General features: G+C 32.8%; 3 protein-coding genes and 1 long non-coding RNA gene across 11 annotated transcripts in view; 2 read left to right on the forward strand and 2 right to left on the reverse strand.

Annotated features, from left to right (window-relative positions):
• The first annotated feature begins 11,028 nt into the window (after positions 1–11,028).
• LOC143049596 (uncharacterized) lies at positions 11,029–44,235 on the forward strand. Its single transcript, XM_076223196.1, has 24 exons — positions 11,029–11,100; positions 11,940–15,280; positions 16,253–16,742; positions 18,673–18,765; positions 19,380–19,474; positions 19,721–19,909; positions 20,391–20,462; positions 21,435–21,549; positions 22,520–22,615; positions 25,392–25,455; positions 26,720–26,813; positions 27,532–27,578; positions 28,686–28,806; positions 29,781–29,884; positions 30,662–30,764; positions 31,314–31,464; positions 32,395–32,464; positions 33,437–33,503; positions 34,439–34,524; positions 35,624–35,750; positions 36,277–36,318; positions 37,147–37,221; positions 38,160–38,193; positions 44,148–44,235. The coding sequence occupies exons 1-24, from the start codon at positions 11,040–11,042 to the stop codon at positions 44,222–44,224; spliced, it is 5,814 nt and encodes a 1,937-aa protein (XP_076079311.1). The 5' UTR covers positions 11,029–11,039; the 3' UTR covers positions 44,225–44,235.
• A 9,598-nt stretch (positions 44,236–53,833) lies between these two features.
• Positions 53,834–79,157, reverse strand: LOC143048575 (uncharacterized). Of its 3 annotated transcripts, XM_076222321.1 has the most exons (8): positions 78,978–79,150; positions 68,429–68,606; positions 65,193–65,299; positions 63,271–63,405; positions 62,907–62,987; positions 61,929–61,961; positions 57,589–57,696; positions 53,834–54,912 (listed from the first exon to the last, which is right to left on the reverse strand). In XM_076222321.1, exons 1-8 carry the CDS (start codon positions 79,039–79,041, stop codon positions 54,899–54,901), a joined length of 720 nt encoding a protein of 239 aa, XP_076078436.1. In that variant the 5' UTR covers positions 79,042–79,150; the 3' UTR covers positions 53,834–54,898. The 3 variants fall into 3 exon arrangements, with proteins under 3 accessions (XP_076078436.1, XP_076078438.1, XP_076078437.1); XM_076222323.1 differs by lacking the exon at positions 63,271–63,405 and having other exon boundaries at positions 78,978–79,157; XM_076222322.1 differs by lacking the exon at positions 57,589–57,696 and having other exon boundaries at positions 78,978–79,149.
• Positions 79,158–89,116: 9,959 nt separating this feature from the next.
• Positions 89,117–108,329, reverse strand: LOC143048576 (uncharacterized). Its single transcript, XR_012969885.1, has 5 exons — positions 108,065–108,329; positions 96,446–96,667; positions 94,283–94,422; positions 90,654–90,856; positions 89,117–90,046 (listed from the first exon to the last, which is right to left on the reverse strand). It is a non-coding gene; the product is annotated as an uncharacterized LOC143048576 (long non-coding RNA).
• A 2,948-nt stretch (positions 108,330–111,277) lies between these two features.
• LOC143048577 (adhesion G protein-coupled receptor L3-like) overlaps positions 111,278–144,179 on the forward strand; it is a 48,605-nt gene continuing 15,703 nt past the window's right edge. For 2 of the 6 annotated variants that reach the window (XM_076222327.1, XM_076222325.1), the window contains exons 1-8: positions 131,654–132,968; positions 134,232–134,324; positions 138,129–138,223; positions 138,848–139,042; positions 139,575–139,646; positions 140,912–141,026; positions 142,334–142,429; positions 143,673–143,736. In XM_076222327.1, the coding sequence (XP_076078442.1) occupies positions 131,768–132,968; positions 134,232–134,324; positions 138,129–138,223; positions 138,848–139,042; positions 139,575–139,646; positions 140,912–141,026; positions 142,334–142,429; positions 143,673–143,736 (1,931 nt within the window). In that variant the 5' untranslated portion in view covers positions 131,654–131,767. Of the gene's footprint in view, positions 111,419–115,689; positions 115,763–121,023; positions 121,153–121,627; positions 121,891–124,661; positions 124,744–126,031; positions 126,182–128,479; positions 128,843–131,652; positions 132,969–134,231; positions 134,325–138,128; positions 138,224–138,847; positions 139,043–139,574; positions 139,647–140,911; positions 141,027–142,333; positions 142,430–143,672; positions 143,737–144,179 lie in introns of those variants that run through there. The other 4 variants (XM_076222329.1, XM_076222330.1, XM_076222324.1 and 1 more) reach the window with 4 other exon arrangements.

Below are 144,179 nucleotides of genomic sequence, written 5' to 3' on the forward strand. Positions count from 1 at the left end.
CAATAAACCTATTTCTCGTATCAAACATAAACTAAAAGAACTAGCCAAGGAATTTGTTTTTGTCCCGGCCGATAAAGCTGCTAATAATATTATTATTGTTTGACGTAAATTTTACATTGAGGTTCTGAAAAAGGAAATCACCAATTCACCAACATTCCAACTGACTCCATTTTCAGAAAACGAAATCTGTAACAAACATAAACTTTTAGCCACCGCTTTACAAGCACAGCCAAATACAATGAAAGTCCCAACTATGTATTGACTTCCGAAGCTACACAAAAACCCTTACAAATATAGATTTATTTCGTCTTCAAGCCATTGTTCAACTATTAAATTGTCTATTCTTCTTACCAGCACACTTGGTACAATTAAAAACCTGATAATAAATTGTTCAAATAAGGCCTTTGAAAATAGTGGAATAAATTACTTTTGGAGTGTCTAGAACTCGTTGGAAGTACTTGATAAATTGCATGCTTATATTGGTGATTTTGAATCTGTTCAAAGTTTTGATTTTTCTACCCTGTATACCACATTGCCTCACATTCTCATTAAGAAAAAATTCACACGCCTAATTAAATGGGCATTCAAAAAAATCAGAATGTGAATATATATGTTCAAACTCTTTTAGGTCATTTTTTAGTAGCAATAAACAAAAAAACTATGTTAATTGGACATACTTTGATACTATATATGCCCTTGAATTTTTACTAGATAACATTTTTGTTCGCTTTGGGGATTCCGTATATCGTCAGATTATCGGAATTCCAATGGGGACTAACTGTGCACCACTTATTGCGGACCTGTTTTTGTATTGTTATGAGTTACAATTTATGACAAAAATAAGCAAAGACCCATCGACACAACATCTGATAAACAAATTTAATAATACTTTTAGATATTTGGATGATATTTTGGCTCTCAATAATGACGACTTCAGCATGTATATTAATGTGCGTATTGTTATGCGTTTACTTTACTACATTGGTTAGAGGTATAGGGGGAGGGTTGAGATCTCACAAACATGTTTAACCCCGCCGCATTTTTGCGCCTGTCCCAAGTCAGGAGCCTCTGGCCTTTGTTAGTCTTGTATTATTTTAATTTTAGTTTCTTGTGTACAATTTGGAAATTAGTATGGCGTTCATTATCACTGGACTAGTATATATTTGTTTAGGGGCCAGCTGAAAGACGCCTCCGGGTGCGGGAATTTCTCGCTACATTGAAGACCTGTTGGTGACCCTCTGCTGTTGTTTTTTATTTGGGCGGGTTGTTGTCTCTTTGACACATTCCCCATTTCCATTCTCAATTTTAATGAAATTTATCCTGTTGAACTTACTTTAAATAAAGCTAATACTAACAATGACCACTGCTCTTTTCTCGATCTTGATATCTATATCACTAATGGAAAGCTGAATACTAAAATTTATGATAAAAGGGATGATTTTTCATTTCCTATCGTTAATTATCCGTTTTTAGATGGTGACGTTCCCTTGTCACCATCTTACGGTGTTTATATATCTCAACTTGTACGATTCGCTCGTGTATGTAATAATGTTTTAGATTTTAACGAGAGAAATTTATGTATTACTGAAAAATTATTACACCAGGGTTTTCGATATCACAAACTAGTCAAAACATTTACTAAATTTTATCATCGGTATAAAGACATCATTCGTAAATATAGCTCAACATGCAGACTTCTAATACGTTCAGGTATTTCACATCCAATTTTTTATGGAAATATTCTTTATAAAGCACAAAGGTGTCAGTATTCACCTCAGAAACTTACAAAACCTTTGAATAGACTTATTAAGAAGGGATATAATTACGATACTGTTGTCAAGTCATTAAAGATTGCATATTTTGGCGTTATTATTGAGTCACTGATAAGGTCTTTGCATCGGAACTAAACACATTTATTCTAAAAACAGTTGTTGGCATGACACGGGTTATGTTCTTCTCATATATGTTATGATGTTATGATACTAAACCCCTAACGGGAAGGATTGTGCCTGATGTTCATATGATGAAATCATAATCTTTTAGTCAGTTTAATTGAAGTCTGGAGCTGGCATGTCAGTTAACTGCTAGTAGTCTGTTGTTATTTATGTATTATTGTCATTTTGTTTATTTTCTTTGGTTACAACTTCTGACATCAGACTCGGACTTCTCTTGAACTGAATTTTAATGTGCGTATTGTTATGCGTTTACTTTTCTACATTGGTTAGAGGTATAGGGGGAGGGTTGAGATCTCACAAACATGTTTAACCCCGCCGCATTTTTGCGCCTGTCCCAAGTCAGGAGCCTCTGGCCTTTGTTAGTCTTGTATTATTTTAATTTTAGTTTCTTGTGTACAATTTGGAAATTAGTATGGCGTTCATTATCACTGGACTAGTATATATTTGTTTGGGGGCCAGCTGAGGGACGCCTCCGGGTGCGGGAATTTCTCGCTACATTGAAGACCTGTTGGTGACCCTCTGCTGTTGTTTTTTATTTGGTCGGGTTGTTTTCTCTTTGACACATTCCGCATTTCCATTCTCAATTTTATTAAGTATCAAGTATAATGCAATTAGTTTGTAACGATAATTTTCATTTGATGTTGACAAATATTTAAAGGGTTAGATTCCAGTCCGTAACTAAGAAAGCAACCATTTTGAATTCCGATATTTTTTTGGTATGTAATTTGTCAAAAGATAAGCAAACAAGTAACCTTTTTAGTATCAAAATCTTCTTTGTGTTAATACTGAAACCATTCTGAAGCGTACAAAAAGTATAAATACGTCTAGTGTTGATGTTTGACATCCGGATTATTCACATTTCGTCAATAGTTAGATGATAAAGACGATGCAACAGTTTCGCGGACCTTTCATTTGCTTACATTTTTTATAATATAAAATTGAATTTATTTTAGTATGTGGCATTAGAATCGAGATTACTTAATGTTACTGTCGAAAATATCCGTTAACCTAGCTCAGTAAAATTCTACGTTTTACGAAGGCCAAGCTTAAAATACAATACAGTTTTCTCCAAATTACCGTACGAAGTGTAAACAAACATGTCGCTACTGAGTTATGACACAGATATTTCGTATCAGGAAGCGAATTCGTGATGGGGAAAGAACAACATATCTAGTATCAATTTGGCTCTGAGTAGTTCTATGGAAGTATCTTCTTCTAACATCACACTCGGACTTTTCTTGAACTGAATTTTAATGTGCGTATTGTTTTGCGTTTACTTTTTTTCATTGGCTTAAAGTATAGGGGGAGGGAGAGACCTCATAAACATGTGTAACCCCGCCGCTTGTTTGCACCTGTCCCAAGTCAAAAGCCTCTGGCCTTTGTTAGTCTTGTATTGTTTTTAATTTTAGCTATACTAAACTCGTTCAAAAAGTATCCACACGTCTCAATCTTCAAAAATCTAAATATACTACCATCGTTAACATTTTTAACAATAAAACATTGTGGTTACCCTTCTATCGAAGAGTGTCATGACAAATAGATATAAGATGATGTGGTGTGAGTGCCAATAAAACAACTCTCAATCTAAATCATGACTTACATGTCCCCGTCTTTCCACTTACAATACGGTAAGGTCCACGTTTAATAGTCGCACATTTGCGTTAAATTTTGAAACTGAGATAACTTGAAAAACAAACAGTGTTATTTATTTACTCACAAGAACACCTGTATCGTTTTCAAAACCTAATGAATTCAAAAGTATCATTTATCAACACCTTAAGAAGCACAATGATCCTATTAATTTAACAGTTCAACCTTTCGAAGTAGTAAATAAGCAGCCTGATGAATCTCATTCAAAGTTTGTACGATCACGAAAAATAATGGAAATAAATTGGATTAAGAAATTACAGTCTACCATCTCGGTCTTAATGATAATATCATGGGAATTAGTAATACATCAAGAACCGATTCTGTTAACATTTTGGATATAGTTTCTTAAACTGTTCGTAAAACCGTTCTCATGGTCGTAGAAAAAATCGCAATCAAAGAAAATTTCGGACCAATCACCAATATTTCGGAACTTATTTCTATTTCAAAAAACAACGGTAGACATTATCTGTTACCAAAGCTCTGTTCATCACCGGTTGATAAGTTAAATAAAATTTTAGAGATTTCTAACACTATTTCATATATAAAAAAAAGAAGACGTGGTATGATTGCCAATGAGACAATTATCCACAAGAGACCAAAAATGACACAGACATTAACAACTAGTAGTCACCGTACGGCCTTCAACTATGCCTTCAAGAACTTAGCAGTCCTAAGTATGAAACCGTTCAAATTATAATAGCATATTGTTATTCTAAAATGTTTCCCAAAAGTAATCGACCTGAAGTTTATTAAAATAAAGTATGTCAATAAAGGTTTTGATTTTGTAAATATTGCTGGTATTTTTAACGACCATTCTGTTTAAGAACAAATTCCTGGATATTTTGATATACTAATCTCCCTCTTATTTGTTATATTTACAAGAAATCTACCCGGACATATGTGTTTATTTATAGCCAATTGTGTTAAGATGTTAATATCAGTGAAAATACACCTACTTCATGTAATTGTAGTAATTCTAGATATATTTATGAACCTATTTCCCATGTTATCACAAGAGATCTTAACATCGTTCTAGACCGAGAGTGAAAATCATTTTTCAGTAAAGGACCCAAATATCGTCCCCCGTCAATTATTATTGGAACGAGTGTCGTAATTTCATCCACGACTCACTCCATACTTACTGTTTGAAATGGATAAAACGGGAAAAAGCTGACAAAAAATCTTTGGACTCTTTTTTTTTAATTCAGTAATGAACATAGTTGATATACGTATTCAACATTTTAAAGAACATTTAACTCTTAACAACAACCCAAATAAACCTATTTCTCGTATCAAACATAAACTAAAATAACTAGCCAAGGAATTTGTTTTTGTCCCGACCAATAAAGCTGCTATTAACATTATCATTGTTTGACGTAAATTTTACATTGAGGTTCTGAAAAAAGAAATCACCAACTCACCAACATTACAACTGACTCCATTTTTAGAAAACAACATCTGTAACAAACATAAACTTTTAGCTAATCCTTTACAAGCAAAACCAAATAAAACGAGAGTCCCAACTATGTATTTGCTTCGGACGCTACACATAACACCTTACAAATATAAATTTATTTCGTCTTCAAGCCATTGTTCCACTTCTAAATTGTTCTTACTAGTGCACTTGGTACAATTAGAAAACAGATAATAAATTGTTCAAATAAGGCCTTTGAAAATAGTGGAATTTATTACTTTTCGAGTGTCAAATACTCGTTGGAAGTACTTGATAAACTGCATGCTTATATTGGTGATTTTGAATCTGTTTAAAGTTTTGATTTGTCTACCCTTTATACCACATTGTCTCACATTCTTATTGAGAAAAAATTCACACACCTAATTAAATTGGCATTTAAAAAGTCATAATGTGAATATATATGTTCAAACTCGTTTAGATCATTTTTTATTAACAATAAACAATAGAACTATGTCAATTGGACATGATTGGATACTATATCTGCCCTTGAATTTTTACTCGATAGCATTTGTGTTCGCTTTGGAGATTTCATATATCGTCAGGTTGTCGGAATTCCAATGGGGAAAAGCTATGCATAGCTTATTGCGGACCTGTATTTGTATTGCTATGAGTTACAATTTAGGACTAAAATCAGAAAAGACCCAGCGAAACAAGATCTGGTACAAAAATTTAATAATACTTTATATATTTGGATGATATATTGGCTCTCAATAATAACGAATTCAGTATGTATATTAAAGAAATTTATCCGGTTGAACCTACTTTAAATAAAGCTAATACTAACAATGACCACTGCCCTTTCCTCATTCTTGATATATATATATATATATATATATATATATATATCATTAACGGAAAGCTTAATACTAAAACTTATGATAAAAGAGATGATTTTTCATTTAGTATCGTTAATTATCCATTTTTAGATGGTGACGTTCCATTGTCACCATCTTACGGTGTTTATATATTTTAACTTGTACGATTCGCCCGTGTATGTTACAACGTTTTAGATTTTAATGAGACACATTTATGTATTACTGAAAAATTATTACACTAGCTCAACATGCAGACTTTTTTTACGTTCAGGTATTTCACATCCAATCTTTTATGGAAATATTCCTTATGAAGCACAAAATTGTCAGTATTCACCTCAGAAGCTAACACGACCTTTAAATGGTTTCTTAAGAAGGGATATAGTTACGATACTGTTATCAGGTCATCAAAGATTGAATTTTTCGGCTTTAATATTCATTCACTTATAGGGTCTTTGCATCGGAACTCAACATATTTATTTAAAAACCAGTTATTGGCATGACCCGGTTTACGATTTTCTCATATATGTTATGAGGGTATAATACTAAACCCCCAACGAGAGGGATTGTGCCTAATATTCATATGATGAAGACGTAATCTTTCAATCAGTTTAATTGAAGTCTGTAGCTGGCATGTCAGTTAACTACTAGTAGTATGTTGTTATTTATGTATTATTGTCATTTTGTTTATTTTCTGTTGTTACATGTTCTGACATCAGACTCGGACTTCTCTGGAACTGAATTTTAATGTGCGTATTGCTATGTGTTTACTTTTCTATATTGTTTAGAGATATAGGGAGAGGGTTGAGATCTTATAAACATGTTTAACCTCGCCGCTTTTTTTGTGCCTGACCCAAGTCAGGAGCCTCTGGCCTTTGTTAGTCTTGTATTATCTCTAATTTGTGTTTCTTGTGTATAATTTGGAGTTTAGTATGTTCATAATCACTGAACCAGTCTATAGATATAGGAAGATGTGGTGTGAGTGACAATGAGACAACTCTCCATCTAAATAACAATTTAAAAAATGTAGACCATTATAGGTCAATGTACGGCCTTCAACACGGAGCCTTGGCTCACACCGAACAACAAGCTATAAAGGGCCCCAAAATTACTAGTGTAAAACCATTCAAACGGGAAAACCAACGGTCTAATCTGTATAAAAAAACGAGAAACGAGAAACACGTATATATTACATAAATAAACGACAACTACTGTACATCAGATTCCTGACTTAGGACAGGTGCAAACATTTGCAGCGGGATTAAACGTTTTAATGGATCCAAACCTTCTCCCTTTTTCTGACCCAATAGCATAAGATCACAACATAGAAAAACACACGATATAATATTAATTGGCAGGCTTAATTCAATCAAAAAACGTAAATTAATACACTATGAACGAATTAATTTGATCTTCGATATCTGAATGCAAATGCACAGTCAATAAAATATTAGGAACAAACATTCAAGGCCAATATATATATTTGTTTAGGGGCCAGCTGAAGGACGTTTCCGGTTGCGGAATTTTCTCGCTGCATTGAAGACCTATTGAATACCTTCTGAAGTTGTTTGTTCTATGGTTGGGTTGTTGTCTCTTTGACACATTCCTCATTTCCATTCTCAATGTAAACCCCAGTTAAATAAGTCATGAGAGCGTGAATAAAAAGAGCGAAACGTATCAATTTATATATGTAAACAGATTACGAAAATAGATATATATAAAACTTTCAGACTGAGTATGGATGCAAGAGTTTTTCATTGGAATTTCTTTTGAAGAAATAGTTTTATAGTAAGTTTCGCATTTGTTATTGAATAAATTTCTCTTGACAGGCGAATTGAAAAAGCACAAAAAAGAAGGAAGGTCAAACGAGTTTGTTTAACAATTTCTCAATCACAGGACGTTTTTCTCTTTCTCTTAGAAATATTTCATTTAAGGTAGCAAAGATTTATTTACTTCCAATCACTAACCTTCAAAATGCTGTAACTTTCTCATGAATGCATAAAAAATAATAAAAGAGGTATATATAGATAGATAAAAGATTATTAATCTTTTATATGAATGCAATATTTTTATTATGCAATCATTATGTAATCAATTATTGTGTAATTAGTGGCAAAATCTTGGTCAGTTCACTTGAAAAAATTTAGCTCTATCATCTCTTTAACTATACAGAAAATTTTAACGAAATCTCAATCACCACATCATGGGCTTCAAAAGAATGTCTCAAATTGTCCATATCGGATTCCATTCTCTCATAAATCTGTAATTAGTGTAAACATCCTAACCACATAAAAGAAGAAAATGTTTAATTAGGTGTAAAATTTTTTCTATACATTCTATCTGAAATCTGAGACACCCTTTTGTACATAATGGCCATAGGAACAACAATTAATATAATCAACCCTCTAGGAATACCAATGCAGAAGCTAATTTCAATTAAAAGCGGAAAGTTTGGTGAAAAATATTTTAGACACAGTTAACATTATAATTGGTTACATAATTGTTGCATAATACTAACATTGCATTAATTCGAAAGAGTAATCTGTTAGCTATCCAAAACTACCACTTTTATAAATTTTCAAGCATTATTAAGAAAGTTACAGCATTTAAAACATGGGAGTTGGCGTTATGAAATCTTTGTATTGTGCTACCTTAAACTGTATTAAAATACTGATAACTGTCATTCAAACAGGACATTTTTCCTTTGAAAATTTCGTGGATTGAGGAAAAATGGCATATTCCTAGACAGTTAATCGTTTAGACAATTTGTAATTCGTTGAACATTAAAATTCGTGGTTCCCCTTTACCCACGAAATCCACGAAAATTAGTATCCAACGATTATTAATGAATCCACAGTATATCAGGTCAGTTTGTCTAGTATTTTTTAATACAATGTTATGTTTCAAAACTATTGCAGAGAAGTCAAATATTTGTTGCCAAGTGAAGTCTACCAGACCTATCTACCATTGAATTGAAGAAGAATGTTATCACCCTTCTTACTTGTTTTCTTCTTTTATGATTTTGCCTAATAGTAACAACTAGGATGGTACAACAAAGATATTCAGAATTGCATATTCACAGAAAGGAAATTCTAAATGAAAAAAAACTGTGGTATATAAGGGTTTGACATCAAGACAATAATAAATGATTATCTTATAACGAAAGAGGGAATTTCATATCGTTCTTGGAATATATATATTCCAATAGCATGAGTTCGAATATCGGCGAGGGAAGGACAACAATTTCCTTCCAAATTTTCAGATCTAACAGTGTGTGCAATCAAATTTGAAAAAAACCAACACTTATTATTCATTATATATAAGGGAAACCCGGTATTCCAGTTCTTCTTTTGTTTTCTTTATAGAGTATTTTTTTCTAACTTTAGACGTTTCTTTACATACACACCTTACTGAATTAATCTATACTGGAAGATGCCTTCATACGTATTTTGTTTTAAAGAATACTTAATTTGTAAACTTTTTTATTAGAATCTTTGCTGAATGTACAGGAAGGGTTGATTACAATTTGGTATGACGGATAGATGACCAATTAGACGAACAAAGTACATACGAACAAAAAGACGAGATTATTCATCAGTTTATGAGCTACATAAACAAATAACTGTTTGGTTTAAAAATTTTACTGACTGGTTTTCTTTGTAATAAAGGTAAAATTTAGTTTGATTCCTACAATATCACTGTATTCGCGGCTTATATACATTGCAGATGCATGTTTGCGTACAATATCGTTAATCATATTGTAGAACTTTTTCTTGGCGTTCTAAGGAGTCAAATATTGTTGCCGTGTACTACAGACTCATTCTTGTTTAATATGGTTTACATAAATAAACCTTATTGAACAATAAAGTACATGGATTCCCCACTCCCACATCCACTTCAATTGAATTTTAGGCGGAACAGACGGACGAGCAAACAACCTGTGAACCATAATACCCCTCGGCGGGGCATAAAAACGTTGATGCGATTGACAAATTGTCAAAGCTACCAATTTTTTTGTACTTTGATAAAAAAAAATATTCCAATTTTGTTCTTCTGCAAAAGATTGAGGTTGAAAGGAGTATTGAGAAATAGTAGGATAATTTGTTTGCTTTTGATAAACAACACACGATTCGACAATACTTCGGTGCATCGGTTTTTTTTTTATTTGCAATCTGCCAATGAAAGTTTTGCTTATATGTACACACATAAACCACATCTTCCTATATCTATATAGCATAACTGAACAGCAAGAATGATGCCACAAGTACACCAGAACCTTCTTACTCTACCGGCATACACGAATTGTAACCTTGTTGTGAGGCTGTATTTTGCATCCTTTTATCTTGTTTTTGTGTCTTCCTGGCTTGTTTACAAAACAGAAGATGTGGTTTGATTGCAAATGAAACAACTCTCGACAAGAGACCAAATAAATGACACGGACATTAACAACTATGGGTCAGCGTACCGCATGTAAACAAAACCAATCCCGCATTGTCAGCTATACAAGGTCCAGAAATGACAAATGAATAATAATTTAAACTAATGGCCTTTATTATGTCTAAAAACAAACATGTAACACATCTACAAACGACAACTTCTGAATTACAGGCTCCTGACTTGGAACAGGCACATAAATACAGAATCCTAACCCTCTCCTAACTTTGGACAGTGGTTTAACAGTACAACATAAGAAAAAACTATTAAATAAGTTGAAAAAGGCTTAATTCATCAGATGGATACAAATAGAAATCTATCGAACAAAAACACAGACTGTACATGACCAGATAGTTGTATATAAGAGAGGAACAAACGAAACCAAAGGGACAGTCAAACTCATAAATCGAAAATAAACTGACAACGTCCTAACAACAAAAAGACACTAAGTATGCATTGTATTGACTGTAGAATGGCTTTGTGCTTTTTCCATGAAACCATATGCATAATCGCCTTTCGAAATGATGGCATTTGAATGCTAAATTTTATCTAGAAAAGCTCCTCTGACGAAGCATCTACAGAATTGTACTTTTGTTTGTTGTAAGCAAATTTGATAAATTGATAAAACAAAATTCATTATCAGAACGTGAATCAACATATAAGTGAATGCTCTGACAAATTGAAATTTTCTTGCAGATGCTCTTGCCGCAGAAAATGTGGAGAGTGTTTACATTGCCTTGTACATTTATGATTGTGAATATAATTACAGTTACAGGTATATATTATAATTACTTATACGGCAGGATTCTGTAATTGTAATAAGTGAAGATACAAGTGGAAAAGTCAAATGTAAATTGATGCCGCAAGTTCACCAGAACCTTCTTACTATACCGGCTTACATGAATTATAACCTTGTTGTGATGCTGTATTAGCTAAGTCTTGGTATCCTTTTATCTTGTGTTTTGTGTCTTCCTGGCTTGTTTATAAAAGAGAAGATGTGGTATGAATGCCAATGAGACAACTCCCGACAAGAGACCAAATAAATGACATGGACATTAGCAACTAGGGGTCACATAGTTACATATACAGCAGTTAAAGGTATAAACATACATATGGTAAAAGATTTGTATGCTACTGTCACATAAATGTGAAGTTTAGCTTGCTATAAACCAGTTTTCATCAATCATCTTAAGATTAGAAAAATGACAGGAATATAAAAGTTATCATCTATTTGTTTGAAGTGTTTGAGCTTTTGATGTTGCTATTTGAATAAGGACTATCCGTATAAAATATTCCTCGGGTTCGGTATTTTTGTTATTTTACTGTTATTCAAACTGGCATAATGAAGTAGTCGTGTAATATATTATACCAGTTACCTAAATTACACATTAATTCAATACGGAAGTAGTACGTCTTTTGCAGCCAATTTCAATGGGATAACTAACTGGTGAAAGGGGTGGTCTAAACACACGCATACAATCCATATAAGTCAAAATTTTGTAAATCTAAGCAATATAACACTATCTTCAGAAATGGTATCCAAATTTCAATAATTCAGCAATAAATTCAAATATATATTTGACATAACTATTCTTTTGTGTATATTATGTCTAGTTCTTCCTGGGTCTACTGCAACGACCACAACTGAAACTACTGTCAATAATTTGACGACAATCACATTACCTACAACTACTTTTCCCGATAATATAGCAACGGCATCAACTCAGTCGACAACTGCATCTCATACAACTCCGGTTGCAAAAACAGTACAATCAACTCAGGAGACAACAACATTAGCTATAACAATTTCTCCCGTTGAATCAACAACGGAATCAACTTTGGAGACAACAATATTAGATATAATATCTTCTCCGGCTAAAACAGGAACAGCATCAACTCAAGCGACAACACCATTAGTTTTAACTAATGTTCCCGATGAAACATCATCAATACATCAGGAGTCCATCCAATCAGCTATAAGTGTTTCTTCGGTGAAAACCACAACAGCGTCAACTCAGCAGGCAACAACATGGTCTATTACTAGCTTTCCCGTTTCTCTCGTTGAAACAACAACGGCATCAATTCTGGAGACATCAATATTAGATATAATATCTTCTTCAATTGAAACAGCAACAGCATCAACTTTGGCGACAACACCATTAGCTTTAACAAATGTTCCCGATGAAACATCATCAATACATCAGGAGTCCACCCAATCAGCTATAAGTACTTCTTCGATAGAGACAACAGCAGCGTCAACTCAGCAGGCAGCAACATTAGTTATAACTACTTTTCATGTTTCTCCCGTTGAAACAACAACGGCATCAACTTTGGAGACAACAATATTAGATATAATATCTTCTCCGGTTGAAACAGCAACAGCATCAACTCAGGCGACAACACCAATAGCTTTAAGTATGATGGCATCATCTTTTGACATAACAATATTAGATATAATATCTTTTCCGGTGGAAATAACAACAGCGTCAACTCAGCAGGCAGCAACATTAGCTATAACTACTTTTCCCGTTGAAACAACAATGGCATCATCTTTGGAGACAACAATATTAGATATAATATCTTCTCCGGTTGAAACAGCAACAGCATCAACTCAGGCGACAACACCAATAGCTTTAAGTATGATGGCATCATCTTTTGACATAACAATATTAGATATAATATCTTCTCCGGTGGAAATAACAACAGCGTCAACTCAGCAGGCAGCAACATTAGCTATAACTACTTTTCCCGTTGAAACAACAATGGCATCATCTTTGGAGACAACAATATTAGATATAATATCTTCTCCGGTTGAAACAGCAACAGCATCAACTCAGGCGACAACACCAATAGCTTTAAGTATGATGGCATCATCTTTTGACATAACAATATTAGATATAATATCTTCTCCGGTTGAAACAGCAACAGCATCAACTCAGGCGACAACACCAATAGCTTTAAGTATGATGGCATCATCTTTTGACATAACAATATTAGATATAATTTCTTCTCCGGTTGAAACAGCAACAGCATCAACTCAGGCGACAACACCATTAGCTTTAAGTATGATGGCATCATCTTTTGACATAACAATATTAGATATAATATCTTCTCCGGTTGAAACAGCAACAGCATCAACTCAGGCGACAACACCATTAGCTTTAAGTATGATGGCATCATCTTTTGACATAACAATATTAGATATAATATCTTCTCCGGTTGAAACAGCAACAGCATCAACTCAGGCGACAACACCAATAGCTTTAAGTATGATGGCATCATCTTTTGACATAACAATATTAGATATAATATCTTCTCAGGTTGAAACAGCAACAGCATCAACTCAGGCGACAACACCAATAGCTTTAAGTATGATGGCATCATCTTTTGACATAACAATATTAGATATAATATCTTCTCCGGTTGAAACAGCAACAGCATCAACTCAGGCGACAACACCATTAGCTTTAAGTATGATGGCATCATCTTTTGACATAACAATATTAGATATAATATCTTCTCCGGTTGAAACAGCAACAGCATCAACTCAGGCGACAACACCAATAGCTTTAAGTATGATGGCATCATCTTTTGACATAACAATATTAGATATAATATCTTCTCCGGTTGAAACAGCAACAGCATCAACTCAGGCGACAACACCATTAGCTTTAAGTATGATGGCATCATCTTTTGACATAACAATATTAGATATAATATCTTCTCCGGTTGAAACAGCAACAGCATCAACTCAGGCGACAACACCAATAGCTTTAAGTATGATGGCATCATCTTTTGAGACAACAATATTAGAAATAATATACTCTTCGTTGGAAATAACAACAGTGTCAACTCAGCGGGCAACAACATTAGCTATAACTACTTTTCCCGTTTCTCCAGTTGGAACAACAACGGCATCAACTTTGGAGACATCAATTTTAGATAGTATATCTTCGCTGTTTGAAACAGCAACAGCATCAACTTTGGCGAAAAACATATTTGCTCAGGAGACAACGACATCAGCATTAACTATTTCTCCCGATGTTTCGACAATAGTATCAATTCAGGACACAACGACATCAGCTTTAACTACTTCTCCCGATGTTACGACAACGGTATCGACTCAGGAGACAACGATTTCAGCTATAACTGCTTCTCCCGATGTTTCGACAACAGTATCAATTCAGGACACAACGCCAGCAGCTTTAACTACTTCTCCCGATGTTACGACAACGGTATCAACTCAGGAGACAACGACATCGGCTTTCACTTCTTCTCCCGATCTTACGACAACGGTATCAACTAAAAAGGCAACGACACTACCTTTAACTACTTCTCCCGATGTAACGACACCGGTATCAACTCAAGAGACAACGACATCAGCTTTAACTACTTCTCCCGATGTTACGACAACGGTATCAACTAAGGAGGCAACGACATCAGCTTTAACTACTTCTCCCGATGTTACGACAACAACGGTGTCAACTCAGGAGACAACGACATCAGCTTTAACTACTTCTCCCGATGCGACAACAACGGAAACAACTAAGGAGACAACGACATCAGCTTTAACTACTTCTCCCGATGCGACAACGGTATCAACTCAGGAGACAACGACATCAGCTTTCACTACTTCTCCCGATGTTATGACACCGGTATCAACTCAAGAGACAACGACATCAGCTTTAACTACTTCTCCCGATGTTACAACAACGGTATCAACTCAGGAGACAACGACATCAACTTTAACTACTTCTCCCGATGTTACGACAACGGTATCAACTCAGGAGACAACGACATCAGCTTTAATTACTTCTCCCGATGTTACGACACCGGTATCAACTCAAGAGACAACGACATCAGCTTTAACTACTTCTCCCGATGTTACAACAACGGTATCAACTCAGGAGACAACAATATCACCTTTAACTACTTCTCCCGATGTTACGACAACGGTATCAACTCAAGAGACAACGACATCAGCTTTCACTACTTCTCCCGATGTTACAACAACGGTATCAACTCAGGAGACAACGACATCAGCTTTAATTACTTCTCCCGATGTTACGACAACGGTATCAACTCAGGAGACAACGACATCAGCTTTAACTACTTCTCCCGATGTTACGACACCGGTATCAACTCAAGAAACAACGAAATCAGCTTTCACTACTTCTCCCGATGTTACGACAACGGTTTCAACTCAGGAGACAACGACATCAGCTTTAACTACTTCTCCCGATGTTACGACAACGGTATCAACTCAGGGGGCAACGACATCAGCTTTAACTACTTCTCCCGATGCGACAACACCGATATCAACTCAGGAGACAACGACATCAGCTTTAACTACTTCTCCCGATGTTACGACAACGGTATCAACTCAGGAGACAACGACATCAGCTTTAACTACTTCTCCCGATGTTACGACACCGGTATCAACTAAGGAGACAACGACATCAGCTTTAACTACTTCTCCCGATGTTTCTACAACGGTATCAACTCAGGAGACAACGCCTTCAGCTTTTACTACTTCTCCCGATGTAACGACAACGGTATCAACTAAGGAGGCAACGACATCAACTTTAATTACTTCTCCCGATGTTACGACACCGGTATCAACTCAAGAGACAACGACATCAGCTTTAACTACTCCTCCTGATGTTACGACAACGGTATCAACTCAGGAGACAACGACATCAGCTTTAACTACTCCTCCTGATGTTACGACAACGGTATCAACTCAGGAGACAACGACATCAACTTTAACTACTTCTCCCGATGTTACGACACCGGTATCAACTCAAGAGACAACGACATCAGCTTTAACTACTTCTCCCGATGTAACGACAACGATATCAACTAAGGAGGCAACGACATCAACTTTAACTACTTCTCCCGATGTAACGACAACGGTATCAACTAAGGAGACAACGACATCAGCTTTAACTACTTCTCCCGATGCGACAACAACGGTATCAACTCAGGAGACAACGACATCAACTTTAACTACTTCTCCCGATGTTACGACACCGGTATCAACTCAAGAGACAACGACATCAGCTTTAACTACTTCTCCCGATGTAACGACAACGGTATCAACTAAGGATGCAACGACATCAACTTTAACTACTTCTCCCGATGCAACGACAACGGTATCAACTAAGGAGGCAACGACATCAACTTTAACTACTTCTCCCGATGTAACGACAACGGTATCAACTAAGGAGACAACGACATCAGCTTTAACTACTTCTCCCGATGTGACGACACCGGTATCAACTCAGGAGACAACGACATCACCTTTAACTACTTCAAAGGATGTTACGACAACACACAATATAGAAACTAAAACGTCCGTACAACTTACAACGTCATCCCCTCTGAAGATTACAACATCTACAAAAGTTGTAACAGGTAAGACACTCAATAATTTCTGACAGTTTTGAAAAAGGTATGAAACAAAATTACATACATAACAGAATCAATGAAATTTCATATATACATGCATAGCAGACGACTCTTTACCTGTCGACACATTAGGTAATACTACTTTAAGAGTTAATGTTATTTCCTCGGTTATGGTTATGGTTATTTACCTTATTTTCGAATAAGTAAATTAGATTTTGATATAGTTTATTACTGTTGCCTCTGGAAAAGCCGTTTGAAAATTGATGTAGAAAATAATCAAGAGGAAAAGGTTTTCAAAATATTAAAATGTATAAGTTTTATTTTATTATAACGCAAACTTCTGTTTTTCGAAAATCTACATTGAAAAATGCTACTAGTCATCACTGCACAAATATGCAGGAACTTTACATGCTTGGTAACATATAGTGACTTTATTTGTTAATATGAGTAATGCAATTATATAGTTATATATATTTTAATCTAGAACAAGAAATTGCAGTTGAACATTTATATTTTCTATGCATGACTATCCGTATATTTGAAAACAAAATGTATGGAAATTACAAAATTTCAATATAATTATTTCACTACCACAGATCAGTTAATAAAAGTATATGATCCCTTCTATGTATTGGTTAGATAAACTATAAAAACCGTGGTATATCGTTTCATATATAGTACATAACTTTTCTAGTTTAACTAATAATGTTCTTTAGCTAATTTCAGGAACTTATCATTCGTTTTTGAAATAAATCATATGCAAATAGTGGATTTTACTTAATTTAAAATCTGAAACATTCGTTGGATGTTTTAGAGAAATAACTTATATACAGCCGATTTCTCTAAGGAGTATGGTAATTATGCTAACTATACTTGATGGAGGTATGGCGAGATAACTAAAACTGAATATTTTCTCCTTGGCTACCTTTATGTACGTTTCGGCAATTCAGTTTACCGACAGGTTGTAGATTATCATATGGAAACCCTTTTAATAGCAGATTTGTTCTGGTGAAAGTATGATGATGATGTGAATCACAGTTTATTGCCAAAATCTGTAAAAAACAAATAGTCTAATTTCATTTGTATGATAAATAGATGCCGAAAATATGTTTCTAATTTGGTTATCGATTATACCATGATCTTTTCATTAAATGAAACATCACATAAAGTTACCATTTCATAAATGTTTACATGCCATGATCATTACGAAACAGGTAACAACTAAACCTAGATATTAATACCCTTCAGAACACCTATGATCATTCATACAATAAACATACATCAGTAATATTAATGTATTATACAGAAACATTAAAACATTCTATAAATGTGGTATCATTTTCAATGAAACTAGAATCCACCAAAGTTCGGATGAAGTTGTTGATAGCAATTAAAGGCAATCGTACGACCTAAACAATGCGAAAAAAACATCCTTATAGTCGCCCTTTAAAGTTTGTGACATAATAAATATGAGATAAATCAATATAGATAACAAACAGCTTATTTATAACAAAACAATTTACAAAAAACACAAAACACAAAACGATAGATGCATGTATGAAGCAGCCACAGCCACTGCACTTCAAACGTATGACTTCGGACAGTCTAAAACGGAATATGATAACGTAAGACATGTATTGAGGCACCAAATGGTCTCCCCTACCTTGGACAGTGATGTTACAGTGCGATAACATAACACTTACATTAGAGCAAACTATGAAAGTCAGTTAAAATCCGTATAACTCATCAATACAATGCAGAAAAAAAATATCTAGCAAAAACACTTACCAGATGTAACCGGGTATGGTTACATTCCTACCAACAGAAATAACGCAAACTATATTTATCTCAAAGTACGCACAGTAACTGACAGCTCTTTCAATTCCAATCCACATTAATAAAAAATAATTATAGTTCTAACATGAATCTTTTGCAGCCTATTGTCCAGAAGAAATATTAAACAATATAACATGGTCACATATAGCAGCAGGACAAAAAGAAACACAAAAATGTCCGCCTGGGTATACAGGTATTTCATGTAACATACGAATATTCTGTTCCTATTAAAATGCAAAAAGACACACAAATAAGTCCGCCTGGGTATACAGGTATTTCACGTAACATACGAATATTCTGATCCTATTAAAATGAAAAAGATGACGGTCAGTCCACACATAAGGTTGCACTATGAATCATATATATTTGAACTGTCATTGTTGATTTGGGAGGGGAATGTTTTTTCAAATACCAAATTCGAGTAATATATTTGTAATGAAATATTTTCTTCATCATAATTCAATGATTTCCCATTTCTGCCCGCTGATCGGTTAAATAAAAAGAACAGAAGGGGTAGTTATGCAAACATATAAAGAATGATGATAATAGCATTCAGCTACATTTATATACCAGTACTGTTTCTACCGGACATACGCATATACAAAAACATGGATTGTTTTTTCTTTTAATTAGTAGAAATAATCTTAGCCTTACAAAAAAACAGATTTCTTGTTTATGAACTTGTAATTCATAATCATAATTTTTCTTCATGATTATTAATTTTAAGTAATTCATTAATTCAGAAACTTGTTAATAAATTGTAAAGTCTGATCTATGATTGTTACTGATCTTTGTGCTTACTTGTAGGTAATGCCTTTCGAAAATGCAACGACAACGGTGATTGGGTAGATCCGGTGTATATAGAATGTGTTAATATGGTACTTCATGAAACATCAGAAACGGTAATGGTTGATTGATTTCGCCATTATACCTATTGCTAAGTTGTCAATTATTTTTTGTATCTTATGCATGTATTCTTTTTTATAACAGATACTTGAAGTATTACAAATATAAATCAACTCCCTTTTCACTTCAATTCTAATATAACAATAAGTAAAAGTCATATCGAAATCATCACCAACTGACTCATTGACACTTTTATACCATTATGTTTAACAAAATTATTGTATATAGTATTTATATTGAAGGTGAATACTCTTAGAAACATCACTGATCCTGTGAAGGTAGCAGAAGGTATAACTGGCGTACTGGATATTATAGATACTACTATAGGGAAAGAAAATCCTCCCACATCTGGAGATTTGAAACATACCACTACTATTCTGACTGATATTATTGACATAGGGACAGCGGCAAATGCGTCTGTGGATTCCGAGGTAAATTTTCCATCTTTTTCATCAGCCAAACGTATCATGAATGTAAATGTCATCTGAACAGGATTATCTACGTACATTTAGTACTGACTGAAAACCCGCGATTTGTTTGTATTTCAATATCAGTCTCATGACTAAAACGGACAAAGAATGTTTGATGAGGAAAGATGTCTCATCATGATGATGACATACATTTTTATTATCATCAAGTTTTCATTTAAAGTTTAAAGAATTTCACACCAATTATTGAATAGTAAAAACATAATCAATACAAAAATATGATATACTTAAGCCAAAACAGTACAAGATGCATTACGTGTACTAATGGTCGATAAAAGGTACAATAATCATGCAACCTAATATTGTGGAATTAAAAAGCTCATTAAGGAAATAAATATGACATAAATAAACAGTGGTATAAATCGTCCATATCTAACAACAAAATATTATAGATTAATTTGATATTTATCAAATTTCATTTCAGAAATTCGGAGATGTTCTAAATTCTGTTTTGGATACAGATAATAGCGGTAGCTGGAATGAAGTTAATTCGGAGGTAAAGTTTGTATCAGATGAGCAATTTCTTGTATGGTTTTTACTACATCTAAACGAAGCTTTTCTATTGCAAGCATTAGCCTCATTAAAAAAAATGACAAACGTATATATAAGCGTCTGGTCTTCAGGACGGATACATTCTACTTTGTTCTGAATATCTCTGTTTCAAATAAAGAACTCTTTGATACATTATCAAAGAGAAAGATACCAGAAGGACATACAAACCATAAATCGAAAACAAAACTGTCAACGTCATGGTTAATAAAGAAACAAGATAAACAGACAAATAGTAGTACTGTACAAAACATAAAATAGAAAAACTATAGTTTAACACAAACCACGGGGGTGATCTCAGGTTCTCTGGTAGGGGACACATATCCTGCTTCACATGTGGCACCAGTCATCACGATACCTGATATCTTGATGACTGACAACACATTTCCCACGTTAATAGGACGTGTTTTTCAATAATCAATTAGCACCCACATGGAAACCAGCTGTGCCTTTCCGCTTGCGAGTTGTTTCTTTATTTATATGAAACTGACTTCATTCACAAATATATCAGGAAGAAGGAAAAGAAGTTAGTTGTATCCTTCAACTTTATATTCATCTATATAGATGGTGTTCTCTCACTTTATGAATAAAAATTTGTTAACTATATTGAATGCATCTATGTCATCGAACATGAAATAAAGGATACAACAGACACAGTGAAGTTTGCCTCATGTCTTGACTTACATCTGGATATAGATAATGATGGTCGTTTAAAAACAGGATTTTATGACAAAATAGATGATTACTGCTTCTCGATTGTGAGCATTCCAAATAGTTACGTTGAATATTGAAATTTGGTTCTTCTTTTTGAAGATGACAATGACGAAATCAAACATTTTCCTTTTTTATCATAAATGATTTGAAATAGTTTATATTTTTTCATATTTCATTGAAAATGATATCATATAAATCATTACAGGACCAATCCGACGAAGGTGTATCAAAAATTATGGGAATAGTAGATAGTCTTGGTAGTCTTGTTCAAAAGAATTTACTACCTAATGAAACCATAATCATTAACAAAACAAACTTAGGTAAGCACACTGTCTAGCATACAGTCTGAACTACATGAATACAAGCAATGATACATATTACTACTATATAGGTAATGCATGTGAAACAAACCATAAACTGATAAAATGAAAATAATCCTGTATGCGCATACACATATCAGTAGTATTTTAATTTACGAAAACTCTTACTTTGCAAGATTAAATTGGATCATCAAAATATGAAAATGACACGTAATAATTATATTCGTCTAAGGTTTTTCTATATTTACCTACATCAGTCAAAACCGAATAATAGGAAGATATGTACTGCAGCTGTGCTATTTGAGCAGTCAAATTGCATTGACTGTATATTCATGTGTGATATACAGTCACTGACCGTATATCACCTTGTTTATGACGTTGACAATGTGTTTCCGTAGAGTTTTATTTATGACGTCAATAAAACATACAGGTTCGCGGCAATTTTACGTTGTCCGCTCACAATTAAAGAATGACAGTTTTTACCCTAAATACTTCATTTTGAACAGTTAAAAGAGTTGCAGTATATAAAGAATAACCATACATTGTCTCGAAATATCAATCTGTTATTTGTACTCGGCTCGAAACAGGTAGAAATGCTCGGCACAGCCTCGCTTTCTACCGGTTTCTAAGCCTTGTACAAATAACATTGATATTTCGAGACAATGTATGGTTATTCTATATACATATTCCGACGCCGATAACTTAAATGTCATTATATTGAGTCTTATTTTATGTTTTCAAACTAGAACGCTGAATTAAAGGTATCGAAGAAAGAATAAATGTATATACTTATGACGATAAACTGTCTATTTGGGTACTTATACAGTATAAAAGTAGTACAGTGTTCGTTATCTAAATGCTTATAGCGTGGTTATTAAAAACTAACAAAAAAAAAGTTTTTTTTTATTCTATATGATGAAATCAATTAAACGTTACTCATCAACAAAATGATTGGAATTTTATTTTTTAGTTATAGAGGTTTCAACATTAAAGAAGAACCTTACATTCCCGCCAGATTCAAATTCGATTTCAAAATTAATTCTTGCAAATCAACCATCTCTACAAGGTATATATAATTAAAACGAAATGTTTTTTTTCAACTTAATGTATTCTAAATAAACTATGAGAATATTTAAAAATACAAGAATGCATTTTGATTGAAAAGTAAATTTAGAAGATGAGTACATTGATAAATGTATATTCACAACTTTGAATTACACTTACTCTCTTAAAAATATGACTCGTACAAATTCATTAATGTTCTTCCGAAACTACTTTACATCGACAAATTGATTGAATCCATGAAAAAACAAGACAAAAACAAAACAAAAAGACAAAAACAAAAAACCCCTTGCTTGTCGCATGAAGTTTAATATTTGTCTTATGTCTATTGAATTTATATAGTATTATAAATAACGGGCAGCAGTGGCGGATCCAGAACTTTTCCTAAGGGGGGGCCTCTCCAGTCATGCTTCAGTGATTCCCTATATAATCAACCAAATTTTTCCCACGAAAGGGAGGGGCCCGGGCCCCCCAGGCCCCCTCTAGATCCGCCTATGGACAGGCACCATCATTGTGAATAAGTATTTCCTTCGTTGTCTTTCTTATAATTACTTTGCTTCTTATAATAACCACAAACAGCGAACTATGTCCAGTGCATGATGTTTTGTCGATATTGTCAACATCGCAATGTCAACTTTATAGTGTCGTTATTGTGATTACATTGTATCCTATCAATATGTTCTATACCTTTCCGTTTACATCGTTCACATCGTATACATTGGGATGTTGACAATATCGTGTCGACATCGTGTTTATATTGTATATATATAGAGTCTATAGCTTTCTGTTTACATCGTTCACATCGTATGCATCGCGATGTTGACAATAACGTGTCAACATCGTGTTTATATTGTATATATAGATATAAAGTCTATACTTTTCTGTTTACATCGTTCACATCGTATACATCGCGATGTTGACAATATTGTATCAACATCGGATTTATATTGTATATATAGAGTCTATACCTTTCTGTTTACATCGTTCACATCGTATACATCGCGATGTTGACAATATCGTGTCAACATCGTGTTTATATTGTATTTATATATATAAAGTCTATACCTTTCTGTTTACATCGTTCACATCGTATACATCGCGATGTTGACAATATTGTGTCAACATCGTGTTTATATTTTATATATACATATATATCTAAAGTCTATACCTTTCTGTTTACATCGTTCACGTCGTATACATCGCGATGTTGACAATATTGTGTCAACATCGTGTTTATATTGTATATATAGAGTTTATACCTTTCTGTTTACATCGTTCACATCGTATACATCGCGATGTTGACAATATCGTGTCAACATCGTGTTTATATTGTATTTATATATATATAAAGTCTATACCTTTCTGTTTACATCGTTCACATCGTATACATCGCGATGTTGACAATATCGTGTCAACATCGTGTTTATATTATATTTATATATATAAAGTCTATACCTTTTTGTTTACATCGTTCACATCGTATACATCGCGATGTTGACAATATTGTGTCAACATCGTGTTTATATTGTATATATAGTGTCTACACCTTTCTGTTTACATCGTTCACATCGTATACATCGTAATGTTAGCAATATAGTGTCAACGTCTTGTTGTTGTTGAATATACATTTTTTTTCGTTCTTTTTTTTTTTAAATAAGTTAACATGGTTAAGCAGTTAGTTATATAGTTAAAAAAAATCCATTTTTCATGTCGGCGTCTTTTATTGTTAACTATGCCATATAAACTTTGCTCAATGTTAAAGGCCATACGGTTATCTATAGATGTGCCAGTTAGTATGTATGTACTGGGAATTTTACTTATTTGCAATCATACCACTTCTTTTTTCTATATATACCTTTCTGTTTAAATTGTTCACATAACAATGCTAACAATATTGTGTCAAAATCGTGTTTATATTTTATATTGAGTCTATGGTACGTATATAAACATTAAACGCTATGTTAACGATGTCAACGATGTAAACAATATATAAGAGTTCAAACAATGTTAACGAAGTTGACTAGATATCGGTTTAATATTGTGTACATCGCGATGTTAACGTCGTCAACGATGTAAACAATATATAAGAGTTCAAACAATGTCAACGATGTTCACACGACATCGTGTTTACATTGTATACATCGCAATGTTAACGTTGTCAACGATGTAAACAATATATAAGGGATCAAACAATGTAAACGATGTTGACACGACATCGTGTTAACATTGTAAACATCGCGATGTTAACGATGTCAACGATGTAAACAATATATAAGAGTTCAAACAATGTCAACGATGTTGACACGACATCTTGTTTACATTGTATACATCGCAATGTTAACGATGTCAACGATGTAAACAGTATATAAGGGTTCAAACAATGTAAACGATGTTGACACAACATCGTTTTAACATTGTTTACATCGCGATGTCAACGATGTAAACAATATATAAGAGTTCAAACAGTGTCAACGATGTTGACACGACATCGTGTTTACATTGTATACATCGCAATGTTAACTATGTCAACGATGTAAACATAATATAAGGGTTCAAACAATGTAAACAATGCTGACACTATATCGTGTTAACATTGTAGATATTGCGATGTCGACAATATTGAATAAACATCCTTCACTGGACATGAATGGAAACAGCTCAGACTTTAAACTTAGAGAGGTAAAAGATTTGAAATTTAAATATACTAGTAGTTACAATTTTCGTCAATTTATTTGAGGTATTGATTACTGTACACTCATAATGTATTATATATTTTTTAGATACACTTTACACAGCTGCCCTCTACAGAACATTGTCCGGTATACTTCCAACAACACCAAATAGGTATGTAAATTACTTAACTTCTACTATATATATATTAAGTTAGGTAAATCCATTTATTTGTATTTATAAAACGTACTTTGTCATCGTTAACTAACAATAACTTCCTCATATAGAGTTAAATATATATATATTTGATGACTTTCTTCTATTGAAGGAATCACATTCAGTGGTTCTCGTTTAAGTAGTTTTGCATTTGTTATTTTGAGGCCTTTATAGCTGACTAGGGTGTATATATTTTACCAAGCCTATAGTTGTTAAAACCTGTGTCATTTGGTCACTGGTGGAGTGTTGTCTCATTGTCATATCTCATCTATTTTTTCGTACAGTGTATTTCTGCTTTTTTTTTTATTTTTGCTGCACCCATATGACATACCGCTTTAAGATTAATGGTTTTCCTTTACAATAAGTGTAAGCCATGTGGAAGCCATCTTATTTAACAACTTACCCATCCGGAGCATTTGAGATCAATCCCGGTTGGTTGAATTTTTGTTGATCAGTCATTTGGTTTGTATTACAATGTATGTAATTTTTAGATCGATGATTGTATTTCTGGGGATATTTTCAATGTATTGTCACATTGTCATTGATTTATGAGTTTATATATCCATTTGTTAGCTTGTCGTTCAATTTTATGAAATTTAATCTCTATCGAAATTCGAATCGGAACAATTTGAAAACGTTTTTTTAATCGCCAAAGGTTCTTTAAATGTTACCACAATAAGCAGTAGTTATCTAATAAAATATGACGGACGATTGATATTGTGAAATGTTGACAACAACACACTTACTTATTATATGCGTCCGAAGCGCTTTGAAAGATGTATAACGAACTCTGACTGAGCGATTCGGATCAACTCGAATATAGGTAGGCTTCTTTTTCTGCACATCGTTTTGGAGTCTTCGGACGCATATAATAAGTAAGTGTGTTGTTGTTTGTTTTAAATTTCTGTTTGCCTTAAAGATCTATTGTAAGCTGTGTTTCTACAATTAATGTCTTTTGAGTGATGCTCGAGGAAAAAATATTTTAAAATTTATTGATTTATAAACCAAAAAGGAAGAAAACGTTTACTATTGTTTCCATCGTGTTTTCTTAAGTTTATGAACAAATCGCTAATTATCAAAACTCATTACTATTTAAAAGGACGTTGGGTTATTGACTGTTTATTCCTATGCATATTTATACAATTGTTAGTTTGTCTGAACCGTTGAGGTTACAAAAAACATGTCTTAGCTTAAGAAATCAAGGCAAACATGTTTGTTTTAGATCAGTTGGTTCTGACGTGATTTCCGTATCTTTTGGCCAAGCTATTCACATCTTAACAGAAAATATTACAATCAGATTTGAGCAAAATAAAAAGGTAAATTGTACACTGACTTATTTTTAGTAGTATTGCATATATTTAAGTGAACAATAATTTTCACGTTTAAAGAGTTAAGTGATTGAAATAAATCATTACACACATATTGAATATCATATAGTAATTTGAAAGGATAATATTTAAAAACATAAACGTATAACTTCTTTTTTGTAAGAACGATGCGTGTTTCCATATATACCCTCATTATATTGTACAACCGAGACCTGATTTCTAGAAAGACAAATCTTTAAAAAGTAATGCAATACATTTACAAAACAAAGGCATAACAACATTAGTCCCAACTGTTAAAGGTTAACTTCCAAGGTCAATAGCACGGTTTAATTAAAATAGATTTTATCAATGTTCACGTGTTAGGAAAGCGTATAGCTGATATAACTTTTCCAATGCATTAAATTCATGCAATGTTTTACATAGAACAAAACACTGGTTTGTCGACGTACCTGGTATATTTCTGTTGAAAGTTTTTGCGATTCGTGAAGTTTTAGTTGTGTTTACCTTGACTTGTATCATGTAAATGGATTATATTTTGTTCGGTATCCGATGAATATTTCTAAGAAATAAAATACATCCAATGAAAAAAAGTTAAAGTCAAATGTGAGTTTGTCGATATCGTCTACTATATTCTATCCTTATGTAATTGCCAGTTTTATCATGAATTTTATTGTTATTTACATTATATTATTTTCCCGAACTACAGGTGCCATTCACAGATCCCAAGATATCATGTGGATATTGGAACTTCAGGTATATGTTTTAGTCATAGTAATAGCTGGTGTAATATTAGTTACATAGTGTGCTAGTGACCTAATACGGTATATATGGGGTCAGTAAATTCCATATGGGGTGAGAGCGAAGCTCGAATCCCCATATGGAATTTACTGACCCCATATATACCGTATTACATCACTAGCACACTATGTAACGAATTTATCTTACCGACTATCTTAATTTAGACTAGTGACCTATCAAAATGAGCAAGTCGTCAATACAGTTAGCATTAACATCATTTAGAAACTACTTCCTATGATCCTACAAAAACAGATGCCAACAATGACAACTTGTCAGATTTAAATGTGTTTTATGAATTTATTTCACTTTATCATCACTTTCTTCGTCTGTCGAAATCCTTAAGATTTTTTCTCAGTACTGTTTTGTTTTTCTTAAGGGACGTAACACCACTACTAACCGTTTATGAAATACGCCCCGCCTCCTTATTACCTTATATGGAATATAAAGGGACGTAACTCCACTACTAACCGTGTATGAAATAAGCCCCGCCTCCCAACTAACCTAATATTAAATATACACGGTTTCCACGAGGACGCTTTTAACAAATCATATTCCTAGAAATGTATAGGAGGTATGATAATGTACTGTATTGCCATTGTCCAACCGTTATTATCGTTACCATTATATCAGCTCCTGTCTAAAGATGTACCTGGATATCTCGTATTATACCTTTTAAGTCTATGCATTAAACTGATTTTCAGATCTGTAATTCTTTAAGACAACGCTATATGTATGATATTGTACTTTTTATTTCAATCTAACATGACAATTTTGTAATTATTCCTGTCTTCTAAATTATAAAATGATGTAAACGATATCTGAGTAATAATTTTATCTGGTTGAACTGTATCGCGTTGTCGATCTTCAAATGACCCGGATAGTCATGTTTCTGTTTGAAAATTATTAACTGAATTTAATTTTGATCTTGAAATCTTTATGAAGATTGAAAAATAAATAAAATAATTTACACGGACATTGTTTTGTTTTTAACCTTTTCAAGATTTTTTTAACAATGATCTGAACTTTCATCATTTCTCGATTTAAATGTTGCTACTATTTCAGTGCTAGAAGTTGGGCTAATAGTGGATGTTATCTCAAACAGACTGAATCTAATGTGTCTACATGCACATGCAATCATTTAACAAATTTTGCTATATTGATGAGTCCTAGCGATTTTGAAGTTGTAAGTTTTATTTACTTTACATGCGCATACACAAACTTGTGTGTTCATGAAAAAACCTGTTGACGACTAAGAATTTCTTATATTATTCTAATGAAAAAACACTGATACATTTCCTGCATCCAAAGCGATTTTTTAGATCTACAAAAAAATATATTTATTAGGTTTGTTTGAAATTTCTGTTTAGGAAACCAGAACGAAGGAAACTTTTGATTTTCAAGTACGGTATCTGGTAGGCAGGTGTAGCATGTTCTTTGTGAACTTTTGCTCTTGCACCTCGTTTTGGGGTTTTCGCCTTTCAGCTGTATTGATTCTAACACCAGTGTCCTTTGTTGATAAATCGAATTTTGCGGACTTAATTATCAACCAGGGTTGCGTTCAACATTGTATCGGCTACATAGTGCTACGTAGATTTATAACTATTGAACTGTAGCTAGCCCATCTGCTACATATATATATATATATGTAGGCTAGCTACTCGTTTAGAAGCACAAAGATATGTAGCTGCTACGATATTGAACGCAACCCTGGTATCATTTATACCATGGATAAGTTAAAACGCGAAGTGTTGCTTTCAAAATCCTAATATACCTGTGTCATTATTTAGTTTTAAGCAATGTTTAATATATTATTTTATTCTCAAAACATTGTATGAACCTTAAAGAAAACATAGATATTTTCATTCAATAAATAAGAAACATATTATTCGGAGGTATTCTGGAGGTAAGATTTTAAAAAGACAGAATAATACACGTGTATTGTGTCAGAATACACTGTAGAAAGGAATTGTTATGCAGATAAATGTCTGCACAAAACAAAATTGTGTTTACGATAAAAGAACAAAAAAAATAGAGAGCAATGCAACATCCTTTCCAAAGCCTAATTACATGGGCTTCGGCTGTTGTCTGCTTTATGGTCGGGTTGTTGTCTCTTTGATATATTCCCCATTTCCATTCTCAATTTTATGTACATTTTAGACAGACCTACACCAGATAGCCTTAGAAATTATCACGTTTATTGGTTGTGGACTATCAATATTAGGGTGTACTCTTACCCTTATTACTTACTACATATTCTGGAGGTGAGATATTAAAAAGACAGAATAATACACGCGTATTGTATCAGAATACACAATAGAAAGGAATTGTTATTCAGACAAATGTGTGCACAAATAAAAAAAAAAAGCAGTTTAAGAAAAGAAAAAAAACGGACATTAACTAACTAGACAGTAATACAACACCATTACAGAAAGCTTAAAAGTGAAGCAAAAGGTCTTCTAAAAAGATTCCTTGCTATACTACAATTGAAAAATGTTAATTTGTCACATACTTCATAGAACATTGATATCCTTTCAAATAGAAATAACACTCTATGAAATCGGTGCGTCCGAAACTCTGGTGTGGATTAATCTGCATTATGAGTGCTCCAATAATTTGATTCCGGAGTTGCAGTATGGTTTGACCAAATTAATCCATCTAATCTGATTTTTAACTCCGTAAGGCAAATACATGAAACTCGTTATATACAACGTTAACATAACAATTAATGTGCATGCAAAACAAGAATACGTTTATACATGTTATATATGATAATACAATTTGGTAAAATTACATTATAATCATCTGTCAAGGGTTCTTAGTTTTTACCTATTTTATCTATTATATACATTTTGTAGTAGTCGATAAAATGATGCAGACATTTGATTTTTTCGATAGAATTTAATGTTCCGTCTAAATGTATGCGTCTCTTGTGGAGATTTGTCTCATTGGCAATCAAACAACATCTTATTTTTTATACATGTATTTTCTTTGATTATACTTTATAGTTGTGATAGCTGAATATGTACGCACTATTTTAGGTATGTTAAAAATGAATGGACTGTTATTTTATCGAATATGTGTGTTGTATTGATCATTGGATATTCTGTGTTCTTAAGTTCTACAACCGTCACAGACAATGATGTGAGTATTGTTACAATTATAATGATAAATATGGTAACATGTAGTTCATATATTCCACATGTTCCAATATCAGTCATATTAGCTTATAGGGTAATTACATACTAGTAATCGGTTCCAATGTTAACAGCTCCAGATACGCATTTCGATAATCAATTTCTCTTCAGTGAGACCAACATATTTGCAAATTCAAAGCTTATTGAAAAGATGAAGAGCTTTAAAAAAAAAAAGGTCAATAAAGTATAGCCATAGCAAGGCCAGGAATCAGAGCTTTGCATGAGGGACATACATTCCTATATTTTAATTATTTTTTTAAGTTTTGTAACAGAAAATTTCAATAACACAATATCCGTAAACAGGCCTAGTAATTGAAACAGAGTATCGTGTCCTGCAATGGACAGGCATGCCGAGAAACAGTAAAATACGTTAACAAAGATCATATCAAACTCCCATTAAGAACTGTCTTATAAATACTGCCTTAGAACAGCAAAATTATTGTATTTTAAATTTTTAAGTTAACGTTCACAGATAAATTTTTCATATCTGTTTCAGATTGCTTGTATTATAGTAACAGCTGTTCTACATTACGTGTTTTTGGTTGTATTCTTTCTCATGTTATGTGAAGGAATATCAGTAGCTAGATCTGTGACCGTTGTTTTCAAGAGAAAATCTGAAGTACGCTTTTATTTACCATTTGCTTGGGGTAAGAATATACTTTTTTGACATTTTTGCTTACTTGTTGTATAAAAAATAGCTGACTAGTACATAATTAATTTAAAAGGTGATTGTTGTAAAAAGACACTATGTTCCATTTAAAAGTTTACCAAATGTAAAAAATAAAGGAATACAATTGAGAATGGAAATGGGGAATGTGTCAAAGAGACAACAACCCGACCAAATAAAAAACCACAGCAACCAACAGGTCTTCAATGTAGCGAGAAATTCCCGCACCCGGAGGCGTCCTTCAGCTGGCCCCTAAACAAATATATACTAGTCCAGTGATAATGAACGCCATACTAATTTCCAAATTGTACACAAGAAACTAAAATTAAAATAATACAAGACCAACAAAGGCCAGAGGCTCCTGACTTGGGCGGGGTTAAACATGTTTGTGAGATCTCCCCCCTCCCCCTATACCTCTAACCAATGTAGAAAAGTAAAAGGAAGCCGAAACTATAACTTATAATATTGGTAATTAACATAAATGATTTAAAAAAAAAACCAATATACTGAATGGGCAATCTTTCTTAATAAACCAAAGTAAGACCGAGAAAAAAAATGTAAGAATTAAAAGACGACTAAAACTAGGAAAGATGAACTGCATATATGCAGCTATTTGAAGGTTGCTTCGTCAAAATTGAAAGTAAGAAATTGGAAAGTTAAAATCCCAATTTTTGTCGTAAAGCTGCAGCGACTCCATAGCCAATTTGTAGATGCGAGTCAATATATGAATTCTGATTAATTGTGTATTTGATATATTCAAAGTTTGATCAAATCAATGTTATCCCCACTTTAAAACAATATAGGTTCGATTCAACTATTTCTATCCATGTATGTAAAGAATTGATTTAAAGAAAAATATCATATGCATACAAATAATACAGTAGGCAGTAACACATTTTGTTTTCTTCAGGCGTTCCGTTGGTGATTGTAGGAATAACTCTCGGAGTAACGCGCCTTAAAGGATATCATTCCGAAAAATAGTATGTATAAATTAGTATGAATAAGAATAAAAAATGAAAAGTGTTTTATAGTTGATCTATTTAACAGCCTGTGTTTTACAAACTTTAACTTCAAACAATAAAAATCGTTTGTTATTCAATGGTTTGATATAGTCGTGTTTACATCATGTTTCTTTGTTGTTTAGTTAACCAGGATTTAGAATTTATATGTTTTGATTTAATGTTGATCACATGAATCAGCAATATAGTTAAAAACATGTGTTTGACTTGATTAGAATTGAATCGTCAATTTAAGATTAACTTTAAGCTATATATTTACACTGGTCAAATTCTGCTTTTAGAAATGAAAAAACAATCAGTTATCTCAACACTGGAAGTTAACCAATCAAATACTTCCCTTATATAACCAGTGTACAAGCTTAAGTAAACATGTAACCATAAGTTTACAAAATATTCTATAGAAACCTCAAATAAAAAAAATAATGGTGCATTGAAATACCCAAGACATATGTTTATAAAAACAGAAATGTTTTACTACAATACAATGTAGGATTAATTACCTACAACTGTAAATTTCAAGGGAATATTTTTTCGACCTATTTTCGTATTCAACCGGATGTGACGTTCCATGAGTCGGTGGTATTACACCTAAATACAATTACAATACACACAAATAATATGAGATATATAATATTTCAAATCAACTCAGATAAATGTTTGATTTTAAATGAAAATCGAAAGGAACTACACACACACACACACTTACGAAAAAAACAAAAAACAAATACAGTTGTGTTTGTTTTGTTTGATAATTTATTTCTGACGTATATATGTACTCTACTTCCTATTACTCCGTGTACAGTTTCGAAAAATATATCTACAGAAATGAACATACATTTACAATTCCTTTTCAAGTGAACACAATTAAATTGGTTTTTTTTTTCAAAGAGTCTTAAAGTGTCTCTATTTGATTTTTGTATTATATGTTTACAGTTGCTGGCTTAGCACAAATAATTTTGTATTTATGGCCTTTGTTGGACCTGCTTTACTTATTATACTGGTAAGTTTATTTACAGATTCTGTAAAACAGTAGTCTGTTCCTGAATCGGTACAGTCTTTTTCAATAGCAAACAGTGGGTTAAACATAGTTCATAGCTATTCAAACCCCCAACATTTATAACAGTTGGTCAGTTATAATGTACAATTCCATCAAAATCATAGTACCTCACATCCATTTGCAAATGTTTACGGGTCGAATTAAATAAACCCTTGAATTTAAAAAATTGTAGGAAATCAATTTTACATTTCGTTGCAGTAACGAATTTCTGAGTCATAAACATAGACATATACCACTGATGCTTTAATCAATTTATAAATGAAATAATACCTAGCTGAGAGGGTGACAGAGCGATTGGTACCCCTCGAAAAATCATTGTCAACCTTGGCTTTCTATAGTACTGGATAGGATAAAACTAGACTAATGCCAACTATTTCTTTATTTAACCCTTAGAGTGTCACGGTGCTTTTTTGGTAAAGTACCGTGGAGTGCCAAAGGGAAAGGCCCTGGATTTGAAATTGTGCATAGTTCTTGAAACATTTAAATTGAACAAAGACTAAAAGGGGAAAACTATTCAGTTGAAGATGATCGTAAAATTGACAAAAGACGCAAACAAAAACTGTTTTTTTGTAATTCACGGCTTTTTTTTTCTCATATCGTAACCACAATCCCGTCCTCTGTATCTTAACGTTTTCATGTCGACTTGGTATTTTTTGCCTTGTTTTGCCTTTTTCCGCTTGCTCATTGTATTTCCTATTTGTATAGGCTGCTGAATTTTAAAAGTGCGCTTGGTATCTCTAGATAGAAACATCTGTAATATTTTGTGTTTGACATAATTATTTCGTCCCAAGGCCATTTTTCTTTGAAAGAATGACTTACTAGTAATCAACAAATTATCATCTATCATAATTTTGTTGATATATATTCCCTGATTGTAGATTAATATAGGAATAATACATGTTGTATTAAAAGCTATCTATTCTACAAATGCTATGATGAACGAAAGATTAAAGAAAAAAGTCAGGTTTGTATTTAGTGTAGGCTAAGTCTGTTTCAAGTAAATAAGTCTAATTATAGCATGATAGATATTTTCCTTTGTGCAGATATAAGAAGATGTTGTATTCTTGGCAATGAGACAACTCTGCATCGGAGTCACAATTTGAGAAACAAAGCCACTATAGGTCAAAGTAATGTATTTAACACGGAGCATTGGCTCACACCGAACAGTAAGCTGTAAATGGCCCCAAACAATGACTAGTGTAGAACCATTCAAACAGGAAAATCAACGATCTAATCTATATAAAAACTGAGACACGAGAAACACTTATGAACCACATCAACAAACGACTACTACTAAACATCAGAAATATCTATGGTTTGCACAGCCTTGTTCTATCCTGTTTTTATTTTTATTTTTTTTAATTATTGTATTTGATGATAAAATATTGAAATGTTGCAAAACTAAAATGAAGGTAATCGAAGTTCCTTAATCATTGATTAGTGTTAGTGTAACATTGTGTAAAAATGTGATTTCGAAGAGACAAATCAAGATAAAAAAAAATAACAGCTGCACCAAGAGTACCTGTTGCAATAATTAAATTGGCTATTGAGCAAGTATTTAATTCGAATATCTTTTTGAAAAACATGCACGAGAATGTTCCTATTCAGCCATATGCATGTTGTGTCAGCTATGTCTGTTAAAAGTTCTATAAAGAGTCGAGCCGAGAATTTTAAAAATCAAAAGATATTCTACATGCACCAATACCAACAAAAGTGTTCAGTTTACAAAAACAGTTATCTAAGCTCAATTTAGCTAGTACATGCCATTTTAAAGTACGATGTGACAACAAAAGAAAGCGTTCTTAAGTCAATCCTAATGTCGTTGTAACATTACATGCGTATCAGGGCTATCGTTTTAACGGACGAATGGAAAGACAGGCGACAAAATGCACGGGTGGACATTTTTATGCCATAATACATCTTGACGTTGGACGTAAAAACTGATGGCATCGCGTGAACTCTAATGGGACCGAGACTTAGTGTGTGACTTGATAAGTGCGTCATCAAAGATCAACTACTATATATAGTAGTTCTATAGGTAAAGATGTATTTATTGTTTATAGAGCGGGTGTTAAATGTATGGCTGTATTAATACCAGTATTAGGACTATCATGGTTATTTGGAATTCTGGCATATAATGAAGATACAATCATATTTCAGTATTTATTTGGTATTTCTACTTCCCTCCAGGTATATATTCATATATAATTATTTATATTACTAAATATTAAGTTGCTCTTTAAATGCAGTAATTACGAATTAACGATTTATAAAAAATAATATATATTAACTTTAAAAAGTAATAAACGCAGAATTTTGAAATAACGTTTTCAAAGCACAGCAGCTAGTTTGGTTCAACTTAAAAGGGAGGCAGATAATACCAAAATGATATTCAAACTTATATGGATCAACACAGCGAAAAAACGACTAAAACGTTAAAAATATATAAAAAAAAAATCTGATATACAATCGTCTTGCTAATTCAAAAACGAAATTAGGAAAAGAGTCATTACTCTTTAACACGCGACTTCCTGTATGCAGGGTGACATGCATAGCTGCAGTTTCTGAGGGTTATTTAATTTGTTGGCATGTAATTTTAAAAACATTAAGAGTACCATTTATTTTGGTACTCGATCTGCATTTAAATAGGCAATACAATCTGATCAATTTGACTTATCTGTTTTTAAGTCTTTTTGTTGCTTTAATATATTTTCAGGGATTTATTATATTTATAAGAGAAGCAGTTTCAAATAAAAAGGTGAGTTCAGAAGAATTATGTATTGAAAACGTTTCATATTGACGACTTGTTGATTCTACACCATCCAGTAAGAATTAACTGCGCCATATGCGATATCAACACCGTATGTCTCTTCAGTTAAATTCGAGACAAAACAATTGAAAACAAATTTGAAAAGGGACACTTAATAGCAACTTACAAATTCTACTATATCAAGCAACCGTTAAACTTTAAACCAAACAAATGCCATATTCCTCACCTGAAGCAGGTATTTCCGAAAAATGGTGGGTTAATATAAAAAAAAAAGGAGATGTGGTATGATTGCGTATGAGACAACTAGCCATCAAAATCTGAATTGAGTAAATTCAAACAATTAAAGGCAACCATACGGCCTTCAACAATGAGAAAACATCATACGGTATTGTCAGCTAAAAAAAGAATCGACATGAAAAATTTTAAACAGTTAAATTGAGAAAACTAACGGCCTAGATTATAACAAATCAATTTAGGTAACAAATTCAAAAGATATGAACCAACAAAGCCACCGAACTAACTCATGGATTGGTACATGCAATCAAATAATGTGTCGTAGTTAAACAGGTTTGTGAGCACTGAGCCCTCCTCCTAACCTAAAATATTGGTGTAACAGTACAATATAAGATCGTATATCTTTAAGTACTTGCAGTTATATCTCCTTTCCTTTTAAGGTTTGATCGTTTATTGAAAAGTAATACATTTTTTTTTTATGACAACATAGTTCATACACCCTTCTTTGTTTCATAATTCATGAAAAAACTGAAAGAGGACATATAATCTTACTTATTCATTCAGTGTTTTATTGCATTTTAGTTACACGAAGGAATCAGGAGAGCGGTGCATAGATACAGATCAAACTCGATGTTAAAAGCTAGCAGTAAAACACAGGTTTGTGAAAAATTTACATGTCTGCACGATTAAGAAACAACTTAAAAATGTCATCATATGAATCACAATTGAAATTTAAGTTAACCGTGATCCACATTGTGTACGCCTGACACACGTTTTGTCTATAAAGGACTAATCAGTGACGCTAAAATCATAAAAGCAAAAAAAATATTGAATTTATCAACGCGTCTTATATTTCAATGATGATGATTTCTGCAAATAAAACTGACAAGTAATGATATCGAACGCCAAGGATAATTACAAACGCAAAGTCATTCACCAATGTACAATTGGTACAAATACATTTTGCTAATAGTATGTATTTTACCCTACTGAAGGTTAGTCATACAGGAACTTCTTAAGAAGAAACAAAAGAAGTAAGCAGCATCCTTTAACCTTACTTTTCGCTATAAAGATGATGTCTTCTCACTTAAAAATCTTCGTCATATCTTGACCTACATATAAAAATTGAGTAGTTACTACAATTCCGTTTCCTTTTCACGAATTTAACCTACAGAATTATACTTATTACAGAGTCTGTACTAACATAAGCAACACGACGGGTGCCACAAATACATCAGGATCTGCTGAACATTACGGATCACCTGAGATCGTCCCAGGTTTTGGTGGGATTCCTGTTGATTGGTCTTTACTTTTTATTTTGTTGTGGTTGAGTACTATTGTTTGTTTGTTTTTCTGTTTCATTTTTAGCCATGGCGTTGTCAGATTATTTTCAGGTGCATCTGGATCTTTCGCCCCTCTTTAAGTCATAGTTGTGTGCAATATACAAATGCATGATTTTCAAAACAATAGATTGTATCTGCCATCTTTTATTTACAGTGAATGAGTTCCAATGTACTGGGTAAACAATCCGACATATATTCATGCCTGTCGTTGTACATTAAAACTGTGTAATCTTTATATTATTCTTTTCGTAGTCTTCTGGTTTACAGTACAGATTTGATTTTAAAGGTATGTTTAAACTTGTTCTAGTGTCATTAATTAAATTGAGAGTGGAAATGGGGAATTTGTCAAAGAGATAACAACCCGACATTAGAGCAAAAAACAAACGAAGGGCACTAATGGATCTTCAACACAGCAAGTAAATTCCGCACCGGGAGTCGTGCTTCAGCTTGGACCCTTAACAAAACTGTGTACTTTTTAAGTGATAATAGACGTCATACTGAACTTAGAAATAAATAAATGAACTAAAATAAAAAGTCAAACAACATTTCCAAGCCAGATGTTCCTGACGTGGGACAGGCGCAAACTAGATCATCATGTTTTACCATATGTTAAAGCATAAAAAGGTTGTATTTCTGTTAATGTATACAATGCGATTTCCGTGTACGGTTAAAACTGTACCGTTTTCACTATGACGTATTGTTATAATTATATCCTAGAATGGAGAGCTCATATGCTTATATTCTAAAAGGCGAAGATAAAGTGCTGTTCGACAATGAGTGTTTAAACTTCTACTGAAATTCTGCATTACACCTTCTTGCACTTTTGGTCTGCTTTAGAATTCAAATTTACTGCTATACATGAGCATCTGTACTGGTTACATTGTTACATTCACGAGTTATGTCTCTACGAGATGGAATATAGAGATTATATATGAAAACCAGTAGGTTAAGCAAACAATATATATCACTATAATATATAACTCCCCAAAGAGGTGTGGTTTGTGCTACCCATCTACGACTACATGTGTAATCATTTTTATACTTACCAGTTTTAGTGGCCACAAACCCTTCCTCTTTTCTTTAAATGTGACCAACCGAATTATACTTATCACTTGGCTAACTAGTAGCACGATATCTGTCTGAAACGGTCATTTTGGTCTGATTATACCTTAATTGACTGGATTTACCGCTAGGGAAAAACGTCAAGACTTTTCAGACCGTTAAGACGCCGTTCCGATCGATAGTCTCATCAGGTATCAGTCCGTTCAGGCATGTCAATATCAACAAGACTAAATCTTCTAGAGAGCTGTTTAGATCCGTTTCGACGGTGTCAGACCAAAACAGACCAAACCTCAAAATAAACTTTAAAAATTGTCAGACCATGTTTAGATCCGTTCAGTATGCCAGTATGATAACACGATTTACGCCCCTTCTGCTTGATAATGTATTTTATATTAATATATATATATTTATTTAATAGAATTTAAAGTATATCTTTCGAATAAATAAAAAAAGTAATTAAAGATTAAATCGTCTGTTGATTCGTTATTTCTGTTAATGTTTTATTGAGAAACTAATAAATTATTCGTCTATATATGTTGCTTATGTTTTAATATATGTTAGTTTATTTATGTATATTGCAAGGACGTATGTTAATTGTATACACACAAAATTGTTTGCCATACATTTAACCTTAAAATGTTGTGAACACCGTGTGAAAATGTTTTTTGTATTTAAAAATTAGCAACGGAAAATCCTAAACGTAACCTAAAAAAGTAAGGAGATGTGGTATAATAGCCACTGCGACAATCCACAGAAATGAAGCGGGGGCAAGTTAACACATGCATATTTTTGTTTAATGTCGGTTGCTTTAATTCGTTTTCTGTTGATATGTCCTAGTTTACTGTTACCGTAGGACCGCTGGGTTTTTTTCTGTGCGAGTTATTCTATTAAACTTGTTATTTATTTTACAAGGTGGTGCGTCTAAACACCACCAAGATCGCCATAGTACATAAAGCTGGTCATGTTACTGCATTCAATCTGTGTCTCCTTAATGAACACCCTACATCTATCTCCAGTAGTCCTGTACAATCAAACTCTAAATAAATCTTAATTTTAAGCCTCACAATGACAATGCATGTCTGTCATCTTCAATAACTAAATGGCGAGCTAATTTATATTAAAGATGTGGCATATGTATAATTATCATTGATACAAATCTCCACCAGAAATCAAATATCGTAGCAGTTAGCAAATATAGGTGAACAGCCTTCAACAAAGAGCATATATTCCATGGAGCAAGCTATACCCCTTTTTCTTCTTTGTTGAAACTTCAGGTCTGAATTGTTGTTGTGTATAAATGCAATCCTATATATAACGAGAAAATTAACGGTCTAATGTAGGTACAAAAACAGTAACGAAAAAATATTTGCAAAAAAAAAACATTTTCCGAAAAAAACAATCCATATAATAACGTTTTGTCCTTTAATTCTTTTTATGTGACTTTCTAACCTATATCGTCTAATTGTTATGTTACTCCAAACAGTACAAGTATATGTTATGCAAACATACAAAGTTTGGCTGTGGTGTAACATGTTAAAAAAAATGCCCATAAATTATAATAATTTTCAATTATTCAAGATTAAATTATGCAAGGAAAAGTGTCTTTGTTTTCTATCAAAATTTCTTTTTTACGCAAAGTTGTCGATACATACATTGGATACTTGCATTTCAATAGCATATTATCAAATTGCTGTAAGATCTCCTACATGTACTAAACAGGGAATCCGTTAGTATTGAAAGCCCCTGTCCTAAATTATTCAATTTGTCGTTCTGCATTATCTTGGTGTAATAAGGACACACACATTCAGCCTAACGCCCCTAATGTGTATATAACACATACACAATATACAGCAAACAATATATAGCAAAATACAATATTCATAAAAAAAGAATTCAAACAGAAATCATAGCTTAACAGCTAACGCCCCTAAGGTTTATAACACATAATTTTGTATTTTACATAACTTTTCCAGATAGGTTGTTAAATTCGTTTCCCTTACACCCTCACTAATAAGCTGTGATTTCTGTTTGAATTCTTTTTTTATGAATATTGTATTTTGCTATATATTGTTTATCATTATTTTCAAAATCTGCATCAACAAATTCTGCCTCTTTAAAGGTCAAATGAAAGTGAGCCATTTTCACTCTACTATGACATGGAACCAGAGAACTTGTTGCGTGGTATAGTTATAATATAACTGTTCTTTATACTTAAAATTATAGTTTGAACTGCAAAACGAAAAATTCAATTTTCTTTCGATGTCTTTTGGTTGTATTTATGTTAACGTTGTTTGTTTGCAATATTATTGACGTAAATAAAACCAAGAACTCCTTATATCTCGTTAGATACCACATCTTCTTTATTTTATTCAAATGATTGTTTATTTATAATTCGGACATACGATGGATACCAATATCATGCCCTGTCCAGTTAGACAAATGAAATTTATCTGTAGGTTTTTTATCATATAACAATGACTTATCAATTCAATGACGAGTTTATACGGCCAAGCTAACTAATCAATTATCTGGTATTCGAAGCGTCACGAAATAGTTTTCTGAAGAATTCACTGGGACACAACTGACAATAATAAATATTAAAGTAGTAGAGAAGATAGTCGAGCAGTCTATCAACCAGGCTAGTAGTGAGATTTGTCAAGGTTATTGTAAATTGGGTGTAATTAACGGCCAGTTAAAGAAGTCAAATCAAGCTGTGATTAATTTCCGCTCTAGATAAGAAGATACAGTAGCAATGATATATAATGTTAGACATTTTTTTTGGTGACATGAACTGGGGGGGGACGTGCCCCCTATACCCCGGTATATCCGCCACCGTGTTTTATAGTGTATGTATATTCTGTACGAATAATTTTGTTCGCAATCATTATAAAAAAAACTTATCCGTGTGGACTGTATGGCATCGCACACAAAACAGCTGATTGGATACATGTGATGAATTGTTACGCCTACATCATACTGATGTCCAATCGAATGCCATCAGACACCTGTCAGTAAAAACAAATTGCAAGCGTGGATAGGTTAGAGATTTATTTGTGTATTCGATATTTGAAAAATAAGTTAGATAGTCACTATTCAGGCGGATTTTAATAACTGTTTTTACATTTAACAGAAAGGTATTTAAATATGAGTGTACCACATGTAACGGAGTTTTACAAGCATTCAATATAGCGACTTTTGTTTTCCGGAACGCCCTATTTTAAATATTCACAAACTTGTGCAATAATATTCAAACTGTATTTTTAACGAAGGCATCTCAATCTGGTATGTAAAATAGTTATAGAAGGCTCTTGATTATAGACACAATTAAAAATAAAGATGGAAAATCAAACGCACAATTATGGCAAAAATGAACGATCAATACCATGACAATAAACGGAAAACGACAAAAGACATACATAGCTATAGTTTTTCCCCGTCTCAAATTTACAATAACTCAAATGAAATTGATCAACAAAACATAAAAAGTTAAATGATGATGCATATTTATTTACAATATTTAAAAAAAAGTTACATCAAACATTTAATTAAACATATTTAGATCACGTTTTCAAGTGTTTATCCCGACATTCGTAATTTTTAAGGGAATAAAAATGATCTGTAACGTCAAATTGGCAAATTTTTCACCACAGCACCAGTCTGTAATTGCATAATCATTTATTTGCAATCACTTTTAAACCATAAATATAAAATTTCAGATGCTTATATTCAATAAATAAATATTATTTCGGCAATCTGTTGATTTTTAACTCAATTCGCAGCGGTTTGAGTAGCAGTATGACTTTGAGCTGCTTATGTTTTTTAATAAAGAAAATGTTAAATAATTTAATAGGAAGAAGTAAGAATTAGAATTTATTATTTTCTTTTTTTTTATTAAGTGGACATGGTAGATTTTCAGTTAACATAAACTGGGTTTTTTTTCTAATTTTTTTTTTATTCTTAAAAGGGGAGCAACCCCTGATAAACACTGGGAAAGTTTCACCCGTTTTGTGTCCAAATTATTAAAATCTGAACACGACTGAACACGGTCTGATAGCATCTTAATGTAATTTTGTATCCATGGTCTGTTTTGGTATGACACCGTCGTAACGGATCTAAACAGCTCGCTAGGAGATTCAGTCTTGTTTATCTTGACATGCCTTAACGGACTGATTTACCTGATGAGACTATCGATCGGAACGGCGTCTTAACGGTCTGAAAAGTCTTGAAGTTTTTCCAGCGGTAAATCCAGTTGATTAAGATATGATCAGACCAAAACGACTATTTCAGACTGAAATCGTGCTACTAGTGGCTTGTACTTACATGAGCAACACGACGGGTACCGCAAGTGGAGCTGGATATGCTCACTTTTCAGGACCACTAGTTATCACGTCTTGTCTTTGAGTTTTATGTAACTAATTATTGTGTTTTACATGTTGTGTTTTGTGAATTGTTGCTCGTCTGTTAGTCGTTTATGTTTTCATCCATGGTGTTGTCAGTTGTTTCGACTTATGTGTTTGAATGTTATTTAGGTAGCCAGAATACATAAAACAGCATGTCGACTTATAAGAAACTATATCATTGCTGTTCTCGAAATCTACGAAGATGCTTCTCAAGTTTCAAGCAAATAAATAAGCGTTCCTCTTGAAGTATAATATTAGCATGTCAACACTTCACAAGAACTTATAAATAAATTAGGTACTGCGATGGGACTGCAATTCATCTTCCACTAGTTATACTAAAGTCAGGTTCTGTGATATGTCTGAAGTTCATTTTCCACTGTAATGATGTACTGCGGGGGTCCTGAAGTTGATCTTTTACTAGTTACACTGTTATGATTACTGAATTTGATATACGTTAAAAAGGATTCATATAATCGGGTATTAATAAAAGCATCATGTCTTATCCGTATGCAATTAAATGCAAAATCCCAAGGTATACGTAGACCATCCCAACTTTTAATTAAATACCACTTGAGAAAGTGTATGTATCCAAAGCCACTTCAGCTTTGAAAAAAAAACACGATTGACAGGACATAGATTTGCCAGTCTGGCAGTCTGTTTCCGGAAGAAAAAGCTAAAACATTAAAAATTTATTTTTTTATAAATGGAAAAAGAAATGATGAGTCTGATTCTGTCAGGCAAGGTAGAAAAGAACATTCTTTTTATTTTTTCTAACAAGGTAACCAAATGAGTTCAGATGAATATCCATACAACAAACCAATGAGGGCCAATCTGAAGACGCGGACTTTTATTTAAATTAACAATATGTAAGTGTGAAAGAAATAAGGTATAGGAAATTCTTTTGTAACCTTAACTTGTGAGAATATGAAACTATAAAATACACTTAGTAACTCCAGAAAGTGTTAAAAGTATACGGGTGAAAATTCGGGAAGAATTAAAACTCAAAGCTTGATAACAGGCCGGTACATACATGGTAAAATGAAAAACGACGAATAAAACAAATCTATATTAAATTGCTCAGATAGTACCAGGACTATAATTTAATACGCCAGACGCGCGTTTCGTCTACATAAGACTCACCAGTGACGCTCAGATCGAAATAGTTATAAAAAGAAGCATGTACAAAATTAGAATTATCAACACAACCACCTTATAAAAGCGGATGGTGATCGCCGATGAGGATGACCTTATTGCTTCATTAAACTTTTAATGGAATGAAAGTTTGTTTTTGGAATCTTTTGAGGAATTTAATTAAAAACAAAATTCCTACATGAAATAGCTTATGTCGTGTAGGGTCAACTTGTCCGATTAAGATGAAATATTGTATAATGTACAATTCAAACTTAGTATAATGTTATATCAAAGATTACTTTTACTCAAGGTTTATAAGATGTATACCAATAAATTGCAATATTTCATTTAAACCTTAAATTTACAAGATTGACAGATAAAACGACTGATAGACGGAAAGAAAATTTTTGAATTAAGTCTTTATATTTTTTTTGTTTTATTTTCAGACATCAAGAAATTACAGACTGTCGTGGGTTAGCTAAATTAAACTATCACAAAGACTATTGTTTTACAGAATGTTTTGAAAGAATAATTGGTAAATATACACCGAAATAAATAAGTGCATGGTCGTCAATAATGGGCTTTAATATATTTGTCCGTGGATGAGTTGTGTTGAATGTTATTCCTACACAATTATCTTGTATACTATTTGTTAATTTAATCAGTAAAAAAAGTAGCAGAGAGACGAACATCATCCGGACTTGTTAAAAAGAAATACTATCTTCAAAATACCTTGGTATATTTTGATTTCAGACATATGTGTAACAAGTAATGACTGTATGTATGATACATGTATATGCAAAATAAGCAGTAGTCACTGTTTGTATATTTAAGAGATGTTTGACACTTTAAAGATGGAACTTTTTTTTATGATTTCATATTAATTCTTTTGTTGAATGATTATTTTGTTTGTCATGCAATACAATCGTATTGTAAACCAATTATATATGCATTCATTCGAACTGAGGGTAAAACTATTTGTAATGATACATTTTGTTTACCCTAAATGTAAATGTAATAGTCCCTTGTATATAATGTATCAAATTAATATTAAAGACATTACTTTTTCCATGTGACAATTTTTTCTTAACTTATTTATAACTATAGCCGATTTTTGAATGGAAACAAAGGAGATATAGTATATACATTATTATATCAACACAACAAAGCTCAAAATTGCTATTTTTCCTAATTCTATAAAGTGGGTTATCAAAATGTGTATGCGCGATTTTTGACGTTGTAAAAAGAATGACTTCTTCTTGTTTCATAAGGGAAACTGTTCAATTTTCAAAATTTGATACACAAGACGCGCATGTTGTCCTCATAAAACTTAACAGTGGCACTCGGATCAGATAGTTAGAAATACAAACAAGTATAAAGTTGAAATGCATTGAGGAAAAAAAATCCAAATTGTTGTGCCAAATACGACTCAGGTAATCAACCTTTATGCTTGGTATAAGCAAATCCTTAGTATTTAGAATAATCTATACTTTTGCAAATTAATAGAGCATTACCAGCATTAACTATGATTAAAATATAGGGCATACTTTAGTCTTACTAACCACACTTTTTAAATTAATTGCTGTAAAGTTTGGCCTGTATTAAAAATTATTTACACCTGTGCACTTGATTATAAATTTCTTCGAAAAAAGAACATATTTATGCATGACTTATATCAACATATCTTCTAGAAATTGTATTTCATATCTAATGGTATTGCTGTGAACAAACTCAAACTATTAATGTATGTCGAGATTATAGCTGGATAACGACGTGCTTTACTTTGTACCATTGGCGACGTTGGCGACAACAGTGACGTCGCCTTGGGATCTTTGAATTGTTATTAAAAGTGATGGCTGAACAGAAGTATTTGTTTATATAAGCGAAAATACCATACTTTTAACCTCCACATTTATGGTACCGTGACCAATGGATTTATGCAAGCTCAAGTCGATACGATCCGTGAACAGAAGTGCTGTTACAAAACTTGTTCGGAAGATAGATGCAGTGAAGCAAGATACAGATTTCGACACAGAAGAATTGACTGCAACATTTGAAAACCTTCTCCAGAAGCAAAATATACTGAACAATTTGAATGAGCAGATACTCAACCTAGCGGAAGCAGAAGATATTGAAAGTAAAATTCTAGACTCAGATGAGTATTGTTTTACGTTAGCGACAAAAATAAGACACATAAGAAATTTTATTCAAGATACTCATATATACCACATCAAAGACACGTCAGAGTGAAACTTCATCGCAAATATTAAATGTTGAACATCAACCGTTCGTCTCAGTAAACCTCACACTAAACTCATGCACGCAGTCATCCCAAAATCAGTTCTCTCAAGCTAGTAACACAGTAAGTACTAATATGAATCCGTATGTATCCGCAAGCAGTCAGAATCACTACTTACCCAAACTCTCACTTCCGATATTCACAGGGAATATATTAGAGTGGCAAATTAAACTTTCTGGGATTCGTATGAATGCGCCATACATTTAAACCCTTCTTTGAACCAGAAATTTAATTACCTCAAAGCACAGTTACAGAATGGAGCATTACGCAACATTCAACTTTTGCACTTACTAATGCAAACTACGCAGCTGACGCCATTATTTCATTGAAGGAAAGTTTCGAACAAACACACAAAATTACGCAAGCGTACATACAAGCATTATTAGAAATTCCATCACTACGAAACCATCTTGTCAGCTTGAGACAATTTTATGATCAAATGGAAACTTATGTAAGAGGGCTAGAATCTTTAGGCCAATCACAAGACTGGTATGTTACATTACATTAATTATTTTGAATAAATTACCGAGAGAAATTTAAAAAAAAAAAACCTTGCCCGTGAACATGGAACAGAGAAATGTTTTTACTAGACCTCCGGAAAAGTATTTGCAATGAAATAAACATAATTGATGCAGGACAAGACACTGAAACTTCTAACAATTTACCAAGTACATCATCTTTCTTTACCGGAACTAAATCAACAAAACCCCGCCAAAATCAAGCTCTGAATACAAGAAATATACGCCAGATTTTAGACACTAAACCTTGAGTATTGTGCCGCGATGTACACGCACCAGCGCATTGTGCGATTGTATCTGATCCAGCATCACGCATGAACATTGTAAAACGCGAGACAGTGTGTGTCAACTGACTTGGAACACATCGTATAAATGAATGTAAGTCAAAACACTAATGCCGAAATTGCAACAAAAGACACCACACAAGTCTGTGTACTGTACGCCAATTCAACAGCAAGAACCACGATTATGACAGGAGTAGACAAAGCGTGCAAAATAAAAATTACAGCCAACAGCATATGGTCCGAGCACACAGTTATCGTCCTTTGATTTTCGTTGTCCAAGAATATAGTCCTTAGTTTGTTACTTTCCGACTTTTTGTATACCCCTTCCAAATTTATTTCTCAAAGTTTTATGTCTCATATAGCAAGTAATGGGGTGAAATGACACTGTAAAATAATATGGGTCATAAATATTAATGTAAAGTAGTGATTAGGTCTAGCTGAAAAAGAGACTTTCGAAATATCGTTATTAATCCGAGTAGACTACTGGATGAGGATGAAGTCATACGAGGAAATGATGCAACCGCCGTGAGGTCAAAGTTAGATTTCTTACTTTCCGGTCCAGTAAGTGACAAGAGGGATAACTCGTTCATGGGTACTAGCATTTTTAATATTCTTGTTTCTCATAAGAACGGAGGAGCATAATATAGAAACATTTTGGAGATTGGAATCAATTGGTATTAACTCGATGGAAACAGACGAAGACGATACGGAGTTTTTGGAAACATATCAAGACACTTGGATTGAACTCAAAGGAAATGAATACTTTGCAAAATTGCCATTGAAACGACAGTAACATTACGAACTACCATCAAATTATACAGTCACAAGAAAAAGAACAGAGAACGTTATTCAGAAACTTAGTCAAGATCCTAAACTACTAAAGAAGTATGGAGATATAATCGCCGAACAGGAACGAAGAGGATTTGTTGAGACAGTAGATGAAAAAGAACAAAACGGCGGGAAAATTCATTACATTCCACACCACCCTATACACAAGGAATCTAGCACAACTCCTACACGAATAGTATACGACTGCAGTTGTCGTAAATCACCAAGTCATCCAAGTTTAAATGATTGTCTGATGGACACACCACCAAAATTAAATGACTTGACAAAACTCCTAGTACAGTTTAGAGCCAACCAGTTTGCTACATGTACTGATAATGAGAAAGCTGTCTTATATGTTGGATTGAGCTAAGAAGATAGAGACGTTACCCGATTTTTATGGCTTAGTGACCCTTCAAATCCAGGAAGTCAGCTGAATACTTATAGGTTCACAGCAGTGTTATTTGGAGCGACGTCTTCGCCCTCTATACTCAACGCCACAATACAGAAACATTTGAAACTATTCGGAAACAGTGAAACAGCTAGAATTTTAGAAAGAGATATATATGTTGATAACATATTGTCTAGTATGAACAAAGAGGGAGATTTACTTACGTATTTCAAAGAAGAAAGGAGCTTGATGGCTGGAGCTGGATTCAACTTGAGATCGTGGAGTTCAAACAGTGCTAAATTACTACAATTAGCTATAGAAGAAAACGTCCTAGATACGGATAAGTATACACAAATACTTGGATTGTTGTGGAACAGTCGAAGCGACGAAATCTTATACCCTAAGCGTGAAATTCCTACACTGAAACTACTTCAACATGTAACTAAACGAGAAGTTTTGAAATATTTTTCAAAGATTTATGACCCACTAGGCTTACTTAGTCCGGTTACAATTAGAGCGAAGATCCTGATACAAGAGTTATGGAAATGTGGATTAGATTAGGACGAACTTGTACAAGATAATTTAAAGACTACGTCCCACTGGATAGATTTGACCAAAGATTTGGAAAAGGCAATACAATTCACAATTCCTCGATATTATTTTAGCAAACCATCAACATCAACAGAATTAGTGCTTCATGTATTTACAGATGCAAGTCCAAAAGCGTACGGCGCAGCAGTTTATTTGATTAACGAAAACGAAGCAACTTTAGTAATGGCGAAAACCAGAGTAGCACCAGTCAAATGTTTAACCCTCCCACAACGTGAACTGCACGACTAGCTGCACATCTTCATTCAACACTTAATTGTCAAAAAATTGTTTTTTGGTAAGATAGCAGCATTGTTCTTCATTGGCTAACATCTACGAAGACATTGAAACGTTTTATAGCCAATCGAGTAAAGGAAATAATAGAATTGACGCATCCATACAAATGGCGGTATTGCCCTGCTGATAACAACCCGGCAGATCTTCTTACAAGAGGACTTACAATTGAACAATTTGACCAGAGTATACTTTGGCGGAAATGACCAAATTGGTTAACAGATAGAACAAAATGGCCAGAACTAAACAGCGCAAAAAACACCGTTTTGACGTCACTGATAGATGACAGAGAAAATGAAGAGGAATTGGACAACTTGGATGGGACACACCAAAAAAGTCTAGGCAGTGTAACAAATATATTGGATATTAGGAACTATGGATCTTACATGAAATTATTACGTATTACCTCCTATGTCATCCGTTTTATCCGCAACTGTAGACGGGATAAGATTTCCAGGAAAAGCGGACCACTGGGGGTCAATGAAATTCAAACAGCAGTAAATACTAGAATTTTTGATTGTCAAGAGTCTACGTATACAGATGAAATGTCATATTTGAGAGGAGCACAATACAGAAACACAAATAAAGTACCAAGAGTCCAACAATTGGGACTTTTCTTAGACGAATCCGGTCTTATCAGATAAAACGGGAGAATACACAACGCACAAATACCAGAATCAGCAAAATTTCCGTACCTTATACCGGTAAATCATCTGTTAACTAGACTAATTGTATTGGATGCACACGAACAATTACTTCGTAGTGAAATGCATGCTACAGTCACCTATATTAGATAAACGTTTTGGATACCAATTATTCGACAGTATGCAAAGAAATTACTCCGCAAATGCGTTATTTGCCGCAAAGTGAATGAAAATCGTACGTTGTACCAAACCCACCACCTTTCCCAAAAATCAGATTACAGGAAGCACCCCCCTTTACAGTCACTGCAGTGGACTTTACAGGAGCATTACTTGTAACAGACGAAAATAGAATTTTAACAAAATCACATATATAGATATAGGAAGATGTGGTGTGAGTGCCAATGAGAAAACTCTCCATCCAAATAACAATTTTAAAAAAGTAAACATATGCGCTTCTAACAGAGCCGTTCATCTAAAAGTGGTTCCGAACCTAACCGAACATTCGTTTGCTCAACCTTTCCGGCGTTTCGTAAGTCGCAAATAAATACCTAAGACACTTATATCTGATAATGCAACTACTTTCATTGCAGGAGCAGAGGAACTAAAACAAGTATGTGAATCGGCAACACTAAAAGAAACGTTGTCTATACGAGGAATAGAATGGAAGTTCATACCAAAACGCGCTCCTTGGTATGGTGGATTCCGGGAGAGACTTATTGCGCTAACAAAGACAAGCTTGAAAAAGACACTTGAACGAACTCGAGTTAGTATATAAAACTCTACAGACTGCGTGACAGAAATAGAAAGAATTTTAAATGACAGGCCACTTACATATTTTTCATCAGATATCAGAGATTGCGAGACTGTAACCCCCTCTCATCTTTTGTATGATAGAAGAATATCAGCATTGCCATATCCGCAAATAGACATAGAGGAATTCATCGATTCAACCTATATGAATCATAAAGAACTCAACAAATGTGCACACAGAAAAACTTTATTAATACAACCCTTCTGGACCAGATTGAAGTCTGAATACTTAACTTCATTGCGCGAATTTCACAAATCTTTAGGGAAAAACGAACAATCTTTTCATATTGGAGACATAGTTCAAATACATAACGAATCGCCTAGAGTCAATTAGAAATTGGGTATAGTAAATGAACTTATTAGAGGCAATGATGGACTTATACGGGCAGCACGGATACAGACAAGCAATGGTGAGACATCCCTACCAATCGTAAAACTATTTCCGTTGGAGGTATCGGGGACACATTCTGATGCTACAAGCGATCATACTGACGAGCAACATGAAGACACAACGCAAAGGAGTACTCGACCGAAACTAAATGCGAGCATCAAGGCCCGGGAGAGGATACGGAAGTGGACAGCCAATGTAGACGAAAATGATGAAGAAGATTAGCAATTTTCCAAAGGACTTTCAAAGTTAATTCAAATTGTTCATTTATGTGAACAATAACTTAGTTAATTAAATGTAGTTCATTTATGGAGATAGATACTTTTTTAATTTGATTTATTTACAAATATGGACAGTTAATGTGAAATTTAAGATAATTTTCACTTTTTGCGGCCCCCAGTATGTCGAAATTATTGCAGGATAACGACGTTCCTTACTTTGTAAATTACCATTGGCGACGTTGGCGACTACAGTGACGTCGCTGGGGGCTCTTTGAGATGTTATTAAAAGTTATGGCTGAACAGAAGTATTTGTTTATATTAGCGAAAATATCATACTTTTAACCTCCACAATGTCATGAATGTATATCTTTCTTCTTCAAAACCAATATTACATGATACGTTGTATAACAAATAATAGTAATTGAATTTGTCAATATTCGAATAAAAGTCAATGAGGATTTACCTCAATATAGCAGAAACAAAACGACAGAACAAAAACCATAAAATATCGAATTAACATTCTGTCTGCAATAATTAATAGGTTAATTATGCAATATTTCATTGATTAAATCGAACAATTTTTGAATTTGTTAATATTTCTAAGTGAAATCTTTGCTGTAACCACCACATCTCGGATATTTGAATAAAATATTAGGATGTGACAAAAACCACTGCTGACGTAGTTCTTCACTATAGACAACATATGCACATTAACCAGCATTGAACGAGGTGGTCGAATCAATATGCAAATCTATCATATAATAGAATATCTGAAACAGAAAGCCTGATATATCCTTTGTTGCTTTGCATAGGAAATTGATAAACGATCCCAGATCATGCAATTAACAATTTGTGTTGGCTTTCATTTATTTAATAGTTTTAATATCACTGCAAATGCACCCTGTAAACTAAAAGGAAGACTTAGCTGAATTAATTCTATCCTATCACGGAATTTACAAAATATATATGTATTTTAAAAAAAAGAAAGTATCCGTTTTGAAAAAAAGATTGTTAAAGGCTTATTTTTTTTCCCATCGTTTCGCTAATACAAATGATGTATTTTACAATTAAATCGTTGCCATAACTACTAAGAACATTTTCAACTGTTTATCTGATAATCTTAAGCATTATTAAAATTTCCTAATGGTTTTACTGTGATTGCTTCTTAAACGATTATAAACAACTGTAATATCAAAAGGTTATATAACAGAAGTTATATAGACTTGTAGTGATTATTCGTTGCATGAGAGATGATAACTTAAATATGTTTGGATGCTGTTAGAGTTTCATGGTTTGTTATATAATGTTTGAAGAAACAGAATATTCAAAACTTGATGTACGATCGTTCATTGTGATAACTATTGAGATTATGTCAACGAAATTCTAATTTATTTAATTTCACGCTGGATTAAAATAAAACAGAATATTGCGAATACTACATACATAGTAAGCTTAAAGTTTAAGGAAATGAAGCAACGTTTTTAATCATGACTCAAACAAGCTATTCTAATGTCCTTTTTGTCATATAGGTTTTCAACTGTTTCGGTTCTTATACATCATTGGTCATCAGATATGCAAGTATATCGTTTTTTTATTATTAAACCCTGCTTTTGTAGCAAACACTACTTAAGATAGATTCATGGCATACCACCATCTTGGATTTTACAATCGCAGGACAAAATCGGTCTAGTTATTTGCTCAAATCTGCAAATTTGGAGACAGATTTGCAATTAAATAGTTAGACTGTTTATTTATATAAAGAAAAATTGGTGATTCAAATAATTCAAACAAATATCATTTTTTTTTTTTATTGTTTTTAGAATCATTATTTTAGAATAAGCCATTCAAAAGGAAAATCACCAAAATACTGAACTCAGAAAAGAATCCAATTGGAAAGTCCATAATCACACGGCAAATTCAAATGACAAAACACATCAAAAACGAATGGACAAGAACTGTCATATTCCTGACTTGGTACAGGCATTGAATAAAACTTTTTTAATAATAAAAATATACTGGACTGATAGTGAAATTTTTATTTTTACTTGTATAAAAAAAACAAGTTCGGTGACACCATTTTTTATTTTTATTTTCTTAAAACATATAATAAAACCTTTATTCTCACAATTTGTATGAACATTCTATCTTATAGAATTTTTTTATGCACACAAACGTACTTTTTTATGAACAATCTTATCAAATGTAGGCAATTTTCAACGACTCATAGCTTGTAAAAATAGCACGTTGACCCATACTTTTTATTATATTTTTGAAAAAAGCATAGTAATAACTTCAGTTTGGCAAAGTATACGAATATCATATCAAAGAATATATACTTATGATCTACCATAAAAGAAGAGAAATGTAGTTAAACAAACATGAAAGTTAATCTCCAGACCGGTTCATTAATCATTAAAAAAAAACAATATATGAAAGGAATTAATGAATGTCCTTTGCGATTTAACCAACAAGTAGCCATTTCTGTGCTAAAATCTATATTCTAATCTGCTAGTTGGGAAGACAATGAAATCGCAATACAATATATAAGAGAACACTATATAAGTATCATATAGAGGTTGTTCAACTATCTGTGCACGTTCTTTGATCGAACAGGTATTATAAAAATTAATTTCGAATAAGGAACTATCTGGTAATACAAAGTCTGCCGTTTAAAACCCGTCTTATAAGAACATAACTTTTTGTACCATGTTTGGAATGTGACAGTTGTATTCCATTCGTTTTATGTGTTTAAATTTTTGATTTTGCGAACTAATAACTAAAAACTTCGAATGCATGACATTTATAAAAACTTATTTTCATTTTTTTCGCCTAAATTGTCTAATAATACAGCTGTCCCAAAAGGAGAGTACACACATGTGTTTCTTTTGAAGGCTTTTTTTAGTTTTCTATTTAGTAGAATAACATTCAATTAATAAAAGACGGCAAGATAGCAAAATATTTGGCATGACGCGAAAACATATAACAGCATAAAATAAAAAAATATATGCATGTCAATAGATATATAAGTGTAATGAAGGATGGTGTATACAGTTTTATATCAACTCGTCAATGAAACTTAACCGTCCTGCTGTTACTGGTGTTTTTCGTGGTGATGTCGTGATTACAGACTCTTATCTCATTTCTGCACCCCTGAAATGTTAGAAACAATAAGGAAGAGTTAATCAGATACACAAACAAAGGAAATTGAGAGAAAATATTTGTTTAACTATCATCTATACAATGTACTTATTTCGCCATGCATCGCGGTTGACATCTTATGAAGTTTGTGGAACATTGGAAAAGGGATGATAGAGGAATCATGCTTTAATAGACACATCATTACATTTTTGTTAATTTAAAACAAACACAAAATAGATTGTTATACTGATGTAAACCGATTTGAAAAATGGTCAAACAAAAGTAGCATCCAAATACATTATTAGATACAGCTAATCAAAATAAATCTAAGTATAATTTTGCACTCTTATTTGGACTCAATTGAAAACAAAATAAAACATTCTAAACACTATAAGATTTATCAAATTGAATTACACAAATATTTGAAGATTATTTAAATCCGTTTGAAATAAGTCAGAAATAAGCAATGCAAACTACATTTTGAAATACTTTTTACCCCATTAGTCCCTAATCAGACACTGCCATAAAAAGAGGGACGAAAGATACCAAAGGGACAGTCAAACTCATAAATCGAAAATAAACTGAAAACGCCATGGCTAAAAATGAAAAAGACAAATTGACAAACAATAGTACACATGACACAACATAAAAAACTAAAGAATAAACAACCTTCAACCTCCGTTATGTGGTTTTAAATATGGTGTAACAATAACATACACAATTATACATTGATTCTTAAGTTATTGTCTGCATACTTAATATCTTCAAACAAGCCCCACTTAACCAATTAGCGTTACATCTTCTGACATCAGACTCGGACTTCTCTTGAACTGAATTTTAATGTTCGAATTGTTATGCGTTTGGTTTTTTTTTCTACATTGGCTAGAGATATAGGGGAGGGTTGAGATCTCATAAACATGTTTAACCCGGCAGCTATTTTGCGCCCGTACCAGGTCAGGAGCCTCTGGCCTTTGTTAGTCTTGTACAATATATGATTTTTATTTTAGTTTCTTGTGTATCATTCGGAGTTTAGTATGACGTCAATTATCACTGTTCTAGTATACATATTTTTTAAGGGGCCAGCTAAAGGACGCCTCCGGGTGCGGGATTTTCTCGCTGCATTGAAGACTCATTGGTGGCCGCCTTCGGCTGTTGTCTACTCTATGGTCGGGTTGTTGTCGCTTTGACACATTCCCCATTTCCTTTCTCAATTTTATTCTTCGGAAACCAGAGAAAGGATTGAGTTTTTGTGCTTTTTGATCCAAAATTAATCACGGTTTCACCACCATAAATAAGTCCAAACCTTCCTTTTATGATATAAATCCTTATGATGTAATTTCATAGAAATCAATACATTTATACTCAAGTTTTTTTCTAAACATATTCGAAAGAACCCAGATAACAACACGCGGTGATGCCAGGTGCTTCAGAAAAGTAAAATGATCTTGCTCTACATGTGCCACCCGTCGTGTGACTCATATAAGTACGAAAACTAAATATCTTCAAACGAGCCCTACCAAACAAAGTTTTATTTCTTGCATCCCCGGTCTGTGCAGATATTTTGGAATTGCGTGACGCTGAGTTTGGCGCTTTCAAAACATCGGATAATATTGAATAACTTATGTTTGCTTTCTTATAAAATGCTTATTCATTACTTAGGGGACCCTAGACGTATTTACATGTGTATTTCTATCCCAAATTCATGTGTTTGGTTTTGATGTTATATTGGTTATTCTCATCGGATTTTGTCTAATGCTTAGTCCGTTGCTGTGTGTTTTACATTTTAATGTTGTGTTGTTGTTCTCCTCTAATATTTAATGCGTTTCCCTCAGTTTTATTTTGTTACCCCGATTTTGTTTTTCGTTCATAGATTTATGAGTTTTGAACAGCGGTATACTACTGTTGCCTTTATGTATGCATATTGGTCAGCCTTTTCTGTTTGAAGTCAAACACGGTTGCGTAAAAATTTTCGTCACACGTTTACAAATAGATATGTAAGAATGCCCAGAATGGCCCCGTTAGCAAAAACGCTTGAATATAAAAAAGAAGATGTGTTATGATTGACAATGAGACAACTCTCTACAAGAGACTAAATGACACAGACATTCACAATTATAGGTCACCATACGGCCCCTAACATTGAGCAATAGTCAGCTATAAAAGGCCCCGAAACGACAAGTGAAAAACAAACCAAACGAAAAAACTGCCTTATTTATTTACAAAAAATGACCGAAAACCAAATATGTAACACGTAAACAAATAAATCCATCTATATTAGTTGAAATTTTCAGAGTCCAAAGCTCATTATGTTGACAAAATCCAGCATAGCGGAGCCAAATGAAAAATCGGTCTGTCATTAATCATTGTAGACTATCATACTTAAGATAAGTTCAATATGTGATGGCGATTGGAAAAATGCCAAAACATAATTTCGACATAAATCAGCAGATGGTACCAGATGTAAATTCAAACTGTTGTTTGCGAATGAAGAAATGACGGAATGGCAAAATGACGGACTGAAAATTAAGGATATTTCATTATGACCTAAATCAAAACGGAAGGACCATAACCTGATTTTGGTTTCATATCAAAAGTTCGGAAACAGATTTTTAGCAAAATATCAATAGGTGTAGAAACGCCTTTTAGATATTCAGTGTCTAAGGGAGAGATATAGAGTTATGTTCTTACCTATTTTTGAAACTTTGTGGTGTGTATATACATGACGAATTATTATGGCAACTATCATTGATAATGCTATGCCTGCTAAAACTATCAATAAAATTTCCCACCAGTCCACTGAAATAAGACAACTTTTACAGTACAAAAAATAAACATATATTGAGCAAGATATTAATGTAAAAGTAGGTGATTTGAATTTTTACTTTGACTTTTTATAAAGTTATCTTTTTTTTTAGCTTATTTGAGCTTCTTTACACATATTACTTCATGAAATGTTCTCCCTTTAATCTTGAAATTGTATTTAAATAACGAATGATAGATGCACTTTATATTGCAGTGATATCAAAAAATTATATATAATTTGTAGGATCCTTTACTATAGATAATTTAGCTGATCTGTAACAATAACATCTTCATGCCTTATATATCATGTACTGTAGTACGCCGCTAGATTAAAACTGACGAGGAAAGGTAACACACGGCCAGCGAAAGCTCTTTATTGAGAGCCCAGGTGGTCGTGTGGTCTAGCGGGACGGCTGCAGTGCAGGCGATTTGGTGTCACGATATCACAGTAGCATGGGTTCGAATCCCGGCGAGGGAAGAACCAAAAATTTGCGAAAGCAAATTTACAGATCTAACATTGTTGGGTTGATGTTTAGACGAGTTGTATATATATATATATATATATAAGTACGTCTGAGTCAGTGACAACTCTACAACAGATGTATCCATCGGATCGCCATCAATGATGGTGATACATGGCTGTGTACATAATGTATATACAACTAGTTGTATATATATATATATATATATATACCAACCCAACAATGTTAGATCTGTAAATTTGCATGCGAAAGCAAATTTACAGATCTAACATTGTTGGGTTGATGTTTAGACGAGTTGCATATACATTATGTACACAGCCATGTATCACCATCATTGATGGCGATCCGATGGATACATCTGTTGTAGGGTTGTCACTGACTCAGACGTACTTATTTATAAATATTTCGGATAACAGATATCCTTCATCAGTATGATTGTCATGTTGAATGAATCATATCAGTCTACTTTGATTAAACTATCACAATCTTGAAATTTATACAATAAAAAAGTTAAACCAAACATCAGTTAAGACGCTTGCATCATTCTAAAAATTTATTAAACATGACATACTGTGGATCCATTTATTTTCGTGGGAACCAATTTTCTTGGATTGAGGAAAACTTACACTTTCGTGGATATTCGATTTCGTGGTTTTGCTAATATCTGCATTCAAGTGTATTGAAAATTTGTTATTCGTTGAACATTTAAATTCGTGGTTCAACTGTACCGACGAAATCCACGACAAATTGGTATCCAACGAAAATAATGAATCCACAGTAATTACAACAGAGACTGAAACTATATGCTTCAAATAAAAATAACAATGTGCGATATGACCTTGCACAATTATAAAACTTTAACGGTGACGACAATTGTGATATATATGAGTTTACGAGAACGATTGCCTCAATAAAATTATTAAAACAGAGGCTGCGTATTTAAACATCGCATACATAATTATATATATATATATGTATGTATGTGTGTGTAAAGAAAGGCAACAGTAGTATACCGCTGTTTGATAGCAGACAAAAACAAATCTGGGTTACAAACTAAAACCGAGGGAAACACATCAACGAAAAGACTTAGATCGACGTCTGGCCTATAATTGACGACCGTTCCTCAAATCGACGTCCAAATCTGACAGCACAATAACATATGAATAACAGAATTGACGGCTAATTTTATGTGCCTCTAATCGGCGTCTTTTTGTAGCTTTCAAATCAGCGTTTATGCGATTCATAACGTTACATTCGACGTTGATTTTTAAAGGGTTAAAATAAAGCACACTTATTTGAGAACGGGACGTCAGATTCGGACGTCTTTTTTAGGAACGGACGTTGATAAGAGACTGGACGATGAACAGAATCTAAAATAATATAGAAAACACAAGATTTGTTCTTGCAAGATAATTGACAGTTAATAGGTTATTTGGGCCTCGCTTAATAAAATTTGCATTTACTTTACGAAATAGGAATCATGCATTCCAATATCGACAATATGACAAAGTATTTACAATAACTTAGGATTTTACATTATAGTATAGAATCGAGAACTGGAATTTTTAAAAAACAAAAAGGAAGTACAATTCTGTATTCTATTTTTGTAAACAAAGAGCTGCAATTTAACAGATCGGGTACATTTTCATTTAATAACACAATATTCATTATACTGAGGCTCCCGCCCTTACATGTATTAGTTGACAAATAAATCTATATGTTTATCTTGGTCGTTGACCGCTGAATGAGCTGTAATTCATGATGTTCTACTATATTTGTAATAAATGTTGTACTGATATATATGTAATGCATTTGGTAATATATATGTAAATCATTATGTACTACTATGTGTATGTGTGTGTGTGTTTACAGAATAACTTCATGTCATACAACACAATAATTCACATATAGGATATTTCCATATCATATATGTTATTTCCATATCATATAAAAATAAATGCACATCATATAAAAGTATTTGTACATCAAATAAAAATATTTATACATCATATTATTACAAGTGCACATCATATAAAAGTAAATGCATACCATATAATGAATATGAGCGTAATAAGACAGCTTTGACGTTCCATACATAAACGTTAATAAAGAGCTATTTGTATTGGCAGTTGATAATGATTATTAAAGATCATTCGATGAGGTAATCATACTTTATAATGCATGATACTACGGATAAATTTGAAGACAACCATATTGTGTTTAAGCGTGTCCTACATAAAACGTAGATTTTACTGTCGCGAATTGAGTGTACCTAGAGACGCGTAACGTGTTAGGTAAACGGATATTTGCGACAGAAAAATCAAGTTGTACGAAGCGAACTCAGTTTATTTATTTAAAATACAATACAGTTATCTCCATTCTAATTCCACATAACAAAGTAAATAATATTTGTAACAATGAAACGTCATATGTATACTCTTGATGTTTAACATAAAAACGAGAGGTATTTATAATTTTCCTACGCTACTGCGTGGTTTCAAATAAAGACAACAGTAGTATACTACTATGCAAAAGTCATAAACGTTTGAGAGAAAACTATCCGAGTTACAAAACCTCGGGGGAATCACATCAACTATAAGAGGGGTACAACAGAAACACTGAAGTGCAACGAAAAACAAACGACAATGCAACATATATAAATGAACTATAAGATAACTGCCATATTCCTAACTTGATACAGGATATTGAAGAAAAGGTTGGTTGAACCTGTTTCATGGCTAGCCAACCCAAGCGCTTTATGACAATGTTTAATAAATGCAAGAACAATAGTACTTCGGACAGAGCAATAAATAGATAATATAATAGTACATTTCGACGTGTTAAACAGAACAACAACGAATACCTAATCTAGGACAGTACACACACACACACACACAACATACAATAATTATGAACTGTGTGTCAAACAAATAATTATTATATCAACGCCACAAAAAGTGACGTCACAGGTATATTTCTAAGAATTGGATAAAAATCGACATAAGGTTTGTAATTTTGTCATTTGGTGTATTTTATAACAATTACATGAATATTACTATGGAATTGTGTCAAAATTGACAAAAAGAAGATTTTGATGCATAAAATGCGACCATCTTGTTTGCTTTTGAGAAATTGCAAACCAATAAAAAATTCGAAATGATGGCTTTCGTGGTTAGTGGAACGAAAAATCTAACCCTTTAAAATATTTGTCACCGACTAATGAAAATTTCCCTTACAAAAGAATAGACCACTTTCGAGTTCATTCATCACCAGAAAAAACACTCTTATGCGCGCCTTTATGACGTCATTTACCAGATAGAGAAGGCTCGGCTGTATCCCTGCACTATTAACGTTCATCAAGCGTCTAAGTGATCGTCGTTGTGAACTAGAAATAATGGTTGTTCTGTAGGTACTCAATGACAATTCCCTAATGACAGCAGTGCTGATTGTCAATTTTGAGAATACAATTTGCCGAATAACTTCGTATAATATAGAATTATAGTTTTCCAACCACTCGGTCAACATTAGAATGGAAGTGACGACGCCCCTAAACGCACAAATGACGTTCACTAAAACCAGAGTTTTTGACGGAAATGCATCGAACTCGAAAGTTGTTTACTGCATTATAATGTGATATCTGAGTCTTTGGAATTATAATCTGGTATTAGCCCAGTGACTATATATATTGAGGTTCGGTGTTTTCAAAGAAGAAAAAAATAAAACAATTGTGTGTTTTTGTCTTACTTGGTGAACTTGAAGATGTCCCCATACTGGTCCCTGTAATTATATTAAAAAAATAGTATGGCTAGGATTTGCAATATCAATCAAAAGTTGTACTTACCTTTGATTTTTATGTTTTTGTACATATACTTCATGTATTTCGGTACTGACGAATACTTAGCTTTTAAATGTGTTGCTTTAGTCGTTCATAATAAATGTTATTCAGAATGAATTAGTTGTAAATAGTAAAAGTTAAGTCGTAATTAACTAAAATAACACACAATTGATAAAAAAAAAGACTGCAATGAGGACATAAGTGTTTTGAGAGATTTCTTATAAAATGACATTATCCAACCTATCTGAAATATTTTCAGTCTACTGAATTAAAGCATGACGGGAGGAATCATATACTTTATGCTTGTTTGGCTTGTTAAATACATATGCTTTGTTGTAAAGATGATTGTTTTGAATGTAAAGGCATATTTAAGAGGAATCGTCAAGTTCCTCTCAGTTTAACTTTGCCGATGATGCAAAAATGCAAACGTACAACGTATTAATTGAAATGTAAATAAGCTAATACAAATGAACAGAGCTTTTCAAAGAGTGAAATATATATAAGTCCAATACAGATCTGATAACAGGTCACATCATTCCTTTAAGCAATGTAAAAACTCATAATATTAAGTTAGTTATATATGGCATACAAATGAATAATCAAATGTGAACGAATTCAAATGAGAAAAAAAACATTGATACTAAGCTTATACAAGAAATTGATGTTTTGGTCCAATTTAGTCATTACGTGCATATTTTTGTGTGTCAAAAGCATCATACTATTTGGCCTTTATTTTTTTTTATTAGAGCATCACTTTGATTAGTCTTTTGTAAAGGAAACGCGCTACTGGCACAAATATAAAATTTCAATTCTGGTATCTACGATGAGTTTATTTGCCCTTTAGAGTACATCAAATAGAATATTGTTTATGGTGGTAGGTAAATTACCTGAGTGATAACACTCTGCCTGTGTCTTTGTGCACGGTAAACATAATGCATCTGCTGTTACTGGTGTCCCAGAGCCATTAACTGTATTTCAATTATAAAACAAAATATAATGCGCATGTCATCTACATATAAGATTCACTAGAAATTTTCGAATCAAAAGAGATGGATGGTCAGACTAAATATGAAATAAACAATTATTTGTAAAAAAATCTGAAATCGAAAAATAATTATTTATACATGTTGACACGTTGATTAAGCAGAAAATGTTATTAGATCAAATTTTAATAAAACAGTATCAATATTTTCAATCAAGTATCGTAGAATTGGAACATCTTTTCATTTTAATATTGAATATTTAAAATACCATCCGATCTCTGAAGGAAAGATTCATCCGAAGTTATATCTTCAAAGAAATGACAAGTTGAAAGGGTGCTGGCGACAGTCTGCGTTACGGTTGACGAGATAGCTCTTACATTCGGAATGGTACCACTGTTTGTACCTGGAAACACACATTGACCATAAAAGGTATACAGGGTGTGCAGAGATACCGCCTTTTCTCTTTAAAATCCTTAAATTATCTATAAATCTTCTGTGACATGTCCATTTCTTTAAAATATCGTGTTATATATCAGACAAAAAAGAGATAAAGGCATTATTTTCTCCGATTTTCAATTATATTTCAGCGATCCAAAGTTTTATGTAAAATTATACCAGAATCTGTGACACATCCTATTACTTTTCCTTGACCTTCAGTCTTTTTTCTTTGTGTTATTTGTTTTTTTGGACTTCCGGTCGATATGATGGGTGAACCAATTTACATTTTTTTTTTATATGTGTGTAATGATGACTGTGTCACTATTGCTCGAGATTAACAAGGAAAATCAACATTTACAATCGAGCTTTCCCTTTGAATTCGGTTAGCCCTGAAACCGAAATGTATGATAACTTAGATGAATGGCTTTCTTTAAATTTTAACATGCATAACCCGATAGTCAATAAGTGGTGGGGATAAAATCATGTTCTGATAAATATGAAATATCTATCTTAGTAAATGTTTTTCTTAAGTGTACTATATATTCACTTGGGTTATCATTTTGAAATAATGAATTTCGGGATTTGGACATAGCTTTTTAAATCGTATATAAAACCCAACTTATCGATATCCCTTGGAGGATTTCGATCATTATACTCATCAGAAATTGACTTTCAGACCTGCTTTGCCTTCAAAAGTAAATGCACTTGATACCGTGTTTCTCTTTTTCGCCGAAAAATAAGCTTTTTCGTTGAAGTTCATACTAAACCATTACTTTTTATGTTTCTGTTAATAATAGTGTCAATTCTATTTAATTACCAGACTGAGTGTTCTAATATGCATGCACTTACTGTGTATCGGCATTTCACAAGGTCATATGGTTTATCTGTTTATGACGTTTTTACGCTGAATCCTTCGGTTGATCGATTGTGTACTGATTCTAAGATGCATGATTATTTTATATAAGCTGTTGTTGGCTTTGAACTAGCTGTCAGTAACCATGTATTGGTATTGGGATGTTTAAGTTCCCTATCACATTTACGTGTTTAATATGTATTATTATTTGTATCCATTTGATGAGTTTAGCCTTTTTCAACTGGTTTTTATAGTAGTTCTTATGTTGTACTGTAATACCACTATCTAAGCTGGTAAGGAGGAGTGTAGATATCTCGCTAACATGTTTAACACCCGCCACATTATGTGTGTATGTTCCAGCCAGACAGGGGCCTATATTTAGTGGTTGTCGTTGATTGCTGTTTTTTTCGTTCATATTTTTGTACATACGATAAGCCGTTAGTTTTCTCGTTTTACATTTCTGATTTCAGGGTCTTTTATAACTGACTATGTGGCTTTGCTCATTTTTAAAGGCCATACGCTGACCAATAAATTTTAATTTGTGGGTCATTCGGTATCTTATGGAGAGTTGTCTCATTGGCAATCATACCACATCGTCTTTTTTATATATGTTCATATGTGTTTAGCGTATCTTTTTCGATATTCATTGAGGTGCACCTGACTCCAATCTTAATTGACTAGGATTGTCAGTTTTCCTATCGAAGGTAGGTGGTTATCTCCGGGCACTCTGGCTTCCTCTACCAATAAGAACTGGCCGCAACAAAATAGCCTAAATGCTGTGCAAAAAGTGGCGTTTAAACACCAAAGATCGATCAATCAATCGATATTTATCTGTTTGCGTACACATTAATTTATAGAAGCGGTTTTTGAATTATAATTTAACTAAGATTTCACCATACCTGCTAATAAGTAATAATAGAATAAATCGTGAGTAACTTTGATAATCCTCATACACAGATAAAAGTACTCAGCTGAGCCGGTTGGTGAGGAATGGCTGTTATCACTTCTAAAGAAGAAAAAAACTAGGAACATTTTTATTGAAGCGTATTAGAGCCAGACAACTTTTTAAATATTTCTCCCTATGTTTTTGTTCTAACGCAAACCTTCAATTAATTAATTACCTTATCGACATTAGTTTTGTTTTTTAATTTGAGAATTACAAGTATAGTCGTCTTGAATAAGGTATTGACAATTCACTTGGAACATCAATATATACCGTACACAGCCAATTTTGCATAGGTACTATGTCTGTACCAAAAATCTGTAGTACTGGAAATCTACTTTTCATACTCAGTACTATTTTGTTACTCTAAAGGTTTTGTAATATTAAGGTAACTGTATCTACAGTACTTGATTTGTATTTGAAAATTTAAGTACTACATATTTTTGGTTACAACGTTACATTTTAAGCATTTTAATGGTATGTCTACTTCAAATCTCTTAATATTATGATTTTAAAACATGGAATATTGTGATCGCTTTTGGTATTATTTCAGTACCAAAATTTTAATTACAAATCAAGTACTGTAAAATACAGGTACGTACATAGTACAATAATTTTAAAGTAAAAAAATAGTACTAAATATCAAAGGGTAAATTTTCAGTACTACAGATTTCAAGTACAGAAATAGTACCTATGCAAAATTGGCTTGTATGACACTTTCCAAATAGTAAATCCTGGATAATCATAGGTATGTTCTCTGTCCTTCTTGGAATTTCAATCAAAGATGAATTAATTGATCTTCAATAACTGTATTAGATTCTTGAACTACATAGGTGTAATTGCGAACAACGATATAGTGCTGGGTCTTCCAGGTGCTCCAGGAAACCTCTTTCGAAATTATTAACATCTGTTTTATCAGTTATTGTTGTTTCAAAGGCGGCATGAGGTGGCATGAATTAGAGGTGAAGACTTAACAATTCTAAAGATCTTTTAGAGTACATGCAATCTAAGACTCTTTCATCTTCCAGTTCATAGACTAAATTGAAAGATTTGGAATTGATTTGTGTCATAAAATACATTATCAATGTAGCTACAAGTATCTTGCCTTAGGGATGAATAAATCCTACTTTGTAAAGAATCACTCTGATTCAAACAAAAAATTCGCTGAAACTAACATTATCAAGATGATTGATTTCTTGATTGACAACATATTTGTTACGTTTTGGGGGCGTGTTTTCAACAAAATTTCAGCATTCTGATTGGAACCTATTGTGTCTCGTTTCTTGTCAGACTTGTTCTTTTGTTATTTTGAGGGTGCTTTATACAGGAACTTGATTGGAAGAAGTTAACAATATCATAAAAAGGTACTTTCCGCTATATACGTGATGTTCTCAGTCAAGATGCCTAATATCTTGACTTACATCTAGGAATTGACAATGAGGGTCATTTACATACCAAACGTTACGAATAAAGATTTCAGCTTCTCAATTGTGAACTTTCCATTTCTATGAAGCAACATTCCAGCAGCCCCTTCATACCGAGTATATATCTCCCAATTGATACGATATTCCGGGGCTTGTATTTCCAATCATGATTTCCTTGATAGCAAGTTGTTGCTCACAAGGAAGCTATATTCAACCAAAAGTTCCAAATAGTGAAGTTGAATCATCCTTTTGTAAATTTTACGGACGCTATCATGAGTTGATTAACATGTAACATTTATTGAATATCCGTTTCACAGATGATATTGAATATGTTCCTCACTACTATCCTGTTCCCTTTTCACGAATATGACCTACCGAATTAGACTATTTACCGGGTTTGTAATAACATGAACATACCCTTCCAGAGCATCTGAGACCTCCCCTTCATTTTTTGGTGAGGTTCGTGTTGCTTAGTCCTTCTAGTTTTCTATATTGTGTCTTGTTAACCATCATTTGTCTTTTTGTCTTTTTTTTCATGCAATGGCGTTGTCAGTTTATTTTCAAATTAGGAGTTTGACTGTCCCTCAGTGTGTATGTGGAGTTAACACTGTTGTTACTGTTGATACAGGTTTATTGGAGGATCTTGTGCCAAGATGAACTCCAAATGCACTCTTCGATAAATATGTATATAGAACTTCTCAACCCAAAACAACGTTATAGTCGCGACAAGATGGATGAAAGTGCTAGGCTATACAGCAATCTTAAAACTTACTTGATACTTGTAATTCCGTTATATAACTCGGTTAACTGTTGCAAAAAACGTCACATAGTTTGTTTTGGTTCTAATATTCTTGGTATTTAGATATAAGCCTTATGAATGTAACATGTAATGGTATAAGAGGAAAATCCATGTGGAAGCACAACGTTTATTAACAGGTTTTTTTTTCAAACAGAATAAATTGCAGCATTATTCTGACTATTTGTTACTAAAAAACTCAGATGTTTAACGTACAAAAATAAAGATGTTAACTTACATGAAAACACTAAGGAATACAAAAAACATCATATTCTGTATACAATATTATAGTATTAATGAATGGGTGTTTTTATAATGGCTCTGTTATATGTCCAAGGTCTGTAATAATGGTCGAGAAAGTCTGTAATGGCCCGAGGCAACGCCGAGGGCCATTACAGACATCCGAGGCCATTATTACTGATCGAGGACATATAACAGAGCCATTATAAAAACACCCATTTTTTAATACATTTATTAACCAACTGAATAAAAGTATATGTGTTAATATACCAAATATCAAAGATATTAAGTTGACAGAAGTTATGTGTTGAAAACAGGATGAACAGTGATCCCTATATACATGTATGGTTCTTTAATGTTGGTTGCTGGTTACTAAATTAAATAAAATACAAAAAAGTATTATATTCTTTACAATTTAATTTTATTAACTTTATTACAAAACCTAACTGTGCTTTATACAGACAAACCGGGCATTAATACAGGGCCATTACAGAAAAACAGGGCCATTACAGAAAAAACAGGGTCATTACAGAAAAACTGGGCCATTACAGAAAATATATAATTTTTGGCAATAATGTACTTAGTTGGTTAATAAAAAAAGTATTATAGATGGAAAGTCATGTGTTATCCAATGTTATAAGACTGGATTACTTATACGATTTTTAAAATGCATTTCATATGAGTAAGTGAGTCAGGCTGATGAGACTCACAATAAAACAAACAATACATTACCCAAAGACATATACATTATCGGTGTTACCAGTACAGGTGAAATCTTTAAAGCTTGTCCCAATGTATGAGAACGAAAATCCTTTTAATGTTTTGGTTCCAAAAGTAAATGTTTGCTTGGTGACAGAATCTTCCCACGTGCTGCCTTGTAATTCCACTGGTAAACCTGTACATACAGCATCTGTAATTGAAATTCATTGCATGAGAACAGTCACTCAGTTATTCTTTTCTTTGAATATTCATTACATGACCCGTCAAAATGGATAAGTAAGACGATTTGTTTTACACGATGATCATAGTATGTATTTAGACGTGCAGCACATTTGATGACCAGTTTATCACCGGCATTGTATAAGACCGTCTGAGGCACCGTTCTTACACGTTATATTCCCACATTCCAAAAAGACTGAATCTGCATTGACTGTTTTCACTACATTTTAAAAAAAATACTATAATAATATTTCAAAGATGGGATATTCAAACTCATCAGTTAAAAATAACTTGACAACAAACAACACGTCGAATTTGGAGACAACACATCTGTATTCTTTCGTTTCGAGAGAGAAGCAACAAAACTACAAAATGTATGTCTGACGTTACAAGATGCATGCTGTATGTTTTGACCTCTTACATAAATGTCAAATTATCAATGGTTGTAGCAAGTATGCCTTCTTGGTCTGAAATGTGATTGGACATTATCCGATTAACATTTACCTGCCTTTTCTTAATGTATCAGGTACGTGAATGACTTGTCTAGCGATTTTTAAATGAAATTTTTTCACGTAGACCTTTAAGGTGGTACCTAACACTACAGGGAGATAACTCTGTAAAATCAGCTCAACGTTTTGATTACGTTGTGTTGTTAAAGGAATATTAAGCTTCTCAATGATCAAAATAAGTGTGTGTTAAACTACAATATAACCAGTGTAATTTTTCTGATAAAGCGGTTGGTTCAAATTTAACATCTGAGACCTCCTATCCATTTTTTTATGGTCATTATTAAAACAACAAATATGTTGATGATGGTCGTAACTTAAAATTGTGATAGTCGTATTTTTTTTTTTTTTATTAAATAGGACTAAATAAAGCAAGTCAAGAGCTTTAAACGTGTCTTTTTTATATGAATATATGATATGATATATTTATGAAGTTTTATTTTTATTTTTGCATACAACGTGTCATAAAGAATTTCGGTCAGTGTACAACTTAATGAATTCAAAATTTTTAAAAGTTTTCAAATATTAGTGTTGTTTCTTTTTAATTTTGATTAAAGTTTTAAAATATAAAAATTCCGATTTTGTTTTAATGTATTGGACCGAATAAGGCTTGTCAATAGTTTTAAACGTGTCCTTTGTTATATGAATATATTATATGATATATATGTGAAGTTGTTTTTACCAAATAATAAAAAGTAAAAGGGATGAAGAGATGGGGTACATGTTCAGTGCGAAACGGAAAATATTTGTTTAATCTTATTTTATTAGCTGGTATTTCTCCCACCAGCTGAAGGAAAGCTTTTATTGTTGTAATCCATAAGTCTGAAGATAAAAAAGACATATGCAATTATAGAAGTATTTCTATTTTAAACTGTCTATCAAAACTATATAGCTCTATTTGAATAAAAGACAAATTGTTAAAGCATTATAAGTATAGGTTCTCCAGTCATCATTTTGGATTTCGTTCAAATCATAGAACGTCTGATGGCATATTTGTTTCAAAAACTCTTGTCACCAAACATTTGGAAAAAAATAAGACAATTACTTATTTAACTCTAATAATACTAAAGCAGCTTATAAGTCTTTTTCAAACATTTAATATTGATTTTTAAAGTTTACAAAAGATTAATAAATGAGTTGAAAGCTTGTTTTGTAGATTTGCGTAGTACTTTTGACTATGTTTAGCATGATGACATGTTGTAAAAATTGAAAAATGATGGTGTTAGTGTGAAATTTCATGCTATTTTGAAAAACATGTATATCACAATCCGCACTGAAAATTAGTACTACACACTCTTTTTCCAAATTATTAGAGGTGTAAGACAAAGGGACAGTTTAAATCCTACTTTTTAGCTCACCTGGCCCGAAGAACCAAGTGAGCTATTTTCATTACTTGGCGGCCGTCGCCCGTCGTCGACGTCAACTTTTTACATTTTAAACTTTTGCTAGAGAACGCCTGAATGGTTTAGAACCAAATATGGCATGAATATTCCTTATGAAGTACGGACCAAGTTTTGTTACTTTTTTATATTTTTTTTCATATGATTTTCAAAAACCAAAAGGAGTCAGGTGAGCGACACATGCTCTTGAGAGCCTATAGTTTTAATTGTCATATTACTGATTTGCATTTAGTTTTGGGTGAAACTTGTAACCCTCCAGTTCCTTATACTTCGAGTATCCAAACTCTCAGTTTCGAAGATGATTTAGTGTTACTGTCTTAGACATTCTATGGGCTTCAAAACGCGTTAGAAAAACTAAATACCGAAGTACTGGCTACTGGGCTGGTGATACCTTCGGGGACTAACAGTTCGACAACAGAGGCATCGACCCAGTGGTAGTAATAACATTTACCGTACCAATTTTCCTGCACCAGATGCGCATTTCGACAATTCATGTCATAAAATGTGCTCTATTATTCTATATATTGTGTTGCATTACATTATATTACATTATATTGCTCGACCCTTATGGGTGTAATTTTGCAATAAAAATTATATCTATATCATCACCGTCTTCATACATGCAGGTCAAAAAATTATTTATTGAATGAAATCAAATCGGTAACCACTGATGGATGCCGTAGAAGGTCCATATGAGTTTTGAGTGATGATTTCTTGACATGGATTGTAATTCTGAATCAACCGGGTCGCAAATAACCTTGTGTTAGCTTCGAAATTAGGAGGTTGTTGATACATTATCGACGCTGATATCCACTATACACACTGAACTTAAGAATGGAATCAAATACATGTATGAGTAGCATGTAGCCGGGATAATATTGAAAGACGGAACTGTTTGCTTCAACTCAGAGTTTATTAACATGGTTACGTGCACAGTACTATAAAATACTTCGAAAAACGATCGCCTAAATACTCGAGTATCAGTCATCTTTATGGACATAAGATACAGCTTTGATTCCAGGATGAAATTTTGATCAATAATTTGCATATAGGCTATTTTATAATTGATAAATTAAGTATGTAATAAAAATATACCTTCATGTGCTTCTTTTTGTGTAAATTGAGGTCGAGATTTCGGATATTTGCTTAACTTTCGGATTTGTGGACACATTTTCCTGACGACATATATATAAATAAAATTTTTTGTTTTAAAAGATAAACAAAAAAGTTACGGTCATCTTTAAAAGTTTCACCCATCTTGTCTCGGTTACGATCATCATCCAAAATACTATAATTGAAGTTACCACCATCACACATTTAAAGTTACGACCATCATGCTTGAATTTTTGAATGACTATTTTACGAAAATTGGAATGATTGTATGTATCAAATTTGGTTTCAATATAAACGCACTCACGAACAGTGTATATGAGACAAGAGGTTAAGCTCAAATGAACCTTTTACTGCAAGAAAATCGGAAAAGAAAAACTGATCCCTAGAGTTGTCTCCAATCTTCGTATGGTCGTTATTTTAAGTTACGACCATCCGCTTACCACCAGTGAAGGAAACAACATAAAGTACATAGAAATACCGTTAATTTAAAACAAAAATAAGAAATTTTAAGTTTAATTTATTTTGCAGTTAAAACCAATTCTACGATTTTCTATAAAAAAATATTATGGTCGAGTTTTTCTTTAAGTGGATTTATAATTTAGCATGGAGTTACCGAACTCCTTTTTTTATATATCAGCCGTTAAAAGATAGAAATTGCATGATATGGTTGAAAAGGAATACGCAAATTCAAGTCTCCAGTAATGGTGATTATATTTAGTTAGGTGTTTGTCTTCGCTATTGATTGTGTTTTTATCTTCATGATTTATTATGTTTTCATTTATGACTAATTCTGTTGTATTATTTGTGATTGATAATGTTTGATTGTGTTGTGATTGGTTAAGTTGGTATTGATGATACATTTGTGTTGGTCCTTTTGATTATGTGATTGTCCTTTGGGATTACTTTTTTGTTGGTCTGTGTGATTTATTTCGTGTTGGATGTTGTGATTGAACGTGTTGGTATTTTGCATTATACATGTCGTCGTAATTGGTTGTGTTTTGTTTTGTGCTTGGCTGTGTGTGCTGTCTTTGTGATTGGTTGTGTGTGTTTTCGTGTTTGTGATTGGATTTGTTTTTGCCGTTGTGATTCGTTGTGTGTTTGTCTTTGTGATTTTATGTTAGTCTTTGTGCTTGACCGTTTTTTAGTCTTTGTGAATCATTTTCGTTAGACATTACAATTGCGTGTTTGTTTTGTGATCGTTTGTTTGTTGTGTTATCTAGTGATTGATTTGTTGTTTCTCTCATATATTTAGTGTTAAGGTATTGTGATTGGTTGTGTTTGGTTTTTTGTAATTGTGTGTTTGTCTTTATTTTTGACTGGGTGTTGGTCTATGTCATTTAATGTGTTGTTGTCTTTGTAATTGTTTTTGTTTTTGAGATTTATTTGTATTAGTCTCTATAACACTACACACCAGTAAAATTCTGAAATGGCTTATATGTTTACTCTACCAGTCTGAATTATTCTGAAGTTTACTTAATAACATCAACTGTAGTCTGAACCATACTTAACAATCTGAACTTGTACTAGACCAGAACTTAACCATTTTATACAAGTCTGGACTATGCTCGACCTAGTCTGCACCATACTCGACCTAATCTGAGCCATACTCGACCTAGTCTTAACCATACTCGACCAAGACTTAACCAACTTAGACCTTTTATTTGTATCTATCAACTGAATTTTATTAATTTAGGAAATGTTTTTAAAAAAATGAAGTTTGAACAACAACTTGAAATTAAAATTGTATCCAATATAGTATTGAAATTAAAAGGAGTAAGTTCAATAAGACCCCTTTTTGGCCCCAAAATATAGCATTTTAAAAAATTGTGAAAATGTAATCTTTTAGCTACATTTTGGAAAGTAAAATGCGTCTGCTACATAAATATGAGCTGTTTTTGACAATACAATGCACAAATATCGCGTTCTAGCATCATTAAGTTTTAAAATCTTCAAAATTTTATCATTTTGGTTAAGTTTTAGACGGTGTCCGTCTAAAATGAAAATGGCCGCATTCGTGTTCATTCATAATATAGAAATATAAGTTGTATTTGATGATAATACAAAACATATATAAAGGTTAAGGATGAACACGGATGCGGCCACTTTCATTTTTGACAAAAAACATCTGAAAAGTTAAGTTTTTTGGCATATTTGATAGATATTTCATATTGAAGCTTGCATCAGAGCGTTTTTAATGACTAAACCAGTTAAAATCTTTCACATAAAATAATTGAATCGATTGAAATAGACACTTAAGTGTTTAAAAAGTGTCCAAAACTTTCGTTAGATAAACCTGAAATTTGAGGCCAAATATCTGATTTTTAAAATATCAAATACTAATAAAACAAGCTGTTAAAATAATCTAAAAAAAAATGAATTGTGACTAATATTTTCAATGTTATTAATGATCCTGAATGTTTCAGAAGTATTTTATGTTAACTGGACTATGTTCACCATAAACTTAAGTTTTAAAAAATAACTTAAAGAATTATTTAGTGTTCTTTCACTAATCATTAAAAATTTTGTGACAATTTCAAATGCATCTACCCCATTGAACTTATTGTTACAGATCAGCTCAATTATCTATAGTAAAGGATCCTACAAATTAATGCAAGATACAGTCACAGAAAATAATTATATTTATAAGTACGTCTGAGTCAGTGACAACTCTACAACAGATTTATCCATCGGATCACCAGCAATGATGGTGACACATGGCTGTGTACATTTTATATATACAGCTCGTCTAAACATCAACCCAACAATGTAAAATCTGTAAATTTGCTTTCGCAAATTTTTTGTACTTCCCTCCCCGGGATTCGAACCCATGCTACTGAGATATCGTGACACCTAAATGCCTGCACTGTAGCCGTCCCGCTAGACAACACGACCACCTGGGTTTCACAATAATAAAGCTTTCAGTGGCCGTGTGTTACCTTTCCTCGTCAGTTTTAATCTAGCGTCGTACTACAGTACATGATATATAAAGCATGGAGATGTTATTGTTACAGATCTGCTCAATTATCTATAGTAAAGGATCCTACAAATAATATATATATATAAAATACTATATAAAGCAACTATAAAAATAAATTTTAGAAAATGAGACCTTAGTTTTGTTTTGTCAAACAAAGCATTAATATAATCATGATCATAGAATTTCTATAGCAATCCTTGATATTCTTTTTAAAAAAGGAAATGTGTTTCAGAGTAACAGTCAAAATAAATTTCAATTAAATTTAAATAGTTTTTTGTTAAATTAAAATCATGGGATACAAAACGCGCTTTAATATGGTCTAACTACCTAAGTACATGTGTGTTGTACAGGTATAAGCAGTAAGCCCTATTTTCTTAAACTCGTGTATTACTTAACTACATTGTAGTATATTCAAAAGGCCTTGTAGTATATTCAAAAGGCCTTGTTATTTGAGTAAAGCAGGATGTTGCAATTTTGAATAAATGTTATTTAGAATTTGATACCTCTTCTAACCAGATGTGATCATTTTAAATTTAATGGGTTTGCCCTAAGCAGAGTTTTTTTATAATGAACTTTCTTTATTGTAACAAATAGACTAGCACAACATGTATGGACAAAGGTATACATAATGGCATATTCACACAATTAGTAAATAATAAAAACAAAAAATGAATACTTATGATGGTGCAACAATAGGTTGAAAATAAATAATTATCTTATAACATTAGAATCTTTTATGTTCTTGCAATATCTATAAGTAGTGTTTCAATCAAAATTTAACATTTATTATTTATTTTATAATAGGGGCCCAGGGACTCCAGTATTTGTTATATAACTCTACATGGAGATTTTTTAATGAATTGTATTTTTCTAAGTTCAAGTACTTCCTTTAAATATTTTTTTAAACCATTTAAATTTGGCAAAACTCTTGTAATTTTGTTTGGTAAATATAGTATTTTAAATGTAGAATAATCTTTTTTTAACAAATTCAATTTAACATTTTCGTAGATACCAAAGAGAATAATCATGATATTCAAAGGCAGTTCAATATTTGTCATTTCAAAAATCCAGATATGTAGTGCCAGCCAGAGACTGGGTACCATCGACCAGTTCCAAAATAAATGTTCTAGGGTCTCTGGTCCTGCTTTACAAAATGTACATATGTTGGTACTATTTATTTTCATTTTGTAAAGCAGTGGAGTAGTTCTTAAAATTCTATTGATAATGCTATATTGGAACCAGCGAGGCTTAGTGCTTATAGTATATTTTGTACACGAAGTGTGTATTTTTTTCCAGTAAATACCAGTCATATTAAGATGGTTCTACCATTTTTTCCTTTGAAGCAAAAGTAATATAATTCTCATTCAATACTTTGTACCCCAAAGCAGACTTAATACTTATACTTCACCACTAATAACAAGAACAATTTCATTAATTTCTTTAATTTTATCACTTTTTGAAATAAATTATAGATAATATAAAACAAATGATTCCACATTATGATAATAGATATATATCTTATATAAGGTTAAACACATTATTGATGTTGTTGTATGTTGTTATATGTCAGTTAAAAAGAAATTTATTTTAACAGTTAAAAAAAGTAGAGGTTATTTGATTCAGTAAGGTTCAAACTGGTCGAGTATAGTCTTGACCTTTGGTTAAGTATGGTTTAGACTGGAAAAATAAGTCGAGTACAGGTCGAGAATTGGTTAATACTATTTCAGACTGGTCGATTAATAGTTCAGACTATATTCAATGACAAAGATAAGGGTTAAGTACAATTCAGTCAGTCTGGTATGGTTCAGACTGAGGTCGAGTAATGTCAAGTAAAAGTCAGACCAATTCAGACTGGTCGAGTAAACATTAGTACAGTCGAGTACAGATATAGGCTATTTCGGACTTTTACTGGTTTGTAGTGTAATTATTTTAAATCTTTGAAATTAATTGTGGGAATGTCTTTGTGATCAACTCTTACCCGCCATTACATTTCCAGGGTTAAGGAGGTAGAATGTCATTGAGGGAAAAACGCTTTCAACTTTATGTGTTTAGACACGATTGTTAGACTAAGAATAGGGTTTTTGTATATTCAGATAAATCTACTTAAGTTTAAAATAAGTCTGTAATATTTTATAACATTTTTTTAATTATATTTTGTTGTAATACGTGTAAAATGAGTCTTTTCGAATATCCCATATTAAAACTACCCGACGACAATGTTTTATTATTGAAAGCAGCCATCTATGAAATACAGCATTATTTAATATTGTATGCTCTCAGTGATCTTTAACAGTGTATGTTAATACAAAATTCAAGTAAATTAAATTTACTTCGATACAAACAGTTTTTACCTATCTATCAGAACAAGTTATTTAAAAATTGTTGTAAAGAAGTAAGTATAACATCTGACGAAGGAAGCTTTTGAATTGTCTTTTTTTTTTTAATTATTATTTACCTTTTAACTTAATTAATGATGCACATCCCTACATCAAATAGAATGCGAACTGCAACAGTTTATAAGTAGTTTCTTTTTTAATATACATTTGATTCGGTGCATTTATTATGCATAAATTTTGAACTCCATTTATGAAAATCTATAGAAGAGAGTATTTAGATTTTTCGTTTGTCAATTTCATATATAGATTCATATATCATTCTCTTTAAACGATAGTTTAAAACTTCTCCTAAACTTATATTAGATGTATATATAGTTCAGTGCCTGCAAATAAAGATACCAAAATAAAGTGTTGATATGCTCTTTATAAATACTAGATTTACTTTCAATCTTAACATTTTGTTTTTGTTATTTATCGTAATTCTTTAATTAGCCTGATTTTGTGTTCTGTTGTGATGATTGATCAAGTTTGTATTGGGGTCTGACTGTTGTTTTTTTTACAAATTCAATTTAACATTTTCGTAGATACCAATATAATAATCATGATATTCAAAGACAGTTCAATATTTGTCATTTCAAAAATCCAGATATGTAGTGCCAGCCAGAGACTGGGTACCATCGAACAGCTCCAAGATAAATGTTCTAGGGTCTCTGGTCCTGCTTTACGAAATGTATATATGTTGGTACTATTTATTTTCATCTTGTAAAGCAGTGAAGTAGTTCCTAAAATTCTATTGATAATACTATATTGTAACCAGCGAGGCTTAGTGCTTATAGTATATTTTGTACACGAAGTGTGTATTGTGTTTCCAGTAAATACCAGTCATATTAAGATGGTTCTACCATTTTTCTTTTGCAGCAAAAGTAATATATTTCTCATTCAATACTTTGTACCCCAAAGCAGACTTAATACTTATACTTCACCACTAATAACAAGAACAATTTTATTAATTTCTTTAATTTTATCCCTTTTTGAAATAAATTATAGATAATATAAAACAAATTATTCCAAATTATGATAATAGATATATATCTTATATAAGGTTAAACACTTTATTGATGTTGTTGTATGTTGTTATATGTCAGTTACAAAGAAATTTATTGTAACAGTTAAAAAACGTAGAGGTTATTTGGTCCAGTATGGTTCAGACTGGTCGAGTATAGTTTTGACCTTTGGTTAAGTATGGTTTATACTGGAAAAATAGGTCGAGTACAAGTCGAGAATTGGTTATGACTATTTCAGATTGGTCGATTAATAGCTCAGACTATTTTCAATGACAAAGATAAGGGTCAAGTACGATTAAAAACAAAATCAAGTGTTGATGTGCTCTTTATAAATACTAGATTTACTTTCAATCTTAACATTTTATTTTTGTAACTTATCGCAATTCTTTGCTTAGCCTGATTTTGTGTTCTGTTGTGATTGATCAAGTTTATATTTGGGTCTGACTGTGTGTTCGTCGTTTTGTCATTGTAAACTTCGTTAACTTTATGAACACGATTACGTGTTGTTTTGTCGCGAGTGTTCGTGTTGTTTATTTGCACGATCATATATTGCTTTAATGATTTATGTAAAATTAAAATTTTGACTGATTGTGTGTTGTATTTGTGATAGATCATGTTTTACTTGGCCCCATTTTGTGTAGATTTTATTGATTTATAGCGTTTGTTATCGTTATCATGACTGACTGTATTTTGTTTATGTGATTGATCGTTTTGTTTATTTGACCTGGTTTTGTAATGTGTTTGTGATTTGGCCTGTTTTGTGTTGATTTTGTGATTTATTGTGGTTTTTTTTTTTCGTTATTGTGACTTATTATTATCTATCGTTTAATGTGTTTGAGCTTTTTTATATTTTTCCAATCGATATGGAACTTTCTTTATTGAATTTTCCTCGGACTTTAGTATTTGTTTACGGCTTATATTATGCATTATAATATTTTGTACTCACCAACATCCAAATTGAAGATCGCAAATAAGATAAACGTACCACTTAAAATTATACAGCCTTTCATAATTTCCAATGATCATATACGCGTGAATATCTATTAGATGTTTACAAAATTGTATATACTCGACGCTTAGTTTGACAAATTCTACTTTAACTGTGGGTATCGTTTGAAATGAAACATTGATGTTAAGATTTAAATTACCTGTGTATTACGTAAATTAATCTTGCATATAAACTGCATAAAGTAATTAAGTGGGTGTTTATAAGTTCCTTCTAACAGATGACCGTATAATTACTATAACGTCGTAGTACCCAAATTACACCGAGTACCCAAAATGCACCTTATCAAAACAAAAAAAGCTGCATAAATCTTACAAATTCTCTTTGTGACTAAACCATTTTTTAAAGTTTTGACATTATAAACGTCTTTCAACATAGGTAAATAAATTTCAATAAACACAAAAAATTCACAGTATATATGAACAGATGAAGCATTCACTGGAAAAAGTAAAATCTACGCAAACATCGGCATGTGACGTTCACAAAAAACAATTTCTTTTAAAAATGGGCAAATAAATTTCCTTGGTGTAGGCATATAGTAAATACAGATACATCTACAAAAGAAATAAAGAATGGAAACTTGTGTTTAGATTATAAGATTCTTCAAGTGACCAGTAGTGCAAAACATCGTTCACAAATATATGTTGTCTTTCCTTTTCAACAAAAGTTTCAATCATGAAATACGTCGAACAAAATAGAAATTTTAACCACAAAAATGAACTTAAATGTAATATTTTCCTATTTACGCTAACGTTTATATGCATAAGAAGCATATATACATATTTTTACTATAACTAATCCTTCCTACTAACTTACATTTAGCACTGCAAAAGCAGACATTATCAAATTCAAACTGACCAATTTTCCTCGCATTCACCATGTATCTTCCATATTTACGTTTGTCGTCCGTTCGGTCATAGTCAATTCACCGTGCATTCAATCATTATTTATCATTCCATTTTTTATCATTCAACGTACGCTCAACATTTATTTATTCTTAATCGTATAAAGTCAGTTCAACGTTCATTCATTCTTAATCGTCTAAAAAGCGTTCGATGTTTATTAATTCTTAATCGTGTAAAGTGCGTTCAACGTGTATTCATTGTTAATCGTATAAATTGAGCTAAAAGAGGGAGGAAATATACCAAAGGGACAGTCAACTCATAACTCGAAAATAAACTGATAACAGAGAAACAATAGAACACATGACATAACATAGAAAACTAAAGAATAAGCAACACGAAACCCAACAAATACTAGGGGTGATCTCAGGTGCTCCCTGGAAGGGTGAGCAGATCTTGCACATGTGGCACCTGTCGTGTTGCTTATGTGATAACAAGACAATAACAATCAAAATCAGGAGTAAACAAAAACTCACAAAACCAACGGACATTTACATCAACAGTTATAAATAATAAATTAGAAACAACACGAACTCCACTAAAACCGGGAGTAAAATCAGGTGCTCAGGAAGGGTAAGTATTTCCTGCACCGTAAACGGCACCCGTCGTGTTATTTCTTTGTTCAGTTCGGCAATGATGAAAGGTTATCATGACTGAGGAAGAATATCAGATATGATTTCTGACACACTTTTGTCCTAATAGCCAATTAGCTCATGATGGCGACAGTAAAATTTCTTGAGTGATGACCTTAATTTGAATGATTCATAGCCCTGTCTTAGCAACTTTTGAGAAAGCAGTATCGTTCAACAAAATTAACGCAATTTGAGCTAGCTCTAGAGTAACGTATCAATTGAGACATATATACTCCATATGCTGGTGCCGCTGGGATGTTGCTACACCGAAATGGAAAGTTGACTATAGGAAAATTAAAATCATCACGTTTGTCATAAATTTTGGTATTCAACCTACCACCAGTGGTCTAAATATGAAGCAGATTTATCTGTGTCGGTAGTATCTTCAATTTCAAGTTCACTTGGATATATTAAATGTAAGTGATCACTGAATCTATTATTATTAAGAGACAGTACATCATCAATATACCGAAAGGTGAAATTAAAAGACTGGACTAATTTCTTTTCTCCTTTCTGTACCAGCCCTTGGATGAATTATACTTCATAGGAATATGAAAACAAATCTGCAAGTAGAGGAGCGCAATTAGTACGCATTGGGATTCCAATAGTCTGTTGGAAGACCAAACCTCCAAATTCAACAAATATGTTGTCAATTAAAAAGTCCAGCATGGCAGTGATATCCTCGTCGATATATTTTCTCCTCGACTCTGTATGATTTTTTACGAAGTAAGCTGAATTCCAGACCAAAACTAGATACTTAAAACGTCTAGTGCCCTTTTTGTTAAAGAAACATAAGCTGACGAGTTCTTTCAGTCGAGCTTTAAGTTTAGTATGTGGAATAGAGGTATAAAGATTTGAAAAATCAAAGGTTTTAATGATTGAGATTGTAAATTTTCCAATAACTCTTGATTTTTTCAGTATCTACATCTGATTAACACAACTTCTTGAATATGCCGTTTCGGAATATTTCTGAAGTCCTCCCATGTAGGGATGGAAGATCCTGGTCTTCATCCTTTGGATTAACACCAAAGGAGATTAAAACCGATTTGTGGTTTTCCAGGATCTCCTGCTTCGTAAGCATACTTAGTGAATATGTAGGATTTCCAAGTGTGTTATTTATTCCCAGTTCCTTAATCAGGCAGTCAATGTAGTGTAACTTGCAAACAAAAACAACATTGTTTTAGGCTTTGTCAGCTGGAACGACAACATATTTGTCATAGAGACAAGACAACTCCTCTATGACCTGAGGGTCTTTAAAGATGGCAGGATCTTTGGTGCTCATTGACCATTTAAGTTTACTTACTCTTATCGGAATCAATGACCTCACTGATTTTACCCACTCCGAAAGAGTGTCAACCTCAACCTTTTCTCTTTTTGCCCAGTTTTTTGCATAACCCTCAACAGATAAAATTGAGAATGGAAGTGGAGAATGTGTCAAAGAGACAACAACGGTACCATAGAAAAAACAACAGTAGAAGGTCACCAACAGGTCTTCAATGAAGAAAGCAAGAAATTCCCGAACCCGGAGGCGTCCTTCAGAATCCATTAGTAGTTTGAAGTTCTGCTTCCAATTGATTGGCTGAGGCTCTCTGTATTTTGGACCCTTGGACGAAAGTTGTCTCAACTTGTAGTTATTGAATATGTTTAGGTATCCAGAAATAACATGGTCAGCAGGATGATACACGAAATGGGAATTTGAACAGGCACAATCAAGTGTTTTAGCTTTGAGGTCATCAATATTTAAATACTGCAACACTTTTTTGTGATTAAAAAAATTAAATGCAACAGAGTTGGTGTAGGAATACGATACTAGAGGAGAAGATTGATCCTTAAAGTAAGAAGGAATGTTGCCCTTTACTCTTTTATGGTGAAGAATATTACTTATATTTATAGCATCAACACACTTGTTTGTGAACTTCAAATTGAAGAAAAAACGTTTTTTTCAATTTCTCCGAATGTTAAAAAACGGGCCTGAATAATCTATGGTTAGCAAAATCCATCACCGTGGCAACTATTTTATACTTCGTAGATCGACTATCTGTAGTGTGGCATTCTTCACATGCTTTCAATAGAGAGTTCAGTCTAGAAAGCGAAAGTTAGTACAGTTTAGAGCGAATGTGATGAATTCCAAGAGGTTTATTGATATGTTCGGCAAGGCCATCTATAGAAACATCATGCATATCGGGTAGATTATAGCGACGATGTGCATATCTCCTCGGCCGACGAAGAGACCTATTGAATAAATCCATCACATTCACTGAACTGAACTACAGGGGTAAATTCAGTAAATAAATATACGTCATCAGGGACCGCCCATTTTGGGGAGAGCTTTCTGTGAAGTCCTGTGCTCTTCTACATTTGCACTTTCATGAATGATATATGAAAGTTTTTGATTTCTAAAGGTAAATCAGGTATACATTTATTTCCACACATAGATAAGCATTAAAGTCAATGGCAATTTTTTTACTGAATTTACCCCAATAGGAAAATATTCACTTTTTCACTGTACTTATCCAAGGCCACACAATAATCACAAAACTCATTTCCTGTAAATGTTAATGTAATGGAAGGAATTTGAAACCTTTTAAAGTTGTTTTGTACACACATTTCTATCTTTAACTGCGGCTATCCGGGATGCACTGTGTACTGTGAGAGAAGCATGGAGTATATGGTAAAAATCAGTTTTTGTGTCCAGATTGAAAGAAACAATAGAAATTACACTTGAGAGTTATGATATCAATGAAAGGCATTCTCCCCATTTACATCACATTATGCACATATTTCTCCTCATAATGTATAAAATCATATGAAAAACATGGATTACCTCCCTTTGACATAGTGTTTTTTTAAGCTGTGTTCCCCATGTTAAGTTGTAAAACAAATGGTAAATAAGCACTTTTCTAGTATTTTAACATTCGAATATTCTGACTGCATGAAGGTATTCATTTATTTTTACATAACGCATTGCGTTTCTTTATTTAAAGAATATACTAGACAACTTTTCATGATTACATGTCCTTCATCTATGAAACAAGTGTTGAAATGTTTGTTATTGGATTTTTATGTTAAATAATTGGTTTTAAATATTCTAAATTGTTACTTCAATCTCCGAAATGTAAAGTTTGGTCATATCTAATCTTATTTTTTCATATTTGGCACTTTTTTCTACTTCAGTTCTGGCTGTCTAGTTTTGGCGAAGAACCAATCCTGATGTTGGGGTAACATGAATTTCTGCAGAGTGATTGTCAATGACATTTTGTGAAATTTACAAGTAATTAAAACAGAGATTTAGTATAATGAACCATAATTGTTGTTTTATTTGGTATGAAACTGCTTAAAAAAAGCCTTTGAAAAGTCTTTTTGTGGTCTTTTCATGGTATTTAATCAAAAACTTCCTTACAAGGAAAAAACTAACTAAGAGTACATCAAGACTTCAGTTTCTAGATGTACTTGCAATACTGGTCAAAGCAAACACAGAAAACAATTCATATTTGTTAAACATAGTATTGTACACCATTATTTTAAAAACAGTCAATGCGCAACTTTATATACCAAATATAATTTGGCCGCAGTATGGGCTGAAGTATAAATTGTGCTCTATCTTTACAAATTCAGCATTTATGAAGGTTGTATTGAAACTGGAACTTGAAAATTGGCTACATTACATGTTTATTACAAAAAAAGTTGGAAAAGAAGTAAAATAGTCCCTTATAGGGGTAAATTCAGTAAATAAATATACGTCATCAGGGACCGCCCATTTGGGGGAGAGTTTTCTGTCTAAAAGTGAAGTCCTGTGCTCTTCTGATTGGTAGATAATGTTTGTAATAAATATTTTTTGGTAGATGGATTAAAACTAGAGTTGAAAAAAAAAATAAAAAATAAATGCTGAATGTACTATTTTTTCCCTACAGGGTTGAAAAGTAATGGGGATCAGTATAGGAATTCAGTGCGAATCTACATTGTTTGTAAACAAGGCCATGTGAGACCCAAAAATGCCGCATGACCCAATGTTTTTATTGTTGCAAAAGATAGGGCTACATTTGTACTTTCATGAATGATATATGAAAGTTTTTAATTTCTAAAGGTAAATCATGTATCAATTTATTTCCACATATATGTTAGCATTGAAGTCAATGGGAGATGTTTTACTGAAAATACCCCTATACAGATAGGGCTACTCAAGTTACCAACAGTATCTATTTGTCATTGCATCCATAAGGTGTTGTAGTACCTAATTCTCTGATCCAGTAGTCTTCTCTTAAACCGGTAAATAGTCTAATTCGGTAGGTCACATTCAAGAAAGGGAAGGGGATTGTTATTACGACGTAAGGAACATATCCGATATCATTTGTGAAACGGTTATTCAATAACGGTCAACCAACTCGTTATGGCGTCCGTAAAATTTACGACGGAAAGATTTCAACTTCACCATTTGGAAATTTTGGTTAAATAGCTTCCTTGTGTGCAGCAAAATGTTCATTCATTTTTAATCGTGTAAATAAAGGCAACAGTAACAAACCACTGTTCAAAAGTCATAAATCAATTGATTGAAAACAAATCTTGGTTACAAAGTAAAACCGAGGGAAGCACATCAACTACATGAAGAAAACAACGAAAGAACAGAAACACTGAATTGCAACAAAACCAAATGACAATCTAACAAACATAGAAATACTAAGTAGTAGTAAACTCTTAGATAAGAACTGCCATAGTCTTGCCTTGGTACAGGACACTTGTTTTTGACAACATTACATGACAGGAAAACAATATCTAGCAATGCAAGAATACTCAAGACTGAAAAATAAATAAGTACATTTCGACACGTTAAACACAAAATATCAACGAATAACTAAAACTAATTTAGAACATTACACAATAAGAATGTGTCCCCAGTACACGGATGCCCCATCCGCACTATCATTTTCTATGTTCAGTGGACCGTGAAAATATGATAAAATCGGGAAGCGGGACGACCGGACGGACGACCGGACAAACAGACCAGAAAACATAATGCCAATAAATGGGCCATAAAACGAACTATAATAATTGCCATTGTCCAAAACAGGACATTTTTGAGAATATATGGTGGGTTGAATCTCGTTTTGTGGCGAGACAAACCTCGCGCTTTATGGTCATGTTAAATATACCGATAACATCACAACATTACATGACAGGAATAAAAAATGCAAGTGTACTAAGTTTCAATTTGAGCTTCATCAAAAACTACCTTGACCAAAAACTTTAACCTGGAGCAGGACGAACGGACGCACGGACGGACGAACGAACGGATGGACGAACGGAGCCACAGACCAGAAAACATAATGCCCCTCTTCTATCGTAGGTGGGGCATAAAAATAAAAGTACAGCTATAAACTATAAGCCATCAAAGAAATTTTTAAATTTCATAAAATATCATAACTAAATACATGAAAGTTTGATAAACACATACCACAACAAGGCTTATAGCAAAACGAATTCACAGTCAGCAGAACGTTTCGGGAAAAGTCATGTTCAGTACTTGTGTACAGACGATGTAAATGTAAACCACAATCTAAGACGATGTAATAATGTCCTTAGTAAGTTTAGATTCAGACTAGATTTACGGAGAGTCATTTTTAATCTTTCCTCCTCATAACTTTGTTCCAGCGGTTTTTGTGTAAGGAGCACACTTCTGTGAATAAAGTCCGTATAGTGTGACCATGCATAAGCATAACGTATCAAGTGAGATATGTAAACACCAAACGATGAGACAGAAGATATGTTACTGTTGAGAAATGTGAAATTGATAATTGAGAGGTTGAAATCGTCCTGTTTGTCATAGATTTTAATGTGTAGTCGCCCATCTGCATCAATGTTGCAATAGAGATCAAGATATGGAGCAGTCCGTCTAGTATCAGAAGTATCCATAATTTCAAGTCCATTGGAATATAAGTACTGACTGAAATATAAGTTATTCAGCGATAGGACATCATCAATATATCTAAAAATAAATTTAAAGAATTTCGCAAGGTGCTTTTTTCTTTTTGCCCTTAAGAAGCTTATGAATGAATTATGTTTAATACAAGTACAAAAACAAATCGGCCAGTAGGGATGCACAATTAGTATCCATTGGAAACCCGATTGTCTGTTGAAACATTGATCCCAAAACTCAACAAATATTTTGTCAATCAAAAATACCAGCATTTTGATAATATGTTTTTTATATCGCTATTTTATGCATTTTTCCTTTGGTTTTTTTTTTTTTTTTTTTTTTTTTTTTTTTGTGTGATCATGGTACTCGATTGAGATGGAAAATTATCGCTCGAATTTCAGGAGGCACGTGGAGTTGCTATGATATTGACAACGTCGTCATAGGTAAAATTGCGATAAACAGATTATCATTGGTCATCTCAACTCGACTGCTTTCGCCATACCGGGTCAAGCGAGAACATCAATCTCGTTGAGATGATCAACAATAATCTATAAGTATATTGACTGGTAGATTCCGTTCTTCACAAATATGAATTTGTATATTTGTCTTTACGATCCCAATTATTATAGAAAAAGTTCTGTTTAATGAGATTGTGAAGTCGATCTTTCTATTGGGCTCAACGTTCATTCATTGTTAGTGTATTCTAAATGCGTTCATTGTGTATTCATCCTGACTCGTGTAAAGTGTGCTCAACGTGTGTTAGTCCTAAATCGATAAATATTAATTCAACATTCAAATCATGCTTTCCTTTTTGCTTATTCAGCCCGAATGGCAAAGTGAGCTTTTTCTCATTTTATTGTGTCCTTTGCCGTCATCGCCTTCGTCGTTAACCTTTACATTTTGAACTTCTTCTAGAAAAACCACTAAATGGAATGATATAAAATGGGGCACTGACCTAGTGTTGTAACTTTGTAGTCGATCAATCATCCAAGTTATCCTCCAACGGAGGTCTTTGTTCAACATAAAACCCTATGGACAACTCTGACTATGTTATACATGTTTTCAGAATATATCAAAGCAATTATACTTGTCTTCGTTCCTGATTTATTCCATGTACCTACGGGTAATTCATCAATGATATACATTACACATAGTTGTCAAATCCATTAAGAATCCATAAAGAACAATTTTAGTATAGAAATTTTTTGTAAGTATGAATCACTAAGGCTTGTTTTTAGCAAATTTGGAAGCCTGTAAAACACTAGTGTCCGTGGTCCCTAGTTGCATTATGGCTAGACTAGGCAACGTATTGTTAGTACCGTACAACATGGAGTCTAGTTCAGACAGAAATTTAAAAAAAACACAGCAGCACGTTTCCTTACCAGAAAAAAGGAAATTCAACACAACTACGCCTGTTCTTTTATCGTTACACTGGCTACCCAGTTAATACCATTGCCAATATAAACTTTTTTTATATTTGTATAAAGGCTCCTAGATACCTTAAATATTCAATGTTATATAAACCCAGTTGATCCTTCAGGTCGGAAAACAGTTTGCTCTTTCATCCTCCGAATGACGTTAGAACGAAAAGCTACGACGGTATCCGTTTTGACAAGGCTACACTCTGGAATATTTTATCGTCGTTCTTGTGGAGAATAAATTCTTTAGATGTTTTCAAAATGCAACTGCTTTTTTTTTAGATTTCATATCCTTTTAATTGGCTTCATTAATTTTAGACAGTTTTGTATATTTTAGTGTTCATTTTATTTCTTATTTCTTATTTCTTGTATTTCTTTGTTATACCTTAAATAAATTGTATATGCTTGTTTGGTTCGTATTATTGAGTGCTTTCTAACTTGTGTTTTATGTATTTTTGTATTTAATTTTTTTTTAAATGTGAAGCGCTTAGAGTAATTGTTGTTATCATATACTGCGTTCTATAAATATTGTACTTATACTTAATCACATCCCTACGTACGTCATGAGTACATAGCTTTTACAAATGTATTTATTATTTTCGTTTATAAGTATTTCAAACTATCTTTTAATATTTATGAATAAAACAGTCATATATATATAATTTTTATTTAAACCTATTATCAACATGTGTCATATATCCATTTCAATTCGTTTTTTAAAATTTGGGTATCCTTACAAAATGTATTTATAACTATAGTACAATACAACCCATTATCCGAAATACTATTAAAATAAGTGTTCGCACTTATTGAAAACGTTAAAAAATTATATAATTATATAGATTTTACTTTGAACTCAGAAGGGTTATGCAGGCGCAGGTATGACTGACACAGCTTGGTTCTCAAAATAATCTTCGCTTGTTTGGATTGTTATTTAATTGATGTATAACCCATAGATTGCTCTACTCAAAGGAATATTTAATATTGTGATGTTAAAGGTTTCAAAAGTGCATAATTATTGTAGGATTAGAGTTGAATTTAGGTTCATTTGATTTTGAAAGATCTGCATGGCTAATAGATAGATATCATACACTATCCAAATGTCTGATTGTTTATGTTGTTTTGTTGAAGTCCAAATGAAGATCAAGTTTTATCACCTGATTCAAGTATAAATGAATAAACTTGTATGTTGAGTGGTAAAAGTAAGATATAATAATATAATACTAATAACTTTATTGAGTAAACCATTAGCTGATATCTACAAAAACAATGTTTATTATAGAAAAGAAGCATAATAATACATTATCAAAAACAATGACATTACCAGATGCACAAATTGATAATCTATGTCCTTTCATAAATACAAGTGATCAAAATATCCGGGAATCCTAATTGTTTTAAACAGAATGATGCGATTATGAACAAAAAGGTATAACTAGTAAACTATAGACGTCAAATAATCATCGCTTTGTATGAGGGAGATATAGTCAATTGTTAGAAAAAAAATTATTAAATGTTTTAAGGGCAAATTTTGTTAATAGAATAACCGGGGTTTTTTTTATGTCGGTACATGTACCGAGGTAATGGCTACAGGCCAGGCGATATCCTCAGGAATAATAGTCCGGCAGAAGAGGTATCAATAACATTTAGTAATAACGGTGACATTAAACACTTCACTGCGTCAACTACAAAGTTAATTTGGTAAAAAAAAATGTCAATGGAAGATGCCGGTTTTAAACCAGGATATTACCTCCCAACTTCCGGATTATACTAAATTTTGTAATATGTTGCTAGAATTTAAATATGGATATTTTGTACCATTGTTTGACACTAGATAACACAACCAATGTGCCATGTTTAATCACAACGCATGTTGCAAATATGAAAATATAAAATTCATGACACATGTTCAGTTTCCAGAGTGGCGTCCATTGGGCCATTCAATGTTATTCTGGATAACGAAGACGAGACAAGATTCATTTCGGTGTTTGTTTTCTTCAGGGGTTTAACTCTCCAGATAGGGAAGCACTTGTTAAAACATCTACTCATGTCAGCCTTTATACGCTTACGGAATTCTGTCAGCCTCCCAGCATAGATAAACACGTTAACGGAGGAGTTGAGATACAACAGAATTCGAACGGTTGCCCTAGAAAGAAAAACATGTCAAATAATCTACATACAAAGGTTAATGTACTTTGAAGTAAGTCATTACACAATACACATGTAGCACGATTTAAGTCTTAAACGGTAATGTTGGACTGATCCAGTCTTAATCGCCTGGATTTACCGCTAGAGAAAATAATATATTAGCTATGTTTCCTAATGAAAATCCAAAAGTAGTACAGTTATTCAATTATTTTAAATGGATGTTGGTTATTACGTTAGATATAAAAGATGATAACAGCATGACACTTCAGTCCAAGAAAGTCAACTATGATGTCAATATAACGTCATAAATAACTAGATTCAAAATCGCAGTATTTGACAACAAAAAGTCATTTGAAAAATAGTACAGTTCTTGATAAAATAAATGATACACCAAAGCTGTATCCTTATCTATACTTGTAATAGCATACTTCCACTTCACTTTAACTCTGGGAGATATTTGTCTCATTTTCAATTATGCCGAATCCCATTTTCATATACTTTGGTAGATAGTTGTCTCATTGGCAATCATGCTGAATCCCATTTTGATATATAAATTGATTGATTGTTGGTTGCTTAACGTCCAGTGTATTTTGATTTATATTTACCTGACATATCTGTTGGTGGTACAAGGTTGGTTGCTACAAGTGATTGTGTAGAAGAAGAATATAATCATTGGCGTCCACGACAATGTAAAGCATCCGAGTAGGAGTGATACCATCACTGTTGATTTCAACTCATTTTTTATTATTCCGTTCTTCGACCCTACATTACCGATGATACATGCTTGTTGTATAGCTATAACTTTAGCCTGCATAATAAAATACACAACAAGAATTATAATAATTATGATGATAATGAAGAAAGAATCACTTCAGAAAAAGTTGTTAAAGAAGATTTTTATTTAAATTTAAACCACACATTGCCGTTGTAAATAAAGGTGCAGATTTATCTTTTTTTTTTTAATTTCTAAACAGTAAACCTTTTCATTCAGCAAATGTTTTATAAACAATTGGTTTCTAATTTCAACCATCACCTGTATCACTGGTATTAAAGAGATAATCGTAACTGGAATTACGATTATCCCAATATGGCGACGGCAAATATAGGCAAAATCTTTCCAGTCATTTTTTCTCAAATGTAGCATGTTTTTGTCACTAGTCACTCAGCTGCAAGGTTTTTCTATACCATTACATCATATTTGAAGCGTAACTGTGCACTGAAATTGTCCAAGCGCTTTGGAAATTGCGGTTGAAAAATTTGGGATGATAATCGTAACTCGGAAAAAAGATAATCGTAATTATGGTATTAAAAAATGAAAAGATAATCGTTACTGGATAATGTTTTATTGATATTGAAACTAAAAACGTATATCTGATAGCATATGATGACATTATGACGATGAATTAATTACGAAACGTTCCAACATATCATGACATTTTTTTATGCATATATTATCAATAGTTCTACATACTAGTATATCATAAAATTGGAAGGGTGAACAAGTTTCAAGAAATTTGGAAATGGGGAAAACATGAACTATGTTAATATACAGAAATTTCCAAGAACTAGGAATGTCACAAATTATGGGAATGAGCGAAGAGGCAATTTTAAAGGAAGTTATGATATATGAAAATAATTGTTAGGCGAAACGCATGTGTCACCCTACATCAGATTTCTGATTAAGGGGACTAGCGGGTATAAATCATTTTTTTTCTAATATTGGATTTTGCTATATTTTTTTCATAAATGAACTTTAGCATATACTTAATAGAAAATTAAATTAAAGAATGGGGCACCGTTCATTTAAGCTCACAATTTGCCCCCGAACGAAGCAAACATTTTTGTTATTTTATTATTTTTCTGTTGAACTAATAAGAGCAATAGCGGTAATATTGAAATAAAAAAAAGAGCTAAATTACAGAAATCGCTTAAATTTTACAATTATTTAGTTTATATACACCTTATTTGAAAACAATGATAAAAAATAGAGGTCACCGATGACTTTAAAAAGATATCTCAATTTCTCAGAAAATAACTATTAACAACACCAATTTAATTTTGCATTATAATAATATGACATCCTTAAAACATTTAATGCTATATAAGACTAGAGAAAGGTTGGGATGCTTTGTGTGCTATGAAGCTAAGCACATTCTAACGTGGAGTTCATTGGCAAAGATGGATTTGTGTTCTTTTATAGTTTGGCCAAAAGCCCGAAAATCAAAAAATAAAATTGATTTGGATTTAAATTTTCTAACAAGAAATACTTACTCAAAGAATGACTTTGAGAAAAAAAATAACGCATATTCCGCCATATTAGAAACAAACTAATTCAAAAACTCATAAATACCCAAGGTATATGAAAAGTATGCTGCATACATATGCATGGAAGATATTGTAGAGAAAAATAATTATTTATGGACTGCTATATTAATTGAAATATAAAAAAAAGGGAAATATGAACACTCATATCTGCCTATAAAAGAATCCACTGTTAAATCCGATAATGCAGTTATGAAGTTATTGTTGGATACTTTTGTTCATTTTGCATGTTTTGCGCAAAATTTTAGTATAAACGTGATATTGGAGGCAAAACATATGACATATGAAAAAGTGGTATACATGACTTTCATTTTGAGCAATGAATTGAAAGGATTGCACTTTTTGGATGTGGGATATAGTTAATCTACCCTTGCCCCCACCCCCCCTCCCCCCCCCCAAAAAAAAAACCAACAAACAAACAAACAAAGAAAAAAAACAAACTTAAACGCGCTCACAACATTGAAACTTAGAAAAATAAATATATCTACTTACCACAATAACTGACGCGACAGCTGCTTCATTTTCCATATATTTAGCAGGTACAAGTTTATAAATTAAAAGGTTATGCATATTGTTGTCAGTTATAAATAAAGATATATATAAGTAAATTTGTCCTAGATGTTAACCTGTAAATTTCTTCATTTATTTTTATGCGTGAATGTCATAGTTAAACTTGACCTTTGCATTTTTGACACTCAAAATACCATTAGAATGCTGAAAGACATATTTATTATGTTTCAGTTACTATTATCCGATGAAGAAATTTACGATTATCAAAGAAGAAAATGCCATAGAGTTACGACTATCATCCCGAATTTTTCAACGGCAATATTTTAAGCGCTTAGACAATTCCAGTGCACAGTTACGCTTCAAATATGAGGTAATGGTATAGAAAAACCTTGCAGCTGAGTAACTTTTGACAAAAACATGCTACATTTAAGAAAAATGACTGAAAGTGCCGTCGCCATATTTGGATAATCGTAATCTCTGTTACGATTATCTCTTTAATACCAGTGCTGTATGAAGACGATCGTTTATAGATCCCTGATAACTGACATCTGATAAAAAGCACTAAATATCAAATGTTATACTACAACTTTAATGTAACTACAAAAGGGAGTCCAAAGAATGTACACTGTGTACGTTTGTCCTGTCAGACAGAACTAACTAATTTGACAGCGAGATTTAAAAGGGATTACAACAGATCTTGCAATACAGTCACATGTCACTAAATATTTTTAAATATAGGATAAAGCTTATTTTATATCTCATCCGCTTGGTTACAAAGCATCTGTCTTACGTAAACATTAAATATCTTTAAAAGCATCTTGTTATTTATCAGTCAGTAAGTCAGTCAAAGGACGAAATTTGGCAACATTTTTATAATCTACGTTTAAATACTGTATTACAGCAGGAAAGATGTGCTGAAAATGCATAAATACACAAAAAAAAAGATGTGTTGAAAATACCTTATTTCACTAAAAAAATGTGTTGATTACTTAGTATTTAGGGAGCTACCATTTGATTTTTATGGGGGGGCTAGGATGAAAAATTTTGTCCTGCATTTTTTTTTTTAGTTGTAATCTCTGTCCTGCCTTTTTATTTTTCACTCTATTCGGTCCTGCCTTTTTTTTTTTAGTTTATCCTGACTTTTTTTACCTAAATTGTCATCCTGACTTTTTTTTTTTGCAAGTTTTAATTCAAAATTCCTGTCCTGCCTATTTTTTTTCAAATTTCATCCTAGCCCCCCCCCCCCCCCATAAAAATCAAATGGTAGCTCCCTTACCTGTTGTCGTGCAACGTGCAATTCTAGCGATCTTGACATACAAAGCTAGCATCACAGCTAATGGTATAAATAGCTGTATAACCAGCAACAGTATGATCACGTGGGTTACAAGGAATTAGTATTTACCTGTTGTCGTGCAATTCTAGCGATCTTGACATACAGAGCTAGCATCACAGCTAATGGTATGAATAGCTGTATGACCAACAGTATTATCACGTGTGTTACAGGAAATATCAGCTCGTAACGGCATAACTTCACTGGCCGCTCTTTAATGAATAAGGAAGAAAAATACTTAAGATAATGAAAAGACTTAAAAACTGAAAACCTGAAATACCAGTTCTATAAAAAAAAATGTAAGATACTAAAATCGTCAAAATAAATAATTGGGATATTTTTAAGACTATGGTTTCTGAAGAATGCATACAATGTGTTGCCTTTTAACGGATGTACTAACTAGTTCATGGTTTTCTGTGTTCACCATTGTCTTTAAGTATTGATCTTTCCTGGTATGGTTAAATTTAACACGTGTGTACATCTTTAGTTTTATTAATAAGATACCGATCGCTAGTATCAAAGAATACCAGAACACACCACGGGCATATACAGCTTGTGAACTGTTGTAGGATGTTTTTTGGTAAAAGATATTATGTATGAAGAATTTCATAAAAGACATCAAAAGCCCAGGCTCCCTTTTTCCAAAGTCGGATATTTGTTTCCTTTCTGTTAAATTCAATTATTTTCGTGTTTCTGGCCTCAGACCACAATTATTCTTCTACTTTACTACAATGTATCTTTTGGTAAAAGTCAAATTAAATTTAAAATTTGCACCGCTTCAAACATGAAATAAATGTAACTACTTATATAAAGACCATTATTAGTATACTGAATAAAAGATGCTTCTAAGATAATCCATTTTGTTTTAAGAGCCTTATTAACATGCCAATGGTAGGATATGAATCTTGTATAAATGATTAACACCGACTAAGGCTAATTTGAGGGGTGGTCGGAGAGGTCCGGATCCCTAAATCCCGGGCTTATAAACATGAAACCCGAGATGCAGAATTTAAAGAAATTCATATCCCGAAATCCCGTAAGGATCAATCCCCAAATCTCTAGCTTTAAAACAATCGATCCCGACGTCCCGAAAAAGGTCCTGCCTCCCTCTTATCTCTACCCTACTTTCATTTTTGCCAAATCACTACTGTCACTTTCAACAATTAATTTGTATGCCCCATTTATTGGCATTATGTTTTCTAGTCTGCGCAACCGTGCGTTCGTTCGTTCGTCCATCCGTCTGTCCCGCTTCAGGTGAAAGTTTTTGGTCGAGGTAGTTTTTGATGAAGTTGAAGTCCAATCGACTCGATTTGGCACCCGTGTACTACGGACACATTCTTGTTTCCACATGTTTTACTTATTTCAATTATATGCAACTGGTATGACCCCTTTAAATAGTAAACATTTCAAAGAAAACAGTATACAGAATACAGAGAGTCTCTATATGAGGGTTTGGATGGGGTTAAATGATTAAAGAATATTGCCCTTAAAAAATGAAGATTAGAGAATAATGGGCAAAAAAATGAAGATTAGAGAAAAAAGGGGTTTATTTTTTGAAGATTAGAGAAAAAAAGGGTGAAAATTAAATGTTTACAGAATAACAGACTATGCATGTTACCTATAGAACACAGAGGCATGATGATAAATTTATCGTGGAAGGAAGAGAAGCGACACACAAAATGAGGTCTTCTCGTTTAATAGTATAGATGCATTACTTGATTTCGTTTATTTAGAAATTAGCACAGGACGTCTACACACAAAGTATAAAATTGATTTGTACCAGAAAATTCAAAACGAAAGGTCCCTAATCAAATGTTAAAATCAAAAGTTGAAACACATCAAACGAATAATTAACTGTCATATTTCTGACTTAGGACAGACATTTTATTAGGTAAAATATAGTTGATTAAATCTGGTTTTAAAGCTAGTTAAACCTCTCACTTTTATGACATTCGCATAAAATTCCACGTTTACAAACAGTACTCATGTTATAAACTCAATAATATCCTCACCGTTGACAAACAGTGCTTACTTTTTATTATAAACTCAGTTATATCCTCACCGTTGACAAAAAATTGTTATATTATTATATTCGCTAAAAATAAGTATAACAAAAATTATCGAGGGTAAATTAAAAATTATTAAGGGTAAATTTAACAAAGAGAAGTCCATCATTAAAATCTAAAAAAGCGATATCAACTAATTGAAAGAGTGAAAAGGGAATCTCATATTTACCTGGCTCATACATTGTGTACATTATAAGAGATGAGCCTTGTGATAAGATCCATATTACTGCTATAGCTATTGTTGTAGTCTTTGTTGTAACCCATATATGGTAACGTAATGGATACACAATAGCTATATACCTGGTAACGGTAATTGCTACCAGATGATAGGATGAACCAATCTCAAGGGCTAACACCTCGCATACTATCACTCGACATACTGACCAGTTGCCTGCAATGTAGAAAGATATAACCTATAAATGTATTTGTAATAATATTAACAAACATACCAAACTCTGAAAAACATTCAAAAGGAAAAATTCAAAATACCTTGCAAAACCAAACCTCGACCATATGAACCAATGGAACGCTTTGAAAACGACTGTCATAAATTCCTGTGTGTATAGTATTGTAGTGATCAGAAAATAATGAAAAATTGTAAAGTTGAAACAAAAAGGGGTACTAAAACATGAGTTATTCGCAGTGAAGTTACAACAGTTGAGTTCTGAAGCCATCTTCAATTAATAAAATGATAGTCTACGTTGTCGTTAAAGAAATCAATTAATCATTCGGTATAGGCAAAACAACAACTTTTTTTGCGACTGTCATACAGGTGAGATGTTTTGGTAGCTACAAAACCAGGTTTGACCCACCATTTTTTCAATTAGGAAATGACTGTTTCGTATAGACTTTTTCTCAGAGTTCGGTATTTTTGTCATCATACATCTTGTTACGATAGAATGTTTTTGTTACGGAAAAGAGGCTGTTTAAATGGGCATTCATAATGTGGACGGTCAACACATGCACGTATTGTTAGATAAACAAAAGACAGTCAATTGCTTTTGATGTAAACATATTTTATTTCTGTTATGATTGTCAATGATATAAACATATGCTGGTTGTCGTGTTGTCATTTCAAATTTCATAAGATCATATCTACGAATTTTTTATATGATAGAATATAGGAAACAAAGATTCTTCTATCCGAAATGAGTTTTTACAATACCTTACTGGAAACAGAGGAAATTCAAAACGAGCTTAGATCATGCAATATCGCCATAAATGTGGGTGCCCATATTTTTAAAAGTTAAAATCAGTCTATCATGTTAACTCAGTGGAGGAATTAGTTATATTTACTACATCACGGAATGTTCAAAAAATATATGTAGTTTTTAACGCAAATACAATATTTTCATATTTTGTAATTAAGGGAAATAAATTCAGGTATTTTTCAAATTTGTATCCTGTTATGATGATAATAACAAAAATGCTTGTAAAACATTTTTAGATTGTTTTATGGCATTGGAGAAACAAATAATACATTTCACAATAAATTCGTTGCCATAACTACTAAGAACACTTGTAAATATTTTCATGATAATCTTAAGCACTATTAAAATTTACTAATGGCTTTACTAGGATTGCTTCTTAAACAATTGAATCAATTGTTAACAACTGTTATACCAATACGTGTTATCAAAGTGATTAGATAGACTTGTAAAGATGATTTTATCGTATTGGAGATGAACAGACGCCTGGATGTTGATACTGTCTTTGGGCTTGTCTAATATTGTTTGAAGACAACGGATATTCAAGATTGATGTACGATCGTTTATTTTGATAACTAAAGAGATATAATCGTGGAAATTATTATCTATCAAACTACATGATGGGTTAGAATCAGAAAAGTATTATGAATGATAATACTACATATTTAGCTGAAGGTCAAAGGGACACGAAACTACGTCTTTTAAAATATTACTGTTTGTTAAGACTAATATTCTATTTTAGGTCCTTTTGTTCATATTGTCCTTTAACTGTTTCTTTTCTTATATTAGACTGTGCATGACATTTATAACGTGTTGCTCTCTTGATAAAAAGTGTAAAAAAAATATTGTGTTTCAATTCATCAGATAAAATGACTACACTAATCGAAAGCGAAAATGTAAAAGGAATAGTGTTATAATGCCTTCAAAATCTAGAAAACGTCTCACCTTAGGGTTGAGCAAAATTATTTGCTAGATGTCTGTCAGATAACATCTGCGCATTGAAAAACACTGAGTAAAACCATTAGATTACTAATGTAAACAATACATATCGCTATTCAAGGCTTCAGGGATTCCTCATCCAACTAACCTCAACGTGTAAGACAATTCGGACGATTCACTTTCATAGGCTAACTTTCAATTTTAAAATCTTTCATGTGTATAAAAAATTGTGTTCGAAAATGAAATGCCACCTTTACATCTGGTCTCCATCTGACATTTTGTTTATATATATATGTGTTGTTTGTTTGGTTTTCGTTATATGAGAAACTCTTAAAGTCAATAACAAGATAACCCCAAACAGGATTTTCAATCTACAAGAAAGTACAACTAAAATACAAGACAAGACTATCAAAACTAAACAAGAAGTCTGTCTCAGTTGCAACTTAAATGATTGAATGCAATGAATCCATCATGATATCAGCGGTTAGCGATTATACAGACTTTATGGATTAAACTTGACAAATATGTCAGAAAATATTTGAAGTTTTCTTTTTTAAATTGACTACAAAAGTCCAATTTTATTGGAAAATCAACAGTGCATGTTGTTTAAATAGCTTTGACTGCATTTAATAAGGTTTTTCAGAGCTGATATCTCAAGTTGAATTCATTATTCTGTAATTTTACAAAGGAGAGACTGGTTATGTAATGGACATGATTAAAATGAACAAAGATGCAGTTTAACCTGCATCAAAGTTAAACTCGAGACCAGTCCATAAATCACTTCAAAATGTATTGAAAGCGCAAACATATTTCCTTTTATTCACATGTACTATCTGCCCATTTTATAGCTTTAAAAGTGACAGATGTAAGGCAGGATGTGTTACATCTCTTTAACACCCTTTTCGGTATTATCAGCTAATATTGGAGTGAAAGGTAAATATTTGGTTAATACATCACATAATCTGAAAGGAATTAGTGAATATCCTTAGTGATTAATTTAACCTAACAGTGAATATTTCTGTGCAATGCAAATATCTTTGTTCGTCGAGAAGATAACCAGGACACAGCAGGACAGAATGTGGGTGTTGATACCAGTGGCGTAGCCAGGGTTGAAATGATGTGGATGCCTTCGGCGAGCGGAGCGAGGCGAATTTTTTTTAAGACTATTTTATGCAGATTTTTTTTTCAGACATTGTTCCTATAAGCACATGTACTCCCCTAGAATTCGACACTGGTTAGATTTTTGTTTAATTTCAAAATACCCACCAATTCATATAATTATTTTCAAACAAAATTTTAATGTTTTCTCAAAATTCTCGAAATTGAATGCAATTCATAATTTATTTATTTGATGTAAAGGTTTCCCACCAATCTTATTTTTGACATCTCATAAACGGCCCCATCACAACGGCACTTCTGTATAAAGGAATTGAAGTGATCCCCTTTCCTAGCATTTCTCAAAAAACGGCCCCATCACAGCGGCACTTCGGAATACAGAAACTGAAGTTATTCCATTAACGCGTCGCAGGGTACATCATCGAAATTCCTGGTGTCCGTCCATCCGGTCTTGTTTGCACTCTCATGTGTACAATTCTTGCCAGATTTTTATATCATCAGCAATGACAATTTCGAAAATAAGTCCTAAGCTTTGACCTTTTGAAATATAAATTATAACGGAAATATTATTGCATTTTCTCTAAAGCTTTTATTTCTCCATTAAAAATAAAAGGAAAAGGAAAAACATTATTTTTTATTTGTTATTGCCCTTGTTCCTTGGTTACATAAAATATGTGCAATACAAGGGACATAGGAACTTTGTTCTTTTATTGAAAATAAAATTAATATGTGGACCTAGATAGAAACTGGTATTACTGATAAGCCTAGGAATGATCACACTCTATTACAGATTAGTTTTTTTTTCACGTCGTCTTTCATGTCACAGGAAACGATATCAGGATATAGTGGTTTAGTTGTCAGTTATGTTGTTAGTCAGTTGTAGAAGCCATCGCTCCGCTAGGCTCAATTTCAGATGAAACATGTCCGAGGATCTGTGCATCGTCCTCTGCACTTGCCGTAGCCGACGACGTAATCTTTTTACGAAAAAAAAGCGAGAACACTTTTCTGCGATTTATCCATCTTGTTTTATTACATGAACTAAATTATCCTTAATAAAAGACCACACATACTTCATCGGAATATAATTGGATGTTATCCTCATATCCTAACCCTTGTTACATACGGATACCTCCGAGTTTAACTGCTGCGAACATATCTTTTTTTATAATTTTTTTCCTATCAAAATGATGTGGATGCTTGAGCATCTGAGCATACATGCAAGCTACGCCACTGGATACAATGCCTCCAGGACGTATAACAAGGAGACATGAAGACGGTTAAGTTTTATATTTAGTTAGGAAAGTTTTTATTTTATTTCAGGTCCCGCGCGCGACTTTGTCTCGCGCTACTAGGTTATGGCGTCACGTGACGAGGCTTTATAATAGCGAAAACTTTTTTAGGTGGAGACGTTAGACAGACAACATGTATATAACGAGGGAATACACACGATGTATATTTCTTTTGTCATTGTAGGAAATTGACGTTTCGATCACAGTTCACGAGCAGTGCATGCTTTGGAATTAATTTATCCTGTGTAACTTTAAAACACGATTATTGATTATTTTCTTACAATGTACATTTCTCAATAGCAGCTTGTAACACAGAGTTTATAATAATATAGGAGTAGACATTTTTTGTAGGATTTCATTGAGATTAACGGACCTAGAGAGCGATTTTTACGGCATTGTAATTTCTTTTCTCTACGGCAATTCTTGGGAGATAGCTGCACCACGTTGTTTTGTGAAGTTTTAATACATGTATGCCCTGCTGACTGCAAATTTTGAGGTCAATTGGACTTGTAGTTTTAGAGTATATCAGATAACAAGCATGTGGATTTTTTTTTTTCAGAAGAGATCTATGTAAATACAATATTAAAGAGAAAAAACCCGGAGTTGTCGTTCTTCTCCGTTGAAAGGATAGATAGCACACAGCTTCATTCAGCAGTTGTATGTGGAGAGTAAAAACAAATAAAAGGGGGGGGGGGAAGAGGTCCCAGGGGGACATTTTTTTTAAATAAGAAACGGTACATACGAATGGTTAAAAACGCCGTTTTTACAATATGAATCAATTGCTTAAAAAAAGCAATTCAGTGTAAACGGTCTTCCCCCACCCTAAGAAATATGATTGGTTGATTAATGAGTGTGTGTGTGTGTGTTTGTTTCTTTCTTTCTTTCTTTCTTTCTTTCTGCAAGGGGTTCATATTGTTATGTTACCCATGCCAAGAAATCCTCGCTAAAAATTCCGGTCGACCTCCTACGGCAGTCATTAGTAGCTAAAGATTTGATTTCATTCAAGAAATTAATTTATGACCTTCATGTACGTGTCGCTTAGAACACGGCCATATACCAAATGGTCAATATTAATCATCCATGTAATTTGCTTTATGGGGTGTTTGCAGAATTTCCACGGAGGCAATTTCTTGGCATGGTCACAATACCATAGTCATCAAGAACAATTAGTCGACGAAAGAAAGACACGATTGTGACGAACATATAAACCTCAGGCCATTTCAAAAACACTTCAAAGAAAAGAGAAAATAAGACGCGTATATCTAAACATAAACGGGGTAAACTTATATACTCCGTGTTCTTGTTCAACTTTTGTAACTGTAGCAACGTTTCGCGTTTTTTAACATTATAATACCAAGGTTTGTTATTATATTATTGATACATTTTGTGTGCAGATTTAGATTTTGCAGACGCGTATTATTAATAAAAATATATTGATTGAGGGAAATATTAATAAAACATAGTATATAAGTGTTTTTCCGGACATTTAATTTCCATTTAACCTATTTAGATTTACTTGTTTACAGATGCACAATGTAAACGAACTTCGACCTTATTTGCACAATAGTATATTTCAAAATGTAAAATACAGAAACTGAGAACTAGATGTATCGATACGACATCAGTTCTGAATAACCCCGCCAACAGCCCCATTGTTAGATGTAAACTTAGTCTTTAGTTAGTCTATTCATTTAAAAATGGATGGATTCCATTAACAAACACTGGCATCACTGTCTAAAATCGATATGTCAGACACCATCATACACGAAATTTAAAAAATACTAGTTAGTTTTCTCGTTTGAATTGTTTTACATTGTCTTATCGGAGCCTTTTATAGCTGACTATGCGGTATGGGCTTTGCTCATTGTTGAAGACCGTATGGTGACCTATAGTTGTTAATGTCTGTGTCATTTTGGTCTCTTGTGGACAGTTGTCTCATTGACAATCATACAACATCTTCATTTTTATATAGATCCAAATCTCTTGGCACAACAACACAATTACAATTTCCACAAAAATCTAAATCTGCGAATTGCCGATCAACCAGAATAAAACTTTATAATTCCCTTTATGTAAGCCATATGTATATAATAAAAGGAACAACACTCTGCTAATTATCAACACTCACTACATAAAAATCAACTCTTACGACAGATGGAGAACAAACATGGTATCATTTATGTACCCCACTGTTTACTCGTGGTGGGAAAGAAAAAAATGAGAGACAAAACACATACATTGTATTATAAACTTCATGCCTCCGAAGTGCCATCTTGATTTACCTTCATGAAGAAAGCTCAATGACGAAAATTGCATAAAAAATATATTCTGAAACACATGCGCATATTCCAAAACACTGATACATTTTCACATACGATCTGTTGTAATGTGCAAGAAGTCGCTCAACGTAAACAGGAGGCCGCTCACTGAAAAACGCAATTAGAACAAGAGGCTATGCGCAGGAAGGCTCAAATGCAACAAGAAGCCACAAGAGTAAGCCGGGAAAAGGCCGAGCTTAAAGCCAAATTTAACCTTCTTGAAGCACAGAGAGAAGCTGCAGCCGCAGAAGCCGAGGCTCGTATCCTGGAATACGATGATAGCCAAGCGTATAGCGATCTCCCTGATGAGAAGGAAGACCCGCTCCAGCGTGTGCAAGATTTCGTCAATAAACTTCCTGTATCAACTGTTGTAAAGGAAGTAACAGGACCTCAAAAGAAAAACAAATTCTTGTTAAGATCGAGCTGAGTCACGAAGCACCAGCGTTCATGCCATCCGTGGCATCGAACTTGCTGCCACAGAAATCTGCTGTCTTGCCTTCCGATAATAAGTCACCGGAAGTTACATTTATCCCAGATCTTGGATTAGTAACCGGCATACAAAAACTAGGTCTTTCAGATGAGAGACCTACTGAACGCACAAAACAAGACGTTATAGAAGAGATCCCTGTTTCACACAAAAATCAAGGCGTAATAGAAGAGATCCCTGTTGCATACCAGCAACAAATCAATCCTATGTCGGAAATAACCAGATTTTTCCTACGTAAGGACCTGTTGTTCTCCCGGCTAACAAGCTTTAACGACCAGGCAGAATCCTTCCATACATGGAAAGCCAGCTTTAAAAATGTCATAGACGAATTACAAGTTTCGGACTCGGAACAGATCGATCTATTAATTAAGTGGCTAGGGCCAGAGTCTACTAAACATGCCATGAGTATAAGGGCATCAAATGCCAACAACCCAACAAGAGGCCTACAGAGGTTATGGCAGAGATTAGGTGAGCGATATGGTGCTCCAGAAATGTAAGAGGCCTCTCTCACAAGTAAACTCGTCAACTTCCCTACCTTGACGAACAAAGATAACGCACGTCTTTATGACTTGTCTGATATTCTATCAGAAATCGAATATCACAAGGAAAATCCCAAGCTGGGATGTTTGCTTGCTTATTTCGACTCTTCGTCCGGGATAAACCCTATTGTAGAAAAACTGCCATACGGACTCCAAGAAAAGTGGATTACAAGGGCTTCAAGATACAAGTCTAAATATGAAGTTGCCTTTCCACCTTTCACAGAGTTCTCTGCCTTCATCAGGGAAATTAGCAAAATTAAGAACGATCCTGGGTTCATCTTTGGGTCAAAAGTAACACCAAATACAAAAGACTCTACGCCAAGGTTCACACCTCAGACGTACTCTAAAGTCAACGTCCATAAGACGGCTGTTGAAAAACAAACTGAAGACAGCAGTCAACAACAAGATCTGTGTATCCTACACAAGACACAGAATACCTTGAACGAATGCCGAACATGCCGAGCCAAACCAATCGAGGAACGCAAGGATCTGTTAAGACAAAACAATGTGTGCTACAAGTGTTGTGAGTCAACCACACACAGAAGTCGGGACTGTAACGCAAGTATCAGTTGTAACGAGTGTGGAAGTGAACGACATACCACAGCACTTCACATCACTAGACCACAACAATCTGAAAGTTCCCAGTTTAGCTCACCCAGACAAGCCTACAGCGGGGAGCTAACACAAGTCTACGGCGGGGAGCAGACAGAGTCCGCTGAAACAAAGTTAACCTCTGTGAGTTCGATCTGCACAGAGATCTACAAAGATCATAAGAGCGAGAAATCTTATGCCAAGATATTACCGGTGGACGTGTACCACAAGGACAAGACAGACAAAATTATCAGGATGTACGCCATTATTGACGACCAAAGCAACCGGTCTCTTGCCTCGCCTGAATTCTTCAGTCTGTTCAACGTTCGTGAAAAACCTGAAAACTACTCTCTTACAACATGCTCCGGCAGAGTAGCTACTTCCGGGAAAAGAGGAAAAGATTTCGTCATAAAATCTGTACATAGTGACGTACAATTTGATCTGCCTACATTAATTGAATGTAATAATATTCCCAATAATCGAGACGAAATTCCTACTCCTGAAGTTGCAATGCATCATCCTCATCTGAAAGAACTCAGAGGAAGCATTCCACCAATAGAGGAACGTTGTCAAATTCTTCTCCTAATTGGAAGGGACCTTATAGAGGCACACCACGTCCTTGAACAACGCCTAGGACCATCCCGAACTCCATTTGCCCAAAAGTTGAGACTTGGTTGGGTCATAATTGGAAATACATACAGTGACAAGCAAACTGTTCCTATTGAAGTCAACACAAAGATAACTAACGTTTCAATCACGGAATCAGAACAACGTCTTGCCTCAAGACCGGAAATAGCCGTCAAGGACAAGAATCCAATTGTTATTCAGTCTAACGACAAAAACTTTCATTCAAATGCCAAGGTCGCAAAATCGAATTCAATACAATTCCTTGAATGTACAGGACCTAGGCCTAAATTAAAATATTGTTTGTTTGCCCTTTTCCGACCCTATGTTTTGAAACAGGGTAGGTAGGTAGGTAAAATATTTTATTTTTTTCCCCAAAAAAATAACTTGGCTCGGTATATTATTTGTCATGGGTAGGCAGGTAGGTAAAATATTTTATTTTATAGATACAAAATCTGCATAATGTCATTTTTTTGTCCGTTTTGTTTTTGCAAATAAGTTTTCCGCTGGGACTACTAGTTTTGAAAAAAAATATATAAGAGATAACTTTGTACTGGTAAGATAATGTCCGGGCAGACATATATTACTAGTAGAAAAAGTCCCTAGAGTGTTACAAATTTCGTGTGTGCCTTTTTTCCCAATAAAAATGCTATAAGACTTAAAACTCAATTGTCACGTATTTTGCATCACATTTATAAATGATCTGTATGGAAAACTTGGCGATTTTACTGCCAGATATTCTCCACTTTACAGGGTTTTGTCACTTTTGGTTCATGTCAGATATAAATAATTTAGCGGCATCGTTAACATAATCATTCTGATATGCGGATCACAAAAGGCCATCCCTACATAGAATACAACGTCCGTTTACAAATTAGTTTGTACACACGTTAATACTTTTGTATCAAACAAACTTTTTTGTAAATGAACCCAAGGTACAGAGTAACGTACTTCATATCATGATTTCAGAAAGCGTTCAACATCGATTTCAAACAAATGCTTTGAAACTTCAAATGGAAGTGTTCATGTCAAACGCTCAGGTGATACCAAACGGACTGGACCTTATACGTAAAGATAAAACCCGAGGATTCCGGTAAAAAAAGTTTTGAGCGGGAAATACAAATATAAGATTTTTGGTAGGAACGAAAATATAAAATAAAATAAAATCTTGCTGGTAAATGCAAATAAAAGATTTTCAGGCGGAACGAATTGATAGGGTCGGTCGGTAAAGGGCAAACAAACAATATTTTAATTTAAGCCCTAGTACCAAGCCTGGTAAACGCACGAATTCCTCTAAAGGGACATCACTCGTGTCACTAAAAGCAAAATCTTTGACTTCTATAGAAAAATCTATAGATAAAGAAAATTTCATTCCGAAATCAACAGGACCTGAAGTTCATAGTATGAAAATCAGTAGCATTCACAAACCTATTCCGATAGAAGGACCTATTGCCAATATCAACCTGACTTTGATCAAGCAACCTCTACTCCGAGGAAGAAGCAGTATTGCCAAATCTGACTTGAATTTTAGTGAAAAGGGAACAGTAGTCTTATCTGGACATCATCACAAAGCAACACCTTTTCTTGGACATTACTACAACAAAATCAAACATAGAGGACCCCACTTCATAGATGGAAGAACTGGATCAACAGGATGGAACGTTAGGACGAAACGCCTAATTTCGTCTGATACTCAAAAAGATGTGACATTTCGCCGAACCGGAAGAGGATCAAGTATCAGCTCTCGTCATACCCACCGGAGGACCACCTTCAATCGTCGTCGCCGTCTAACAACGTTGGAGAAAACAGCTCCTACTATCTCAACAACAGCTATGGAACATTCTACAAATCACAGCGATCTCATTGGAGAGATCCTTCTTCATAGGACAAGAAACTGTGCCGAACCCAGTTTTCCATGGAATTAATCTATTCTTGAAACTTTATAGTGAAATGCCGTAAGTTGAGACGTGATATTTCTCACACGACCAATAGTGTTTATTTCATCTGTATATATTCAATTTATATTAGGATTTATTCATTTATCTAGATTTTATATTCATTTGCGAATAGTTTATAGAATAGTGATATCAGATAGACATCAGACGGGGAGTATTCTGTTACGCCGTTCCGTTATTTATATAGTTCGTTTGATTATATTCTAAATCTATGTATGTGTTCCAGTCTAGGATTATTCACCTTTAACCTTATAAGAACGTTAAAACATCGTATCGTCGCTATTTTTCCCTCTCTCACACGTATCTACAACTGAAGATTGCAAGGTCATATCAGTACTGGAGAACATTCTAAGGACAAACGTCATCTTGGACACAATTCGTGGCTAACCACAGAGTGAGTTAACTTTACAACATTGTATTTGAAGCCTTCAAATTACTCTATACATATTTGAACCTTTTCTCCGTGAAATACTGGAAATGTAACCGTTCTTGAAAGAACAACATTTTCTCGGATTCAACAGACTGTGCAATCAATTATTTTGGACATTTCATACACTAGAAACATTAATTCAACACATTGTAAAATTGTATTTTATTTGTTTTTCAGCTTTTTACCATTTGTTAGATTGGTTTGAGAATAAATCATCAGCACCTGATAGTCTTGTTGCTTGAGCCCAATCGTCGGTTAAACTTAATGGTCAGGCCATTATATCATTACTTACCTAATTGTTCACTAATTTCTCTGACTTTCTCTAGATGAGATATATTGTAAATGGGGTATACTATTCCAATGAGAAAATCTGACACAGCTAAACTTGCAATATAGTAATTACATGGCTGTCTAAGCTGGTGATGTTTTAACACTGTTAGTACCACTATCAAATTTCCTGGAATGTTAATGCAAGTTAACAAACCAAATATCCCATAATAATAAATAAAAAATACTATGTCTCCTTGTGATAATGTAACGTGATAGCTTGTGGAAATGTTGTCGGAAGATGACAAGCTATTATTTCCTATACTTGTTAAATTCATGTTTCACTTCTTTTCTTTTTAAACTCTTTTAACCATCTTTTTTCGTGTTGAAATGTCGTTTGTTGAGTAACTGACTTTTAAGTTATCAATCCATTTTTAAATGATTCGAAAAGTGAATAAAAACACATGAAATCCAATAAAGTTCAATCATGGAAATATCCGACACAACGCGAAAGTGACCTTAATAATGAAATTTTATATTGTTTTACAATTATAGCATAAAACGGATATAGGAATGAAAAAATAAACAAATTTCCGGTTTATGAGTGACGACTTTTGTACTACGACGTAACAATGTCAGTACGACAGTACGATAAAGCGAACATGAGTCTTTTACAGATTGGCAGACTTATTTCCCTATAAAATCATTCTCACCTTTGATCAGATCTGACGATATCGATTACATCTTGGTGTTATATTGCTCTCTCTACTGTTGAACAATTACGAGGGATTACAAAGTGCTATTCGAACGATATTGTCCTAGTGAAGCGTTTATCACTGTTAACAGAATCTTAAAAATGAAATGATATTTATGTCTGAAAAAGACTAATATTTAAGAAAACAACATTTAGTTCAATAATATAAGAACTAGACAAATCTAAAACAAAAAGGTGAGTAAACTAATATACAGGTGTATCTTAAGAAAAAAGCAGAAAGCTAATCCGGATATCAAAGAAAAACTAGACTTCTAATCAAACACAAATTCATACATGTAGAACACAACATAGAAAACAACACCGTTCTTAGCCGCATTCAATGATGTTACAAACGAGCACAGTTAAATGATTCAAAAAGACACATATATGAAGTTGACCGCTGATAAATCAATTAAAAAAAAAGTTTGAAAAAAAAAACAACATCAAAATAAAAGACAGATTTAAAGAGCCACACCATTTGTCTCTGTTGATTTGTCACGAAATAAGTTACAAGTTTAGGTTCAACTACCTCTTCCTTCCCGGTTACAATTCGAGCTCTGTACTAAAGTGTAATTGACTCGGGCGCATCTAGACAGCAGGCTACTCCTCTGGCAAAAGTAAAAGTCCAGGGAAAAGTGGATGGTTTTTACAATAAAATATTAATCTTAACTACATCTATGTACACTGGTTGTCCTGTCTATTTCGGTTTTGACTGGGTCCAGGATAAGGTATTCACTCTGGCCCTTACTTAAGTCCTCTAGTGGTCAGGACTCCCTACATATTCGGGGAGTTAATTCAATTGTCTAGTTGTTCTTTGGAAGAATGAGTGGTAGTTGACATCCCTCTTCACTCTAGTTTGTCTAAACTTGTGGTTGCGTGTGATGCAAAGTATTTGACTGGATCAATGGCAATCACCTGGTGTTGGTCTTGTAACATACATGTAGCACAAGACTCTGTTTCCGTCGTTTGAGCTGCAGTGGTTCCCATTAAAGTTCGTCCAGTAGTTTAGTAACACATCCAGGAGAATTCCCCTTCCCATTCTTCCAGCGAGGTAATGTCTTTTGCAGCAAATCGGTATCTTCTTTTTCCTGATGCTGCAGAAGAGTTAACAGTCACCTGCAAACAAACTGGTATGTGGTACCTTATCAAAGGCCTTGGTGAAGTCTAACAGGATAATTTATGTCTGGTCGCCGTCCTCCATGTTCTTGGCTAGATCGTGTTTTAAAATAAGTACCCTAAGCTTCATTACTGGTATTGAGACTTATCATGAGCAACACGACAGGTCAAATTATGGAGCAGAATATGTTTATCCTTCCTGAGCACTCGAGGTCACCACTCGAGGTCACCACCGGGCTTCGATGGTATTAGTGTTGCCCACTCTGTGTGGTGATTTGTCTTTCAGTAGTATTTCGTTTTGTTGTAAGGGTGATGCCGGTTTTTCTTTCATCATCCTCTTTTCGTTTTAACAGCTGTAACAAGCACTCCTGATTAAGCCCAGAATTGTCTCAATTCCAAAGGGGAAACACCGAAATAGAGTTGAAAATGTTAAAAAAAAACAATAACTGCATGTCAAATCTGAAGTTTTCGTTATGGCAGTAAGTATTCGTGAGACCATTGAATCCTAGTTAACCTGAATCAGTGAGTAAACCACGAGTGTCAGGTTTTGTGTGTTCCTTTCTAATTACTGTACACTCTTCAATGTATTCTATTAAGTAATCCAATAGTAATACCGATCGTTGTTACGCATCTTAATATCACGAGTTTATCCTGCTTATTTGTAAGCCATTCATTACATATATGTAAGGGTTAAACAACCACTGAATTACATCCGGACATGTATGTCTAATTGCCTGTCTTAATTTGAAACATATTCTGACATACGGATTAAAGCTAACCTTTAATATTAATTTTTAAAAAAGCATTACAAACTTTTTATTTTTTATCATTATTTTTATGGCTATTTTTAGTTAAGAAGATATTTTGTCTGACATGTTATCGGACCTAATTCTACTAAGGGAGCTACCATTTTATTTTTATGGGGGGGCTAGGATGAAATTTAAAAAAAATAGGCAGGACAGGAGTTCTGAGTAAAAAAAAAGGCAGGATGAGACACTTGCAAAAAAAAAAAGTCAGGACGACAATTTAGGTAAAAAAAAGTCAGGATAGACTTAAAAAAAAAAGCAGGACCGAACAGAGTGAAAAATAAAAAGGCAGGACAGAGATTACAGCTAAAAAAAAATGCAGGACAAAATTTTTCATCCTAGCCAGTGGCGGATCCAGAAATTTTCATAAGTGGGGGCCCACTGACTGACCTAAGAGGGGGCCCGCTCCAGTCACGCTTCAGTGATTCCCTATATAAGCAACCAAATTTTTTCCCAAAAAGGGGGGGCCCGGGCCCCCTGGGCCCCCCTCTAAATCCGCCTCTGCTAGCCCCCCCCCCCCCCCCCCCATAAAAATCAAATGGTAGCTCCCTAATAGGATAAGAGATAACGTATACTAAGGGTTATCATTTTTAAACAAAGAATGTGTTTAATATTGATTACCCAGTAAATAAGGCAGATTCAGAGACTAATACCCGGAAGTTTGAGGATATATATGGTATTATCCGCACAGAAAAGAACAGAGGTACAGTCTTTATTTTTATTTGCCAATTTGCACATTCTAATTATATTGGATGGCATTATAAGTTCTAGATGTATTCGAAGTAAAACATATAACAACTAAGTAGTATGTACTATTTGGGTAAGGTGTGCGTTTATCTTCACGAATTTTTTAACCCCACAAAAATCTCTTTTTCTTAGCCCTGAACAGTAAAGTTCTATTGTACTTGGTATCTTAGACCGATATACACTATTACAAGTCTGCATTGTTTATAATAACATTGACTGTATACACTATTACAAGTCTGTATTGTTTATAATAACATTGACTGTTTGAATAGATATGTCAGCAATTTAAAACGTTTATTTACATACTGTTGACGGGATCTGATTTATTCACACTACGATTTGCTCTTAAACAGTCATATATTTTATCAGTCTGGAAAATTAAATCATAGAGCTCAAATAAATACATGTTCTCTGCTCTATGGGCGAGTTGTTGTCGCTTTGACACATTCCACATTTCCTTTCTAAATGTTATTATATAGAGTACATAAATCTAAGACTCTTTCTTTTTGTGCAATAGTATTAAAACATTTGACTTTCTACACTTTACACAAGTATTCCCCATTCTAAACTAAAAGACTAATTGAGAGAGTAAGTATTGTTTTGTTTCATAAAAAAGAATGGTCAACGTAAATACAAGTATCTTGTCTGAGGGAGGGATAAATCTTACTTTGTAAAGAATCACTTTGATTCAAACAAAAAATTATCTGAAACTGACATAATCAAGATGCTTGATTTCTTGATTGACAATATATTTGTTACATTTGGAGGACGTGTTTTTCAACAGATTGTCGCCATTCTAATAGAAACCAACTGTGCCCCTCTTCTTGCCGACTTTTTCCTTTATTATTATGAGGCTGACTTCATACATGCACTTCTTAGGAAGAAAGATTAGAAGTTAGCAATGTCTTTAACTTAACTTTCCGCTATTTCAACAGACCTTGCATTTTTCTTCAACTATTTCTTGTATATTTTAACCCTAATGGTGTTGTATAATAGAAAGTTATCATTCTATCTTAAAATCATGGACATGTAAATGTTTTTGAAAGAATAAGTTACAAATGTAGTTACAAAGATTTTTGGTTTTATCTCTTTGACACATTCTCCGTTTTCGTTCAATGGGACAAATGGATCTTCCATGCAGCTAAAAATATCTGCAACCGGAGGTTGGCTTTAGCTGGCTCCTTGAAAATAGTTTCTACTAGTTCAGTAAAACGGACGCCATTTTTGTTTTAAATGTAGAAGTCTAACAAAGGCTAGACTTATGGTACAGACATGTCGTTGTTCTTCGTGTCTTTTCGGAAACATAATAAATATCCTTATTTAGAATTTCTCCTAGGAATTGTCATACGTTTATGGCATCAGTTTTTATGTGATAAGATGGTCCAAATTAAAGATATATCTTATGATATTTTTAATTTGTATCTAAAACCCTTTTTACTATTGGTATTAACATTGAAAATTTTATACTGAACAGTAAAAAGTTACATGTATGTTCTCGGTAGAGCCTATTATTCTGCATCTTTAAAGTTTTCTGACTCTTTTTAATTTCCCTAGGACAGTCCTCCGTCCATCCTTAATCATAAGCTAATATATTTCTTATGACAGATCCTAGGACACCTTCGATTATAAGGCTCTGGTCAAAGTCAATTATTCATTATTTGGTTAGGATATATAAAACAATAATCAAATGTTACATGTAATATATTTGTTGGGATATAAACGTATTGTATAGGCAGGATAATTTTCATATAAATATCAGTTAAGCTGATATCTCATTTCTACCATAACAAGGTACAGGTCAATTTTCGAGATTTGTTTAATCAGAGGAAATGGAAAATGAAGTATTTTTACAATAAAAAATAGATTATTTATATCTCAAAAACAAACTACAGAATGAACTTCTTATACTTCCCGATATACTTGGCGCACTCTAAAACTAAGTGGAATATTGACTCGTGTTTTTAACCGTATTTCCTGATTATTTCCTGGTTTTGGTTGATGCAAAAAGGTATTTTTTTGTACATCTATTAAATATTCCAAAGCTTGTCAACTTTATTCAATAAATCATATTTGATCTACTAATAGATAAAATTTATTATTCGGTGAAAACAAAGTTATTGATCAGGGCTATATATATACAATGTATATGAACAGGGAGGGATTTTACATCGCCAAATATAAAAAAAAATAAAGAGATGTACATGTGGTATGATTGCAAACGAGACAACGATCGATCCACCAAATTTCAAAGTGGATGTGAGCAATTATCGGCAACCGTACTGCCTTCAACAATGAGAAAAATCCATACCGCGTGGTAGTCCTTAAAAGGCTCCGTTATGAAAATTTTGAAACTAACGGCATAATTTATAACAAAACAGCATGTCTATCATAATCCGTGTCCCTTGTCAGTTGTGATATCTTCAGTTATACAGTGAAACCTGTTTAAACCGAATCTTCTGGACCTAAGATTTTGATCGGTTTTGACCGATGTTCGGTTTTATCAGGTTCACAACGCACATTATTTGATATGACGGTGCGTACGAACATGTTTGGTTTTTAAAGGTTTTCGGTTTATGCAGAATTCGGTATAGCCAGGTTTCACTGTATATATAATGTTGGTTCGTTAAAAGTTATGTTTATTTCATTTTTATACAGGTTCTCTACATATGAATAATATATGCTAAACAGTTTATTAAGTCACTTGGTTGGGGATGTTGATTGTTTACTACCGAAATTAACCTTTCATTATGTTTAACATTTGCATTGCAGTAGTCGAGTTACCATCATTGATACCAATCCTACATATATAGTGTATCAAGAACACAAGCTCTCAAAACCGATGGGGAACCCAGGTGCTCTTGGGGAATAAAAGGTTTCTGCGCCATTAATTGCGCCCGTCGTGCTATTCATTATAAATAAAACTTAAAGTAATAAACACCGATTTCTTTTACGAATATGATAAGTAGAGTATCTTTTAAACATCATATAAATGTAATGTTGGTTTCGCCTTCCGTGTTTCCAAAATATTTAGGTAAGTGACTGTGCCGGAATGATATGAGCAGTGTTTGCTATATGTTTTTTGTTAAAAAAGAAAAAAAAAGAATATGAAAATTTGTATGAACATTTTAAAACTTGAATTGGTCAATTTTGTTAAATAGTCTTATCTATTTTTCATTTTACATTTTTTTTTTTTTTATCACACTGGCATTAATTTTGCAAACAGATTTTCTTTATTATTTTTTTTTATTTTCATTACATCACAACATTTTGACAAACACAAAATTTAAACGTTGGGTCACTTTTCCGTCGCAAAGATAAATGTGAGGGTTTTACAAACTAATATACTACTTCCAAGAACTTGATACATATACGTCCCTGAACCAAATATGATTATTCTAATCTTTTTAAGTGTCCTTCATCTTGAACAAACTTAAACTATAGATGTAAGTTATCTTCATAATCGTTATTTTTGTTTGTAAGTACTATCAAAGAGCAAAAGATGAACAGATAGATATACCGAATACATGAATATATTTCACAAATTGCCTTTAAGGTAGATGGGGTGTCTAAATTATAATCCATATAATTATGGTTATTCAAAATAAATAATCAGTCAAAACGATTTATTCAAATCTGTTTGCACAATCCTTATATTTTTGTTTTACTCATAAAGTTGTATCTTTGGCTAATTTACAATAAGAAGATGTGGTATAACAACTATCCATCCAAGTCATAATTTGTAAAAGTTAACCATTATATAGGTCAAAGTAAGTTTAAATTTTGTACAAAAAAATGAATGAAAACCAAATATGTAACATATCAACAATCGACAACCACTGAATTACAGGACCTATTAGTCTTCAACATGGAGCATTGACTCACACCGAACAGCAAGCTGTAAAGGGCCCAAAAAATTACCAGTGTTAAACCATTAAAACTGGAAGAAAAACAACGGTCTAATCTATATAGATAACGAGAAACTAGAAACATTCATCAACGACAACCTCTGTACATCAGGTTCTTTTCTGTATTGAAACTATATGTACGTTGAGTAAATTATAACTGCTATTTGCACAGCCGATTTCAACTTTTTTTCAACAGAAAAAAAAGTTCTAATTCGTTGGAAAGTACAAGCATTAAAGCCATTTGTTACAAACAACGTTGTCAGAGCATTGTGTAACTCTTAATTACACCATTCGATATTACAGATTTATTTTTTCATTTCAGATGTACTTGCGTCCGAATTTAATTACATTTTTTACATTGTGTTGTATGTGTATGATGGTGGAAACTCTTCCAGGTAAATATTGATAACAATCAAAAGTAATGGTATCAATTATATTTGCATATCTACATGTACTTGATCATGGTTGACATGTACTAATCTATACTATTAAACGAGAAGACCTCATTTTGTGTGTCGCTTCTCTTCCTTCCACAATAAATCAATCATCATGCATCTGTGTCCTATAGGTAACATGCATAGTCGCATTTGTCTTCCATTCTTATGATTATTCAGGTTGAGTTATTTTGGGAAAAAAACGACAAAAAAGGAGTCCGGATGTGATTCCGTCATCAGACTGAATTTTAGTCATAGATAAGACTTCCGGTTCGAAACATGCACATATACAACTAATCGTATGATAGATAACAAAAATGAAAAATAAATAAGCCAATCAGAGCAATCTCAATATCATGGTGGTTAGATCGCAAAAACCATAACTATTATACCTCCGGTCCTTATAGAGGACAATTATTTTTCGCGTTTATCTACATGTAAACTACGATTATACTACTTCAATGTATAGAGACTCTCTGTATTCTGTCTACTGTTTTCTTTGAAATGTTAACGTTTACTATCTACGGGGTCATACCAGTTGCATATATATTAAAATAAGTAAAACATGTGACACAAGTACAACCAATCGTATGATAGATAACAAACATGAAAAATAAATAAGCCATTTAGATCGTTCTCCATATCATGTTATTTAGATCGCAAGAATCACAACTATTATACCTCCTTAGAGTGGACAATTATTTTTTCGCGTTTCATATCATGGTGTTTAGATCGCAAGAACCACAATTATTATACCTCCTTAGAGAGGAGAATTATTTTCGGCGTGTATCTACATGTAAACTACGATTGTACTACTTTAATATATAGAGACTCTCAGCTGTATTCTGTCAGGGACTTTCTATGTTAGTAAAGAAAGTCCCTGATTCTGTCTACTGTTATCTTTGAAATGTTTACTATTTAAGGGGTCATACCACTTGCATATATATTAATAAGTTAAACATGCTCAACTTCATCTAAAGCTACCTCGACCAAAAACTTTAACCTGAAGCTGGACAGACGGACGGACGACCAAACGGACGACCAAACGGACGACCAAACGGACGAACGAACACACGGATGCATAGACTAGAAAACATAATGCCTATAAATGGAGCATAAAAATTTATGGTTGAATGGGAAAATAGTGATTTGGCAAAAATGAAAGTAAGGTAGAGATTAGAGGGAGGCAGGACCTTTTTCGGGGCGTCGGGATCTGGTGTTTTTAAGCTCGGGATTTGGGGATTGACCCTTATACCCCAGTCCCACTAGGCCACGATCGCACTACGATCTGTGAAAAAAATGCAAATTTTGATGATCGTGGTACGATCGTGTAGGTCGCAGTAAGGTCGTACCACGGTCGTGGTGAGGTCTTCAAGATCGTGAAGAGCGTGGCCAACTTTGAACATGTTCAAAACAATCGTGGTGCGGTCGTGGCGAAATTAGGTCGTAGTAGAAGCGTAGTGAGAGCACACTAAGATCGTAGTAAGATCGCAAAGGTCGCTGTACAATCGTAGCGAGAGCGTAGCGAAAGCGCGATTCTATTCGGAGAGATTGCGCTACGATCTCACAGCGACGTTATCACGACCATCACGTTCTCACCACGACCCAACTACGCTTCCACTACGACTTTACCACGCTGTTCACGACCATAGTACGATTCTAGCACGCTCTTGCCGTCCTCATCACGCTCTTCTCACGACCTTACTACGTTCACACAACGACCATCATTTTTTTGTCATTTTCACATAAAATAAATCTGAATGTATTTATCCATTTGCTCTAACGGCTCATCCATGCTTCTCGTTTTTATATAAATTAGACCGTTGGTTTTTCCCGTTTAAATGGTTTAACATAAGTATTTTTTGGGCCCTTTATAGCGTGCTGTTCAGTGTGAGCCAAGGCTCCGTATTAAAGGCCGTACCGTGGCCTATAATGGTTTACTTTTATAGATTTTTACGTTGATGGAGAGTTGTCTCATTGGCACTCATACCACATCTTCCTATATATATTGACACATCTGTGTCATCTCTGCTATCGTTCACTAAAATGTCGTCATTTGAGCTTTATGGACCAGCAATAGGTTGTAATTTAGGTTTGATTGGTCGTTCCGACATCTCTTGATGACAAGTATTATACTACTTATGTGTATAGTATCAGTTTAATTGAAGTCTGGAGCTGGCATGTCAGTTAACTGCTAGTAGTGTTATTTATGTATTATTGTCATTTTTTTTATTTTCTTTAGTCACATCTTCTGACATCAGACTCGGACTTCTCTTGAACTGAATTTTAATGTGCGTATTGTTATGCGTTTACTTTTCTTCATTGGCTAGAGGTATAGGGGGAGGGTTGAGATCTCACAAACATGTTTAACCCCACTGTTTTTGCGCCTGTCCCAAGTCAGGAGCCTTTGGCCTTTGTTAGTCTTGTACTATTTTTAATTTTAGTTTCTTGTGTACTATTTGGAGTTTAGTATGGCGTTCATACTTTGCTCCCTCTGCCTCTACATCAACCCCTACCACCACGCCCACGTGTTCTAGTAGATTTTTCCGAGAAATTTCCGTTTAAATCAGAAATAGAAGGAATGGAACTATATTGATATGAAACACGATATTGACGGTATTGCTGAGAACGTAGTAAGACCGCGGTATGAACGTAGTATAATCGTGGTAAGAACGTGCTATAATCGCAGTAAGATCGTGTTGCAATCGGATAACTCGTGGTATGGTCGTAGTGAGAACGTGAAGAGCGTAGAAAGATCTTTATAAGCGTAGTGAGGTCGCAGAATAAGCGCTGTGAGAACGTGGTTTAATCGTAGCGGGATCGTTGTAGAAGCATAATGAGACGTAGTAGCATCGTGAAAGCAACGAAAATTAACATTTTCATGCCGCTCATACCGCGACCTCACCACGATCTAAATTTATTTTAGATCGCGGTGAGCGTGGTGCGATCGTGGTCTAGTGGGACTGGGGCTTTAAGGAATCCGGGAATATATTTTTCGATTTCGGGATTTTGGGGTATGAATTTCTTTAAATTCTGCATCTCGGGATTTCTTGATTTCAAGCCCGGGATTTCGGGATCAGGACCCCTCCGACCACTCCTCAAATTAGCCTAAGTCGGTCTTAGTCATTTATACATGATTCATATCCTACCATTGGTATGTTAATAAGGCTCTCAAAAGAAAAGGCACTGATGGACTGTCCTAGAAGCATATTTAATTAGACTAATAATGGTCTATAATATATAAGCAGTTACATTTATTTCATGTTTGAAACGGTGCAAATTTTACCAAAAGAAGCATTGTAGCAAAGGAGAAGAATAATTGTGGTCTGAGGCCAGAAACACAAAAATAATTGCATTTAACAGAAAGGAAACAAATATCGGACTTTGGAAAAAGGGAGAGGGCTTTTGATACCTTTTATGAAACTCTCCATACATAATATCTTTTACAAAAAATCATTTTACAACAGTTCACAAGCTATATATGCCCGCGATTTCGCGGGTGTGTTCTAGTAACATTGATTTTTTAGGTTTTATACATCGAGAGACCATGTTGCCAAAACTTCTGTTGTAATCCATGTAAACACTGTGTCCATTTCATGCCTCAGACAATAATTATTTCAACCAATAGTTATAATACATTTCATTGTTAAAGTCAACTTGAATTAAACAAAATTGGAACGGTAGCTTCTGTGCTTTGTAAAGAATATTATCATAGAATATTGGATGTGAAACACTTGAACGTATAAGATGCCTACATGTTGAATTATATTTTAGAATGATGTCCACGTACCGATGATAAAATTTAATTACTGTTGTAAATTTGACTAGTTTGTGATATAAAAAAAACATGGTATTCTTATTTATTAATTATACAGAGATTCCTTTTGTTAACATCAAATACCTTGTTAAATGTACGTACACGAGCGAATCCAACAAGCTGAGATATATAAACACCAGAAGTTGGTGACAGGAGAACGTCACCACACCATCTAAACTTGATAATTAACAATAAGAAATGAAAAATTATCTCTTGTATCATGAATATTGCTATCAGCCTTCCGTTAAAGATATAAAATCAAAATCCAAGAAAGGACAGTGTTCGTTGTTAGTATTAGCTTTATATAAAGTCAGTTCAGCAGGATATCTCTTTTTCTCTAATTCTATGGAAATTAATCCCTTTCCGAACCCATTGTATAAAAAAAGTTAATCAACGTGTGGTTACTGGCGATCTCCAAAGATCATTGGATGATTTTAAGGGTCATAACCTTTTTAGCTAAGTGGATGAATCAAAATATGCTAACATGTGTTAATGAAATTGACATCTTCGAGAAATGTGAAAGGCACACGAAGGGAATTTTCGTTTAACAGAAAAAGAAAATTTATTTTTTAATCATTAGAGAAACAGATTCTTACATAGTTCACCGAGACTCGGACTTCAAAATTGATAATTTAACTATCTCGATTGGATAAATTCGATAATCCACTGGTATCAATATAAGAATCTATAGTTAATGTACATTCTGACGTCATGTATTATCAATTTGTACTAAAATTTATCAATAGATGTTTCGTCGGATAACATTGTGCACAGTAATTTAAAAGACAATTCGTGAAAAGAGGGATAACTCTAATACGATAACGCTATTCACATGTTAGCATGGTTCAAAGAGTAAAATTTCAAACAAACAAAAAATAATTATTATATTATATATGCATATCTACAAATACTTGATTGGTCCGTAAGCATATTTTCCTTAGTTTACAGGTCATATTGCAAAAACTATTTTGATTTGTAACCTGATTCATTGTGATCTATTCAAGATGGGATCAAGGGATTCAAGCAAATTGAAACAGAATATGATCAAGTTATTTCTATGCTAATTAATAATAAAAAGAAATAGTGCCCTAAAGCTTGGAAAATGTATAAATTTAAAATTAGAAAAAAATAAAATTCGGCAGAATTTCATGTATGAGCTGGGCACATTAACATCAGACTTTTATTTAGTTTGTGAGATAATCACCCAACTTTTCTATATGATTAAACGTCTTTCGAAATGAATCTTTTAATCTGGACCAATTCACTCACAAACTAAAGTCCTTAATATGATATGATCTGGAGTCACTTGCTCTACAGATCAGTTAGTTGTTTATACACCAATGAATTCCTTTCAAAATACGTTTAATCCTAATAATTCTTTAAAACTTTTACTTTTGTTATTTAGGGGACTGCAATTTCAATACTGATCTTTGTACCTGGAGAAATGACGATCATGATACCATGGAATGGATCCTTAACCGTGGACCAACTACAACCGGTGGAACGGGTCCATTCTCTGACCACACTAGTCCAGGTAATTTTCATATATTAACAAGCATATTTTCAAACAAACATTTTCCCTTTTACATTGATCTGGATCTGCTTATACTAAATTGCATTGTCTAGATTGTAAATTAAACTTTTGACCATATCGTCCAAAGGTGTAGTTGATAAACAGGCCATCAATAACAAAAACGTGTCAATCACAATAAACTTAGTAACAAAGACACTATTTTCATTTCTTTTTTTGTATTGAACTGAGACAAGGGAGTTTGGTTTAACTTAATCTGAATATTAAACTGAATCACTAAAATAATCAGAAAGAAAAGTGTTGGTTTTTTTTTTTAGATCTGTTGTTGTTGGGAATTTCTTTTTAAGCTCGAGGCAAGTCTGATCAAATTACATCAAATTCGTGCTCAAACTTAAACTTTTTTCAACAGAAAGTTCAATTTAAAATATATGCTTCTGGAGAAACAGAGACCAACAATTCTTAATATTATTGCTTTTAGGTAAAGCTGGAAAATACATTTACATAGAATCTTCAGGAAAGAAACCAGGAGATTATGCAAGGCTAATAAGTGAAACATTTCATAACCAAGCCAATAGATGTCTAACATTTTGGTATCACATGTACGGCAAACCTGGCAGTTTACATGTAGGTGTCACTGTAAACCAAAGTCAGCCCGTTACTTTACTCAATATTACGGGAGACCATGGAAACAATTGGATAGAAGGCAGTGTATACATACCAGATAGATTTAATGATTTCCAGGTTTGTTTAAATGAAATCTTTATATCGTTATGTCTCCAAAATTAGGAAAAGTACAAATTGCATGTGGTGCATAAATGTGTTCTGTTCTCTGATTCCCTCTCACTCTATTATTATGATTGTACTGACCGTATCAGTTTTATTTTAATTATAATTTTGGGTAATATTGAAAGATACAAAATGATATAAACATAATAATTTAGGAATTTCTAAGCAAATGAAAAGGAGCTTTTTTATGGCACGCCGTTTTTATATTTATTCAAATTTGAAGATATCTTATTTATTTAACAAGATATCTTATTAAGTATTAAGATATCTTTAATTTTTATAAGATATCTTATTTAATTTGAAAGTAAATAAGATATATCTATTATTTTATAAGATATCTCTATTAGTTTATAAGATATCTCTATAAGTTAATAAGATATCTCTATTAATTAATAAGATATCTTATAAAGTATATAAGATATCTTACTTCTTTATAAAGATATCTTTTAAATACATACTTTATAAGATATCTTATTAATTAATAGAGATATCTTATAAACTAATAGAGATATCTTATTAACTTATGGAGATATCTTATATATTAAATAAGATATCTTATATATTAAATAAGATATCTTATATATTAAATAAGATATCTTTATAACCAATTAAATAAGATATCTCTATAAGTTAATAAGATATCTCTAAAAGTTTATAAGATATCTCTATAAGACATAAGATATCTCTATAAGTTAATAAGATATCTCTATAAGTTAATAAGATATCTCTAAAAGTTTATAAGATATCTCTATTAGTTTATAAGATATCTCTATAAGTTATTAAGATATCGCTATTAATCAATAAGATATCTTATAAAGTGTATAAGATATCTTATAAAGTATATAAGATATATAAGTTCTTTATAAAGATATCTTTTAAATACATACTTTATAAGATATCTTATTAATTAATAGAGATATCTTATAAACTAATAGAGATATCTTATCAATTAATAGAGATATCTTATAAACTAATAGAGATATCTTATTAACTTATGGAGATATCTTATTAAGTAAATAAGATATCTATATCATAAACTATATAAAAGATATCTTATATAGTTAATAAAATATCTTATAAATTAATAGAGATATCTTATATTTTAAATAAGATATCTTATATTTTAAATAAGATATCTTATATTTTAAATAAGATATCTTATATATTTAATAAGATATCTTTATAAACATTTTAATAAGATATCTTATTTAATATATAAGATATCTTATTTAATAAATCAGATATCTCAATTAATATATAAGATATCTCATTTTGTTATTAAGATATCTCAATTAGTTTATAAGATATCTTATTTAACTAAATAAGATATCTCGAAATTGAATAAATATAATAACGGAGTGCCATACTTTTTGCCTTGTTTTTACTCAAAACTCTTGCTATTTTTCTTCAAACTTCATTCTATAGCACCTAGTTCCTTCAACAGTTTTAGCGCTGAACAATTAGGTTTTGATTCTATGCAAACCAGTAAAGTTGTGAACTTTACGTGATGATAAGGTATATGTTTTGGTCATTATCCAAGGCTGTACTGTGACATATTGTCGGTAGCTTCTGTGTCATTTTGTCTCTGGTCTCTGTTGGAGAGTTGTCTAATTGGCAATCATATCACATCTTTTCTTTTGCTTACTAAAATTCAAATAATATTATTTTGAAGAAGCTTTCAGACAATAATTTTCATATAAAAAGTTATCTAAAACGTCATATCGCTAACATGTATGTAATAATATAATTTGGATGCAACACGTCTTCTGGTTGTTTGAATGTTTCTGTCTTTCAGCTCATAGAGACATAACTTTTATTTGTCATGTGACCTTGACGTCATCCACGTTTTTTTTTTATTATTTACTCCTAAAAGCTGGAATTTTGAATTAAATTATACTGAATGATTGTAATATTTGTTCCTGTCTATTCGACGTAACCAAAACACTGTGGTGCACACTTTAAAAAAAACACATATTTTTGGGAATATAATTGAAAAGAAGATGTTGTATGATTGCCATTGTGACAACACTCCACAAGAGACCAAATGACAAAGAAATTAACAACTATATGTCACTGTAAGGCATTAAACAATGAGCAAAGCCCATTCCGCATAGTATGCTATAAACTGCCCAGAAATGACAAATGTAAAACAATTTCAACGAGAAAACTAACCGCCTAATTTATGTACCAAAATATAAACGAAAAACAAATATGTTACACATCAACAACCACTGAATTACAGGCTGCCAACTTGGGACAGGCATACACCTACAGAATGTGGCGAGGTTAATATGTTAGCGGGATTCAAACCCTCATTCCATCCTGGAACAGTGGTGTAACAGTACAACATAAGAACGAACTTTCAAAATCGGTGGAAAAAGGCTCATCAGATAGATACAAATAGAAATACATCTAACAAAAACACAGAGTGGACGTGGCCGGGTACTTGTATATCCCAACAACAAAATACACTAAGTACAGATATGATAATACTCGCAGTTACTGAAAGCTAGTCCAAAGCCACTAAAAACTTTGCAGAAATCATGCATCTAAAACTAAACTATCAATCAGTATACATCCAACCACACTGAACTATGATCAATCAGTATACATCCAACCACACTGAACTATCAATCAGTATACATCCAACCATATTTGTTATGTTATTCTTCATAGACAGAAACAAAATATTACAGCCCATTAAACCTGTATATTTTTAATTTAAGATTGTATTTGATGGTTTTCGTGGTAGTTCCTATCTTGGCGATATTGCTTTGGATGATATCAGTTTTACAGGCATTTGCAATGGTACGTGAAAAGTAATATAGAAAGGGATATAATATGTGTAATTTGAAGGATAAGACGTGTAGTATACTCTGTGCCAGAATCAAAATCCAGACAAAATGATCTTATAAGGTCCAGGTGCAACTGTATTATAAAATATTCTAAGCCTATAAAACATTTATAATAATTTATTACAGTAACTGCATTATTTGCATAATTTATGTTAGGAAAATAAATCCTATTCCAAACACATAGATATCAAGCACTTCGATGTGCATTCAGTAATTGCGAGAACTTTTTGTATTGTTTGTGATTTATTTTAACCTGGGTTATATTATCAGATTATGTCAATAAGTGTACAGTTACTGCTTTGTGTTGAATATGGGGATTGTGGCAGATTAAAAAAAGCCATGTTACCTAATTATATCAAACGACATATACTTGCTAACTCCTTTGTCATTATTTTGGTCTCTGTTAGAAAAATGTAATATTGGTAATCATGTCAAATATATTTATCACAGGCACTTCTTAGAAAAAAAATGTTCTATATAACTTTATATTATATTAAGGTATATAGGAAATAACATTAAAGTATATAGGAAATTTTTCTGAGACAAGTGCATGTAATATTTATATTTAGTTTGTTCACTTCCGTTTATAAACACTGAAGCAATATAGATCTAGGTATAGTTGTTAAATATATAATAGTCTTTTGTCTCTATTTTATTTTAAATTTTAAAGACCTAAAAAGATGTCTTTTATACTAATAATTAAATACAACTATGACGGTCACCCTCGTGAAAAGTCAATATTCAAAAGTATGAATAGAGTATCATACTGACCTGAATGTTCGGTTACAAAACTTTTGTCGCATGATTTGTATATAAGAGTCTTTTAAAACCAGGTCTAATCCACAATTTTCTACATATTAAGATGTCTGTACCAGGAATATGACAGTTGTTATCCATTCGTTTGATGTGTTTGACCTTTTTGAATTTTCCTCGGAGGTCAGTACTTTTGTGATTTTTCTTTTTGCTGTAGAATATGTATGTTTATATCAGAACTGGAATCGGATCTTTTCGCCACCATTTTCGAACTGCAAACAATACTTAGTTTTAACTGGCCATTCTCAAACATTTATTTTTTCTATGCACAGTTACTCGCATGAAAAGAGGTAATATTTGATGATAGTGCAATATAATTAAAAGATTTATTCAAGGCTAACATCCCAAATTATCACATTGAGAAATCCCGAGGATCTTGCGTCGTTTTGTTGTACAATGTTATAGTTTTATGTCTATATTTTATCAAGTTCCACCTGCTGAATCGACAACTATCACACCAGAAATGTCAACTACAACCACTACACCTAGAACAACAGAAATATTTACTACAATTACTACAACTAAAACAACAGAAAAGTTGACAACGTTTTCACCTCCGGAGACAACGGTTTCTACAGGTACGGTTACTTGACAGGTGCTAATATATATAGTTGTCGCAATGAAAATTTTAAATGCATACGTTGAAAAACTTTTAAAATATAAAAATGGAGGTGAAAGGTATATGATAATCAGTTACTTTGCGGAGCGAAGGCTACTTTTAGATAATGTGAGGGAAGTCACTATACATAAAAATATACATGTACATGCAGTCAGTCAGTGAGCCGAGGCTGCCTGTTAGAATAGGTACTTTGACCTATAATGGTTTACTTTTTTCACATTGTTACTTGGACGGGAAGTTGTCTAATTTGCGCTTCTTCTTATTTCTGGATAAAGAAATAGCAAGTAATTTGAAAAATAGATAGTAAATTTGAAAATAAACTTTACATGACTGACATACACACAAAATAAGTGCAGCATTGTTAAAAGAAATTATCATTGAATTAGGTTTAATCTATTTTAGGAATTAAATGACTGTGATACTTTTTCTGTCTACGAAGAAATAACATCAAAAATGTGGTGCGCACTGAATAACTCGGTAGCCATTCTTAATTGCGTTTTAAACCGGAGTAAGTCATGAAAAAACGTTGGTGACGTCACGTTCACATGACAAAATTATGTCTATGAGCTGATAGACAAAACACTGTAAAGCAATCAGAAAGCGCGTTACATCCAATTCAAATTATTTCCCTTTACATCTCACGAAAAGAAGATGTGGTATGGTTGCCAATGAGACAACTCTCCACAAGAGAGCAAAAAGACACAGAAATTAATAACTATAGGTCACCGTATGGCCTTCAACAATGAGCAAGCCCATACCGCATAGTCAGCTATAAAAGGCCCCGAAATGACAATGTAAAACAATTCAAACGGGAAAACTAACGGCCTTATTTAAGTAAACCATGCCATACTTTCAGAAAAGTTAAAATTTTATCATATCAGAGAACACATGATAGATAAGATAAAATCAACAAGAAAAACAACAAGAAGTTCAATCTGCTAACATTAAATCTGATAAATCGTTTGTAAAATATGGAGTGCCTCAAGGTTCTATTTTAGGTACTCTGTTATTTTCAGTTTATATACATGATTTACCACTTTATGTTAAACAATCCGACATGGATTTATATGCTGATGATTCAACATTTCATTTTATAATAAAAACATTGAAAAAATAAATAGGATATTGCAAAATGATTGAAATGGTTTATAATCTTGGTGTAACAATAACAGTATGAAAATTGATGCACAAAAATAAAGTGTATGAAATTGGGTTCAAACCAAAAACGTACACAGCTATCAGAATTATGTATTACCGTCAACGAAACATGTATTGAGAATGTCCGTTCTTTCAAATAACTTGGGATTGACATTGATGAAAATATATGCTGTAAAGATCATGTTGATCGCATATGTAATATTATCTCATCGAACATATCACTTTTGTATAAAATTAAAGTATATTTGTCTAAATACACAAGACAACTATTTCATAATGCATATATTCTACCATATATAGACTATTAGTAGTTCTGAATCAGTTTGGGGGAACGTATTACAAAAAGATTCAGGTAGAATCATAAAACTTCAAAATAGAGTAGAAAGAATGCGATATGTCTGTTCCATCTTATTTTGGTTTTCATCTTTAAAATGGGTTTTTACAAAAAGAATAAAATACCAACAATCAATTCAAATGTATAAAATTGAAACTAGATTAACACCTGATTACTTAGCAATGCTAATTATTATTGATGTGCAACACCACAACTTACGTTCTGTCTATAATATTGATCTGTTTGTTCCAAGACCGAATACAAATTTTAATAAAAAATATTTTCATTATTTTGCAACCAAGGTATCATGGAATAGTTTACCACTCAAAATAAAAAATTGTCGTAATGTGGAATTATTCAAGAAACATTTGTTATAATCATTTTTTTGAAAATACTATGCAAGTCGAATAATTAATTTTATTTCTTTTGTTGTAAGAATAAGAATATTTGTTCAAATTCTTATCATTTATTGTCAATTATTGCCATTTGTATGTTTGTATGTTTGATTGATTGAATTATGTATATATTAGTAATTATGTATTTTTATGTATGAATGTACGAATGTTAACTGTATACATGTATTTTGTTTGAGGGCCTCAATCAAAGTTAGACTACTTCTCATTGAGTTACCCTCTTTAGATAAAGAATTGATCCTCCTCCTTCTCTTTCTCCTTCTCTTCCCATCCCCCCCTTCTTCATCATCATCATCATCATCATCACTTTTATGACGTCAATTTTATGACGAACTTAAAACAACCTCTACAGCTAGGTCTAGTTCCCCTGACCCAACAACATATCATCTGGAGACAACAACTTCAGCCGAAACAGCTTCTCCCGATGACATATCAACTTCATCAACTCTGGTGACAACAACTGCAGCCAAAATTACTTCTCCCGTTAATATAACAACTTCATCAACTCTGGTGACAACAGCTGCAGCCAAAACAACTTCATCAACTCTGTTGACAACAACTGCAGCTAAAACAACTTCTCCTGGTGATAAAACAACTTCATCAACTCTGGAGACAATAACTGCAGCCAAAACAACATCTGTTGATGATAAAACAACATATAAAAGCACACAACATTTGACTAGAACATCAACTCAAGAAACTATAATATTTACACGTAAGATAGCGGGTATAGTAATTGATTATTTAAAGTTATTAAAAAAAAAACAATACACATCTTTTAACTAGGGAAGCCAAAATTTGAAAATTCAATGTAAGCGAAATAAGAACACATATATATTGTAAATTATTGGACAATATGATTTTGAATGGATGTGATGTATCTGTAGCATTGTTGTATATGCATATTATTAACAAGAACACGTTATATTTTATGTGTTGAAGAGCAGATAAATAGATATGAAAAACAGAAATGCAGTGTGGTCTCGTGTTGTACTCTTGTTTGTATTACTTCATTCTGTAGTATTTTTCTCAGCACTTGATTTCATATATATATATATATATATATATATATATATAAATGTCTAAGAATATATATATATATATATAGTGTTTTGGAAGGATTGAACACTCACAAACATTTTTACTTACCCACCATGCACCACCATCCACATCCACATCCTTATTTGCTTGTTCAATTTCGAAAGTTTTCTGTCTTCTGTCATCTTTCGTTTATTGTTTTATTTATAAATAATGGCGTTGAATTAAAATTTGTCTACTTCATGCTGTAGTTACATTCTACAGAGCTTCTTAACTGATAATGTCTTGCTCATTGTTAAAGGCTCTGATGGCCTGCGTTGTCAATAAATATGGACATTGAATAAAACAGCGTCATGTGGACTCTGAATAGTTGATATTTGTCTGATTGACAATTTTATTATTTTCATATAAAGCAATACAAAAAATATTTCTGTATACTTTTTGGGCAAATTGACTGTTTAGGGAACTTGTACAGGACCTTTTCTATGAAAAACGGAGTCCGGAATTGAGAGTATAATAAAAGATGTTTCCTATTCGAATGTTTTACTTAAAAGTAGTTTGTACGTATGAAAGGGGGGCTGCTGCATTATTGTATATCAACCCTGCATCTCATATTACTTCAATCTGTAGTATTTTTCTCAGCACTTGATTTCATAAACGTATAGCATGTTTGAAAAAAAATACAGTAGTAAATCAAAATAAGGCTTGCTGTTCGGTGTTGAAGACCGTACCTTGACCTATAATGGTTTATTTTAAAAATTTATAATTGTTAATTGGATGGAGAGTTGTCTCGTTCGCACTCATACCACATCTTCCTATATCTATTGATAACTTGAGTCAATTAATTGCAAATATTGAACCATCATATAGAAAAGGAGATATTTCTTGAAATGGTTGAAATTAATAGTTGGTCCACATGTCAATATTTGACATTAAATTTGCTTTAATTTCAACCATTTAAAAAATTGTATATTCAAATTACTTTATTTTGGCAATCATTTATTTGTTTACAAAATAAACTTTATAATATTCTGTTGTTGCGTGTTTTTTTTTTTTTTTTTTTTTTTTATGTTGAACAAAATTCCTACGATATCAGAATAACTTGTTGTCTTTTGATTGTTACTGTCGTATGTACATCACTTTTATGATGTAAAAACGTTATTTTAACAGAGTCCCACAGCAGAGTTTTATTATGTGTCATGGTCTTGGAACAATTGGTTTGTAATAAATTAATAAAACAAAAATATCTAATTATTATTCTGTTTATTTCATTAGTAAAAGGTTTAATCACTTTATTTGCACTGACTTTAACGTTTTCTTCGAATATCTGTACAGAATGAAGTTAGTGTAGACACAACGTTTTAAAAATCTCTGTTAATCTGCAAAGGGCATATCAAGGGTATCACATTAAATAAACGTCAATCGTAGAATTATAGATCAGCCTATGCATTCACTTGTCATATAATATAATGAAAAAACCTTGCAATGTCACAGTAGAGATCACTTCTAACCTCTCATCAAATCTGTCAGAACCTGTCAGAGGAGAACTGTTCTAGGACAGTATGCAGAACTGTCATCCTGACATCTTTTAGACAGTTCTAGCTAAAACAGTTCTAACCTAGAACTGATTTGGTCAGTTCTACCTAGAACTACTTAAGACAGCTCTACATAGAGCTGATCCTGACAGTTCTACCCTAGAACAGTTCTACGATTAAAACTGATTTGGTCAGTTCTACGGCTATAATTGATTTAGTCAGTTCTATCCATAGAACAGTTTTAAGAACTCTTTGTCTTAAATTTGAATAAGTGAAAATAATATAATATATGTTAAGAAATTCTCATCACAGCACTGTTTTATCATTCAGTGATGTCATTTAGAACTGTTCTACAATCCCGAAAAGTATGGTTAGTTCTAGGGCTAGAACAGTTTTAGACAGTTCTGCTGACAGTTCTACGGTTAGAACTGATTTAGTCAGTTCTGCTGACAGTTCTACGGTTAGAACTGATTTGTCAGTTCTGCTAACAGTGAACTGATTTGGGCAGTTCTATCTAGAACAGTTTTAGACAGCCCTACCCTAGAACTGATCCTGACAATTCTACTTAGAACAGTTGTAGGATAGAACTGTTCTGGGTAGAACTTTTCTATGACAGTTTAGAACAGTTCTATGACAGATTAATCTGACAGTTCGAATGAGAGTTTAGAAGTGTTCTCCACTGTAGCTTTTCAAAGTTTACATATCAATCTTTGCTATGTACGTTTCCTAAATGTTTCGGTTAAAAATTACCATCTATAAACTTTAAATTCAAATTTCGGTTTATCATAAGATATATAGCCTAATTTAAATTTAAACCTGTGCCTTTGTCTATCATTAAATGGACAATAACTTATTATTACTTTATTTGCAATTTTATTAAAGAGAATATTTACTTAGTACTGATAACGTTCGTAGGTGATAACATCTATCATAGGATGACATCATAATACCCCTTCTTTATCTTGGGTGTATCGCGATAAAATATGACCTTTTTCAATCGAAGGCTTAGATCTTATTTTTACGATATTGATAAATACTTTTCACTTTTAAACTGTACGTAGAGGACCATGTTGTTATATTTGTTTTGTACATGTCTTCTTGTGTATTGTGATGCCGCTTGTGATAAAGATTTTGGCCCAGAGGGATTATCTGAATGTGTCTTAATACCACCGCAATATAAAAGTTACCAATGGGCAACATGTCTTTCAAATTACTTTATTAAAATGGCATCAAATGGGAAGCATTACTGTTTAGATGACAATACCTACTGCTTATATCAGTGTATGATAGAATTCTACAATGTTAATGACGGAGAGGTTTACCAAAATTGTTCATGTTTAGGATACGATTCTATTCCGAAATATTCCAATGTATCACTTCCCGATTTGTGTTATGTTCCGACTGGATTCGATTGTAACTGGTACAATGATTGCTTTAGAAAGAAATACTCGTGTTCAGGAATTGACGATGGCGGGATTACATTTCAAAGGGAATTTTGTTCATTATATGATCAACATCAACATAAATTTAAACCAATAAATCAGATTTTACTTGCCAATATTCGGAGATGTTTACAAGTTGACATGGTACGTATAGTACGTCCATGGGTACAGGTTGAGTGTAGTGAAATAAAGAACTTAAGCATCAGTGTAAATAAACAATGTTTTACTAGCCAGGAATTCCAAAATGTTACGTTATCACTGTGTGATATGAATGCAGACAATTTTTGGAGCTTAGTTGTTACCCTTGTGGAGTCACTACACAAACAAAATGGTAGCAGCGACGGAATAAGTAATTTGTTGGAAGCTAAAAGTTTTTGTTCAAATAAGGATATTATAATGCAAACAATTAATACAACTGTTGTGCGTATCGAAACTAACATTGAAACACGTCATACATTTTATAATAACGCGTTCAGAAGTACTAAAACTATCACAAATATTGTTACAAAACTAGCAGAGTTGATGCTTTGGAGACAACATGGATTATCATGGCACGCTTGGGTAGATACCAGATTTCAAAATATATCACCAGACAAAAATTCTATATTCATATTGCTAGCATCAAGACAATCCTACGATATGAATTATAATGACCATAGCCGTTCACCAAGAGTTTACGACGCCGTTGATAATTTAGCAAGTGGTATCTCTGAAGGGATGTTTGTATCAGTTAACAAACAAATTGTCACCATTCAATCACTTGAAGCGTGTGTTGATCTGCTGTGTCAACATATTTATCTCAGCACTGATTTGACCGAGACAAGAGGTAGATTGCAATTGGCTTTAGTCTAATTATAAAAGGTGGTCTTCATGTACTCCTCTGACCGAACCTGTCTATATTTACTCTGGTACTCTGTTATTCTTATATTACGACAATAGTTTACTCCATATAAGTCGTATCATTTGGTTTTTGCGTGTTTAATGTTATGTGTATTTTTCGATGTTTAAAATTTCAACATTTTTTTTTTAAATCTTGAATTTACAACGATACAAAAAAAATAATTTACACACACTTTTAAATGGTTCATGTGGTAAATGTTCTTCTGATTATTTCAAAAATATTCATTCTGCTGTTTAAACATTTTAAAGTCTGTGTTTGGGGTTGTTTTGCATTCATGTTTGATTAAGATGATACATTCCTATCCTAGATTAGATATGCTAAGGTATTTAATATCACTACATCACTCAGGTGTAATAACGTGAAGACGTAAGGGTTCTAAACTTGTTTACCGATCTCTTGAATCAATGCGTTCAAAAAGGTAAATAATGATACCATTTACGGTTTATATAACAGAGTTTATCCTAAAATATAAAGTAGTCAACATAACTTTGTTATCTTTTACAAATTAAATACCATTTAATGCTCTAGACATTGACAACGCAATGAGGATGGTTTCCAAATTCAATAAAGGTTCTGTCGAATACTGTTCTTATAAAGAATATTAAGTATAGTGCCTTTCTATATTTCCCCATAAGATCAAAATATTTTAAATATTTTGAATTTTATGCTTTTACGTTAAAAATTGTCTTGGGTACAATGTTATGGCGAAATAAATGCTGTGATAAAAACGTCCTGTTCCTGGTCAGTAAAATAAAACAGCAGATACCTTGTCATGTGGATTTCAAAACCTATGAGAAATATCAATTAATTGAAGTCATCGATTATACATCACAATTTCTCATTTATATAGTTAAACTAAAAAAACTAAATATAAACTCATCAAAGATAGAAGGCGTATGATATTGCTTCCATGCGTTTTCGATATGAAGGACGCGATATAGTGATGCCCCAGTCCTACACTACAAATGTTTATCCTCCCCTCAATCGCATATTTCACGTTTTTAAAAATATGTGTAATTTTACAAATAACACTTTGTGTAAGAAAATCTGATGAAGCCAATGTATTAAGTAACGTGCTTGTAGAAATATGAAACATTTTCTGTTTTTACATACTTTGGTATATAAATATTGTTTTACTACTTATGTAGTACAATGATAGTCATGATATTGAACTGTGATCTGTTGTAGACTATTGTCCAGTTGAACAGTTCGAAAGTATTAATTGGTGGAAGACAGCTGCAGGGGAAACAGACATAAAAGAGTGTCCTCCGAATTATACAGGTAATTTACATGTCATATAAACATGTTTCATCTCTCTAATTTGTGTCCGTCTTACATGCCATATGTACAGCAACAATAATGTTTAAAAAAGAAAAACCTCGTCACGTACGATTCAAGAGTTATTTATTTAAAAACTCATGTTCAGATTGCTGATTTCCATTGCGTAAACTGTACAAGTTATAATAATTATGATATCAATGATGACGATAATAATAATTGGAAAATATAACTACCCCTTTACAACGGGGGCACTTGCAGGCAGAGTACCCAAAAATGCGTCTAAGAGCATATATGTCTGCGTGACGTAATATTGTGCCTTTTCACCACTTCGTATGTGACGTCATTGTTATGACTTTTTGCGTTCAGGCCTGGACTGAGTCGGATGTGTCAATTTTCTGTGTTGGTCTTCAATGTATTATGTATTCGGGTTTTGTTTTCTGTAATTAGTTACGACGTCAGTTTTATCATGTAAATCTTTGATATTCATTTGATAAAATTTACTGTTTGCAATAGCATAAATTGTTCTATATTATAAGGATGTTCTCATCACAAGCAGAAAACCCAAGCCGTATTTGGCACAACCTTTTTCAACTTTTGATCCTCAGAGCTGTTCAACTTTGTACCCCTTTTTTGACTTTCGAACTTTTATATCTGGGCGTCACTGATAAGTCTTGTGTGGACGAGGCGCGTTTTTGACGTATTGAATTTTAAACCTGATGCCTTTTGTTATCTATTATTCATGTGTTTCTTTGCCTAATACGTTCTCCTACTTATTTGTATTGTAGCCCTGTATTATTATGTTGTCATTTTAATGTTATATTTAACAATGCCATCAAAGTGCAAGGTTTGGCCACGGGGGGTCAACTTCCTATTATTGGATATACGGGGATGTGCCAAAAATATGGGTCATAATTTTGCGAGATTTTATATAAAAATGACCCTCCTTTTTAATGACATCCTATATTAAAATGCATTTGCGTTTGATAACTATATATTGATTCGGGGTATGATCTACATATGATATATAAATATGCTATTGAGAATCATACATTATTAATGGTCAATTATTATATTAAATTAAACCAATTCATTTGAAAGTTCACCTTTCAAACAATTAAAGTGCTTTCAAATAAGTTCCCAAATGAACCCCGGTGAGTTAGTGCTTATACTGTTATATAAGCATGGCTCATATTTTAAATATTGTATATAAGTATAGGTCATTCTTTCTTAAATATTTATATAACTATAGGTACTGAATTTCAGTGAATGTTATATTAAAATGGGTACGTTTTTTGAGGCAATAATGGCACACCCCTACCAAGAAAATATCGAAGTTACCCCCCCGTGGGTTTGGCATGCCACAAAACCAGGTTCAACCCACCATTTTTTTTTAAATGTCCTGTATCAGGTCAGGAAAATGGTCATTGTTATATCATATTTCGTTTCTGTTTGGTAACATTTTTACGTTGTGTTTCCGTTGTGTCGTTTGTTTTCTCCTACATTTGAGTGTGAATTCACATTACTATAAGACGTGTCACGGTACTTTTCTATCCCAAATTCAGGTATTTGGTTTTGATGTTATATTGGTTATTCTCATCGGATTTTGTCTAATTCTTAGTCCGTTGCTGTGTGTGTTACATTTTAATGTTGTTTCGTTGTTCTCCTCTAATATTTAATGTGTTCCCTCAGTTTTAGTTTGTTACCCCGATTTTGATTTATGTCCATAGATTTATGAGTTTTGAACAGCGGTATACTACTGTTGCCTTTATATACAATGAATAATGTACAATAAAATAAAAAACACATACATGTAGGACAATATCAAAGTTAAAAATTAATTCTCTTTTTAAAACAAGTCAACATTCATGTAAAACAGAACAACATTATATATTAATATAAAATCTCAACATTTAGAGATCACATCAATTAAGTTGCACATGTAAATCACAGTTAGCCTAATTTTCTAAAATTGAAGATCTGTAAGTGTACAATTCACTCAACATCATTTTACTAAAAGTGCCAACATGTTAACAAACAACCTCAAAATATTCACCTAGCAGTATGTTTATTTTTTCGTAGGACGGTAACTCTGTGAAGCAAAAGTCGGGGAAGTTAGGTACTTAGGTACTCATTTATATCGGCAAAATACTTATTTCGTATAGGAGAATATTCAGAACATTCGAGAACGAAATGTTCCACGCACTCCTCAGATTTGCATAAACAAATTTGACAAACGGTAGTCTCGCACATATTCATTCTATACAAAACTTGGTTAATATGAAATATTAAAAAAGAATAATATGAAAACATAATTACGTTGTTGAACTTTGCATATTACCCTATTCGTATCATCATGAAATAGCCGTTTTGACAAATTCCAAAAGTGCTTTCTAGTCATCAATGTCGAGTTACAGGTTAGATATGCAAGAATAAGTCCAGTGGTCATGAAGAAAAGAATGACTGAAAAATTTAGTTCATTCAACACATAAAAAACATCGAACTGTCAGCAAATAAGCAGTAGATATCCACTAAAACCATATACGTTACAAGTCATCACCTTCAACCAGCTGGTCAAATACGAAATGATTATGTTGAGTGGTACAGGAAAAATTTGTGGCAGGAAAATTATATTCATGCAACTTATTTGAAAATTTATGTATGGGACGAACTTGGGTGATGGTAGTTATATATTTTCACTCAAGAGATTGAAGTATTTTGCAATCATCGTCTAATAAATATTTTGGATCACACCCACACTTGATAGTGTGAATTAGATTAGTGTGTCAATCAGACATGTCCATGTAACATCAATGAAATAAACGAAACTGTAACTTTTGTATTGATTGATAAACTTGTTATAGGTTTCATTTCTGTAAATATTGACAATGCAATTTCTATAGGAACTTCTTTTACGGCTAGAACTGTACCAATTTTACTATGAAATTTTGAAATCCTAGAATGGAAAGTTCATATGCTCTACAAATTTTTCCGAAGGTCAAAAAATAGGACTGTAAAGTATATTTTCAACGTTTATATGCCCGATCTTCTAAGAGTTTAAACAAACAATAAATGTCTCAACTATCCCTACCTTGACTGTAGGATTACCACAGATTTCAATTTAAACAATATACATATGCATATTAACTGGTAACATTTCCAAGCTATGTCTCTATGAGTTAAAACATAGAGATCATAACTGGAAACTAGTATGTAAGCAAAATAAACTATGTAATGAATATTCTATATCTCCCCAAAAGAAGTGTTGTTTGAGAAACAGCTGTATTTTCAAAGTGCAACCTACAGTGGAGATCACTTCTAACCTCTCATTCAAACTGTCAGAATAATCTGTCATAGAACTGTTCTAAACTGTCATAGAAAAGTTCTATCCTAGAACTGTTCTAAGTAGAACTGTAAGGATCAGTTCTAGGGCAGGGCTGTCTAAAATGTTCCAGATGCACATGTACAATGTAGAACTGCTAAAATCAGTTCTAGTCGTAAAACTGTCAGCAGAACTGACTAAATCAGTTCTAACCGTAGAACTGTCAGCAGAACTATCTAAAACTGTTCTAGCCGTAGAACTAACCAAACCTTTGTGGATTGTAGAACAGTTCTAAAGACGTCACTGAATGACTAGGTTAGAACTGTTTTAGCTAGAACTGTTTAAAAGGTGTCAGGATGACAGTTCTACATACTGTTCTAGAACAGTTCTCCTGACAGATTCTGACAGATTTGATTAGAAGTGATCTCTACTGTATAGTATTAACGGTTTGTTAGCTATTATACCTAGTATGTGTTTACTTGTAGGTAATGCTTCTCGACAATGCGACAGCAATGGTAATTGGGGAACGCCAGTATATATTTACTGTGTTAATGAGATACTTCATAAAACAACAGAAAAAGTATGTATGCGATATAAGAACAGAAAATGCCAGACTGAGTCTTAAAACTGCCCTTTATCAATGTTTAGTTTGTAATAGTCATGAGGTAATAGCAACGCGAATAATCCTTCAATATCGATTTGTAAGTTTTCATTTACCCCAATTTTTAAACAAAATAAATAGTAACTTTCTTCATTTTCCTCTATATTCGATGTTTAAATTTTACAAATGTAGGTGCAAAATAAAGAATCGTCAGACCACTAGTCTAAATAAACTTATTAAAATCGTATCGTGTGCGCAAATCTGAACAATAACTGCTTTATCAGTGGAAAGTATACGAAACAAAAACGAAATTAGCAATATAAGTTAGGCAACATTGTTTTCACTACGTCTCATTTCCACTGTGTAGCTTCACCACTGGATTCAGGTACTCCCGAAGTAAAGAAACAATGATAGCAAAAAGTGTATATTCTTATCCCCGTACACTAAATAACAATTCACCAGTTTGTGCACTTTATTAACATGAATTTCTCTGTGTAAAAAGTTGTTTAATACGAAAAACTGCGTTGTTCAGAATAAAATGGGATAAACCTTTGTTCTACGTAATCGTTAAGTAGTTTTGTTCATTTGTCATTTATTTTGAAGCTGAAAAAACTTGAACAGATCACAAATCCTGAGCAGGCTGCGGCTGCTATTTCTGACATACTGGATACTGTAGATAATACCACAGGGGACCACAACGAAAAACCTCTCAAATCAGGAGATTTAAAACAGACTACGTCTATCCTGTCTTCTATTATCCAAATAGGAAACTCAAAGAATGCGTCGGTCAATTCAGAGGTACACTGTATATTCTGTATAGAACTATATGAAAATTAGATATGTTTTGAGACATATGTGTTTTAAATATTAGTTTTAGTTTTCTATTCATAATTTACTGAAAAGGCCTTTACGCATTTGGAGCAGGCTAGAGATGTTTCTTGGCCTCTCAATGTCTTGCCTGCTGTCTTTCTGTAATGTCAATTTGCTGTCCAATTGAAGTTTGCACTACCCTTGAATTATAAAAATTAACAAATTATGATGATATTAGATGTACGATTTAGATAATAATACTCCTAATGCATAACATGTGTAAAGAGATCTTGAATGCAAGCACAATATTAATGGCGAATAAGTTAAAATTTCACACAATATGAGAAGTAACTTCGGTTGCCTTTATTTCTCAGACTTTATATTTTTAGACAATGTGCGTTTATCAAGTACGATTAACGATTAACATAATGAAATTATGTTCATGTGAGGCATTTGCATACTTTGATAGTGATAATAGAAAGTGAACTTGACATTTGTTTAAATTGAAATATTATTTCAGAAATTTGCAGATGTTCTGAATTCTGTTTTGAATACAGAAAACAGCCATAGTTGGAACGAAGTAAACACGCATGTAAGCTTATACTAAATGGTACATAAACTTATAATTTGATGCTGAGTTCACACGTAATTCGAATTCTAACTAACTCGAATTAGTTTAATTCGCATTCGAAACATTTAACGTCCTAACGTCAATTCTAATTCGAATTACAATGCGCGTCAAATTCGCTTTACTGTCCAAACGACGTTAACTTTTAATTCGTATTCACAAAAGCGTATTTCTAATGCGAATTGGATAATTCGAAATAGCCAATTCGAATCAATTCGAATTAAAAAAGAAGAGTATGTACGCGATAAGCGAATTCGATTCGAATTAAATTCGAATTAAATGCCAGTGTGAAGAAGCACAAGATTGGATGGAACGCGTCTTGTGATTGGCTGACAGTGTTATGTCTATCAACTCAAAACATTATTTTTTATTTTGTCATGTGACCGCGACATCATCAACGTTTTTCCATGATTTACTCCGCTTAAAACGAATTTATTATTAAATCATAAGGCATGACTGTAATATTTTCACAACACAAACAAACAAAATATATCACACAAAATGTGGTGCACACTTCAAAATAACATGCTACGCCGGACATTCAGTGCGCAGCACATTTTTTATGTTATTGTTTTCATTGACAGAAAAAAAAAATATTGCAGTGGTTCCTTAAATATGGAAAACCATGTGAAATAGTGTTTTCTTTTCACTAACAGCGGAAAATATCTGTACAAATTATAATTGCGCGATGTATAATTGTTGACTTCATTTTGTTACTTTTGAATAAAATATGTGAATTATAAAACCATATAAGACAACCCATCAAACGTTCTCTTCCTATTCAAAATTGATTACAATGATTTTTTTAAAGTAACGCGCATAATAAGATGTATATGTAGACTATGTTTACGTCTGAAAATTGAAAATTCTTTAACAACAAATGTAACAGATGAAGTGACCATTGCACCATTGGAAAGTTTTTTTAGCGTTCTTAAATCAGTTCTGGCTATTCATTTGAAGGAAGCATTGTTATTGCGTTTGAAACTGTATCGTTGGTTAGTCATTTCCATTGTGAAGAATCATTTGTAACCGTTGTTCCATTATTCACAATTCGGAATGTAGCAGTTTTGAGAATAGAAAAACATCAGCAATAACAAAATCTTATTTCAAAGACAAATTTTCCCATTTACAGTCTCATTATTTGTCATCAGCTTATAACAACTATTTTTGTACTAATTTGCATATCTTTGTATATGTCCTGAATAAAAGCATATATTAAAATACCACAGGATGACTCTGAGAAAGGAGCATCAAGTATTATGCGAATAGTAGACAGTCTTGGTAGTCTCGTTCAAAAGAATTTATCATCAAATGAAACAAAAATCATCAACAGAAAAAATTTAGGTAAGCTTAATTATACACTCGAGTATAGATTCCTCGGCCTTATATTGCACAGCTATATTCGGAATTTCTGGTTATTTATGCTCGTCAACTTCGTCTTATGTAGACGAAATGCGCGTCTATCGTACCAAAACTATAAGCCGGGTTCTTTGAGTAGTTTAATCGGTACTCCAAGAAATTACATACAGGGGGTACAGAATACAAAGGAAACTCTAGCTGTGGTAATGACTTACTTTTGTAAAGCCGATATTTATCCTTGTAGTTATTATCGAATGACATCTAACAGAACAAACTAAAATAGAAACAACACGTTTGCGGGTGATGTGCCCCAATAACCAAAAACTTTTTTTTACAATATAACGAGATGATCAAACTTTTTGCTGTTTAACAATTTACCTAGCTTACAGCATTAGGCTAAGTATCCCTGTATATCAATTATTATACATCCAGGGAGAATCTATAATAAAATATTATATTAATGTTAGTATTTTACAATTAAGGTGGTACCCAACACTTTCACTAAAATTAATTTGGCTCGTTAAATTTTCATTAAATTTTGACAAAGTATTAACTTTGACACTTTAACACAAATATAAAAATTTCAAAAATTTTGAACCAACCATTTTATCAGAAAAATTACACTGGTTATATAGCGGTTTAAAAAACACAAATTTTGATCATTTAGAAGCTTAATACACCTTTACAGCACAAGTTATTAAAACGTTTAGCTGATTTTACAGAGTTATCTGTAGTGTTAGGTACCATCTTAAGCACAATACATTATATAAAGAAACATCAATACAAATAGATTCATTCTTTTTACAAGTGTCTGTTTACAAATCGGAAAGAATAACGGAACTACGCCGTACTGTTCTGTCCTACTACATTGGATATAGTTGTACTTCACATAACCTTAGTAGAAATTGCAAGAAGAGAGATCAAGGCAAATGAGTTTAAAAATAAAAAGTTGCGGTGATAAATTCAAGGACAAGGAACTATATGACGACTCACACTATATAAATTAGAAAATTTGATGCCTGTAAATAAAAACTATCTCTTAAACACCCTGAGATTTTGATAAAGTATTGCCACACTACTGCCTTCAACAACGAGGATACATATTCAAAAACATATTAAAAACTGATAAAAACCCAGGAATGATTGTTGATCAAAATATATATTTATTAAATAAATATAATTTTAGTTTACTATCTTAATTACACATATGCAAATGCATATTTATTTTATACACCAAACAGCCATGAACTTACTGTATGCACTTGAAAAATATAAAATAATGATTCCTTTAGTCATAGAAATTTCAACACTAAAGAAGAACCTGTCTTTCCCGTCAGATGTACATTCAAGATCAAAATTATTACTTGCAGACCAACCAGCTTTAAAAGGTACATTACACTGGAATTTGTGATCCAGCTTGCCTTACTTACTGTTGAATGAATATTGATAGTATATTTGACTGGTTCTCTCTGCTTTTCGACTTTATACTTATTTGGCTTTCTGATATTTTTTATCTGAGCGTCACTGAGGTGTCTTATGTAGACAAAACGTACGCCTGGTATAATTTTACTGTTGCAAACGTATAAATTGTTCGAAATACTAGGGATTTTCTCATCCCTGGCATAGATTCCCTTGGTTGTATTTTGCACAGCCTTTTGAGGTTTTAGGTTCCCGATGCTCTCCATTTTTATACTTGTTTGGCTTTCTGATTTTTTTTATCTGAGCGTCACCGAAGAGTATTGTGTAGACGAAACGCGCGTCTGGTGTATCAAATCATAGGATTGGTACCTTTGATAACAATCAATACTGCTTTTAGAATCATTTCAACAATAAGTTTTGCAGTAGAATCATTGTATTTATATTTCCATTCTTTTTGAAAAACAAATCTTTTTCTTTCATCTTAAAATATACCTCAGCAAGAAGTTGTTTTAGACAATCGAACATAATGTGTCAAATGAGATATAATCATTACTTGGCGGCAATCATCGTACGTCAACTTAAAACAACTAGGTCTATTGGAGCCAAACTATTGTGTCTAGCTGAAGAGATGTTTTGATGATCTCGCCTTCCAATCAAATAGTAATAGGAGGTATTATTTCTCCTAAATGTATACTTAATGTTTTGCGTCCTTGCCTTTTCTCTTAAAAATTGTAACACATAGTGTTATCATTGAAACTTAAAAAGAAAAAATGATAAACAAGATGATATACAAAAAGGTCAACATAGACGAAACTTGTCAGGATACTCTTTAAATGAGTTCTTGCCCTTAAATGACGATATTCAACCAGTTATCGCTTTGAACGAATTAGAAAATATAAAAATAACCTGTTAATTGTAATAATGCAAACCACGATTTTACTCAGAAATTACATTCTAGTCTACATTGTTGTAGATTGCCCATCGTTTAAGATGCACATACATCTAGATCAGTGACACTTTGTTGATACGTTCAGTTGCTACGTGGAGATTATTTTACTTATGTGAAAGACAAATATGATTTGAAGACTTTAGAATTATAATGTCTCATAATCACATTGTAAGAACGTAAATAATCAGTTTTCTGTATGAGTTATTAATGTCTTTTCTGTAAAAGAGTATTTACAAATATTTACCGTCATTATACTCTTTCAGATAAGTTTTACACAGCAGCAATGTACAAAACATTGTCGGGCATCCTTCCAACAACGGTAAATAGGTAGGCTTTATAGATGTTTTTTTGGTATATTATAACTAATATTATAGTTCACAGTTCAGTTGTGGTAAGGTTCCCGCGTTTCAGAGTGATGTTAAATACACAAAATGTTAGTTTGTGCGATGTAAAAAACTTTATGGAATATCTTTAATATTATGAATATATCAAAGATTGTAATTTGATGATTTTTGTCTGAAATAGAAATTTTTATATCAAAACTATTTCAATGTCATTTGCTAGTAAATCATTTATGTTTTTTTTAAATAAGCGATCAATTATTAGAACAAATAATCATGCGGAAAACTTACGATGACTTTTCATATATGTCATACCCGTGTATATCTTGTATCATACGTACAGCATCATGTCACCATTGAAACTTGTAGATGCCTAAAATGGTAAGCAAACGTTTTCTTCAATTTGAATTTCATTTTATTTTTCTGTTC

This window comes from Mytilus galloprovincialis, chromosome 10 (assembly GCF_965363235.1).
Source record: "Mytilus galloprovincialis chromosome 10, xbMytGall1.hap1.1, whole genome shotgun sequence".
Classification (NCBI taxonomy): domain Eukaryota; kingdom Metazoa; phylum Mollusca; class Bivalvia; order Mytilida; family Mytilidae; genus Mytilus; species Mytilus galloprovincialis.

Bases quoted from the DNA above. Each gene is read 5' to 3' on its own strand.
- LOC143048575 (XM_076222321.1), bottom strand. From the start codon at position 79,041: ATGAAAGGCTGTATAATTTTAAGTGGTACGTTTATCTTATTTGCGATC. The intron at 68,607-78,977 runs GTGAGTACAAAA...TTTCAATTACAG, and splicing joins GATCTTCAATTTGGATGTTG to ATGCTGTATGTACAGGTTTA. The intron at 57,697-61,928 runs GTAAGACAAAAA...GTCTTATTTCAG, and splicing joins GACATCTTCAAGTTCACCAA to TGGACTGGTGGGAAATTTTA.
- LOC143049596 (XM_076223196.1), top strand. From the start codon at position 11,040: ATGTGGAGAGTGTTTACATTGCCTTGTACATTTATGATTGTGAATATA. The intron at 22,616-25,391 runs GTATATATAATT...TATATTTTTTAG, and splicing joins AAATCAACCATCTCTACAAG to ATACACTTTACACAGCTGCC. The intron at 28,807-29,780 runs GTAAGTTTTATT...TGTACATTTTAG, and splicing joins GTCCTAGCGATTTTGAAGTT to ACAGACCTACACCAGATAGC.